General features: G+C 48.0%; 3 protein-coding genes across 5 annotated transcripts; 2 read left to right on the top strand and 1 right to left on the bottom strand.

Moving 5' to 3' along the window:
• The first annotated feature begins 2444 nt into the window (after positions 1-2444).
• MSGN1 (mesogenin 1) lies at positions 2445-2984 on the top strand. Its single transcript, XM_036748777.1, has one exon. It carries the CDS (start codon positions 2445-2447, stop codon positions 2982-2984), a length of 540 nt encoding a protein of 179 aa, XP_036604672.1.
• Positions 2985-21995: 19011 nt separating this feature from the next.
• On the bottom strand, positions 21996-57368 carry LOC118841425. The gene is made up of 20 exons (XM_036748819.1): positions 57208-57368; positions 39639-39757; positions 37485-37543; positions 37148-37240; positions 35804-35931; positions 34141-34287; positions 33583-33666; positions 33277-33444; positions 33074-33170; positions 31110-31333; positions 29108-29261; positions 28589-28797; positions 27838-27942; positions 27503-27708; positions 25036-25153; positions 24039-24208; positions 23877-23950; positions 23504-23631; positions 22434-22623; positions 21996-22186 (listed from the first exon to the last, which is right to left on the bottom strand). Exons 3-13 carry the CDS (start codon positions 37504-37506, stop codon positions 27916-27918), a joined length of 1353 nt encoding a protein of 450 aa, XP_036604714.1. The 5' UTR covers positions 37507-37543; positions 39639-39757; positions 57208-57368; the 3' UTR covers positions 21996-22186; positions 22434-22623; positions 23504-23631; positions 23877-23950; positions 24039-24208; positions 25036-25153; positions 27503-27708; positions 27838-27915.
• Positions 57369-60548: 3180 nt separating this feature from the next.
• On the top strand, positions 60549-101308 carry KCNS3 (potassium voltage-gated channel modifier subfamily S member 3). Of its 3 annotated transcripts, none has more exons than XM_036751778.1 (5): positions 60549-60614; positions 87621-87751; positions 88859-89007; positions 92236-92351; positions 99106-101308. In XM_036751778.1, exon 5 carries the CDS (start codon positions 99165-99167, stop codon positions 100638-100640), a length of 1476 nt encoding a protein of 491 aa, XP_036607673.1. In that variant the 5' UTR covers positions 60549-60614; positions 87621-87751; positions 88859-89007; positions 92236-92351; positions 99106-99164; the 3' UTR covers positions 100641-101308. The 3 variants fall into 3 exon arrangements, with proteins under 3 accessions (XP_036607673.1, XP_036607672.1, XP_036607674.1); XM_036751777.1 differs by having other exon boundaries at positions 92156-92351; XM_036751779.1 differs by lacking the exons at positions 60549-60614; positions 87621-87751; positions 88859-89007; positions 92236-92351 and adding an exon at positions 98675-98720.
• The last annotated feature ends 41118 nt before the right edge of the window (positions 101309-142426 follow it).

Here is a 142426-nt window from a genome sequence, read left to right as displayed (position 1 = left end):
TCTTTGTTCTTTGTTTTAAGGTCCCATCCATTTTTTTCCATCAATAATCATAAAAGATTTAAAAGAGCCATTTTAGAAGCACAACTTTATGTCTAGCCACAGAAACACTAGTACATTTGACCTGAGTCTTTGGAGGATCTCAAAGCCCTTTCCCAACACCTCTTGGAAGGCATCTCCACTGTGGACAGGATTGGGCTCCATCGAGGCTCACTGGTGAGCATGGAGGTGGGGGCTGGGTAGCCAAGGCTGTATAGCTCAGAGAAATAATAAAAGCTGGCGTCTGGGTGGCTCTTTAAGGTCACAAAGGACTTTACACACATTATCTCAGTTTATCTTCACAATAACTGTGGGAAGAATGTGTTGTTATTATCCCATTTTACAGGTGAAAGAATGAAGGTAGACAGAAGGTTAAGCAATTTGCCCAAGGTTACCAAGCTAGGAAGTATCTGAGGGAGAATTAGAACTCAGGTCTTCCTAAGTGCAGGTCCATGGCTCTCTCTGAGACACCAAGGAACTGCCTTCTACCTTGGACCTTTGTTGTTTCCTGTGGCTTTAAAAGCCTTAAAGAATTATCTGTGACTCTTCCTCTGTATTTGGAAAAAGTATCTACAAGACTGGGCAGCCTTTGGGCCACCAATGGCCAACCTGCCCCTTCGCTGACCCCCTAGTTTAGACTTTAGGCTCTTGGAAGGAAAAAGCAACATTGCTCACATAGAACCAAATGGATGGGGCCCAGTCTGGGCAGATTTGAAGACATTCTAGGACCAGAGGACAGAGGTCAGAGGTGGGAGGGCCCTTGGAACATTATACAGGGAATATCAGAGGTGGGGTAGAGCTTAGAACAAAGAATATGGATTGTCAGAGCTGGGAGGGCCCTTAGAACATCGAACATGGAATGTCGGAGCTGGGATGGAGCTTATGAAATGTCAGAGTGGGAGGGCTCTTAGAAGACAGATTAGGGAATGGCAAGTCTAGGATGACCCTTGGAATACGGTACAGGGAATATCAAAGGTGGGAGGGCCCTTGGAACATGGATAAGGGAATATCAGAGCTGGGAGGGCCCTTAGAATATCAAACGTGGAATGTCAGAGCTGGGAGGGCCCTTAGAACATGGAAATGGGGATACCACAGCTGGGAGGGTCCTTCTCCCTTCATAATTCTAGAACGTCAGCAAAGGGATTAACCTTGGAACACAGATCGCAGAGTCCAGGACCTTCACTTTAGTGATGGAGAAACTGAGGTTCACAGAGAGGGATGAGAGGACCCTAGAGTTGCCCAGCTTAGGAGTTGGGGGCTGCTCCTTCCCCCCTCCAGACACCTCCATTCCAGAGACACCACCCTTCAGCCCTCAGGGTGTTATGCTCATGCTCTGTATCTTCTCTCCCCACGTGGACGCTCTGACTCTGGGCAGCAGCACCAACACCTCAGGACACTGATTCTAAGGGACATTGCCTTGGAGTGAAGAAGATCTGAATTCAGAGCCTGCTCCAGGTACTTGCTGGATCTGTGCGCTGTGGCCTCCCCTGCCCCGGTGTCCTCCCTGTGACCCCATTTCTACCTTGTGCCCCTGTGCCCTCCTTGTGCCCCTATGCCCCACATGCCCTCCCTGGGTCCTCCCTGTGGCCCCCCGTGACCTTCCCATGCCCTCTGCATGCCCTTTCTGTGCACTCCATGCCCTCCCTGTGCCCCCGTGCCTTCTCTGTGCCCCTGATGCCTTCCCTGGGTCCCCATGCCATTCCTGGGCCCCCATGCCGTTCCTGGGCCCTCCCGGTAACTCCCGTCCCCTCCCTGTGCTCCTCCTATACCTCCCTGTGCCCTCCCTGTGCCCCATGTCTTCGCTGGGCCCTCCCTGTGCCCCCCGTGTCTTCCCCATGCCCTCCCCACGCCCTCCCTGTGCCCTTCCTGTGCCCCTCCTGTGCCCTCCCTGTGCTCTCCCTGGGCTCTCCCTGGGCCTCAGTCTCTCCTCCTGTACATGGGGCTCCCTTCCTGCTCCAGATCGCTGCTCTTTGGCCTCTCCCCTTCCCCGGCTGCTCCTGAGCTGGGTAGCCCGGCAGAGCCTCTCTGTTTGGGTCCCTGCCCCCATCAGCCCGAGTTTGTTTTCTTTGGCTCTTTCCTTAATTAGTTCCACAATCTAATGTGAAGCCCAGTTCCCCAGGCTAATTGGTTTCCTTACAACGAGATAATGCCTTATTTCTTCTCTCGGGGCCCTTCTGTTTAAAGGCATTTTCACTGGGGGGCGATAATTGGAAATGAGGGGAAAGTGACACCTGAGGAGTTCATTGCCCGACTCCAGCTTCTGGGCTCCCCTTTGAACTCCCTTGGCTCGGCCTCAGGTGCCACTTCCCCAGGGGTCTCCTCCCCTCATAAAGAGGGGCCCTTGGCTGCCTGCCTCTGCAGACGGTCACTCACTGGGGGATTCTTCTCTCCGCAGCCGCCCAGGCAGGATGGACAAGCTGCAGGAGACACTGCTGGGCCTTGAGGAGGGCCTGTCCTGCTCCAGCCCGGCCTTTCTCTCCTCTTGGGACTGGAAGGACACACCGGGCCCCTTCGACCTCGGCCGGACTGGCTCCCCTCAGAGCCTGTCTCCCACTCCGTCCTTTGCCTCCTCTTCCTCTCCTGCCCACCCAGGAGTGGCTGACCTGGCCTGTGGCCGCAGCACTGGCAATGGTGGCAGCGGCAGTGGTGGCAACCTGGTGACCTGTGGCATGCTGGCCTTTCCTTCTACCTACCTGCAGAGTCCCGGCCCCAGCAAGGCCCCGAAGGGCACCAAAGTCAGGATGTCGGCCCAGAGGAGGCGGAAGGCCAGCGAGCGGGAGAAGCTTCGGATGAGGGCTCTGGCTGATGCCCTCCACACCCTGCGCAATTACCTGCCCCCGGTCTACAGCCAGCGGGGTCAGCCTCTCACCAAGATCCAGACTCTGAAATACACCATCAAATACATCGGGGAGCTCACAGACCTTCTGAACGGGGCCCAGCGGTCCTAACTGGACCCTGACCTTGCCCTACCTGAACTGCTCCGAGATGGACAGACTGCCAAGGCTGGTGGGCACCTCAGGTCCCTGCTTTGGACAGGGGAAGAAAATGAAACCCAGAGACAGGCTGGGTACTCCAGCAAGTCCGTGGTTCAGCTGGCATTGACTTGGCACAACCAACCAGCATTATTTGTCCAAGGAAGACAGGGACCTTGGGGCTTGGGAGATTTCATTTCTCTGGCAGAAGGATAGACTCAGCTGGACCTCAGAAGTCAACTCATCTTAACCTCCCTGGCCCCAGAATCTTCTCTACAGTGGGCCTGCCCAGCGGCTGGACCATGGGGACCCAGATTTCCTTGGGTGGTATCTGGCGCATATTTGCCTTTAAGAAATTCTGGGAATACAAATCTCAAAAGGACATTTCTGAGTTGATTGGAGCAGTGGCCCTCTGTTCACAGAGAGACAAACCTTTGGGCTTCCCTCTTCTGCTCCCCACCACCAAAGCTCAGACATGGCTCAGGGGCAGAAGGACCCATCACAGGGCCATTATGGGCCTGGTCAAGATATATTTGAAAGGATAGATGCCATCTAAAGTACCCTTTGTCGATAACAGGGAAATGCTGATCTTTGGCTGCCATTGTCCTGGGGCTTGAGTTGCCTGAGGTTGTTCTCTCCCCACTTCTTGCCTGGATTCCTCCCCTCTGGCCCTTTCTGGGGAGCCTGGTCTGTGTGCTGAGAGATGGAGGGATTGTTCTGTGGTCTTCTTTAGGGTGCTGGGATGGACAGAGTTTCCCCTCCCCCATCTGAAAGCTCCTGCCTCAGGTGTGTTCATGGAGAAGGGTTAAGGGTCCCTGGCAGGAGCTGTCAGAAGGCCTCCTCAAGCTCCCCAGGAAGGCCCTCAGCCCTCAGCTTGCTTGGGCTCTCAGGTGAGGCTGGCTGGGTCGGGGTGGGGATCACCAGGTGAACACAGGTAATCTGGCATCTGAAATCATGAGATCTCCTGGGCCTGGAAGGAAGGGCTGGAGATTTGCAGGGAGGCCTGGAGGAAGGCAAGTCAGGGAAAGGGGTCTTGCTGCAGTGCTGAGCAGGTAGGGGAGACCAGCCAAGTTTGTTAACCCCTCCAAATATGGGGCCTACCCCAAACTAAGGTCATGGGGCTATATAACTTTAGAGCAGGAAGGACACTTCTTTCCAGCTTCTGGGCTCTCCCTTTCCTGCTCCCTACCACCAAAGCCCAGACATAGCTCAGGGGCAGAGGGACCCACCACGGGGCCATTATGGGCCTTGGCAAGGTATATTCGAAAGGATCGATGCCTTCTAAAATGCCCCTTGTCAATAATGGGGAAATGCTGATCTTTGCCTGCCATTGTACAAATGGAGAAACCGAGGGCCAGATGGGGGCTTCACCTTGCCTAAACCTTGCAAAGCTAGCATTGCTGGAGAATGAGATGGGCGGGCCCTGTCCTTCAGGAATCTCAGCTGAGTGGCCCTCATTCCCAGGACCAGGGCAGGGTCAGGAGAGAAGGCATGGGCATCATAGACAAGGTGTAGCTCACCAGAGTGGGGGGCCCTCTAACACCTGACACACAGCCTTGTATATGGCAGCTTAACAAAACTGCTCAATTCAAGTGCGCTTCACCTTATGGAAAGTCTGCTTTTCTGGGGTCTAGATCCAGATCTACATCTGGGAGGAACCACAAAGGTCAGCAAGTCCATTTTATAGATGAGTAAGCTGAGACCTAGAGGCATGGTGATTTGGGTGAGGTCACACAGAGAGGTGATAGGCTGCATTTTGGGGTGCTTTCCCAGGTACCACAATGCCCGTCCTGGGTTGGGTCTGAATAAGATAGAGTTTCCCTTAGCCTTCCCCACAACCCCACCCCAAGAACAAGAGCACAGATGTTTATGGGGGGAGGGCATGTGTGGGAAAGGAATAGCAATTTTTAACACCCCAAACTATTGTAATAAATGCTCATCACCAACATGGCTCTGTCTTTGCTTTTAATGCTGGTGGTGTTTGCTAGGGGGGCAAATCCCTTCTGGGGGGTGAGGGTGATGGAGGAGACAAGGCTTCCCTGGGGAACTAAGTGGCAGAGCTGGGATTCAAACCCATGGCCTCTGCCAGCCTTGGCTCTTCCCATACCAGCTGGTCTTACTGTGTTTACTGAAAATGGTTTGGAGCAGAAGGGGAAAGGTATAGGCTTATGTGCTATGAAAGGGGCCTGGGGTTGGACTGCTCAGGAGGCCAGAATGGGCATGGGGAGCCCTTAGGAGCCCTGGTCCAATGGGATGACTTTGGACAAGTGATGTGGCCTCCCAGGGACTCAGTTTCCTTCTCTGTAAAATGACAGGGTGGGCCTTGCTGCTCTCTAAGGTGTGTGTGTGGGGGCCTGGGATCCTGGGTCCTAACTCTCTGTGGCTGCAGAGACAATGGACGGGGACCTTTCCGATTCCTGTTTCTATGATGTCTGCTCTGGAATCCTTCCATCTCCCACTCTCTTGGCTGTGACCTTACAGACAAGGAGAGGGTCTGTGCTGGGAGGGACAAAATCATTTCCTCATGCAGCCTCTGGTGTTTGTGCCAATATCATTAATCTTCTGTTTTTACAGAACAGGCAACTGAGGCCCAGTGTAGGTGAGGGGGCAGTCATAGCCTCCCAGACTGAAGGGGCCAGGAAGGACATCAGAGAGCAGAGTCCAAGCCTATCTCTTCTAGATGAGGCCACTCAGTGCAGAGGACAGTGACCCAGAGCACTCAGGTTCAAATCTTCCCTCTGCCCCATCCTGGCTGTAGGACCTGTATAAACCTCTGACACTGCAGATAGCAGAAGAGGTACCAACCTAGGTTGGTAAAGGGTATTTCCTCCTCTGGAAGTTCTCCAATCCTTATTCCTATCACTTAAGGAGTACGTGTTGGAGGTGGGATTTGAACCCACAGCTTTTTACTGCACCATCATTATTGTCATAGCTAGTCAGAGCTGGGATTGGAATTCCTGTCCCCTGGGCCCACACATGGACCAGGGCTGTGCTTGGAATCAGGACAACCTGGTTCAGATCCTGCCTCAGACACTTAGACTTCCTTCTTAGCCTTAGTTTCCTTATCTGTAAAATGAGCCTGTTGGACTCACTTGGTGGCCTCACAGAGCCTTGCCAGCTCTGAACCTGTGACTCAGACTCTGACCTGTGGAGTAAAGCCACCGGTGGGCACCAGGTCTCTGCCGAAGCTTCTCCCCACCCTTTGCAATGATAATCCGCAGGGAGGCTCCTGGAGTCACCCAGCAAAGGCCCCCTCCGCCATCTGGAAGGGGCGGGGGGGGGGAGGGGGCTTCCTCCTGTGCCCCCAGCCTGGCCTCCACACCTCTGCCTGCTAACACATCTGGCCCCCGGGGGAGGAGCTGAGAGCTGTAACAGGCACATTTGGCTCCTGCAGGCCCATGTGAAATCGCCTTCCGTTTTTGTGGTCCGGCCAGGGGGTAGGTCATTAGGAGATGGAGCCCTCCCCAAATAGTTTCAGAGGCATTTCACAGCTTGACCCTCCCTGCCTCTGGGGCTGGAGGCAGCCCCTTCTGTATATTCGAGGCAGGGAAAGCAGTTTCTTGTTGCTTGGAAGGTCTGGATACTCCATGGAACTCTGGGCAAAACTTAGTCTGGTGGGGCTGCTGTAGGTCCTGCCCTTAAGGTGGTCTCCAAAGGGTCAGGGATTATTTCTAAATACTCCTGGTGGCAACAGGACCCACTGGTGATAGAACAGAGAATGTCTGAATGAGCAACGATCTTAGAACGTAGATCGTAGAATGTCAGAGCTTGCGGGGTGGGACCTCAGAACAAGGAATACAGTGTCAGAGCTGGCAGGGAAGGGACCCTAGAACATAAAACACAGTGTGAGAACTGGGAGGGGACTCTAGAACATAGAACACAGAGTGTCAGAGCTGGGAGGACCTTAGAGAATAGAACATAGAACATTACATCTGGGAATGTTCTATGAAACCTTAGAACCTAAAACATAAAATGCAGCAGCCAAGGAGGCTCCTTTAGCCATAGAACATCAGAACTGGGAGAAGATCTTAGGACAATTTAGTCCATTCTCATTTTTATGGATGGTTAAACTGAGGCACAGGTTACCCTCTTTTAAATGCTCATCTATGTTCAAGAAAACGTTTGATGACAGACAACTGGCTAAAGTTTCTTTGTTCTCCCAGGAGATTCTGAAGCATGAAAGAAACCAGGACAGAAATGACTTCTGTAAATCACCTTCTAAGTTATCCTCTGACCCTTTCACTGATATACTTTGTTTTTTTTTATTAAAAAAAACCCTCCCCGACAATATCTGTGCAGCCTCCCCATCAATGAACCTATTGGTAAATTTTCAAGGATTCATTCAATAAATATTTAAGAGCCTATTGTGTGCCTAGCTCTGTTCTGGGCAACATGGGGGAAGGAAAGGGGTGGCATACAAGGGTCAGGAATAAGCTCTACTCTCCTGGGGTTTGAGGTCTGGGATGGGGATAAGACACCAACAGAAACAGACCAACCGTTATGCACAACGTCCCATAATCAGTACATTAGAGACAGGTAAACACAGGGCTGCAGGTGCTTGGAGGGGAAAGTGGGAGAGGATAAGGACAGGCTTCCTGGAGGAGGTGACATGTGAGCTGGGCTTTAAAAGCTGGGTAGGAAAGAAACAGATGAAGACTGGGAAAGAGGACATTGAAGACACAGTGAGAACACATACATGGACAAAGGGAGCGTTGGGGTGGGATGGGGCAGAGTTACCCAGCTCAGCTGGAGTCTAGAACACCTGGGCTAAGGTGGGGTGTGGGGTTGGGCCACATTGTGGAGAAGGCAGGCAAAGGAGCTGGGACTTAGTAGGCCATAGGGAGCCAGGAAGATGATTGAGTAGAGGGAGGGAGGGAGGAAGAAAGGAGGGAAGGAGGAAGGGAGGGAGGAAGGAAGGAATGAAGGAAGAAAAAAGGGAGAGAGGGAAGGAGGGAGGGAGGAGGGGAGGGAGGGACAGGAAGGCAAGGAAGGAAGGAAGAATGGAGGGAAAGAGGGAGGGAGGAAGGGAGGGAAGGAAGGAAGAAGGAATGAAGGAAGAAATGAGGAAAGGAGGGAGGGAAGGAGGAAGAGAGGAAGGAAGGAATGAAGGGAGGAAGGAAGGAGGGGGAGAGGGAGGGAAGGAGGGAGGAAGTTTGGAAGGAGGGAAGAAGGAATGAAGGAGGGAAGGAGAGAAGGAAGGAATGAAGGAAGAAGGGAAAGAAGGAAGGAGGAAGGAAGGAGGGAAGGGATGGAGGAAGGGAGAAAGGAAGGAATGAAGGGAGGAAGGAAGAAGGGTGAGAGGAGAGAGGAAGGGAAGGGAGGGAGGGAAAGAAGGGAGGGTTTATTAAGGGATCGCATGTACCAGGCACACAGGGGTGACAGGCCCAGGGCTACAAACAAGAATGGGGATGAGGCAGGTGACTGGAGGAAGGAGGGAATGGCTGTTTGGTCAGGTTATGACCATGGGGGCGGGGATGGATGGGGGAGATTGGGAGGTGGATGGTAAAGACAACACACCCATTTCACATTTGAAAGAATGAAGGTTCAGAGAAGTCCAATGACTTGCCCAGAGTCACTCATGGGAAACATGGCAGGATTTGAATCCGGGTATCTCCTGATGCCAATTCCAGCACTCTCCACTGCACCACACTGCTCTCACGACAAGTTATGGCTACTCTCTGGGCCTCAGTTTCCCCCTCTGTAAAGTGGGATGAGGTGCTCTCTGAGGCCCCTCCCACCCTGCCATCATGGTGCCCTGGCGGCTCTTGGGCAGGCGGTGGAATGGCACAGCCGGCACTTCAGCCAAGCGGTTCATGCCAAGCTCCTGGGCATCCCATGGGGGCGGGGCTTTGCAGATTTCCTTCAAGGGGATGGATTTGCACGGGACGATCTGCATTCCTCCAAGGAACGTCCTTGATTCAACATGCGCCTTATACAGGATAGTGGCAGCTGGGACAGAAACACACACACACACACACACACACACACACACACACACACACACCACTCTCCTAAACATTCGTACGTATGCCACATCACAAATACATCCATACTACACACACATACAGCTCTCACACACACACCTATGTACCACACACAAACACACACCTCATACCACATACATTTCACCCACATATGCACACAAACCACATGTGTGCATAGACCTTACACACACACTCGCCTCACACAGTCCATACCACGAACACATCCACACCTCACACACACATCCACACCTCACACACACATCCACACATGTACTCATGTACATGCCACACACAAACACACATACCTCACACACAGGCACACACCTTTCATACACACATAGCACACACCTAACACACAAACATACACACCCCACATCTATATAAACACACACACACACACATAGAAACGTACCTCACAGACATCCACACAAACCACACACATGCACACACACCCCACACATATAAATATCCCCCACACCCCATACCTCGCACACATAATACAATAAAAGCGCATACTTCACACAATACATAACGCATACCTAACACACAAATACACACAAGCCCCGACTTTTTAGACATGGCTTTTGGAAGAGAACATTTTTATTTTCATGTTGGAGTAGAGTTGATCATCCTTCAGCTGATGCACCAAAAGGAACCTTTTCAAAGCTTACATTCTAAGACTAGAGGAGGGCTCATCTGTGTAGTCCTGGGTGTTTGCAGGGCCCCAGACTCTCCCCAGTTGGGGGACCTTGGGCAGCACTGTCATCTCACCTGCAAGCCTCAATTTCCTCCCTTGTAGAATGGGGGGTTGGGCCTGGTTGCCCCTAAAGCCCCCGACAGCTCTAAAACCCAGCAATTCTCGTAAGTCCCACCTTCAGGGGAAGGCAGGAAGCTCCACAGGACCTCAGAGACCCTCGTTTGATAAATGAGGAAACCGAGGACCAGTGAGGTTCAGTGACGTGGTCACCCAGGTGGTATTGATGGCTGAGTCTAGGCAGCACAGTCATAGGAAATATGCTGACCCCTAATTCAGAGGGCCTGGGTTCAAATCTCACAAGAGCCCTTATTGTCTGTGTGGCCTCAGGTGAGCTGTTTCCTTGCCTCTGGGCTGCAGACTCTGATGTGAAGAGAGGGGTGGAGCAAATGATCTCTGATGCCCCTTCAGCGCTGGGCTGCGGGGTCTTTAAGGCAGGAGGACTGCCCAGTGCCCAGGCAGTCCAGGGTAGCCCAGGGACCCTTCTCAGAATGAGGTTTTTGAATATATGAATATACTGATAATTATGAAGGAAGCCAATTACATCAAGATATTGCTACCAAAATATTAAAAGCCAAGCAAGTTGAGGACAAGGCTTCTTGCCAGCCTCCAGGAGCCATTAGAGTTCAGGCCCAGCTGGCGGAACTGGGGGCTCATGACAAGGCATGAAGGATGGACCCAGGTCCCTTCCCTTCTCCAGGCCTCAGTTTACCCCCCTATAAAGGACTGACTTGGACCAGGTGGTCTCAGAGCTCCCTCTCATCTTTGGCATCCTACTTCATGCCCCTAGGCATTAGATTATGGGGCCCCTCGAATCTATCTTTACCCCATCCCACCTCCACAACCCACGATCATGTCAACAGGTGAACGGGAACTGGCCATAAAAAGAGACCCCCAGGGGCTCATTTCCTTTTCGGTTCTGTTAATGGGGGAAAAGAGAAAACAACAGCCAAGCCAGGGGGGAAGGCCCCCTGCCATAAAGGCCCCGACTTAAAAGAGCCAGAGGTGTCACGGAAACACTTCGGGGCCCTTTTAGTTAAACCAGGGGAGGCAGCTCTGACCCTTCACTTCCGCTGGGGCGTCTGGTCCAGAGACCGGGCTTAAAGGAGCCCTGGGACCATCTCAGACTCTCTGGGGGAGAAATCCTCCCAGGCAGGTCCGAGCCTTTTATCCAGAACCTCCCTCTGCCCGCTCAGCTGTTCCCCCAATATTGTGGCTCTCTGGGGATGCTGGTCACCTTCTACATTCTGGGAACAGCTGGCCGGACCTCCTCAGCCCCTCCACCCTGAGGCAGCAGCCACTGGCCCCATGGCCGTACTCAGGAGCCGGTTCTTCTCTCCCTGTCTCTCTGCCTCTGTCTCTCCCTCTCCTCTTTCTTTCTCCCTCTGCCCCCTCTCTCTTTCTCTTCTTCTCTCTCCCTCTCCTCGTCTTTCTTTCTCCCTCTGTCCTTCTTTTTTCCTCTTTCTATCCTTCTGTCTCTCAGTCTCTCCCTCTTCTCTCTTTCCCTGTCCTACTCTCTCCCTTTCTTTCTCCTTCTCATTCTATCCTTTCTCTTTCCTTCCTCTCTCCGTCTCTGTCTCTCCTATTCTTCCCCCCTCCCTCTCCCTTTCCTTCTCCCTCTCCTTCTTCTTCTCCCTCTCCCTCTCCCTCTCCCTCCCTCTCCCCCTCCCCCACTCTCCCTCTCCCTCTCCCTCCCTTCCTCCCTCCTTCTATCTCACCAGATCTTGGTGTGGAATTTGTGAGGGATCAAACTGGATACTATTTGTAAAGCACTTGGCACATTGTCTAGCACATAGTAGGCACTTATTAAATGCCTGAGCCCTCCCCTCTTTTCTCTCCCATCCTCCTCCTCACACTCTCCCCACCCCCCATCCCCCACCCTGCTTGGACCTAGGAAGCCCAAGGGGGTCTCTGGTCGAGGTCTGCAGGCTCAGGCCAGGAGAGGGCTTTTATTTCATCCGCTGGTTAAAGGAATTTGGAGAAGAGATTTCATGGGGATCGTGCTAACCGTCTTCAAGTATTGAAAGCGGTATGTGGAGAAAGAGGGGCAGACTTGTTCTATTTGGGGGATGGGAGAACCAAGGGCAGTCAATCAGCAAGCATTTATTAAGTGCCTACTTCATGCTGGCCACTGTGCTAGGCACTGGATACAAAAAGAGCAAACACGCGGCCCCTGCCTTCGGGGAGCTCACTTTCTAATGGAAGAGACAACCCGAACACAACCGTGAGCACACAAGGTACAGGCGGAATAGTCGGGGATTGATCTTGAAAAGCAGTCCCTGGGAGTTGGGGTAGGCGTTGGAGAGACCAGGATGGTCCATGCAGAAGGCGGGGTAAGAACCGAGTCCAGGAGCTAGGGTGAGGGATGGATGTGGCCAAGAGGCGCCTTCAGGCTCGATGTCAGGAAAAGCTTCCTAACAGCTGGAGGGGTCCCAAAGTGGATGGGGCCCAGGAAGAGTGCCACCCACTGGTTAGGTTTGAAGGCCCTTTCCACTGGTCCCAACCGGTCCCAACCAGGCATTCCAGTGTCCTCGGCTATTACTCCCCTCACTCCGCGTCCAGACAAACTGACCCTTTCTCTGTTCTGCACTGTGGCCTCGGCATCTCCCACCTCCAGGTAGCCGCTGTGTCCCTGCTTGGAACACACTCCCTCTTCACGTCCGCCGCACAGAGCCCCTCCCTTCTTCTGAGAGGAGGCTCAAGTACACCTGGGGCTGTTTTCTTCTTTGTGTGGCAACATTTCCAGTGCCTGGCACACAAATGCCTGGGATTGATGGATTGGAGTGGAGTGTTCACTGGGCCAGGAGCCCTCTCCTCTCCTGTCCGCAGACCTGGATGAGAAGGAAACAGCCGGTGCAAGCTACACGCACGACGTCCATGCAGGACCTTGACGTCGGTGCCGGGGATATGGACTGGCAGGAGTCCTACCCTCAAGGTGCTACAGTCTAAAGGAGGAGGGAGGACAATGCCTCCCCCCTCCCCCCTCCCCGCCAATGTCTGGAAGAGTGAGATAAAGGTTTGGAAGGGGGAGGGGGTGTCAAAGAAGGCTTCCTAGAGGAGGCGGCGCCTGAACTGGGTAAACTCAGTGGTGAACCCAAACCGTTGTCCTTGACATCTCCTGGCATTCTAGGCCCCACACAATGGGATCGGCCTCAGTGGCTGAGGCCTAGCCGGGCAGAGCGTTGCCCGAGGCCACAAGGACGTGTAGGAGCTCCCGCTCACGATGAGGTTTTTCTTGGGGTATTAAGACTTCTCCTCCAGGGCCTGTCACCTGAACTTTACACGTGATTCTCAGGACGTTAGGAGAGGGCTGACCTTGGTGTCAGGGAGCAGACGAGTGCCTAGAGATCTTCACAGTCCTCCCCTTTACCCCCTCCAATACCGAGAAAATTTCTACTATGTGTCTGCTGTGGGTTTGTACGGAACATCCCCGCGGAGGGACGAGCGTCAGGGACACTGGTGCAAGGGGCTGAGCGCTGGACCTGGCATGGCCTGGAGACCGCAACCAGACAACAGGAGCCCCTTGGGATTAGAGATTGTTCATTCATTGTCTTTCATCTAGCAAAGGGCCTGGCACACAACAGGCGCTTAATAAATGCCTGCTCACTGACACCACCTCCAGGATTTCATAGCTACCAACTCACAACCTCTTTGAACCTCAGTTTCCTCCTCTGCAATAAAATCCATACTGTCTGCTTCACAGGGTTGTTGAAGGAAGGGCTGTCACAGGGGGAGGAGGAGGAGGAAGATGAGGAGGAGGAAGAGAAGGAGGAAGAGGAGGAAGAGGAGAGGAAAAGGAGGAAGATGGGGAGGATAGGGGGAGGGGAGGAGGAAAACACCCCAGATCCTCAAGCAGCAAATCCACTTCCATTCCTCTTGAGGCAGAGTGAGCTTCACCAGGACATCCACAAGAGGGGGCCAAAGCACCATCTACTGTCCAGCTTCGCCTTTGTCTGCTCAGAAGAAAATGAACCCGCTCATTGGAGGGGGGAAGAAGGGGGCAACGTCATCTTGGCCATGCAGAGATTCCCCCACATAGCATCCCGGAAGGAGGGGCATCCAACCTCCACTTGAACACCTCTAGGACTTGGGGGGGGGGGGCTCCCTCAGTACCTAACCTGCTGGGTTTTTGAGTGGGTCTTTTTCCTCCAAGAGCAGAATTTGAAGGCTGGAAGGGCCTCAATGACCACGGAGCCCAGCCCAGGCAGGAACGGAATCCGCTTGGGGCAAGTGGTCCTCCAGCCTCTGCTGGAAAACCTCTGAGGAAGGAGGATCGGCTTCTCACTTCAGGAGGGAAATCTGCCTCCCTTAAATATGTCCCCTTCATGCCCTGCCCTCTCCCCAGGGGGCAGCCCTTCAAAGAGCTGAGCACAGCCAAAGTCCCCCAGCCCAAGTCTTCTGTTTCAGCACCACGCCAATGGGGCTAGCTCCCTGGAGAAGGGAATGGGTGTCCCAACTCGTCCTGGGTCATACTGGGCAGAGCTCCCTGCAGGGAGGGAGACTTGGAGAAATCCATAACCACTTCCTAAACCTTCCAAGGCACTGGACCCTGCATTTGCTGCTGAGCCATGTGCTCCCAGAGAAGTGGGGCAATGGCTTCCAGCTCAAACCCAAGTCTTCTAGCTGATGGAAAGCTAGGGCCCTGCCATCACCCTTGCTTGGTGAGCCCCACTCTTCCCTGGTTTCCTCCAGAACTCTGCTCCCACATCACCTTCTACACGAAGACTTTCCAGATACCCCCACCCTTCCCCCAAAGTACCCTGGTACCTGTTTTGTATACACACACTCGGGTTCATGGTATCTTTCTTGTTAGGGTGGAAACTCCATGAAGGCAGGGGCACTTTTGCTTTTGTCTCCCTATCATTGGTACAACCAACATAGGTGCCTGGTCCATGCTTTATATAGACCTAATTGATTAGCTTAAGTGTCCCATCTTCCAGCTGGAGGCACCCTACTACTTTGTAAGGCTAATGTTCACGATCTAGGAAAAGGTACCCCCTGGTGAAGAGCATGGGATAGGTGAGGTGCGGCTAGGTAGTTTTTCTGAAAAAAGAGCTGGAGGTTTTAGTGGACCACAAGTTTAATATGAGTGTACAGCAGATGACAATTAGGGTAGCTAGGTTGCTCAACGGATAGAGTGGTGGGCCTGGAGTCAGGAAGATTCATCTTTCTGAGTTCAAATCTAGCCTCAGATACCTACTAGCTGTGTGACCCTGGGCAAGTCACTTCACCCTGCTTGCCTCAATTTCCTCATCTGTAAAATGAGTTGGAGAAGGAAATGGCAAACGACTCCAGTATCTTTGCCATGAAAATCCAAAACGGGGTGGTGAAGAGTCGGACATGAACTGAAATGACTCAAAAACAGCACGACAAGCAGGAAAACCAATATAGCAGGGTGTGGGATTGTGCTCTGGAACAAGAAAAGAGATGATCATCCCTCTGGATCCCACCCTGGTCTGATCACTCCTGGATTAACATGCTCAGTCTGGGCCATACAGTTTGGGAAGAATATTAGCATTTGGGAGGTGAACTGGAGAGCAGCCAGAGCCGCCAAGATGGGGAAGGGCCTTGTGTCCGTGTTATGTGAGGATCGATTGAAGAAGCTGGGGCTGTTTAGCGTAGAGAAGGCTGTGGTGGAGGGGCGTGGGGTCTTTCTTCAAATCTGTGAAGGGGTTGTGGGGGAGGGATTCACCTTGTTCTCATTGGCTCCAAAGGACAGGAGCAGGAGCAGGACCAGGAGCAGAAGGAGAATTATAAGGAGACAGAATTTGGCTAAATAGGGAAAAGGCTTCTTCCTAACAGCTTGAGCTCCCCCATTGTGGAGGCTGCTGCAGAGGGCTCCTTCTCTTTGGGAGTCTCCAAGCAGAAGTTTGGCACAAATGTCAAGGAGAGGATTCCTACTCAAGCATGGGCCAGACTAGATGCTGTGGAGGTCCCCACCAACTTGACATCCATTGGAGTAACATACATGCCCTCCCTTCTAGTCTGAGGAAGAAGGAATCAGAACATGAGGTTTTCATGGATCAGGAAGTAGTGGTCATTCAGCTGTGCAGCTTCTAGGCACTGACTCCAACCTCAATTTATCTGTCTGCAAAACAGGGATCATATTTAAATGTGACCTACCTCAACATGGTAAGGAAAGTGCTTTGTCAATCTGAAAGTAACATGGAAATCAGAGCACATGCAGGAGATCTACTATGATGGCCTTAGAATCTTCAGGATGGAAAAGTAGAAGGTAGGATCAAATTTAATAGGCAGGGATTCAATAGAAAAAAAATCACATTACAAGTTTGTGGAGTCAGAAGAGGGAGCAATTTCTGGGCCCAAGAGGAGCAGACTGGAGAATGTGTCCAGGCTATCTCAGAGGTAATGGTTGAGGAGTGGGGGGTAGAGACTAGCAATTGGGCATCTTGGAGGGTTTTTCTGCAAGCTCTTGGATTTCTCAAAAGAAAAAATTGCTCAATTTCCAGGTTGGGACAAAGACCTTGTCCCTGGGTCTGTGGTGTACTATCGTCCACTCTAGGAAAGGGAAAAAGAGAAGGCTTCCACACAAGACCTGTTTTAAAAAGGTTGGTACCAAGAGGAAGCCTATAAGTTTGCACTGATTTTTTTTTTGAGGGAGGCTACATTTCCCGCAAAGTCAACCCTTTAGCTTTTCCCCTGTTGTTCAAAAAAAGTCCCATCTCTGCTACATCAGGACAGTCCCTCTGGGGTGTTCCAGCCTGGTGCTGGGCAGGGGAATAAGGTGCGATATGGAGTCTTTGTTTCCCGATCCATAATAAACATTTTGCTTAAGCATCATAAAGACAGAAGGGAAACAACATTGAGCCTTTTCACATATTAGATATTTACCAGAAAGTGTTATTAGTAAATACATACAATCATTCATGTAAAAACAGCCTGAGAAATGAGCAACATTCATGAAGACACCTAAATCACATATGAACATCCTTTCTCAAAAAAAATCTTAATTTTCTTTGCAGTATTGCAGAGAGGAATGCAATCTTTTTCTAATCTTCAGTGTTAACTTTAGCTTTTATGAGCAATGCTTTTTAGTAAGCTTACTGAAAAATTCTAAGTTTTGAGGAGAATAAAAGCTACAAATAGTAAAACTCAAATTATGTGAAGAATTTATGGTGTAATTCAGATTGGTAAATTAAAGGATATCAATGGTTGCCTTCTACTGGTGCTACTTTGAAATTATAATAGTGGTCTAATAAGTAAATAGGTAAATAAAAACACATTACTTTTATTTTAAACATATGAATCCTGCCTCGATAAAGGAACCATTTCTGCCCTGTAGAGTGTCACTTTTGGTGATAAATGTGAACATAAAATATATCCTCTTGATGGCTAAGCAGTTCCTCTCATTTACTTATTATATGGTTCTGGAATTACAAATTCTAATCTTTAAATGCAACACTGGCTAAATTTGGCAAAGAAGTACAATTTTAGTAGTTAATAATCATTATAAAAATACATTTTCAGTTAGCTAGTGTGCTGATGAACACCATGACAGTGGTATGTGAAAGTTGCTTTATGTAATTTTCTTGACATTTTTGTTTTCTAATTGTAGGCTTTGGAAATGGGCATTAAGATTAAATGTATATCAGACTTATCCTAGGTGTTCGGATTTAACTGGCATACTTTATATTAGCATGTGTCAAACTGACAAATATGTAATTGGAAAAATAATCTTGGTTCTGTTGGAAATGTTTGGTTACAAATAAAAATATTTTGTGTGTTCAAAGATATAATTGCAATTTTAACACCTCCAAGGTAAAACATGGGCCTCATTTAAAAAAAATGTCTTTTTATAGAGAATGTATTAGTAAATTACAAAGTCTCTGTCTTCCATGTGAATAAGAAATTTATGTTGAATCTTAAACTAATTTCCCTAGGAAACTTCTTTTTAGAATCTGCTTGATAAGGCAGACTGTGGAGTTAAGTGGCTCACTAAACAATGATTTAGTCCTTTTACTGACATTTACTTCTGAAAATTGGGACCTTTGTAATTGGAAAGAAATTTAATTGAGAAATAAGATGAAGCAAATATAGTGAGAATTTTGCAAATATAATGAAAAAAGAAGACAGTACAAATCATCGTTAAAGGGTGAAGCCAAAGTTGAAGAAAATGTATTTAAACGGCACACTATGCTGAGAATCATGCTTTATGTTCGGACTTCAAACACTTGCTCAAGAAATCAGTATTTTTCTTCCAAGTATGTGCATGCTGCATTGTTAGGTCATAAATAGGAATACCTGAATGCTTAACTAAATCTCTTATAAAATATACTGCATACAAATGCAAGACATAATAATTGTAGAATCATGTGTTAGCATGTATTTAAAATGGTGACTTTAAAATTTTTGCCACTTAAACTTCTCATATCTTCAGAGATCTGAATGTAAAGCATAAAGTTTCTATTTTATTATTTAAAAAGGTACTTTGCTTTCCAAGAACATTTGGACATTTTCCTCATTACTAGTCCCATGAGAGGGAGATGGTGCACATGTCAGGATCCCTATTATAATATCGAGGAAAGCCTTATGGTCGAATCTGAAGCAGGTTTGGGAATAATAGCAGAGCAGAAGATCTCAGATGCCAGACTCTCCAAACTGGGAGCAAGAGATGGGAGGAAGCCCGGGACAGCCTGGTTAAGGGCATTGTAAACAAGGTCAAGTGTCGGAGTTTGTTTTCTGTGAGTGGCCAAATCAGCACATTGTCACCTGCCTCTACTTGGGTATGGAAGACAAGCTGCAATGAGGACTTACACACAGGCAGAACCTAGGAGACAGGAAGGGTGTCCTGGGGAGGCGAGGGCCAGGAAACAGTAGAGGAATCCCAAGATGCAGAATTAGGTATGATGGGGTCCAAAGGTACCAGGAGTCCTAGCATTTCTATGGAGTTTATAAATATCATATTTGATTGAGCCTAGGAGACAGGTCACCCTCATTTTACAGCTGAGAAAACGGAGGTCGAGAGATGTTAAGTGAGTTGGCCAGGGTCACACACCTGGGCTGAATTTGAATTCGTCCTCCTGACTTCATGTCCAGCACTTGGTACCCTTCATCACTTAGCTGCCACCTCTAGGCTTGTGTCTCAGCTGCCACCCTCTAGCTGTATAATCCTGGAAGAATCCCCTCCTTTTTCTGGATTTGTTCTTCCTCCTCTAAAATGAGGGGGATTGAATGAGATTCCTGCCCCTTCATCTCTGAACTTACGTCCTAGTATTCTTCTTACCCACCAGGGTCCATCCAAATGCTTACTGAATCAAGATGACTCAGGGAGCTGAAGCTTCCCAATGTACAAAAGAAAAGTGGCCGCCATTTTAGAAATAGAGCAAATGGGTAGGGCCCCAGGCTTGAACCAAGGATAGGTCTGGGCTCACTTTGCATTTTGTGTTTCAGATTCCTCATCTGTCTAATGAGGAGGTTGGCCTGGGTGGCTTCTGGGGCTCCTTCCCACACTGAATCTACAGCCCTGTGGTCACACTACGGGGGAAGGAAGAGGACCGAAGGGCTCTCAATTTCTCCTAGAAGCCTAGTTAGGTCACTGAAGGTGTGGGTGAAGGCAGGCAGGGTAGCTTGGTGCTCAATAACACTGTTATGTTTCAAGGACCAGACTCAGGCTGTAATCTGAACTTTTATTTAATCCTTTTATCTGGACCCACACTCCGAGCCCACTCGTAATGGAGGCAGCAACCGCCTTCAGTGTCCTGTAAGAGATGGACATCAGAGGCAATAGCATCTGCCTGGGGACAAGATAACCGCCTCTCTCTGGCTGGGGGGGGGGGTGGAGCTCTATAAGCACTTACTTTTAGTTGTGGTCAGAGAGATGGCTCCGGACGAGACCCGCCCCTGTGCGTGGTAAGGTCTGGCACTACGGCCTGAGCAGGAATGCAATAGAGGATTAGCCTTCCTCTCAGAAGATGCTGCCAACTGGCTCAGACAGCTCAGACAGTCCATCTTCCTCCTCCCCACGTGCTTGGTAACTAACCTGGATGGGTCAAGGCCACTGTGCAGAGGCCAAGCCCATCTCCCCAAGATCACACCCCTACTGAGCTGTGGAACCAGGACAAGCCTAGAGCTTAGAGTTCTAATTAGGTGTAGAGATAAGTTCTACTACTAACACAGTCTTTTCCCAGGGGCAAGTCTCTTCCTAGGTCCTCAATTGCCTTATCTGGGAAGTGGGCATTCTTAAGTCTTTAGCCTCAAGAGAAAGCATGCAATGGTAGGGGGCAGGGAGGGGGAGGGGAGAGAGAAGACCTCAAAACCAGGAAGACTTGTCCTGCCTCTGACACAGCCATACTCTCAGTGTCTGAGATGACAATCTGGTTAGTAGAGATTTTCTTCACCCAGGAGTTCTTTGTACCAAAGAAATCAGAAGGCCATTCCCTATCTCCATCCTGCTATGGACTTCACAGGACTCCCATGAGAAAAGTGTTTGGAAACTTTAATCAGCTCATTCATATACTACAGACAAGGCTTCTCTAATTGGGCTGGACCTTGCTAGCTTCCATCCCATTATGACAGATGGTTTGGACACAAACCATTTCCCAGGACATCACAATTAGTTGGGAGACCCCTTGGTTCAGCCCAACAGGCTGACCCCATTCTGAGGTCAGCAGAGACCACTCACCAACTCGCTGCTTCCCTGGGATACAGCTTCTTGCACAGAGAGAGTCGAGGTCAGGCTGTCGAGTCCCACAGAGCACCACACTGCAGTGGAAATACACCTGGCAACGTCAAAGGGGTGGTGGAGGAGTCTAATTACTAATGCTCCCTCCAAGCCTGGGTGTGGAGCTGAGCATTTTTTCCTTATCAAGGCATTCAGAGTGCCTTCCTGAGCCAATGAAATCTGGTCTGGAGTCTACAGCCTGCTCCTCCCAGCCCTCCCCTGCCCAAAGCTCTATTTGTATAAACTTACACACACACACACACACACACACACACACACACACACACACACACTTGGTTGTGTCCAACTCTTCATGACCCCATTTAGGGTTTCTTGGCTGGGATACTGGAGTGGTTTGCCATTTCCTTCTTCAGCTCATTTTACAGATGAGGAAACTGAGGCAGAGTTCAGTGACTTGCCCAGGGTCACACAGGTAGTAAGTGTCTGTGGCTGGATTTGAACTAAGATGAGTCTTCCTAATTCTGAGCCCAGTGCTCTATCCACTGTGCCACCTAGCTGCCCTTAGCACACAGTAGGTACTTCAATAAATACTTCATTGATTGTATCTATTTCTCCCTCTTCACCAAAGGGCTTCTTCTTCTGTCTTAATATACTCAGTTATGTAAAATGTCAACATGAGATTCAATTAAAGGACATTCTCTGAATGGAGAGAGGTAGGTAATGAGGACTTAATGATGTTTGTCTTATAGCCCTATTGAGAATTCTAACCTCCAAGACAGCCCATATCGCTTGTTAGCATGCGTCTGTATATTTTATAAGGTATAGAAGACTAGAGAGATGATGTGATCTTTTAAAGAAGTGCTGGTAAGCCCCTCTGGCTCCATCTCCTCTCCTCACCATCCACTGGTCACAAGTCAGGTTTTTTTAATTCTCTAGAATGGCCTCTTGTCCCAGTGGCACAGATGCAGGCTAAGACTTAGACTATCAGCAGAAGCTGATCCCCTAGGTGGGGGAGGTGATAGCAGAGACAGGCAGCTAGGGTTCTAGTGGCTGGTTTGGGTCTGGTTCTGCCCACCTAACGTCAGAAGGTACATTGGAAAACCAGGAATTGTTCAGAGGATGGTGACAGGAAGAGAAACCAGGCCAGGCAAGGATGGAAGGACCCAGGGAGGTCTATGCTAGAGATGAGAAGACTATGGGATTAGTAGGGGAAGAAGGGATGGTGTTTGAAAACCTGTCATGGAGGAAGAGAATCAGAACACTATTCTGGCTTACTCCAGAGGGCAAGATTAAGAACATCACTGAGCTTCCAGGGAGGCTGTGTTATACATAAATATTTCCGCTCGATATAAAAGGAAGATCCTCTTTGTAACTGAGTTCTCAGTAATCTAACAGGCTGTGTGCCACAGGAAGTAGCGAGTCCTCTGGCACTGAAGGCATTCACAGCAGTCAGTGTTCCACCTATCGGACTAGATTAAGGTTTCCTCCCACTTTCAAATAGAATGTAAGCTTCTTGAGAGCAGGGATTTTTGTTTTTTTCCTCATATCTCCAAAGTCTAGCACAATGACTGTCACACAGTAGGCACTTAATAAATGCTTCTCAAATTAAAGTATGGATTTGTGTTTATTCTAGGATTCACAGCCCTTGAACCCGAGCAGACTCACATCTTCCAGCAGCGCTCTCTGATCCTTCATGAAGGCAAACATTCTTACTTCGTATCTCTTCAAGTGATGGGCAAAGGGCCCCACATCCACAGGATGGAAGATGGTCTCATGGAAATCCTCATCATTGGGACAGCTTAGGAAAGAGAAGCGATCCTTAAGGGTAAGCACTGCATTTTTGCCTCTTTGTAACCTTGTTTGGCAAGATGCCCTGCCCAGCACACAGTAGGCACTTATAAATGCTTATTGTCTTGATCAGAGTGTACACAAGGATCTAAACAATGCCTGCTCTGTCCCTTAGTTGAGCCCCTCTGGTCCCTCTCCTGACATTTTAGGGCCCTGTGCCCATGCATTCCATTGGCCCATGGGCCGGGCCCAGTTACCTGTCGATAATGATGTCCCAGCGGGGCTGGCTGTCTCCATCCTGGGATGGGGTAGCCCAACAATCTTCGAGGAATAGCTCTATCTGCGGGTCTTCCCAATACAGAAGCTCCACCTCGAAGAGCAGGGAGTCCCGCAGGTACTTGTGGACCGGGTACTCAACCTCCTTGTAGAACTCTGAATAGGCTCCATCTAGGAGAGGGCATCACTCACCATTAGATTTCTCTAAGCTAGGATCAGCTGTTCTAAGCCATTTCACTTTTAGTGGGCATCATGAGCACAGAGAACTCAGGGTATGCATCATCAGCCCGTATTGGGCTCACGTTATTGACAACCCTGCTCTGGGTCATTGAACAAGCATCTTAGAAAGGACCTACTATGGGTCAGACCATGTGGACGCAAGGACAGACCATGACCCAATCTCTGCTCACAAGGAGCTGACATTCTAATGGACGAGACAAGTATGTGCAGAATAAATAAATAGGCGGCTGGGTGGTGCCGTGGGTAAAACTTTGGAGCTGGAGTCTGAAAGACCTGAGTTTGAATCCTGCCTCAGACTCCGACCATGGGCAAGTTACTCACCTCTCAGCCTCCTTTCCTCCTCTGTAATTTATGCAAAATTCTTTACAAACCTCCAGTGCTCTATAATTGCTAGCTATTATTAAATACAAACGTAGTTTGCGTGGGTGAACGTTATCTGGTGGAGGGGGTGGGGAGTAAAATAAATTCAGGAGAGTTTTCATGGAGAAGATGGTGCTTCAGCTGCACCTGGGAGGAAGAGAGGGGCTTCCCAAAGTAAGGAGGGAGGGCACACCAGGAATGCTCAGAGCTGGTAGGAAACACGGTTGCAGAAGCATCAGCACTAGGGTCAGAGGGTCATTGTTCAAATCCCAACTCCTCACTGCTCATGTGACCATAGACAAGTCACAACTTCTCTGGGCCTGTTTCCTCCTCCATTAAATAGAGAGGATGTTCTAAGGGCCTTCCTGGCTCTCATCTTCTGAGTTCAATGTACCAAGGTTCTAGGTTCTGCACACCTCCCTTCCCCCAGGTCTATATCCCACGGTCCTACCTTTGGACAGCTTCATGATCATGGCAAGATGGCCATGTCCTGGCTTAGAGCCAGGCGCCAGGCTCTTCTCTGGCCAATACTGAAACACCACCGTCTCATTGATGGGGTAGCGACAAGCACATTGGAGTCTAAGGAAGAGAGAGGAATCCACAGAAAGGAAAGCGCCTCTCTCCCAGGACAGCTCTTGTCGTGTGTGTGTGTGTGTGTGTGCGCGCGCGCGTGCCTTCTCTCTTGCCGTCGCCCACCCAATACCAACTCCCAAACCCAATCTAAATCCACAGCCTTTTTTTTTTTTTTGGTGGGTGTGTGGGGGGAGGGCAGTGCATGTGGAGAGCAGGCAGAAGGAGGCTGCTCACAGACAGCCCCAGCTCACCGGTAGATGGGGTCATCCAAGCCTGAGCTGAAGAACAGGACATCATTCTCATAGGTCAGTGTGTCCTCTTCAAACTGGGGGCAGAGAGGAGAGCATGGAGCCCATAGGGCCCCCGGACGCAGGGGTCAGGGAACCACCGGGCCTTGGAGAACAGCCTCTTACCTTTCTGCTCGTCCCGCAGGTGTTGACCCCAAAGACAAATGTGGCACTTGTTTTGTTGACCGCCACTGGCCCGCAGTGCTTGTCCCGAAGCACGAATCTGGAGGGGTCCAGGCCTGGCACACTCACAACGATCAGGGCCGTGACCACCATGGAGCCATTGGCTTGGCAAGCTAGCCCAAGAAGCAGGTCTGTTATATGTCTGTTCACCGAGGACCCACAGCCCACCCGACTCCCTGTCGGCTGCTAAACTTTGGACTTTAACTGTTCCCTCCTGAAAGAATCCATCTCTTAGATGTGCCCACCTCCTTCACATGGCCCTCATCTGTCATGGTCCTTTACCCTCCTGGTTGCTCTAGCTTATTGGCTTCCTTCATAACCTCTGGCATCCAGAGCAGACCTCCAGACAGAGTCTGAACCAGGGCAGAAGGATGGAGGAGCCATTCCAAGGGTTATGAGCTAAGACTGTTGTCAACCCCGGAGTCTCATACTGTTAGGAACCCAAACCTTTCTATTTCAGACCTCGATGAAGTCTTTGAGAGCCCTGAGGTTTATGAGGGAGGGAGGAGGAAAGGAGGAAGAGGAGTAGATCCCCTACAGCCAGCTGCTAACCCTTCTCCCCTTCGAGTCCTGGAGAAACATGGAAAGAGAGCAGCCGTCAGTGTGAGGAGGGCCAGGTTGGTGCAGAGAGAGGATCCTAGCTGGGTCTGGAACCTAGCTTAGGCAGCTATTAGCCAAGTGACTCAGGAGAAGTCTCTTAATCACTTTCAGCCTCAGTTTTGTCTTTTGTAAGATGGGCACTATATTCCTTTCCTCAGCACACTCCTGGTGAAGGAGGAAGTTAAGGGCAAGAAATGTGGGAGTCACTGGCTTTGTAGGAGGGGTGAACCACAGAAGATCAGATTCCTTGTCAGAGGCCAACCCAACTGGCAAGATGTTCTCTATCAAGAGCCCTCAATTTAACGTTTGAACAAAAACAAAATTTAAGACAGTTACCTACCTATTAGGTCTTTGGGGGAGAAGGGACAAGTAATAGAATATTCCCTCATGTTGGTAAGGGTGTGATTATTCTTCATCTTCAGCTTGAGGCAGGCTCTAATCCCTGAGGGACCAATATCCTGAGAGAGAACAGATAGGTATAGGGGAAAGCCCATGATATCTTTGTAATTGCATTGAAGGTGGAGAACGTGCAAACATGAGGCACCAGCTGTACAGCTATCCCTGTGAGGGTCTCTAGGGCAGATACAGAGCAGAGCCCAGGCAGACATTGTCCTTGCCCTCAAGGGGCTCATGATTCAATGGGGGGGGGGAGCGTACAGGATGAAAAGCCAATACAGAGACACTCTCAGATATGAGAGAATCATAACCAGTGAGATAATACATGTTAAACACTAGATAAGTATAAGCTATTATTACTTTTATTAATATTTCTGACCTAGAGCAATGGTAATCCTTAGCAAAGCTGGGAGGGACCTTAAAGATGACTTGGTTCAGATCCCTTACCTGATGAGAAAACTATGGCCCAGAGGCTGGCTGGGGGTAAGAACCACAGGGGTGTTTGTGTGGTGGGTAGTTGCTTGTCCCTAAGCCCTGGGTCTACACCACCCTGGGCCAGGTGCCCAGGAGCAGCTCAGTTTTATCTCCTCACCCAAGATCACACACAGGTAGCAAGAGGCAGCTCCCATCTCTAGGTCTATGACACCACCCGGGGATCAGGGGAGGCGGTATTTCAGTCAGACTTGGAAGTTTATCCAGAGAAAATGGGGGAGGTAGTACATTCTAGGGTAGGGGGGACCACCACACATGGCAGCAAAGTGACAGATGTGCTTGGGGTCAGAAGAGCCTTCCAGTTTGGCTAGAGAGCCCATGGAGATGTGTCTGGGAAGGTCTCTGGGTACCCGCTGAGCACACAAAGTCTTGGCTTGGAAACTCTGATCAATAGAGCTACATGGATGGATTCTGTCAGTGGTGCTGACCTCAGGGTCTTCTATCCTGCCTGAGTATTAGAGATTGTGGCCACTGAATGAGCAGAGCATCTGACCTCATTCCCTTTCATTACTAACTGCTCGGAAGCAGGCCACCCCCAGGCTGCAAGAAGCCTCAGGGGACTGACAAGGCAACGAGTCAGAGTTTTCTTCAGCAGGACAGAAAATGCCCTTCATGCAAACTGCCTTCTTCTACCCAGCATTAATCAAATCAATGAGCACTTACTATTTACCAGGCATGACAAGCCCTGAGGTTACAAAGGCAGAATGGTCACTGCCCCCTTCCCCTCTAACAGGGGAGACCCCAGACCAACAGCTAGATAAGATATAGGCAGGGGAAATTGGAAGCCATTTCAGATGGAAGGCACTAGCAGCTGGACCGACTAGGAAAGACCTTCTGTGGAAGGTAGTACTTGGAAGAATCCAGGGAAGCTAAGAGGCTTTCGAGGATTGTTATACTATTTAACCAGTCCATAAGCTTCAGTAAATCTGAGCCAACCTGGCTTAGGAGAGAGACTGCTGGACTCCACTGTGGGAAAGTCAGTCCCCAGTAAGTCCACTGACTTGTCCAGTGAGTAATGGACAAAACCACCGATTGACAAATTCTAAGCCCTTTCTGTGCCTGCTGTGCAGGATGGAGAACATTGAGGGAGCCCCGGAAGGGCCCCCTCAGACAAAACCTTCACATCCCACTGTCAACAGTACCAGGGCTGCTCCAGCTGCCCTATTCTGGCTTCTCTGATGAGCTGCTTCCAGGAGCACATTTCCCATCACAGGCACCATCTCCCCAAGGAGGTAGAGGCAGATTGTTGGCTTGCCCTGGAGATGAGGAATCAGAAATGCTCCAAGAGACAGGAGACTGGCCCAGCTGTTTTGTAGAGTAGCCTTTGGGACCAGAGCCTAAGACCACTAAACAGCTCTCAGAACTGAGGTCTCACTCCAGCTAACTGATGGAATTGGAGGCAGGGCAAAGACATCAGTAGATGTCTTTGCCAGACAGATTTAATGATGTGCCTTTATCCCCTCCCAAGCCACACTTGTGCCCTGTTTGGAAAAGATTTCATGGCTACTTTTTACTTGGCAGACCCAGTTCCCCCAGAAGCAGACAGACCTCCATCCTTCAGATGTTGGAAGGCAGACCCCAGAGGAGCTAAAAGAGGACAGAGATGTTAGGGACTGGCTCTGACATCCTGGGACCTGGGCTCAAACTCCATCATTGTTGCTCACAGCCTGCATGACCTTGGGTGACTGACTTACCCTGCTGGGCCTCACTTCCCACATCCATAAAATGAGGGGCTTACAGGAGTTGGCTTTTGATGTCCTTCAGGCCCTAGATCTAGGATGCTAAATGGAACCCCAGATTTGGACTAGAAGACTTCTTTTTGAAGCCTGGATATGCTCCTTGCTCCCTATGTGACCTGCCCTGGGTCTTGGTTTCCTTCTCTGAACCATGGGGAGGGCTGAAGGAATCCTATCTCCTACCTCATAGATCACATGAGCTGAAAAGTAGGGGACGTGAATGATGAGGTGTGTGCCATTGTCATGAAAGCCATAGTTGTATTTCTGGGCAGCTTCTGGGGTCAGTCGCATGTCTGAGAGAAAGGGGACCCAGCTCTGGTCTACATTGCCGCGGGTGAGTCCGAGGTAGAGATTTTCAGCATCACAGTGCCCTTCCACTTTGGGCAACACTGCAAAGAGACCCCAGGTCACTTCTACACAGAACTATCCCAGCCCACTGATCGAGAAGCAGGAAGGTCCCGGATACCCCTCCCCCATGACATGCCAGGCCTCCTGGGCTCTCTGGAGACTTCACCCACCTACATCATGGACAATGGAGACAATTGTCACTGGAGTAGTAAAGACATCGTCTCCCACTCTGAAGAGGAGGCTGGCATTCAGGGTGTAGATATGAAAGTCTTCACCTGTATACTAGAGACAAGAGTTCATAGTTCAGATGTTCACTAAGGATCTATGTCCATTGTGCCTTGAATGACAAACTAGGAAAACCAGGGAAAGTGATATCAGTGAAACAGAATTAAAAAGAAGGGCAGGTCCTGTGTCAAGACGTGGCTGATAAGACCAACCCATGTCCTCCCACTGGTCCCTTCCTGAGGTCAAGAGAAAGTAGAGGAGGCCCTCGGTGGGAAACTAAGGGAAAGAAAAGGATGAGTCACACAGGATAGGGGAGATGTGGGGGGCATTATCTGCATATTAGGGAGTACCCATGTGGATGAGATTGGATTCACTGGAGTGGATGATACAAAGAAAAAACAAATGGTTGCTGCCTTCAAGGAGCTGACATTCTACTGGGAGGGGACAGACCATATAGACAGATAGCAACCTAATTCAAAATTCAGGTAGAAACACAACTGGATGGGGACAAAAATGAGGAAAGGCTTTGTGTAGAAGGTGGGGTTTGAAGAAAGCTGGAGAATTTAAGAGAGAGAAGTGAGAAGGGAATATGTGTTCATGCATTCAGTTAATCACCATTTATTGAGTGCCCGTGTAAAAAGTCTGTTTCAGAAGTGCTGTTCCTGTGATTTTCAGGGATGGTTTAAATCTAGATACCTCAATGTCTACACCTGGCATGTGGAAACCAACTTCAATGATAAAGTCTCTGCTTCCATTTGGATGCACAGCCTCATAGATTTGGAGGTCACTCTTATTAGCCACTGGGACAAGGAAGGTCTGGTCATCCATAGTCAAGCTGATGAGCTCCACATCAGGAAGGAACATGCCCACAGATATGTTGAAGATGTGGAGGCTGGGGTTGGTATCTAGGAAATTAATTGTAGACATTAGAGTGCCTACAATCTACCAAGACCTATGTTTACCACTGAGGACATGTAGATATGTCTCAGGCCCTTCCCTCATGGAGGTCACAATCTAATGGGGGAGTGGGGGAGAAAGCAACACCATCATAGAATGTGATGCAAGGATTGTAGAGATGTAGGCAGAGTGGGAAGGAGAACATTAAGCTTAGTATGAAATATAGAGATGCTCTAGTGTCCCAAGCTTTGGTACCCAACCAAAGAGAGAGGTTGGGTCTGGGGGAGACAAAGATGGCTGCTCACTGAAGGGCCTTACTGTTGGTCAGGATGGGTTCCTGGAGCTGCAGTGGGGTTGTTACAGCCTTTACAATGGTATGCTTGGTCACACCCCATTTGTCGTCTTCCCATTGGTGCTCCAGAAACAGGGCAATGTGATAGGAGGTGCCATAGCGCCCTGATTGCACATGTGTCTAAGGAAAGAAAGAGGAGGAAGGTGAGGCATTCATTCTGTGGCAAACTAAAGATAGTGTAGCAAACTTGGGGCAGTGACCATCTCCTTCATTTTAAGGATGAGGAAACCAAGGCACAGAGTGAGTTAGTAGCAGACCTGAGACAAGAAGTCTCCCAATTCATAGCCTAGAAACCATTGCATTCCAACTTTCAGATTGTCACAGTCAAGACATAAATCAGTTAACAAGCACTGAAGCATCTGCTCTGTATGACAGGCAGTGTGCTGGACACCATAGAAAGACAGAAGTGAGACATGCCTTGCCCTCAAGGAGCTTGCATAGGTCCAGGGACAGAAAGCATTTTCCAAGGTATTTATAGATGCTCTGAACCCTTCCGTCTTTCTCTGCAGATGCAGCCCAAGGCTGGATATATCCTGGCCTGATGCCAGAAACCCCACCCCTCATCCCTAGACTGACATCTTCCATCTAGTCCTCACATGAACCACCTTAGAGACTCAGGCAGTAAGGACCTATGCTGAGGGACACTGTGGGTTCACAAAGGGACTTTAGAGATCATTCAAGAGAGACCCCTTCATTTTACAGATGAGGAGCCGATGCCCAGAGGCCTTGATTTGGTCAAGGTCATGGTGCAGCTCAGCAGTAGAATCATAGCCAATGATCTATCACTCAATAGAACCAGGATTTGAACCCAAGTCCTTTGACTCTAAAGCCACTTCTGCCCTCCTGTAGCTCAACTCTACTAAAATCTCCCTCCCTGCTACCTTATTGTTGCCTGGATGGGTTTTGGAAGACCACATATCGATTGAAAACAAGTTCCAGGTGGTGGGAGGGTGGGCCTTCATCCTAGGTGGGAAGGCTTTGGGGAGAGGTCTGACAGTGGCCTGGGCTTCTCTCCTGAGCCCCAGACTTGCTCAGTGTAGAGAGTAACCAACCAGGTGATAAAGGTGAGGCTGCAGCAACTCAGAAGCCTTTCCCCTATGACCAGCGGTACAGCCCCTCACTGAGATCATGAATCCTTGAAGGATTGATCTGGAGTCTAAGACCCTTCTCTCCATGCATGCCCAGGTTACTAGTTTTCTGATATTTTGACTGACAGTTCCAGGAACCTCATTTTCCCCATTTGTAAGAGGAGAGGGTTGGGTTAGATGGCCACTCGGTTGCCTCCAGTTCTAGCTGTATGATGCCAAGTTCCATTTCATTCCTTCCTCTCTGCTCCAACTTGTAGACTTGATGGATTTTGAACTATAAATGACCCTTAGTGATCAGGATCTTAGATCAAGACACTTTGGGGCCATCTGGTCCAATACCCCCTCATTTTACAGAGGAAGAAAGAGGCCCAAAGAGAGTAATTGGCTTGCCCACAGTTGTTTCTACTTGCCATGATGCCCACCCAATAACTCTCTCACTCTAGCTTCACTTGCCACCAATGATTTATCTTCTGGCTTTATAAGTTGGGAAACTGAGGCCCAGAGAAGGAAAAGGGACTTGCCAAAGGTTACACAGGTAGTTAGTGGCAGAGATGGTACTTGAACCTAGGTCCTTGGGCTACAAACCATTAATATTTTTCCCCACATGTGGTGAAAGGTTATCCTAATTTTACTAAGACTACAAGAAGATCTGGCATGCTCTTAGGGACATTAGAATGCCTCACATCTTCCTCTGACTCCATGTGGAATAACATGCTAAGAAAGTCTTTGTTCTCACTGCTGGTTCACTAGACTCTCTTGAAGAAGGTTCCAAGGCTAGAAGCATTTTGAGCTCTAATGGGACCCCCTTGAAGAAAGTTCCAGCTCTGGGCCTCATGCCAACCTGGGGGTTCTGCCCCTTGGTTCTGATTGGACAGCTCACCTTGTAATACCCGCCTTCCGCACCAATTGGCACCATGATGGTGATGGCATTCCTATCACTCCTCAGACTGTATCTTCTAGAGATTAGATCTGCAGCAGTCAATTTGTACAGCCCCACACCCATCTCCACAGACAGGTCCTTGATGTTGCTGGCCCCCATGAGGAGAGGGCCAATGTTCTTTGGCATGGTCCAGGTGATCATGTCTTCTGTATATACGATATCATCTTATACGAGAAAGCACAGATAGAGATTATCTATGGCCTCCTTTATCAGAGGCATGAGTGTTCAAATCACTTTTGGCAAATAAGAATTTGGCACCTCCTGTTTACTCTGGACTTTGAAGGAATATGAGAGTTTAGAACACGGGCCTTGACCTCAAGGCATATATCATAGTGTTGTTGGGGAGACGAGACCATTAGGCAGATCATTCAGAAAACAAGTAAATCTTGACCTCAGGGTTAGGCTGGAAACTAAGTACAATGAGTGATGGGTGGTGGATAAGGTCTAGACTTGTGATTTCACTGGTATGAAGAACTCCTGGGTGAGGAAATGCCTTCTCCAATGCAGGTCAGTACCTCCTCTGTACTTTCTGGTCTCAAAGCCATGCCTAGAGCATTGAAGGGTGAAGTTCCTTAGCCATGGTCATGCAGCCAGGATGGTTTAGAGGGGGACTTGGTTCTAAAGCCAGGTCCCTATCCACCTTACACAGTAAGTATACAATAATAAAGTATACAATAACAAATAATTGATATTTATATAATGCTTCAAACTTGATAGAGGGTTTTACATAAATTCTTATTTAAGCCTCAAAATCCCTGTGAAATAAGGTTCTAGAACTATTATTATTCCTATTTCAATGAGGAAGAAATTGAGACCCAGAGAGAAGTAAGTTGTCCAAGGTTATACACAAGCTCATAGCTCTCATGTTAGAAGGAACCTTGGAAGTCATGGAGTCCAGCTCCTTCCATTCTACAGATGAGGAAATTGAGACTCAGAGTGGCCAAGTGACCTGTCCAGTGTCACAGAGTTGGTGGGTGCCTTCAGTGGGCTTCAAATCTAAGTCTTCCTGACTCTAAAGCAAATGTCCTGTCCCCTACACTGGGCTACTTTCTCCTATAGTTTGTGAGGGTCAGCTCTTCCTCCCTCCTGATCCATCACTTTACTTCCCAACACGCTACTCTCAGAGGTTCAAGGCTCAGCTCAGCTCTTCACAGAGAACCCCTCTGGGTCTTATGTGCCTTAGGCAAAAGGAAAGAGTTTGAGGAGATGACCTTAGTCTAGCTTTGAAGCCTGTGGTTGATGAACTTGACAATGAGGGAGTTGGAAGAATAGGAGTGAGCTATGCAAAGGCAAGAAAGAACATTACTACAATTGGGATGAGGGTGGGCAGAGGAAGAAAATAGCAGGAGCTCAGACATGGGTGCAAAGACGAGCTTAGCAATCAGAGATGATGGGGAGGAGACTGGCCTTGCCCCCAAGGTCCTTTCCAACTCAGATCCTAGGCTGTGCAGTGACTAGCAAAACCTTCATGGAATCATGGAAAGGATAGTGGGTAGGGAGTCAGGGAAGGTTCAGGTCAGAAGCCTTGCTAAGCTGCTTAGTGGCAGTGGGGTCCTGGACAAGGTATTCTGGTCCAGACCCAGTCGGTTACATCATCTGCAATAGGACAAGAATATGTGTCCTATCTCATGGAACTGTTGGGAGCTTAGCACCTTGGACAGCTCCTGCAAAGAACTAGGAGTCAGTCATCTAGTCCCATGAAGAGGGAAGAATAGGGCCAGGTGCAAGAGGGTCTAGAAGGCCAAGTAGAGGCCTTTGGCCTTTATGCTAAAAGGGCACAGACCCAGCTTGGGCTCCTGAGCATCTCTAGGAATCTCCAGTAAGCCTTGGTCTCCTACTGTAAATGTCCAAATTTGACCAGGAGAGTGAAGAGGCAAAGAGCAGGGTTCTTGCTCATCTCTTACCTGTAGGACAAGCAATGGCAGTGTCCACCATGAGGATCACCCAGCTCTGCTTGTAGAATGTGCTGGATCTTATGGTTGAGAAAGTAACTCCTTCAATCTACCAAGAAGAAGAACCCAATGAAATCGCAAGAAGTGGTTTCTAATGGTGACCGATCTGTAGGCCTGTGGCAACCATCATCTTGGTTGTAGAGAGTTTATCCAACCTTTACTTGCTGAGCCTCGGGGGCACTGAATCCCGCTCGCAGGAGGATCCTTGTGTCTGTTGTGTTGATTCCATAGCCAGCAGCATGGGCATCGCTCACCAGCATAACCCTTCTTCCAGTCAAGATGTGAAAGACAATCTGCCATATGGAAGCCACCCCAGATGTTGCCTGGGCCAACAGAAAATGGCATTGGAAAAAGCTTGGAACCCTCTTTTGTGCCAGTTTCCCAATTTAACAGGAAGGAAGCTGGCATCTCATTCAAGTCAGAGATTGGTACTGTGAACGTAGGATGGTTGATAGGCTTACCTCTGGGAATGCTGCTGCCCAATCTTCAGGTTCATCCTGGAGCATGTCGGCTGGGATGAGTGGGACTTCTCTCTTAACAGAGACCTTTGGGAAGGAGGTGTGAGAAATAATTTTCTTCACCCAACTAAGAAAACAAGTCAACAGAGCTCTGGATTTGAGATCAGAAAGGTCTGGATTCAAAGTGTGTCTCAGATACTTCCTAGACATGTACCCATGGGAAAGTCACTTAAGTTTTGAGTCTTAGTTCCTCTTCTGTAAAAGCAGGTACAGTTAGCACCTATCACAGGGTTACAAGGGTCAAGTGAGTATATGAATTGCCTTGCAGATCTTCAAGTGCAACTGCTATTGTCCATGAAGGTGGGCTTCTGACACTCATACTCCACTTCCTTTTCTGATGACTTACTGAAACTTGGCAGCAGCCCTGAATTCTGGATGCTCCCTGGCAGATCTTTCCAAGGAGAAAGGTTAACAAAGTGGTCCCAGGGATGGCCTCCATCCATCATCACCCTTCAGTCCATCTGGCCCCCAGGGTAGGAGCAGGTTCCCATCCACCCTTACCTCCATGTAGTTGGTTTCACATACAATTTCTCTGGAACACCAGGATGAGTAAGAGCAGCTCACACTTCTCTGATAAATAGCAACCTCTGTGCGCTGGGGATCAGAGGCGACATGGACCTGCACGGTTACTGTAAAGTTGACGTCATTCTAGGAGGGAAGAGACAGGATTTGAGGGGCTTATCTGCCAATCAAGCATTTGGAGTTTGTTCAAGACCCAAGGCAGTAGCATCTAGAGAGTGCCCCCTATGAGCTTAGCTTAACCCAGCCAGACTAGACATCACACATCTTGTCACCAGGAATGTTCTCCTGTTACTGTGAATCAGTTTAGTACCTGAGCCCACATGTCATCCTAGAGTGGAATGGGCTGGTTGCTCCTCACTGGAGGGGGTCTTTAAGCAAGGACCACATGGCCACTTCTCAGGTGTGCTGGAGCATGGATTTTGGTTTAGGTATGGAAAGCTTCTAGGGTCCCTTATAGAATCACAGAATCTGAGAGTTGGACAGGACCTCAGCAGCCATCTAACCCAACTCAAAAAGAATCTTCTTTATTACATATCTGATGAGTGGTCACCCACACTGGATGTCCACATCAGGAGATGGGACAGTGACCACCTCCCTGGTCTACCATCTTTGGAGGTAGCTTAGCATTTCTTGATGGCCATGAGATTTACACTTTATTGTCCCTAGTTTTGACCTCTGGGGTCATATAAAAACAAGTCGAATACTTCATTGCAATCCTTCGAATTAGTCAAAGACATTCAAGATCTTTTTGGCTCCTGACTCTCATCCACTGTGTTAGTTCTCCCTCCCAGTTCAATTCCATCTGCAAATCTGATGAGAATATCATCTGCACTTTTATCTAAGTCACCGATTAAAAGAATGTTAGAAGAGTGGAACACCAATTATAGCACCAGGGCTAGATGCTGGGCCCCTCCACTGGAGACATCCTACCCCTCTGACTCTTAGACTGGATACATTTTGCTAAAACGAAGGCGGATGACCATCCTGGGCATTCCCCTCAAGCTCAGTAATCTTGTCCAAAAAGGAAATGAGCTCAGGCTGCCATCCTCGCTCTTCCTTCTAGATGTTCACGATCATCTCTTTAATGGTCTGTTCTAGGACCTCCCCAGGAATGGAAGTCAAGGACACTGGGTTTGCAGGCTGTTCTTACTTTTGTAGCCTTGAGATTGTGATTCTAGCTCAGAATTTGATGTTTGTAAATTGTTCCATTTGAGCATATTGACTGTCAACTACATGTGAAGGCTGGTGGGGGATAAAGAGACAAATCTATTGACAATGCCTTCTCTCTGTGCCTCAGTTCCCTTACCTGTAAAATGGAGGGAAGATCGGTGCTCTCAGGGAGTTTACATTGGACTGGGGAGGGACAGAGGAAAGACCCACACACAGAAACTCTGCCCCTAACTCCCATTTCACGTGCTCCCGGAGGCTGTAGCTCATTAGTCAAATGCTTGATTTATTTCACATGGGGGAAAGCAGCTTCTAAATCTCACAGCCTTAAAGATGTTAAGTTATCATCATTCTCCGTCCCTTCCCTCAGTGTCAGGCACTTGGCAGATGCTGAAGCCTTGGTTGAATGGGCTCCTCATGAAAACCATGTGCTGTACCTGTGTGAGACCAAGATGGACGTGGACAGGAGACTCACCTGGATGACAGAATAACAGCTCAGGAGAGACGCTCGGAACTCCACGTTGCCCCAGGGGTCAGAAGCGATGGTATAACCACACTGAGTGGCCAAAGCATCATCTATCTTCCTTGTTGTGCCAAACTGATCTGGGAACAAAATCCTGCCTTCATTATCAGTCTTTAATGCTTGCCAGCTGGCCTGGCAATCTGGCTCTGTTCTGACCACCAGCTAGTAGCATTACCTTGAGCATGTCACTTTCCTGGGGTTGGAGTCTGAGGATCTAAATTTGAATCTCCACTTTGATTTTGGGTACATAGTAGGTGCTTAATAAATGTTTATTGATTTACTGACTTAATTGCATTGAGCCTCAGTTTTCTCATCTGTAAAATTGGATGAGGTACCCTCTCGTTCCTTGTCTATACCACTTGGTGACCTCTACTATAAGGTCCCTTTGAGCCCCAACTCCTCACCATGGCTTTCCCTGGCTCCCATCATGGATGGCTAGTTCTGTATATTGTAGAAAGAGCTCTGGCTTGGGAGTCAGGGACCTTGATTCAAATTCTGGCTTTTCACTTACTACTTAGGTGACCTTAGGAGAGTCCCCTGACCTCTCTGGGCCTCAGTTTCCTCCACTTTACAGCTGAGATCTTAGAGTAGAAAACTTCTAAGGTTGCTTCTAGCTCTAAAAATCTATGATTCTTTGGGAACCACATTATTGTGGTAAGTTTTAATGTGCCCTTTGTGCAAGAATCCCCATTTTTGATTGCTGGTGGGATACTTCTAGCAGCCCTCCATGTTCTCTGTGAGCAGAGGCAGCATCTGTACCTCCAGAGTAAATTATCACTGACCACCACTGGCCAGCAGGGCTGTTTGGAGCCTCTCTACACCACTGATTGCCATGTGGCAGTCATGACCAACTAAGAAGTGAAGTAGGGAGCAAGATGGACCTCTGGAGCACAACTTGTTCCATGGCCAAGCATGTGGAGGATGCTCTGACATTAGAGGCTCAGTGGATGCCATAATAGCTGAACACCAAGAAAACAAAGGAAGACAGGTGTCCCCTTGGCACTAGCCCCTAGTGCCAGCTCAGGAGTCACCTCCTACCTGAGTCCCCTCTGGCTCTCCCCCACAGCCCCTGCCCTGTTGCATCCCTACTCCCAAGTACTCAGTGCTATCGACACTCCTTTGTCAATACTTGAGTGTTAGAACCTCCCTCCTATGGAAGGGAAGCTCCTTGAGGGCAGGCACTACTTGTCCTTGTATCTCCAGCACCTGGCACGCAGGAAACGCTAAAGTATTCTTTAAGTTGGACGAGAATAGGAAGTGGTCAAGGGCTAGATCAGCAGAATCTGCTCTCCTTACCAACAGCATAGAAGTCCAAATACTTATCCTTGAAGTAGGTTCCATTGAAGGTCATTCTTGAGAGGCTCCCAAGGCATTCCAGGGTCACCAAGTCTAGCAGTTAAGGAACAAAGAAGGGTCTACACCACAAGTCCCCATGCCTCTCACCCTCTGTGATATTCCCAAGTAGACTTGACAGCTACGAGAGGTGGGGTAGTCCAATGGGAAAAACCCTGGACTCAGGACCCCAGGTGGATGTGGGCAAGTCCCTTTCTTTCCCTGGGCCTCAGTTTCTTGATCTGGAAGGGAGGAGGTTGAGCTAGATGGCGTCTGAGGTTCCTTCCAGCTCCAGACCTACCTGAAACTGTTCCATCTTTCATCTGTGTTGGAGGAGCCAATGCTCCTAAGATGATGAATCTACAGAAGGGGAAAAACACACAACCCCTTATTGAGAGGGAGAGGCAGAGGGGGAGAGACTAGGGCCCTTGTTCTCCAGGAGACCGAGCACTGGAAAGGACACTGAATTTCGAGTCAGAGGACCTGGGTTCGAATCCTGCCTTTGTCACATGTTTGCTGTGTAAAATTCCAGTAAATCCCTTTTCTCTGTGTCTCAGTTCCCCTATCTCTAAAACAAAGGATTGCATTAGATGACCTCTTGGGTTCTGGTAGGAGGATGAGCTGCAGAATAGAGAAGAGGCCCACCAGGGATGGCCAGCTCATTCCATGCCTCTTACACCAATCCCTTTGTGCAGCTCCAGGCTTTTTAAAAAAGAGGAGGAGGGCGAGTCATGAAAGAAGCATAAAATCAAAGAGACAGCATCCATCAAATTTGAAAAGGACTCACAGAAAAGAACAGAAAGACCATCAGGAGAGGACCCAGCCAGGCATACCTGCATTGGTCTCGATAGAGACATTTTCCATGACATATGATGGTGACTCGATATTTCATAGGCAATCTTTTCTCTGACTATATGGAAATGCTCAGGATTGTGGATATTTGATAAGCCCATAAAAGTTTTTGAAAAGAACATTTGGGAAGAAAAGGCTTTGGAGGCACCAAAGGAGGTGCCAGGATCTGGTGCCCAGCCCCAGGACTTGCAGTCAATGATGGAGTGGGGCTGGGTCACCTTGAAGGTCCCTCCTGGCTCCAGAGCTTCAGGAGTTCCTTTGACTCTCAAGAGGGAGAAGAAGAGCCAGGACTTCCCTCTGCCCTTCAGCAGGCCCATTTCTGGGTGCTCAATCCCCCACTTAGGCCCTGGCCCAGACTCCTCACCTCACTAGCAGGTGCACAGTCATGGAGCTCCTGGAACAAGCAGCAGCCCAGGGGCTTCAGTCCTTTCTCTTCACAGGAAGAGAGGGGAGCCCTTGTCCTTCTTGCCAAAGCCTGGGCAGGAGCAGGTTTGAAATCCCCAGGGAACGCCTCCCCAGCTGCCCTTCATCTCTCTTATAGGAACCAGAGAGAGCCTACAGGTGTTCCCTGGCCAGCCTGGTGCCTCCCAGATGATCTCCTCCTTCTACCCTCCCAGCTCCTCCCCTCCTGCCCCTAGACAACTTGCAAACACAATTGGCAGTAGCTTCCCCAGACCTGAGAGTTGGTGGGTAGAGCGACTGAGGGATGAGGGCAGCTTCTTGGGAAGGCAGTGTCGCAGGATGGTTGGCAGCTCGCTCCTGCTCCAGATCCTTCTCCCACCTCTCCCAGGGTCACAATGTTCTCCCCTGTCTATCTGTGAGCCCCAGACCAGCTGGGCTGATGAGGATCATGTGCAAAGACCAGGCCCACTGAGGGGCCCAATCATGGTTCAGAGGTCACTTTGCTCAATCCCACCAGCTATGCCATGGTCAGGGAGTTGGGGAGTGTGGGAAAAAAGGCAAGAGAATGGGTTGGTCATAATTTTTTACCCTCTGTCAAAGAGAGGGTCAAACACATAAGCTAAATGAGAGGTTCATAGGATGTTAGTCACAAGGGACCTCATGGAGTTAGGGTGCCATGTGGCTAGAGAGCTGAGCTTAGAGTTTCACTTCTAGATTCATGCTCTAGAACTAGGAGGGGCCTCAGAGGCAGCTGGTCCAGCCTCCTCATTTACTGATGAGGCCACTGAGGCCTGGAGAGGTTAACTGGACCAAGGTCACATAGAAAGTAGATGCATTTGAACCCAGGTTCTCGGACTCTGGAGTCTGAGCTCTTTCCACTACACCCAATCCAGCCATCCAAGGGATGCCGAAAGGTGCCTCAAGCCTCCCTTTCCCAGGTTCATGGGGCATAGGCAGAGCTAGCAGCTAAAGATGGAGGTCTTCCAGGCCAGGCAGATGTTTAAGGGAAAGTGGGATGCCTGGTGCTCCCTTCCTCAGCTCAAAGCCAAGGTGTGGTGCTGACAGGGGCCTCAGGAGGGCGTCCTCCCAGCAAGGTCTTGCCTTGGGTAGGTGAGTGGCTGGGGCCAGGCTGCCCACGGGGCCATTCAGGAGAAGCCCCAGCCCTGCCTCCCCCACCACATTCCTAGGTCCAGGCACTCACTAGGGGTGGAGGCAGGAAGAAACTTCAGGCCTGAAGACCTCCAGTGATGGGGAGCTCACTACCTCCCAGGCAGCCCATTCCTCTTTGCAGCTGCTCCCCAACCGTTCTTGTGCTGTCCTCTGGGGTCAAACAAGACAAGCTTAACTCCCCTGAATCCCCCCAAATACTCAAAAAGCCTATATATATATATATATATATATATATACACACACACATATATATGTATATATATATATGTATAAATTAACTCCTTTGTTTATCTCTTAAAGGCTTTCACAACCTGGCCCCAACCTTTCCAGCCTCATTGGATATTATTCCCCCCACTTCCACCCTCTGTGATCCAGCCAAACCGCCTTTTTCTGTTCCTCACTTACAATTCTCTATCTCCCACCTCCAGACCTTTGCACTGGCTGTCCTCCATGCCAGGAATTCACTCCCTCTTCTCCTTCAAGATCTAACTCAAGCACCACCTTCTATTCTACATGTGAACTTTCTTGATTATCCCCTTCAAATGAATATCAAATGAGACAATCTGGAGGCTTGCAGTAGGTATCTAATAAATGCTGGTTCCCTCTCCCAGCTACTGTTATTCTCTCTCTCTCTCTCTCTCTCTCTCTCTCTCTCTCTCTCTCTCTCTCTCTCTCTCTCTCTCTCTCTCTCTTCTCTCTCTCTCTCTCTCTCTCGCTATATATATATATATATGTGTGTGTGTGTGTGTGTGTGTGTGTGTGTGTGTACTTGTTGTCTACCCCATTAAACTCAAATCTTAAGCCTGGTTCCTTGTATGTAGTAGGTGCTTAATATATGCTTGGTTTCATGGATCTCTGTGACATTTCATCTGATTAGATTCCTGACATTCTAAATGCCCAGGCTGTGGTATTTGCACATCTTGTAGGCAAACTATCTTTGTTCAAGTCAGGAGCAAAAATGGTGATGAGGACAAGGCCACACAGAGACTTGGGGCCCTCCCCTGGAGACCTTTATGTAACTTGAATGATTCCTGGCACTCGGATAGTTCTGAATCCACAAAGCTGGACCAGTCTACAGCTGCAGGGAAGTGATCCACCAGTCAATCAATCCATCAATAAGCCCTCACTGAACACTTACTATGTGCGCAGTGGATACAGGGGTGGACTTGGAATCAGAAAGACCTAAATGCTGCCTCAGCCACTGAATAGCTGGGTGGTCTTGGACAAGTCACTTAACCGCTCTCTGCCTCAGTTTCCCCATCTGCACTTTGGGAATAGAAATAGCACCTTCCTCTCAGGGTTGCTGGGAGAATCAAACCAAAAACCTGGCAAGCCCTCCAGTTAATCCTCTCTGAGTGTTCACTCTCATGAGTGTGAAGGTGATGCTGGGTTTGCCTGTTGAACAAGAGAGATCCCCGAGAGGGGGGGAGCACAGAGAAGGACTTTGGGGAGGCTGCCAATGCCTCTGGGGAGGCTATGAGAGGGCTGGGGGCAGAGCATGGAACCTTGTTCAATGTTAATCCAACGAAGGGGAGGGGGCAAGGAAACTTTTGTGGCCCTTAGTCATCCACTCACAGGTTGAGCCAAGAGGTCCCAGAAGGGAATTTCCATCTCCTGAGATTTCCCCCTCTCTGTCCTCTCTTCCCCCTCCCCACTGGGCACAGAACAGGGAGAAATGCAGTGTCTCTTTGTTTCTTGGCTGGAGGTGGCATCTGAAGGCATCCCTCCCCCTCTCCTTTTGGCTCTTTGGTCAATGACTCCATCACTGAAGGTGAGTTGTCACAAGGGGCTGGGCCGCGTCACTGGGTGGCCCCTGTGATTCCAAGGGCATAGAATATTCATGGCGTAAAGATTCATCTCAGCAAGAGACCATCCATATTGACCAGCAGATTCTCCTTCCTTTTATTCTAGGTCCAAAGAAGGTACTACATGGGATCCATGAACTTGTTTGGTTTTCTCTCTATGTATTTTATGTTTTTAAATATTTCCCAATTACATGTAAACTTTTTACATTTATTTTTTAAATAATATTTTGTTTTACCCCAATTACCTGTTAAAACAATTTTTAACATTTTTTTAAAAAAGTTTTGAGTTCAAATTCTATTCTTCCCTACCCCCCACCCCGATGGTAAGCAATCTGGTATAGATTATACATGTGAAGTCATTAACATTCATTTTTTGAAATTTTGAGTTCCAAATTCTCCCCCTCTCTTCCCTCTCTGCCTTGAGAAGGCAATTATACATGTGAAGTTATGCAAAACATATTTCCATACTAGCCATGTTGCAAAAGAAAAAAAAACAAGAAAAAGAAAGTAAAAAAGAATGCTTTGATCAGCATTCAGATGCCATCAGTTCTCTTTTTGGGGATAGATAGAATTTTCATCATGGGTCTTTTGGAATTGTCTTCGATCATTGTCTTGACCACAGTAGCCAAGTGTTTCGCAGTTAATCATAACACAATGTGGCTGTTACTTTGTACAGTGTTCTCCTGGTTCTGCTCACTTCATTCTGTTTTAGTTCATGTAAATCTTCCCAGGCTTTTCTGAGAGCCTCCTGCTCATCATTTCTTATAGCATGATACTATTCCATTACATTAATATACCACAACTTGTTAAGCCATTCCCCAATCTATGAGCCTCCTCTCTATTTCCAGTTCTTTGCCACCACAAAAAGAGCTGCTATGAATGTTTTTGTACATGTGGGTCCTTTTCCTTTTCTTTGGACCTGCATTCAGCTGCAGATGAAACATAGCTTGGCCATCCTAAGAAGATCCCCAAAGGGAGGCAAACACCTGCTGAAGATCTCCCTTTCCTTAGTGTCTTATGTTTTACAGAGTGTTTTCCTCATCGTGATCCTGGGAAGTAGGCAGTGGGGACATTATTATGCCCATCTAACTGCGGGGGAAACAAGACACAGCAGAACTCCAAGGGCTCAGACTCTCACCAGGGCAGAGAGAACATGGGTTTACTGGAAGGGCTCCCCTCCCCACTGTGAAGACTTCCCAGGAGGAGCAGGGGGCAGAGGCTGGGTTTTTGCTCCTTTGAGGATCCTCGTTCAGGCAGTCAGGCACTGTTCATTAGCTCAGGCTCCAAGAACTCCAATGTGCCTCTAGAATTCTAGGGTTCAGGCACTGCCAAGGTGAGAGACCCTCTGCCCTGCCCCAACTCGAGGGCTGAGAAGATGCCCCAGGCTGTGCACAGCTGGGGTGGGGGAATGCCTGGGCTCCAGGCCCTCAGGGGATTCCTCTCTGCTGCATCTTGCTGGCATCTCTCCCTGACAGCCTCCAGCTGTCACGAGGACTGTGCAGATGCCCAGGACAATGCCCCAGGAGAGCCCTTCTGCCTTCTGCTTCAGCACTCCCTCAACTCTGGTGACCCCCCATTTTGATTGAGGCTTCCTTGTCTCCCTATAGCCCCTTTCTAAAGAGGAGTGGTCCTGATCCCCAAGACCCAACCATATTAGTAACTGCAGAGACTCAATCAGTCAAGCCTACTTTCTTGAAACCGGATAATACTCAGGTCCAGAAGTTGGTTTCCTTTGCACAAGGAACAGGTAACAGGTATGGCCACAGCCCATGAAGAAACCAGCAGTTCCAGACAAAGCTCCCAACCCCAGGGGACAGGGGCCATTTTCATTTTGTCTTTGTATCCCCAGTCCTAGGATGGTACCACATAAATGTGTTTTCATTCATTCATTCAAAGAATGCTGGAGCTGGCTTTGGGGCATTTATGATGAAAACTTGGTTCTGACCCCTACTAGCTGTATGAACCTTGGTAACTTACTTGCCTCACCAAGTCTCAGTTTCTTATCTATACAATGGGTGTGAGAACACTTTATTTAGTATTTATATCTTTGACTACATGTGATTGACTTTATTTGGTATATATTTTATACATATATCCATGTGCATATAACATGTGTGTATAAGGGTGTACAAAGTATGTGCTGTATACATATTTTAACATACATGTGTAGAATGGTGGTGGTGTTTTTGTTGTTTCCCAAGTTAGAATATAAGCTCCTTGAGGACAGGGATGAATTCATTCCCGTCTTTGTTTCTCTGGTACTTGGGGCAGTGGATCAAGTGCTGCGTGTGGAGGCAGGAAGATTCATCTTCCTGAGTTCAAATCTGGCCTCAGATACTTACTAGCTGTGTGACCCTGGGCAAGTCTCTTTACCCTGTTTTTCCCAGTTTCCTCACCTGTAAAATGAGGAGGAAATGACAAAACACTCCAGTATCTCTGTCAAGAAACCCTCCAATGTGGTCAGGAAGAGTCTGACCGTGACTGAACAACTACCACAAACACCTGGTAGTGAGCGCTTAATAAATGCTATTGATTAATTGATTGAGCAGCTTATCACATGGTCCTGATAATCCTTTGCTGCCTGCCAGATTGGCCATCTCCGTACCCAGATATGTCCACCTCACTGTCTGCCGCCATGTTTTGCTTGGGTGGTTCCCCATGCCTGGCTGGCCTGCCCTCCTCTTCTGGACTCACAATCACTGACAGCTCAGGAGGCTTACCTAACAAGAATCTGGTACCCCAAGGGGGTCTCAGAGGGAGGTAGGGAAAGTTTTCTACTTTCTGTTTTCCATTTCTGGGCCCGGACCCCAGATTCTGGCTTGGCAGCTGCTGCCTGTGGCTCCTCTCCTCCTAGCCTCACCCAGCCTTGATTTTTCCCAGGGGGACATGAGTGACTCAGACATCTGGGGATTGGGGGCTTCAGGAGGAAGGTGGGTGGATCACATGACCCCCCTGGGCAGGTTCTCAAGTCTTCTCCTTGTTAGAATGGTTCGTGGTGGGACAGTCTGTTCCCTGTGGGAGACCATGACCTGGAATTATCCCCAGTGAGCTCAGCCCTTGATTTTACTGTTCCATGTACTTTTTGGGGGTACAGTTAGTAAGTCATTCAATAAACATTTATTAAGCACCTATTAGGTGTCAGACATTGTGCTAAGGGCTGGGGATACAAGTGTGAAAAAGAGTGGACTCTCCTGCCTTCAAGGAGCTTCCAGTCTAATGGGGGAAGCAGTGGGGAGGAGGGAGGAGATGGAAAGCTACCTGGTGGATCATGATGGAGTCTAGACCAGTGGGATGGGATGTTGGGGAGTCCTCTTCATATGGAGGCTTTGGGAGGAGTTCTTTGCTCCTCCCTCTAATCGGAGGGTTCTATACTGAGGGTACTGATGAGGAGGGAGTGCCAAGTGTGATGCAACCACCAGGGTGGTGAGTTCCCTGATGATGAAGTTCCTGGGGTCACGATCATGACGACATCCAGTCCAAACGGGCCTAGACCGGTGGAAATGAAGGGCAGTGATGTCAAACTCAAATACAAATGGGCCACTACACAGTCCATGGAAGTGTAGGACTTTGGGTGTGTGTGTAGGGGGAGCTGGAGATCCTAGGACTGGAGGCTTGGGAGGGCACAACACTTGGGGTGAAGCAGAAGGAGACTTGGACCTGGAAGTTTTCTGCCTCAGAGGCTCACTAGCTAGGTGACTCTAGGCCAGTCACTTTCCCCTATGAAGAGTCAAAGTTAGTGTGGGGCAGCTGGGTCTTAGCCCTAGGGCACAGAATTTAGAGGGTGCTGACAAAACTCAAAGTTCTTTCCCAGGTTAGAAATGACAGGACTTGGCACTGACTTAGCAAGAATGAGCTATAATAGGCAGCCAGAAGCTTATGGGCTAGGCTGAGCCCTCTCCTGCAGTAGCTTCCAGGGGTCCAGGCTCTCTGCCTCCCCCACCAAGAACAGGATCCGGCGCACTTCTTACCCGAGAGCACAGTCTGAGCCGCTGGCCCCAGGGCGCAGCCTGTGGTACTTGCCCTGGATATGTAAATTCCTAAATAGATTCTGTCTCTATTGCCTCCTCATCCGTAAAATGGAGGTGATACTATCTCCTTGCCTCAAAGGTTTGCTGTGAGAAGCCAGCCAATGAGATCATGACTGGAAGGCACTCGGGAGCCTGAGAGCACTTTGGGAATGTCAGCTGTTATTAGCATCACCCTTTGGCTTCCTCAGCTGGCTCTGGAGGCCCCATCTGTCTGTGGAGCCATCCCCGAAGTGCCCGCAGGAAAGGCTCCTCATGTCGTTCCAGCAGCTGCCTGAGCCTGAGCCTACCGTGGGGTGGAAGGGCCACTTTCCCTAGGACATCAAAGGGCAGGACTGGGTCAGCATTGCTTCTGCTCAGCTTGCTGACAGAGCTTGTATGTCAGAAAAAAGAACTTCCTTCCCTCCCCTCTCCTCTCGTCCCCTTCCCTCCCCTTCCCTCTCCTCTCTTCCCCTTCCCTCTCCTCTCTTCCCTTTCCCTCTTCTTCCCTTCCCTTCCCTCTTCCCTCTTCCCCTTCCCCTCCCTTCCCTTCCCCTTTTCTTTCCTTCCCTTCCCTCTTCCCCTTCCCTTCCCTCTTCTCTTTCTGCCTCCCTTCCCCCTTCTTTCTCCCTTCCCTCTTCCCTTCTCTCTTTGCTTCTCCCTTCTTCCTTCCCTTGCCTTTCTTTTTTTTTCTTTTTTTTTTGTTTTTGTCTGTTGGAAGGACGAAGGCCTAGATGCACCAACAGCATCTCAGGCATTAGCTGTTTTTGTTCCTGAGCCCCAGGATGGGCAGGACTCAGGAACCACCACTTGCCCTGGGGAGAGGCTGAGGCAGGGTGGGAGGGGGAGGAGTGCTGGGGCTAGAAGCAGGGGACTGAGTGGCCTGGGCTCCGACCCTGGCCTGTGATTCTGGAACCTCAGAACTCCATCCTTGGTTCTCAAGTCTTCGCATTTTTAGCTAGCTTCCCACCTCCTGAATGAACGCTGAGGGCTATAAAGGAACGTTTTGTAGCAAACACACAAGGGCCCAATCACTGGATCAGAGGAAAGGCCCTGGACCCTGTCCATGTCGGGAGACCTTCCTTCAAATCCTCCCTCCCCCACTTCTGAGCTGTGTGACCCTGGGGAAACTATTCTGTCTCTCAGAGCCTCGGTTTTCTGATCTGTGAAGTGGGAAAGATAATCCTTAGACTATTTTCCTCTTGGGTAGTAGTAGTCGGTCAGCCAACTAGCATTATGAAGTGCCTACTGTGTGCTAAGTCCTCAGAACTTGGAATACAAAGAAAGGGGGAAAAATGTCCCTAAGGAATTAGAAGGGGATTTCCAAGCCTGAACAGGGTTGACTCTCCTTCCCAGGCACCTGGCCCTCCTTCTTTTGGTGTTGTTTTGGACACATTCTTTCCCTCCTTTCTCTGCCAAGAAAATCCTTGTTCACAGAGGAGTGGGGTGGTTGTTGGAAAGAGCCTGGAGTCATCGGAACCCCAGCTAGGCGATAAGGGGGGGCTGGCCAGCACAAACAAGCTAGGAGCCTCGGCTGGAGTCGGAAGCGAGGTGTGACTGTGGAGAGGACCCTTCCCACTCAGACGAGCTCTGAGTCCCCCCCCACCCCACCCCCGGGGAAGCTGCCTCTTTGGGAGACCCTGAGCCCTGAGATTTTAGAGTCCCTTGCTCCTGGGGGTCCTGAGATGGCCCTCTGCCTAGCCTCAAACAGCAGAAAGAGGGACAGATTGGGTGTCAGTGGACCTGGTTCTCATTCCTGCTTTTTACCCATGTGACCCTTAACAAGTCAAAGTACCCTTTGGGTCTCATCTGTAAAATAAGGGAGTTGGATGAGAAGATCTAAAATTGAAGCAGAAAAAAGGATGACTTTGGAGTCAGAGGCTCATGCCGATCACTACCTACCTAACCCTGGGCAAGTCCCTGGACCTCCCTCAGCTAGCTTCAGGAGTGAATGAATGAATGGAAATCTATTTATCAAGACTTCCTATGTGCCAAGCCCTGGGGATCCTGACAGACACCAGCTCCTTGTTTTCTGGGAGCTCATGTTGTAACAGGGAGAGACAGGGCCTAGGGGAGCTTCCATTAAAGGAGGAGCGAAGAGACCCCAAGCTCCCGCGGGCCGAAGATAGGCTGACACGGAGGCCTGGGGCTCATGTGAGGAGGACAGACAAGACAGATGGTGCTCAAAGATACCTGCTTTTTAAAAACATATCATTTTGTGCAAATCTTCTGATGTTTTGTGGTTGTCGTTCAGTCGTGTCTGACTCTCTGTGACCTCATTTGGGGCTTTCTTGGCCAAGATATTAAAGCAGTTTGCCATTTCCTTCTCCAGTTCATTTTACAGATGAGGAAACTGAGGCAAACAGGGTAAAGTGACCTGCCCAGGGTCATGCAGCCAGTAAGTGTCTGAGGTCAGATTTGAACTCAGTTCTTCCTGAATTTAAGCCTGGTGTTCTATCCACTACACCACCTACCTAGCAGCCCCTTTGCTGTTTTACATTTTAAATTACCAAAGTATTCGCTTTCCCCTGCCCCTCTTCTCCTTTCCAGAAAGGTAAAATCTTGCAGTTGTTTTCCATGGCATTTCCCTTATTAGCAGTTTGGAGCATTCTTCTGTGGCTGGGAAGACTTTGGAGTTCTGAGAAGTGTTTGTGCTTGTCCTTAGATCGCGTTCTGGGCGTTCTGGACTCAGGGACCACTGAGGTCCCTTCCAGCTCTAAGCCTCTGACCAGTGTGATTCTCCACCTCCCCTTCTGGATGGGCCCTGGATCACCTGGGCAGTTGCGGGGGAGGCCCAGGGCCCCCTTTCCAGAATCATTTAAATGAATAAAATAAACTACGGAAGGAAATAAATTATATTGCAATCAGATGAGACAATATTTGCAAGTGCTTAGCCTAGTGCCTGGCCCTTCATGGGCACCATATATTGTTATTGCCATCCTAATTACTATCAAGAGAGTCCAAATATATATTTTTAAAAAGACCAGGGAGCCTAGGTTGGGAGCCTTTGTTCCTCCATCTTCCCTCCAGATCTGCGGGGGTTGGGGGAGGGATCACCCTTCAGGTTTACACCCCCCCACTTTCCTTGACAAAGCCATCCCCATTCCTTCAGCAGTTTAAAGTGTTCAGAGAACGTCACTGTTCTCTTTTATAAAGGAATCAGGTGATTAGAGGTGAACTTACTTGCCTAGAGTCATCACAGAGCTATGAAGGGACAGCCCTGAGTTGAATCCAGACCTCCGGGCTTGAGGTCCCATGTTCTAAGCTCCCTTTAGGCAGGGCCTGGCTCACTTTCATCTTGGGGTCCCCAGCAGAGTTCAAGGCAGGACCTTGTTCGGAGCAGGTTTGGATAAATGACTGTTCAATGAGAACTGCTGCCTGCTCTCCAGCTGCCTCCTCAGGCCAGAGCTGGGCATTGGAGCCCCCTGAGATGAGGCCTCCCTCCCATCTGGACCAGAACCATTCCATAACATTTTCTGTGTCTTCTAAGGGGGCTGCCCTTCCTGCTGTCTCCTCTTGGGGGAAATCATGCTCACGAGACATCTCATGCTCTGTGGGAGGCAGCAAAGCTAATGGAGACACTGGAGGGAAGAAATGCATCCCCCATAGATGAGGATGCCCCATCACTCCATGCACCTGGTTCATCAAATGTGAGACTCCTAGGAGGTCAAATCTGGGAGCACTTACAGCCATTCAATGCTCTCATCTTACAGATGGGGAAACTGAGGCCAGAGAGGGGAGGAGGTTTTCTGGTGTATGGTGTACACCACTGGCTTTTGAATCAAAAGACTCCAGTCAACTGTCTCTCTCCTTATTGGGTGATCCTGAGCAGCCCATAACTTCCCCTTCTATAAAGTGGGCACAATGAGGCAAGCTACATTCCCTGACTCAAGGAGGGGCAGGGATCACTCCAGAAGGGGCACAGTCAGTCCTTAGGCCCCAGAACGAGTGGACAAGCCCATCTGGACTTAAGCCACCACCACCTCCTTGAGACTCTCATTCACAGCCCCTCAGTCTGATGGGAAGGAGGGCCGACTCTGGCCACCTCAGGGGCAGAGTGCCTTTTTGGGGCATCCCAGACTGGGAGGTTTGAAGTCCTGGCATGTCCTGGAGAGAAGTGTGGCTCAGGAAAGGATGAAGAGTCCCTTCTTTACTGACCTCTGATGTGCCACAGGGGGGCACTAGGGCCCTTTGGTAAGGTGGGACTCAGGAGAGGCAGGAGAGACTGACCTCTCAGTTCACATGCATTTTAATGGGGCCTTCTGGAGAGTGTCTTCCCCCAAAGGCATGGCAATTCCATTGCTGGCATGTGAGGGAGAGCTTTGGGGTGCTGTCAGAGGCCCTCAGACAGGTCCCTCCTTCCTCAGCTTCTGCTCAGGTACTTTGGATCTCACCTTTGATTTACCCACACATCGCATCTCCTGTCAGAGTGGAAGCTGCCTTAGGGCAGGGACTGGGTCTTTTTTCATCCCTTAGCCTTCAGATCTAACACAGGACTCAAGCATTTAGTAAGATCTAAAAAGTATTTGTGTAATTAAAATGACTCGAATTTAATTATATTGAACAGAATTAATTACCCAGATGCCGGTCTGCTCTGAGAAGGATCAGACTGGCCTGACTCTGTGAAGTCTGAGGGCAGAGATAGGAGATACTGTTGTCCACACAGCAAGGGCCAGCAGAAGGTTGTGTCTTCATGACCCAGATTTGGGCCGCCCATGATAAACTCTGGAACAGCCTCAGGCATGTGGGAAACAGCAGTGGGAGGGGCTTGTGCTGACCCAGCTTCCCATCCGTCAGTTTCTTGGAAAGACCCACGGAGCCCTTGATTTCAATGGGACAGAGGGCGAGGTGCCAAGGTGTGATTTTCCCCAGGCTCAGGGGGCAGCTGGTGTGTGGTCACCCAGGGTCGAACCTCAGCAAGCCTGGGAAGCACTGTCTCCATGCTTGCCCTTTCATACTCTCCGCAGGACTCTTTCCTTCCCCCCATGTCCCCAGGGTCCTTCTAGTCCTTCCCTCTTCACCTTTGTAGGTGAGAAGATGGTCTGGGGTTGTTAGGTCAACACTGGATTTGGAGTCAGGAGACAAAGTCTGACTTTGGAGTTTAGAGTCAGGAAAAAAGTACCAGTTTTGCCTCTGGCTTAGTCAGTCAATAAACATTTATTAAGTACCTACTATGTGGCAGGCCTTGTGCTAATTACTTAGAATACTTAGAAAGGTGTTGACAGAAAGACAGTCTCTGCTCTCAAGGAACTCGGCATGTAATGGGGGAGACAACATGCAAACAACTCTGCAGAAACGAATGAAATACAGGATGGATTGGAAGTAATAGAGAGAAAGGGGCACAAGAATGGAGCCTGTTAGGAAAGTTCCCACCTTGCCTCTCTGGGTCTCGGCTTCTGCTTGGTAAAAGAAGGGGCTTGGCTAGACCAGCGCTAAGCTCCCTTTCAGCTCCAATGGCCAAAGGTTTTTCTGTCCTCTGGCTACAGGGAGGTTAGGGAGGACCATGCCTGACCAAAGGCCATTGACTTTGGCAAATAACCACAGGTGTCCTTTGAGAAAGCAGCTTCAGCAGAGCCTAAAGTGGAGTCCCTCCTCCAAATTACCCTCTTTATATTGGACCTCTCCAGTCAACCAGGTTTGCAGCCTCTGAGTCAACATTGACTCCTCCCTCTTCCTTGCTCCAGTATCTGCTCCGTGGCTCAATACTGTCCATTCTATCTCCACAGCATAACCGGATCCTTCTCCCTTTGCTTCACTCTGTATTCTAGTTCAGGCCAGCAGCACCTCTGATCTGGCCCACTGCAATGGTCTCTCTGCTTTGGGTCACTCCATGTTCTAATCCATCCTCCCTCTAGCTGCCAAATAGATATTTCTAAAGCTCAGATTTGACCCCATTGCCTCCCTCCTCAAACACCTCGATGGCTTCCTATGTATTTTATCCTGTCCTGGGATACATACAAACCCTTCATCCTGGCATTTCAAATTCCTCCCAATTGGGGAACCCCTCAGGCTTCCCGCCATACCCTTTCTGTTCTGGGCACACTGTTCTCTCTCCCACCTCGTGGTGCCTCCAGTCTGGATCACATACCTTCCTCCCCTTTCTTCTCTTTGTAGAATGCCTGTGTTTCCTTTCAAGGCTAGCCCAGGTAATGCTTCCCCCAGGATTTCTTGATCATCACAGTTTATTTGCTCTCTTTTCTTCTTGAAACATCTTTGTACTAATTTATTTCTTTCATATGTGTTTAATATTTATGTGTGTTCCTTCAATCAGCCTCATATGAATGGCTCAAGGCCCTTCCTTATCCTGGCTACCCTCCTCTGGACACCCTTCAGTTTATCACTGTCCTTCCTATGATGTGGTTCCTAGAACTGAACCCAATGCTCCAGGTGAGATCTGATCAGGACAGAGAAGAGAGGAAACTCTCACCTCCTTCCTGCTGGATGACCATTCATCCTAACCTGCATGGAGTTTTTGGCCCCTGGCACTGATCTCTCAGGCCACTAATACCCCAAATGCTTTTTGAATAACTGCCTCCCCAACCTTCTTTCATCTTGGCCTTGTGAAGTTGAATTTTGGAACCCAAGGGATGTTCATCCCTATTGAATGTTGCCTTCTTAGAGTCAGCCCAATGTTCAGGCTTTTTGAGATCCTTTTGAATCCTGACACTATCATTCAGTGTGACAGCTTGGTGTTGTCTCTGGATGAGATGTACCCATCATCTCTATCTTTACACAAGTCATTGATACAAATGTTAAACAGCACAAGTCCAGGTATAGATCCTTGGAGGGCCTCAGAGAAGGCCTCTTTCCAACTGTGGAACCATTCATCACTGCTCTTTTGACCAACCAGCTCTGAATTCACCAAATTAAATGAACATTTCATCCACATTTCTCTGTCCAATACATAGGTGTAGCATAAAATACTGAGTCAAATGCGTTCCTGAAATTTGAGTAAATTATATTTACAATCTTTTTTTTGGTTTCCCAGGCTAGTAACTTTTTCAGAAAATGAAATGAGGGGAGCCTGGCATGATTTGCAATCATCGCCTCCTTGTCCAGATGTTCATTAGCTATTTCTATAACAATGCATCCTAAGATTTGGCCAGAAATCCAAGTCGTTGTCCAATAATTGGCTGCCCTCTTTCTTTAGCTGAAAGTGAGGATGACATGGCCCAATGTAGGGGTCCTCCAGAGCTTCCAAAGATGACTGTCAGCGGTCAAGCCATTCCATTAGTCAATCCTATCAGTCCCTGTGGATTGTCAATGAATTAACATTGTTTCACAAGGAGTTCAAATTAAACTCATTCAGGGTAGTGAGAGCTCTCTAATGCTTCACCTTGGTCACTTTTGTTTTGTCCATTCTGCTTGAAGATTGTGGCAAGAAAAAAAAAACAACACACAACAACCAGAAACAAAATGAAAACCGAGCTGTTATCATCAGCTATGCACCTTTGATCTTCTTTTCCACAATGTAGCTTAAAAAAACAGCCTATGGCTTTTCATGGCCCTTATCTTGCCCCTCCAGCCCCGGATCCTTCTGACTCCATTCTTCTGACACCATTCTTCCAGTACAATGCCACACTTCAGTATCCATCTTTTATTACTCACCTTTTTAAAAGTCTGTGTATTGAGTGAATTCCCAGTACATCTGCATCAGTCTCTTTAGACAACTTCTCCCTTTCCCTCCTTACTGAAATTGTTTCATGAAGTCATCAATTCAGAGCTGGGGAGAACCTAAAGGTCATGTGGTCTAACCCCCTCATCAGACATATGAGGTAACAGTGATCCAAAGGTTTGTGACCTCCTCAAGGTCACACAGGTAGCAAGTGGCAGAGTTGGGAACCCAGGTCCTCTGGCTCCAAATTCCAGGGTTTTCTCCTCACCTCTACAACATTGGTTTTCTCTTGTTTGCTCAAGATTTTCATTCTTGAGAGTTTCCCATTGATCCTGGGCTGTTTTACCCCCTTGGGAGTTGAATCCATGGGAACTCACCTACCCTTCTCCTGAACCTTCTGAAATCTGCTCTCAAAATCAATGTAGCCAAGATTAGAAGGAAAGCAGAAAATTGGCAAGAGATTTTATAGACAATTTCTTCAAATTTAAAAGAATATGACTCATTCCCCAATTGATAAATGGTCAAAGGATGTGAGCGAGCAGGCAGTTTTTCAATGAAGAAATCAAAGCTATATATAGTCATGTGAAAAATGCTCTAAATCATTATTGATTAGAGAAATGCAAATTTATAAACTTTGAGATATTATTTTGCACCTATCAGATTGACTAAAATGATAGAAGAGGAAAATGACAAATATTGGAGGGGATGTGGAAAAATTGGGACACTAATACACTGCTAGTGGAATGGTGAACTCATCCAACCATTTTGGAGAGCAATCTGGAATTATGCCCAAAGAGTTATTACATGTTCCTATACTCTTTGACCCAGCAATACCACCAGTAGGTCTGTTTCCCAAGGTGATCAGCGAAAAAGAAAATAAACCTATATATTCTGAAATATTTATAGCAGTTCTCTTTGTGGTGGCAAAGAACTGGAAATTGACAGGATGCCCATCCATCGGGGAATGGCTGAATGAGTTGTGGTATATGATTGTGATGGAATACTGCCATACTGTAACAAGTAATGAGCAGGTTGATTCTAGAAAAACATGGAAAAACCTGCCTGAAATAATGAAGAGTAAAATGAGAGAGCCAAGAGAATGTTGTACATGGTAGTAGCAATATTGTTTGAAGAATCGCTGTGAACAATTAAATATTCTGAGTATTATAAATACTCAAATTGACTGCAAAGGAACCGTGAAGGAAGATGCTATCCACCTTCAGAGAAAGAACAAATAAATAGAACTATGCATGGTATGATGTGTGTGTGTGTGTGAGTGTGTGTGTGTGTGTGTGTGTGTGTGTGTGAGAAATGCTGCCCTTCTCTAGTGCAAGAACTTAAAATGTAACAAAAAATAAATTAAATTATGAAAAAAGAAATTTGCTCTCCCCAAATCTTGAGTACATACAGTACTGTGCCCAATTTTCTTCTCCCCTACCACAAATGCTAAGGTGGAGTACTCCTTCCTTTTTCCCTAAGTTTCTTATCATTCCATCAAACCTAGAATAGAATTTCTCTTTTTTGATCCCTTTACCATTTGAAGGATGAAATGAAAATTTAGGTAAGTCAAGAAACTGTTACCTGGAGTGCTTTAATTGCAATTCCTTATCACTGACACTATCCCATGCTTCTGCACTAGGCTTATGACAAGTCTTCTTGAGTTTCCCATCTATTTCCTCTTCCTGTCCAAGTGGTCTGGAGTATATTCAATAACAAGAGCGTGTATTGTCTTTCCCTTTCCAATGCTGTTCACACGGATACGATCCTTCATGATTTCCCCCTCCATTCCCTCTTTTGGGGATATAGAAGTTCATAACATACTGCTCTCCTCTGTCTCCCTTTTGGAGACGCCATTTCTTTCAAGAAGATATATTTCAATCATGAATTTCATCTCACCAATGCTCAGTGTTGATGCCTGTGAGGTTATTTGCCTCCCTAGGGGTGTTGGCATCTCTTGCTCATTCCCCTCACTTATTACCCAGTATATTGACTTTTGATCGATGGATTTTATCCGGATCCTAGGGGAACTTATTCACATCTGGGCCATCTCTCTTCTTTCTCCCAGGGTTCAGCCCCTAGCTTACAGGCTTCCATTCCACTTCTACCATGGCCCTTATACTCAGGGACTTCAAAATAAATGTGGCTGTCCCTTCAAGGCCTTTGGACTCATCCCAACCCCCACTCCAGCGATCTCTACTTTACTTCAACATTAGTCACATAGATGGACGGCTATGACCTTTATCCCAATGACCCCTATGATGGTTTCATCTCCAGGGTCTAGAATCCTGAAAGTCCTCTCAGATGATAGCTTCTTAATTCGAGATCATAGGATTGTAGCTAAAGCTAGAAGGTACCTCAGAGGCCCATAACTAGTAAGGCAGGATTAATACTTCAGTATTCCTGACTTTACGTCCAGGCTTATTCTAGCCAACACATCATACACCCTTCAGTCCCTAGCTCTGTCTCACTCTTCCTAACTCAATTCTTCATGCTTATCATGACCTCCAGTCCTTCTCACCTCTCTGCTGTTCCACTCCATTACTGCTACTCAAACTTGACCTTCTCCCGCTTGCAACCTTATCCCTATAGTTAACCGGTTCACCTTTATGCTGCCCTCTCCCCTCAAATCCCTCATCCCACCATGCTGCTCATTCTTTCCCAAGCTCCATTCTGAGTCAGCCTTCTCTAGCGCTAGTGCTGCTAAATGCTGCTAGAGGAAGTGGTACATCTGGGTTAACAGGGCCCATGACAATTCTGTGTTGGTTATACTCAACTGGGCCCTCACTGCTACACAGTAATCCTTTTATTTTTCTCATTAATTGTATCAAACTCCCTATGGTCTCTATTCAAAGCCTTGTCTTCTCTGCTTAAGCCATCAAAGCCACCTCGTTCCCTCCCTCTCATCCAAGGACTTTGCCTCATATTTTACCAAGATAACTGAGGCCACCCATCCTGAATCTCCTTTATTCTTCAGTTTGTCTGCTTCAAATCTCCTCAAAGTCTCCCCCCTTTCTCACTTACTTTGCTCCTGTCTCAGAGAAAGAGGTGACCCCTTTCCTTTTGGAATCTATCCCCTCTACTTCTGCCTTTGATCCTATCTGCTAAAGTCTCCTCTGGGGCACTGAAATGTCAGTCATTCACCTCCCCCTGTAATTAGGAATCATTGAATGTCCACTGCTTCCTTCCCGGTTGCTTTCAAACATGCCATAGCTCCCCACCCTTCAAAAGCTTCTTCTCGATCTGGGAGGCACCTCCAGCAATCACCCTGGAATCTCCTCCTGTTCAGAGACAAACTCCCAGAGGAAACTCTACTCAAGGTGTTCCCACTTTGCTACTACCCTCCACTCCCCTCTCCACTCCATGTCACCATCGTCACCATCATCACCATCATGGGGCTCCCGCCTTCACACCTGACTGAAGCTGTTTTCTCCAAGGCTATCATTACCCTCTACAACCAGGTGCCTTTTCTCAGTCCTCATCATTGTTTACCACCCATCTCTCTGCAGCAGCTCTCTTCCCGGAGCACCTTTTCTCTCTGGGTTTTGGTGGCTGATCTCTTTTGATTCACCTCTTCACCATGGCCTCTTTGGTGAGATTGTCTCCCATGTCCTGTTCCCTTAGCATTGATCTATTCCAGGGTTTTGCCCTGGGATCTCTTCTCTTCTCCCTTGATACTGGTTGTCTTGGTGTTCTCATCAGCTCCCATGGACTCCATTGTCATCTCTATGCTGATGACTCTCAGATCTAAATATCCAGCCATCATCTCTTTCCTGACCCTGATTTCCAGACTGCCTGCCTACATCTTCACCTGGATCTTTGGTGGGTCCATCAGCTCTCATAAGTTCAATCACCACCTCTATGGTGGATGTCTCCCAGATCTATAGTGAGTCCTGATCTTTCCCCTGAGCTCTGAGCCCCAATCATCAATCACCTGTTGGCTATTTCCCATTGGATGTCCTGCAGAGATCTCAAATTCAACACATCTAAGACAGAACTCATCTTTTCTCCCAAAGCCATCCCATTTCTAAACTTCTGTATTTCTGTCTACAGCATCACCATCCTTCTGGTCAGAGTTATCCTCAGACATGCCCAAGGCACCCTCAACTCTGAGAAGCAAGGAGGTACAATGGAAAGAGCCCTTGCTCTGGAGTCAGAGACCCTGAGTTCAAATCTTACTTTTGATCTTCCTGTGCGACTCTGGGAAAATAGCTTCGTCTCATTCGGACTCAATCTGTCTCAACTCAATCTCAATTGTAAAACGAAAGTGTTGAACTAGGTGGCTGCATAGGTCCACCTTCCAGTTCTATATTTAGTGTTCTGTGGTCCTTCTCCAGAGTGTGGTGACCTGGGCAAGTCTGCAGTCAGATGGTAAGGAGGCAGTGTTGTGGGAGAGGCTGCTGATGCATGAGGTTAACCATTGGATCAAGGGGAAGATACATTGTGATGAAATGGCTTTGACTAGGGGACTGGCCCAGGAGCTGGAAAGAGGCTTGTCCTTTCCAAGCTTTTGGACAATCCTCTCTGGCTCTTCTTTGGGTCCATCCAACCCAATCCAACAAATATTAAACGTTGTGCCAGCTTTGTGGGCAGCTAGGTGGCACAGTGGATAGAGCACCCAGCTGAGTTGGGGAGAACTGGAGTTCAAACCCAGCCTCAGGTACTTATCAGCTGTGATCCTGGGCAAATCACTTAAATCTGTTTGTCTGTTTCCTCATCTGTAAAATGAACTGGAGAAGGAAATGGCAAACCATTTTCATATTTTTTTGCTAAGAAAATAGGGTCATGAAGAGTCAGTCACTACTGAACAAGAAAACTTTCAGGCATTGTGCTAGGCTCTGGGGGATACAAAAACAGAAAATTAAAATCTTTGTTCTTTAGGACCCCCTTGCAGGGGGTGAGAGGCTTGGGGGTAGAGAACGTATTACAATAAGGGCACAAAAAAGTGAGCTCAAGGTAATCTGAGGAGGGAGACAGCATTCACGCTGGAGAGCGGGAGGAGAGAGGAAGGTGCTGACTCTAGGAGCTGGCCCTTTAGGGGAATCCTGATGAAGACAGGGGGTGCAAAGAGGCAGGGTGGAGGAGGGAGCTTACTCCGTACTTGGGAAGCAGTATGAGCGATTTGGAGGCAGGAGATGGAATGGGAAGGTTAGGAGATGACAGACCAGTTTGGTTGTTCTCAGGACTCAGCATAGTGCCTGGTACACGCTCATGAAATGGTCCAACATAGGGTAAATGAAGAGGAGGATACTAGGGGGTATTATCACTGCCGTTTGAAAGTTGAGGCCCCTGGGCAGGCAAGCGACTTTGGCGTGGTACTAGCTAAGTGCAGCAGGATATGAACCTACCTCTATCTTTGCCTCTTCAAGTCCTTACTCCGCCGCTCCGCCCCACCCCACTTCCTTCCCTCTCCCTCCCCCTTCGACTGCAGGCAAGTTCAGCCCCGAGATCTCCGAACGCGGTTTCCTGATAGGCATCCTCCTGCGTCTTCCAAGGGTTAGGGTTACACACAAGACCTGACTGGAATGCTCGCTGCCCCACCCCATCCCCCGTCCCCAGGGGTGTGTGTGTGTGTGTATGTGTGTGTGTGTCTGGTTGGGTGCCTCACGTGGGGCTGGAGTTTCCTTAAGTTTCTTGGTCTGGGCACTGTCAGGAGCTGTCGGCTGGGGCTGGGGGCCGGCGGCGACGCTGTCTCTTTCCTCCTTCCTTTACACCCCAGCTTCCAGTCCCAGACTTGCAGGAGAGGGACGGCTGCAGAACCAGCTTTGCTTTGGCCTTTAGGGGGTGGGCGGGTGTCTGAGGCTAGAGAAAGCTCCCGGCCCCGGGGCGAGGCTGGCCTGCGCTAGGGGAGCTGCGGGGCTGGGACCCGAGTACTGCACCTTGGCACACGCACACCCGAGAATTGCCAGAGTTGCATTGCCCCGCTTCTCCCCCATGGGCTTTCCAGTCACCGACTATGGGGTGCTTCCTGCGGGGCCTGGAGCCAGGGCAGTAGGGGTGCAGTGGGGGCCGGCTGGTTGTGTGCACAGGCAGGTGCATTGCGAAGTAGAGACCCTAGCCCGTTCGAGGACCTGATTTGACAAAGGAGGAAACTGAGGCACAAAGAAGTTAGGGAACTTGGACTTGCCCGAGTGAAACAGGCCGCTAGGTGGCGCCGCGGATAAAGCGCCGGCCTGGAATCAAGAAAACCCGAGTTCAAATTTGACCTCAGGCAAGTCACTGGCCATGGGCAAGTCATTCAACCCCGTCCCCCTCGGTTTCCTCGTCTTTAAATTCAGCTGGAGAAGAAAATGGCAAACCACCTCAGGATCTCTGCCAAGAAAACCCCAAATAGGGACAGGAAAAGTGGGACACGACCGAAGAGCCGAGACATGATTAGAACCCCGTTTTCTGACCCCAAGTCAGAGTTTCAGGAAAGGAGAAGCTTCAGTTTTAGAGTTGGGCACCCCCCTCATTTGACAGTGGAGGAAACTGAGGCCCGTAAAGGGGAAGGGACAGACTCACGGGCTCGCAGTAGGCGTCAGGGCTCGAGGCTGGAGTCCCTCAGGGTTTCCCAATGCCCGCAGGCTTTTCCCGCAGTGCCTGCTCCCCTCGCGTGTCTGCCTGTCACCCATGAATGTCAACAGGCACCGCGCACAGGCACCCCCCTTCCACGCAGCTACAGCTCCACGGACGAGCACGTACATGCACACACGCGCACACACACACACACACACACACACACACCCCGCCCGCAGACAAACACTTTCACTGACACTTTCACATTCACGCACGCTCTCACACAGACATCCCTCTTGGACACATCCAGACGCACGCACGCAGGCACACACACACAGACACTCCTCCGCCCAGCTCACACGCACACACACGCGTACACACACACGCACACAAACTCTCTCATGCATACATACATAGACACCCGCCCCAATCAATCCATCCACCATACACATTCTCTCTCTCTGTCTCTCTTTCACACACACACACACACACACACACACACACACACACACACCCACTCCCACTACACACACACCCACACGCCAAATCAATCTATCCACTCAGCATAGCGCACACACCCTGGCTCAGGGCCACAGGTCCCCGGGCAAGGGGGCGGGGAGTTCTGATCCACCCCCTTCCCCACCTCCTGCAACCCCCGCCCCTTCCCCAGCTTGACCATTCCGGAGGGGCGGGGCGGGACTGGGCGGGGCGGGGGGGGAATCCCGGGCCGGCCAGGAGGGGAAGGGCTGGGACTGCGGGCTGCTAGGGGGCGGGGCCGGGGCGGGCCTCGGCCGTCCGGACGAATGGGAGGGCGTCTGGGCCCGACCCCGCCCCTCCCACCTCCTCCTGCGCAGCCCCCCCCAGCCTCCCAGGCTGCCCCCCGAGACGGGCTCACGGACAGGCTGCTGGGCAGACTGACTGACTGGCGGCGGGCCGGCTGTGTGCTGCGCTGCGCGGGGCTGGGCTCGGCCGCCGCCGCCGCCGCATCGGGGAGGAAAACTTGCCGCGGGGCGGGTGGAGGGGCCGGGCTCCCCGCAGCTGGAGCCGGAGCCCGGGCACGTAGGGCGAGGACTCCCTCCCTTCACCAGGTATGCGTCTCCCCCTTCCAGGTATGAGTCTCTGCCTCCGCTGGACCCTCCTCTTCCTCCTTCCCTCAGCCCTCCCTCCCCTCTGCCGGACCCTCCAACTTTCTCCCTTCCCCCAGGCGGAGCTCAGAGCCAAAGCTTCCCATCCCGGGTCTCAGGGCAGACCCACCCCAGCCAGGAGGAGGGCGGGCGGCCAGAACAGGCGCAGCCCCATTTGGCAGGTGAGCAAACTGAGCCTAGGGCCGGGAGCGTGCCCCAGGTCACCTGTCTAGGCAGAGAAGCCTGGGCGCGTGCTACTGCACCCCCCTGCCTCCAGTGTTAGGCGCCGGGGCGCTTGGCACCTGGCGAGGAGTCCTGCAACTCCTGGAGCAGGCTGGCCCCGGGGCCAGGCGCCCCCTTCGCAGAGTGCCTGTTGCTTGTTGGGGTGAGGGGCTGATGGGGGCAGCTCTAGAGTGGGGCCTGGAAGCCCGGGACTGCTGCTTACATCAATTAGCCCAGAAGCCCGAGGCAGCACTTGTCTTGGGGCAACCCAGGGCGTGCCCAGCCTGGCCAAGGAGTGCCGGTCCAGCCACAGGGTTGGTGGCCAAGAGATTGGCAGCTGCTCCAGGCCTCCCCTCCACAGCACCCAGCAGGCCCGCAGGAAATGAATGATTCATAGCAACTCTGCTATGTCCCAGCCAGAGAGCTTAGAGCTCCTTTGGTCCATTCTCCTCCTTTGACAAATAGGGAAACTGAGGCCCAGGGGGGAAGTCATTTACCCAAGGTCAAGAAGGTTGTGAGAGGAAGCAGCTGACTTCTGAAGCTCAGCCAGGGCTCTTGCCTTTCTCCCAACCTGGCTCAGTTCAGCTAAATTCCTCAAGTATCAATGAAATGCCTGCTGGGTACCCACCAGTTCAACCTTAGGGCCCTCAAGCACCTCTGGAACCTAGTCAAAACAAGGTGTGTGTGTGTGTGTGTGTGTGTGTGTGTGTGTGTGTGTGTGTGTGTAGAAGAACACAGGCCTGGTACAGTGCAAGCAAGTCAGACTTCTCAAGTGACAGTTCCTGCACTAGCTAGCAGGGGTCTTGGGGCAAATTTCCAGCCCACCCTAGGCTGGATAGGGGCCAGGTGGCTCCACGGTCCCATCCAGCTCCAAATCCTGGGATCTTGGGGATGGAAATAAGCAGTTGGGGAGGATTCCAAGACAAGTGTAATGAAGAGTCAGGAGAAAAGCAGGCAAAGTGCTCCAGGAAAATAGAATGCAGAGAGGACTCTTGTTGGGTTTGGGGAGACTAGGGAGGCTTCCTGGAGGAGACTGGGTGCCCAGTTGTCCCGGGTGTGGCTCTCCCTCTCTCCCACTCACAGGCACGGATCTAGCTGCTGTAACACCAGCACTCTGGAGGGCAGGGGCCCAGACCCTTCCAAAGTCAGAGGGAAGGCCACAGGTAGTTGAGGTGGGTGGAGGGGGGGGTGGGAAGCTCTGGACCATAGGCCCTTAGAATGTCCGAGCTTCCAGGGAGTTTGGGATCATTTAGTCCAACTCTTCAATTAGAAGTGAAGAAATGGAGCCTCAGAGTCAAGTGACTTGCTTAAGGTCACACAGCTAGGTCAGTGGTGCAGCTGGAAGGTCTTGGGGAAGTTCATTGAATTCTCATTCTCCTTTTTGGTAGAGGGCTTATCTCTCTGGTGGGATAGAGGGGGAAGGACTTTTTGGGGGGTCTTGATTGAAAGTTGGGGTGATCATGGGTTCCCACAATGATGGTAGCTGGGAGGGATCTTGGTGATCGACTGTCTCCCCTTCCCTGTTTTCCATAGAAGGAAATGAGTTGTGTGTGTGTTTCAATGTGTGTGTGTGTGTGTGTGTGTGTGTGTGTGTGTGTGTGTGTGTGAAGTTCTGTGTGTGTATGAGAAGTTCTGTGTGTATGTGTGCACATGTGCATGTGTATGCGTACGGGGGGGAGGCTGCCCAGCTGTAGATGTTGGGGGGAGCTGGGACTCTGCCTGGGTGTAGTTCCCTTTCCCAGGCCCTGCCAGGTGTCCTGCACTCCCTTGCCAACAGTGCCAGACAAATCAGGAGAACCCTGGCTCCAGGCTCCATGATGTCTGGTCAGTGGCAGCTGGGGCTCAGTAGATTTCTGCTGCAGGGGCCATGGGCTGTGGCATGGGGAGGCTTTTTGTGGCATTGCAGGGCTTCCTCCATCCCCCCTCCCTTGCAGGAGCTGTCAGCACCCCCCAGTAGCCAGTGGTGGGGGGGAGGCAGTGCTTTGCCACTGGGCATGAGCAGACACCTCTGCTCTCAGGAGCCAAGCCAATGGTTCGGAAATTTTTCCCCCTTTCCTTCCATAAGGCAAACTCAGGCTATGGGAAAGCATAGAAACCGAAAGCCTTGTTTTACAGATGGAGAAACTGAGGCCCAAGAAGGCTGAGCCTAAGGGTATGCAGTTAGAAAGGAGCTTTGGAGAGAGGCTTGTTCAGTCAGGGTAGGGAAACAGGGACCCAGAAGTGGAGGGTACTTCCTCAAGGTCAAAGTTGCGCATCTGAGGTGGATTTTAAAACAACCACTAAGACTCATTTTTGCTGGGAGGAGTAGTTTAGAGAGGAGGAGGCCTCTCAGACTGACCCCTTATCCCACAGACCTTAGAGAAGCCCAGGGGGTAGATAAGGTCCATTCTGGGCCCCCCTTCTGGAGTCCTGAGGCCCTGGTCACACCTTGGGAGACCACGGACCTGTCCCTCTGTCTGGGACTATTTGCCTAAATGATTTGCATGTGAATTGAATTGGAGCTGTGTAACCTGGCCCCTGCTCTCCCCTTTCTCTACCGCTTGCAAATAGGGGCTGTGGGTCTTCGGTAAACAGGAAGAAACAGCTGCCTGCTAGGCCATTCCTCTGCGTATACCCTCTGTGCCTTCGTGAGACAGGAGTACCCTCATTCCTAGGCACCAAAGACTCAGGCGTCAGGGTCACCTTTCATTCTGGCCTGCTCCCTGGGGGCCCAGCTTGTCCTCCCAGGCAGGGCCGGAGGAGGAGGTCACTTCTAACCACTTCTCACTGCACCTAAGGCGGTCCACTTTTCAGGCCCCTTCTAGTTCCAAGTCTTCGACCTCAGGGACAGGATTCGAAAGGAAGTCCTCTCACTCTGCCACCCTGCCTTCCTTTTGTCTCCCACTTCTTCATATTCTCTCTTTGTCCCCCAGGACCTATCAGGCTTATTAACACCCCCTCTTTTCCTCACCAGGGAATTCTCTATACCAATGAAATAAAAGGTTCCCTCCTCCCCTCAAACCCAAACAGACTGAGTTCCTGCCTTAGAGAAGACATAAACCCTGAAAACAAAAGCCATGGGGCCTCCAGAAGATATCCCAGGGGCCCTTGGGAGGTCTGAGGGGAGGCCTCCTGACCCTCACTAGGGGAGGTGACAGGAACACAGGCCCTAGGCTTGCAGATTTAGTGTTGGAAGGGATGCTGGAGGTGGCCAATGTCACTTGCTCATGTGATAGAAGAGGAAACAGGCCCAGGGAGGAAACTGGCCTGATCTGGAATTGGGCATCCCATCCCCTGGCTCTGAGATCTTCCCCCTGCCCTAGTGCAAGGGAATAGTTCAATGAATGAAGCGAAGTGTATGGGACAGACCTGCTGAGGGGAGAGCCAGGAGCTGACTGAGGGTCAGGCGTGTGGGACAGGGACCTGCCAGGGGAGAGCCAGGAGCTGACCGAGGGTCAATCACAGACAGGGTCTGGGATGGGGCCTGATGTTTGCCTCTGCCAGCGTCATGATCATCTCTACCGCACAGATATGGGGGGAAGGTATTGGGGAGGAGGGAGAGGGGGGTTAGGACCCCTGCAAGAGGCAGGGAATGTGTCTGGAGACCAGTAGAAGCTGATTCAGCCTCAGCTCTAGCGTTATCTTAATGTAGACCTGGATATAGTTAGTTTTTAGATAAGATAGCATCACCACCACCACCTTATCACCATTGACAAACATTGATGAAGTAAGTGCCTACTGTGTGCTGAGCCCTGGGCATCCCTGCACTCAGAGAACTCCTAAGCTGTCTAATGGGTGAGATGACATACAGGCAAGTATGTACATAGAACATGCATGTAAGGCCATGTGGGTTCTGGGTCCAGCTCTGCTCCTGACTCCGTGTTCAAGCTGGAGCACTCCCTTTTCCTGCCTGGGCCTGGTTACCTCCTCTCTCAAACAAGGGGAGAACAGACAGGACCTCTGACAGCTCCATCCAGCCCTGTGAGCTGTGATTCACAGAGGACAGAGCTGCCCATCTCCAAGGGGCCTCAGAGAACTGCCTCCAGCTGAGCAAGGAGACTTCATTTTCCTGATGACTGGCTGAGGGTCTAAGGGCAGCACCAGGAGATGGGAAGCTGGGATGCAGGTGACAAAACCCAGCTGAACTCAGGGTTGGCAGAGCCCCCGATTCAAAGCCATCGCTGGGCTTCCTACGTGTGAGACCCGGAGCCTGGGGTTTCCCCTCCCTAGGAGCCTAATCGCTGCAGCCCCAGCCTCACGTGGGCTCATGGTGAGGCTCACACAAGATGCACACTTTAGAGCAGCTCTAACCTTAGGGGAGAGCTGTGACATTAATGCCCATTATCTCAATTATTGTTGTCACGATGGTGATTATTATCACGCTTAGAACATGCTGGGAGTCTTGGAGACCATCTGGTATGACCCTCTTTTTTTTACAGAAGAGGAAACTGAGACTCAGGGTAGGAGAAGGCACTTGCCCAGGGTTGAACAGATAGGAGCAGAACCAGAATTCAAACCCAAAACCTTCATCTCAGTCCCACATTCTTCCCACTCCAGCCAGTGGGGAGGAAGGAATGGTTGTGTTCTTTTTAAACAAAAAATGGTAGGTAGTGAAGGGATGTGCCTGTGTATGATCTCCATTGCCCTCCCCCAGCTGGTCCCTGAAGAGCTGCCTTTCTTGGGGTTCTATGTTTTATCCTTAAATTAGGGGGGGTTTCTGGCTAGGCTCCCATGTTTGAGTATTTCCTTTTAAAATGGAATTTTACCCAATTTGTTGAGGAATAAACAAATGAGAAAGCATTTATTAATCCCCAGTGGTGTGCCTTGCACAGTGCTAAGTGCTGATACAAAAAGTGAGACCACACGTGCCATCCAAGGGCTGACGCTCTAATGACTGTAGTCAGAGGGTAGTGGTGGCCACAGAGGGAAGTTCTGATCTGGGGACGAAGAGGGAAGGTCAGGTGATCCTCAGGGCTGTGAGTTGGTACGCCCTTTCCCAAAGTACTAGTACTATTGATTGGGGTCCTGTCACCAAGGACAGAGGTGGAAATCAGGTCAGAGGGAGGGTGTGTACAGTGGCAGGGCTGATGGTAGCTGGCTGCCTGGGATGGAAAGCGAGGTCGGCTCCTGGGTGAGGGGGCTGGAACGTGTAACAGGCCAGGCTGTAGGCTCACGCTGACTCAGGGAGGCTCTGATCCAGGGTGGGAGAGGTGAGTGTGACCCCCCCCCCCCAGAAAATGCACCACACATCCAGGCACTGTGGGCTCCAGATATAATGTTCTAATGTCCCATGAGGATGCCCATCACTTAGTCAACATGCATTTATTTAGCTCTTACTGTGTTCAAGACTCTGCCGAAGGGCATCCCTGCCCGCGAGGGTGCTTACATTCTAATGGGGAAAGACACGGGTGAAAAGGAGCTAAAAGGTAGAGGTCAGGGGAGGGGTGGATGGTGTCATGGACCAAATTTGTAAAGTGCTTGGCACAGCACCTGGCACATTGTATTATAAGCACATGGTAGGTGCTTCATACTTATTCCCTTCTCCGCCCCCATACTATGTGAAAGGCTCATTGCCTCTCAGACTGAGAACTGGAGGAGACCTTGGAGGTCAAGTCCAACATGCTCATTTTTACAGATGAGGAAACTGAGGCTCATGAGAGAAAGCAACTTTCCCCAGGTCACACAGGTAGGGACATGGTCAGGATTCAAATCCAGGGCTTCTGACTCCAAAGCCCTTTCTGTAGTACCACCCTGCCTCCCTGAGGGGTTAGCCCAAGTGATCTCTCAGCTACCTTTCTGCTTGAAATCCTGTGATTCTGCAAGCTGGAATCCAGGAACCAATCACAAATTCCTGGACCCTACTGGTCACAGGAAGGACAAGCCTCGGTGTGTCTGGGCAGGCCTGCTTATAGCCTCAGAGGGCAGAGAGCAGTGATCTTGGCTGTTCTTCCTAGAACAGTCCACCCTGAGGTCCAGGCGCTGGACAGGAATGCTCTGGGTGGGATTTCAGCATCTGAGAGGTCAGAGAGCAGTTGTCCCAGCTGTGCTTCCTAGAACAGTCCACCCCGAGGTCCAGGCGCTGGACAGGGATGTTCTGGGTGGGATTTCAGCATCTGAGAGATCAGAGAGCAGTTGTCCCAGCTGTGCCTCCTAGAACAGTCCACCCCGAGGTCCAGGCACTGGACAGGGATGTTCTGGGTGGGATTTCAGCATCTGAGAGACTGTACTGCTTTTACACTAGATAATATCTTCTTAAGTGACAGCCATTAGCTTTGAGTGTGGTCATTTTTGTCTTTCTGGTGCTACAATCCTCCCTGTCTTACGGTGATGTGGACATGCCTCCAGGCTTTCCAAGCCTGGGTCAGGGGAGGACAAGCCCTGGCAGAGCCCACCAAGCCTGGGTGGCTGAGTAAGGAGGACCTGGTGAAGAAGCTTGTCAAGCCCTCGGCCAGAGGGAGGTGGCTTCTTCAGCCCAGCCTCTTAGGGAGACCCTGTCCTCAGCTGTGGAGGCTGTGAAATCTGAGGTCCTTGAAGGCTGGACCTGTGATCATGCTGGCCTTTTGGGTCTGGCTGTCAGGGAGCTTTCCTGATAACCATGCTTTGCTCTGGGTTGGATTGCCAAGCCCAGGCCCTAAATATGGGGACTCAAAGTGTCTCCTGTGAGTTGCTTGAGGTAAAGGATTTAATTGGCCAGAGGGGTGGGAAAAGCTCAGTGGTTGAAGAATGTGGTTTGAAATCCTGGCAAGGTTGCCTCCTCTCCCTACCTTTGAGGTCAATAAATAGCTACTCCTCAGGGCAGTGTTTTTCATGTTTGTTTGGGATTTTCTTTGTTGGGGGAAGAGTGGGAACATTATTGTTGTGGGTTGTGTGGGTTATTTTTAATCCTAGCTTTAAAGGTCTGTTATTATAATGGCCTTCCCTATATGAAAGTCCATCTTTGGTGTTTAATTTCTAGCTGGAGGGGGCTGACTTCAGTGGATTCAGCTATGGGCCCAACCCATCCCTGACCAGGAATGCCTTCTTCAGCTTTCCGGAAAAACAATCCTCTGGTTTTGGCTTGGAGATCTCCAGGGATGAGGAGCCCACCTTTTCAGAAGTTATTTACCTTGTTTGTATCATGGACCCCTTTGACAGGCTGATGGAGTCCAGAGGTACCTTCTCAGAAGAAGGCTTCTAAATACAGAAAGTAAAACTATAGGATTTCAAAGAAAACCAATATTGAAATAAACTCATCAACACGGACACAGGCACACAAACAAACAAACAAAAAAAGCCCACCGATACCAGGTTCAGAACTCCTGTGCTGTCGCCTGGGCAATCTACTCCACTTTGGGATGGCTCGAATTGTTAGCAAGTTATCCCTAGCTTTAAGCCTGAATGAGGTGCTGGCTGACCAATGTCCCAGACTGAGAGTGCCCTTCTTGAGGACAGGGACTGTCCTCTGCCTTTCTTTGAATCTCCAGTGCTTAGTACAGAGCCTGGCATCTAGTACGTGTTTAATAAATGTTTGTTGACTGACTGACTAGGCGGGATTCACACTTAGGGCTCTTGACTTGAAATCTAGTATTCTTTTCTCTGGACCCACTGTCTGTCTGCTGAGATTGTGGCTTCTCTTTGATCAGAGGTTTTTATTCAGAGGGTGTATGGCCACTCCAGAGGATGTTGGAAGAGGTCATTGGGCCAGGGGTTGGCTGGATGAGATGACTTGAGAGGTCCTGCCCAAGTTTGGGATCCTTGGAGCATAGAGCACAGAGAGTCAGAGATGAGAGGGAGCGAAGCAGTCACCCTCGTCCTACCCATTCTGTTACGGATGAGGACACTGAGGCCCCAAGAATGGAAGTGGACATGGTTCTCCAACCCCGTAAGCTGCTGTGTTTTTCACTATGGCTCCTTGAAGGGTCCTTCCAGCTCTGAGTCAAAGGTTCTCATGTAAGATCAGAGAAATGAGTCTCTGCAGGTGTCTTCAATTTGTTTGTGGCATCACAATTTTCTTTTCCATTTAAGATCCAGGACTGGCTTAGAATAGGGTTGTCTGGTCCAACACATTTGTTTTACAGGTGAGGAGACTGAGGCTCAGAGAGGAGGAGGAGGGGCTTCCTTGATGTCTCACGTAAGTGAGTTTGTACCAGAAGAGCCGGTGTCTGCCTCTTTCCCTTTGCCATTCCTATTGTCTTGGAAATGAAGAAGGCTTTTTGTCCAGAGATGATAGATCCCTTGTGGACTCCCTCGCTGACAGAAGAAGGTGGATTCGAGGACCTCCCTCTTTGCCTCCCAGTCCTTTGTCTTCTTTCTTTGGGCCTTCTCTTAGACTGTCAGAGTGGATTCCTGGTTCTGCGTCTTAGCCATTCAACAAACCTCTATTAAATGCTCACTGGGTGCTCACACTATGCTAGGGGCTGGAGAAACAAGGGAAGGCAAATATAAGTTCTATGACTTAACGGGTTTGTGTTTTAATGAGGGAGACCACATGCCAACAGGCATGTGCACACGTGACATCTCCAGGGCAGATGGGAGGCCCTCCGGGGCAGGGGAGGGGAGATCTTTCTGCATCTCCCACTAGAGGCTCATTCCCTTTCTCCCCAATTACCTCCTCCTAAGTAGATACTTTTACGTCTATATGTTCCTTCCCCCAGTGGGATGGAAGCTCCTTGAGGGCAGGGACTGCTATCCCTGCCATATTTCCAGCATCTAGGACAGTGGCTGCCCCATAGTAGGTGCTCAATAACAGCACAGATTGATTAGGCACCTACCGTGTGCCAGGCACTGCCCTCGAGGAATTCCCGATCACTTTCTCTTTCTGGGCCTCAGTTTCCGCCCTGGTAAAATTAGGGGATTGTATTTGATCTCAAACATCCTTTGCAGCCTGAAGTCATCCTCTTCATTTGATTCTGTGATCTCACTGGAAGGAGGAGGGGGAAGGGAGAAGGAGAGAAGGAAGGGAGGGTGCTCCCTGATCCCTCCTCCTCCCCCTTTCTTCCCATACTCTGAACTTCCTGTCTGTGTCTACCCGGGTCACTTTAAGAAATGCCAAGGAAACTTTCTCTGGGCTGTAGGATCCTGTCAGTCCAAGGCCCTGGTCTGCTTTCCAAGAGCCTGACAATAAATCTGGACAGTATTTACAGCCGAGGGGAGGCAGAGGCCAGGTCTTCTCTTCTGCAGAGAGAAATAGCCTAGAGGAGGATCCTGCTTTGGGGAAGTGTCAGCCAATTCTGGGGCTGGAGGCTGGTGAGGGAAGGATTAAGTAGGAAGAGGAAACCCCCAGCCTTGTATCCCCTGAGCCCTGGAATCCCCGCAGGACTGAGTGCCCAGCTATGACTCTCTCCAGTGGCCTGGCCTGTAGAGCTGAGCTGGGAGGGGCTCGTGCTTAGTCTTCTGATTTCCCTCTCCCCTGCAGGATAAATCCCCAAATCCCCCTGGAAGGAGACAGAGCCTTCCTTCCTTCCCTTTTTCCTTCCTTCTTTCCTGCCTTCCTTCCTTCCTGCCTTCCTTCCTGCCTTCCTCCCCCAGCATTTCTGCCCCCTGTCCTAGGTCATGTCTGTGGCTCACAAGATGCTTTGGGCCCTTTGAGCTTAGCTCATGCCTTTCTTCCCAAGCAGTCTGGTCTGGGGGAGAGAATGATGGATTTGGATAAATCAGTCATCTCCTTGGACATCAGTTTCTTCATCAGGAAATGGGGATCCTTCTTGTGTTACTGTCTCCCAAGGTGATCGTGACGAAAGAAGGCTTTACAAATTATTAATATTTTTTGTTCTTATTTTCCTTTATTTCCAACTATATCTCCCACTCCCACCCCACAGCCAGCCTTTATAAGAAAGAATTAAAAAGAAAGAGGAAAAAGAGCTGGTCAGCTGAAGTAACCAGGGCACCCACTGAGTGTCATAGTGAAGGGGATCCTCAGTCCCTCAGCTCTGCAAAGAAACAAGAGAAGAGTCTGCAGGATCATCATTAGGACACCGATTTGGGTTGGACCAGATGCCTCCCCTCAGATTCTGGGGCTTTTAGGGATCTTGGAGAAGGACTTGTGCCAGGTCAGAGCTGGGGCTGCTCCTAACCAGTTTGACCCTGAGTATCACAGCAGGATGCCTTTCTCCCACACCAGCCTGAATAAACATCCATGCAAAGCAGGCCCATCTCCCCTTTTATACTTTCAGTCCTAATTCATTCTGAGAAACCAGAAAGTATGTGGCTATTTTCCCGAACATTCAGAGTGTCTGCTGTGTCCTTGGTGGAAATTTTATAGCTCATTTTCTAAGGGCCTGGAGACATTAAAAATTTTGCAATGCTCTATTCTCTTGGAGAGCGATAAGGTAGGGGAAGGTTTATTTTAAGGATCTTGGGCAGAGCTGATAAGAGCAAAGACACAAGCAAGGTCTGGGAGTGGGGAGAATTCAGCAAGCAGAGTTCGAGTGTCCGAGCCAGCAGGGACCTTAGACACCTCCAATCCACCTCCCTCATTATATAGAGGAAAAAATCGAATCTTAAGGTAGGGTGGGAGGAGGGGGATCCGTGCCGTGTTGCCCACCTCTCATCCTCCCCCTGTGCAGAGTGATGTCTTGGGGAGTCTTCTTTTGTCTATTTTCTTCCATCAACCTTCATAGGGAATGATCGACAGGTTCTTCACCATCCTGGTCTATTCGTTCATTCATTCATTAATTCATTCCTTCAGTATGCATTTATTAAGTGCTACTATGTGCCTGTCACTGTGCTAGTCCTGGTGATAGGCAGACCAGAACTTAGACACTCACCCCTTCATCAACGTCCTTCTCTAAGTTTGGTTGTCAGAACTGAGCAGGGTTCTCTGGATGTTCTCTGACCAGCACCATGCAAGGCAGCAGCAGGACAATGACTTCTTTTGTCCTGTGGACCACCTGCCCAATTAATATAGCCCGAATAACCTCCTTTCCCCCTGTGAGTGTTGACTGTCACTGAACTCTATTCACCAAAGCACCAGGCTTCCTCCCCCACCCTGCCCAGACAACCTGATATCTGGCCTCATCTTCCCCATCTTGTACTGGGGCAGTTGATTTTTTGGTCCCAATTATAGACTTTCCATTTATCCTTAGGAAATCTCATCTTATTTAGCATTAGCTTATCATTTCAGACTGTCAGGATCATCACTTTGCTATTCATTGTGGGAGCCATTCCTCCTAGCCAATCTTTTCTCTTCTTTATACATAACACTGTCTCCTGACTCCAGCCTTTGTATAGTTTGTCTGCCATTCCTGTCCCCCCCCCCCCCCCCCCCCAGCCAACGTCCACATCCTGCTTTCCTGGTTACCTTCAGGACTCAGGCCAGCTCCCACTTTCTGCAGGAAGCCTGGCCTGCTCTCCCCTTCCTTCGCCTTCTAAATCCAGTCTCTCATTTCTATTCCAACAATAATAAGGATGATAATGATAATGATAATGAATGACACCTGTAAGGTACCTTCCCTCTGAGATTATCTTCTATCCTATCTTGTCTTCATCATTTGGCTGTGAGCCCCTCTAGGGCAGGGACAGGTGGTTTTTTTTAAACCTTTCTTTGTACCCCCAGCACCTGGAACAGTGCTTGGTACACAATAGGTGCTTAATACCTGCTTATTGATGATAATTATCTGTACTTCCATCCAAGTCACTCATAAAAAGTGTCAGACAAGAAAGGTGAAGGATGAATCTCATCTCAGGGACAGTTCACCAGAGATGTCCCCTGAAGCTTGACATGAAGCCATTAATGATCACACTTTGGGGCAGGCCAGTTCTAAGGTCATCTAATTATACTGTCATCTGTCTTACAGTCCTCTACTCTGTCCACAAGAATACCACAAGGGACTCTTGAAGCCTTTATTAAAAACTGGGTAAACTCTACTGTTACTTACTAAACTACCAATTTAGTAACGGAGAGAGAGTTAGACAGAGAGAGACAGAGAAAGAGGGAGAGAGAGAGAGAGACAGACCGAGACAGAGAGACAGAGAAAGAGAGACAGAGAAAGAGACAGAGAGAGATAGAGACACACAGAGACAGAGACAGATAGAGAAAGAGACAGAGAGAGACATACAGAGAAACAGACAGACAGACAGAGAGATAGAGGCAGAGAGAGACAGAGACAGAGAGGGAGAGAGAGAGACATACAGAGAGACAGACAGACAGAGAGAGAGGCAGAGAGAGACAGAGACAGAGACACACACAGAGAGACAGAGAGAGAAAGAGAGACATACAGAGAGACAGACAGAGAGTTAGAGGCAGAGAGAGACAGAGACAGAGACGGAGACAGTCAGAGAGAGACAAAGAGAGACAGAGAGAGACCGAGACACACACACAGAGACAGAGAGAAAGAGAGACAGACAGAGAGAGAGAGAGAGAGAGAGAGGCAGAGAGAGACAGAGACAGAGAGACAGAGAAAGAGACACACACACACACAGAGAGACAGAGTCACACACACACACACAGATCGAGAGAGAGAGAGAGAGAGTGTGAGAGGAGAGGCAAGATGGAGACAGAGACAGAGAGAGATTAGTGTGGCATGGCCTGTCCTTGTTGAAGTGAGGCTGACTTTTAATGTTCTCTTGCGGCTTATAGTTATTTTCCAGGTGTCTCGTCTCCTTGGTCTCCTCAGCTTTAAGATTCGCTTGGTCTTATGGCCCCACGACACTGTCATGCAGATCACACGAGAGAATGGCCCCAAAGGGCTTTGCATGCCTTCTGTGCTATAGAATTGTCTGTTGTGATCCATCTTGTCATTCCGCTGATGTTCTCACTCTCAGACTGTCACCTCCACAGGGATGGAAGCTCAGCATTGTTTCTCCCCAGGCACAGTTGATCAGGCACCACCGATCACTGAGATTCCCCCAGACCTCTTGAGGAAATTATAGGAAGTACAAGGCAGAGAGCAGATAACGAGGTGTTTGGGTCTTCAAGGAAATGTAGGGAGACAGTGGTTTTGTGCATAGTGGCTCTGGAGTCAGAAAGGCATGAGTTCAAATCTCTCCTCAGCCCCTTGCTAGCTCTGTGACTGGAAAATTTATTTAATGTCACTCTGCCTTAGATTTCTCATGGCGGGGGGGTTGGACTTATGGCTTCTAATATCCTCCCCCCAGCACCACATCTATGATCCTATGAAGTGTTTACGCTTACTCCCTTAGTATGAGTGGAATTCCTCAATCAGCTTAGGATGGAATTGTAGAGTGACAGCCATTGGCTGGCTGAAGGATCAGTCTTTAAAAATCAGCACCCTTTGTAGAGTGTCAAATGAGGCAAGAAGAGCTCTGTCACTTTAGAGATTAATCCTCTGCGATTGAGGCAAGCATTTCCTGTGGGAGAAGAACCCAGCTCTTGAGAGAGAATCACTGCTTTATCTTCCCCACACCCACTCCCGCAATAGTTGCTCAGTGGAGTGACTCACTGGGTGGGATGTGAGGGGCCCAGCAGAGAGAGCTGCCCGGTAAGGACACTATGCCCAGGGAAGGGAGGGACCGTAGGTCCCTGAAAGGTGCCAGCCCTCCGCTCCACATCTAGCATGGGCTGTAAGGGGTCTGAGTCACAACCTCCCATGCCACCTCCATGTTCCCATCATTCCTATTTCACCAACCAGTGCTTCTTTGGCCAGGACCATGCTGAGCATAGCGAATTTCTCATTTGCTTCATCTATCTTTTAAAAGTAGAAAGCCATAAATCTCCATTCAGAGAGCAGGGAACCATACACAGACACTGTATCTTGATTGGGGCAAGAAGAAGGACTTGGCCTGTGATTTCCCTGGTGTGCTAAGGTGAGCACACTCCCTCCACCAATGCAGATCAGCATCGCATCAATTGATACTCTTAGTTGTCTAGAGCTTTTAGGGGTTAAGTGCCAGTCACACAGTCAGTAAATATAGATGATAAATATGTGTATAAGAATATAGACTGTAGAAATCAGTGATCCTCAGAGCTAGGAAAGGAGCCCAGAGGAGAGGGGTCAGCCAGGAGACCCAAGAGAAAAGGGAGCTCAGTGGTGTTAGCTGCTGAAGAGAATCCAAGGAGAATGAGGGCTGACTGGGGAAAATGTGGTGGGATGAAGGAGTTAAGAGATTGTTGGTGACCTTGAAGTCAACAGCTTCTGTGCAGAGTTGGGTTCTCTCTAGGAATAAGTCATTTTTATTGTGTGCAATTTTCCCTCTGCCAAGCAAATCTAGCTTGTCCCTTTCTTCACTTGTTAGTTAATGGGCAGGCCACCCCACTAGGGAGAGTGAGGTGCTAATGAGGCTGCGGTCTCTGGTCTCAGTCCTAGATGGGGCTAATGGGCCATGGCCAAAATCGAACCCCTTACTTCTGCTGTTCATCATTGGTCTGGAAGGTCCCATGAGTATGTGTATGACAGAGCAGCTCCTGGCACACACTCTGACTGTGACTCAGAAGCAGGAGTGGCCTTGGAGTAAGAAGACTTGGGTGAGAATTCCAGCTCTGCCAGTGGGCACTTTGGCAGAACCTACCTGTGTGACCTTGGGCAAGTTGCTTCACTGCCTGCATGAGTCTAAAGAGGAGGTGGACCCAGTGGCCTCTGAGACCCTTCCTGCTCTTACGTCTTGATTCCACTCATTTTTGCCCAGCCTCGCTCTCTCCCTTGGGCCTCCCAAGCCCGGCTGGGTCCACATGGCTCAGGTCTGGCCTGGCTGGGCTTGGCATTCAAGAAGATTCCCTCTGTTCTCTCCCGCCATGTGTCACTGCTCCTCAGTCATCCCACACACTGCAGGAATTCCTCTGAGGAGGAAAAGAGCAACTGGCACAGGTGAACAGGTGTGTGAAATGAAACACAGTTCGAGACTTTGGCATCGTGGGCGACAAGGGCTCATCCATTCCTGGCCTTGGCTCATGGCAGACATCAGGAATCAGCCAGAATTGTAAGATGGTTCCTTATAGAACCTGTGGAGGGCAGTGCTTCCTGGCTCTCAATGGCCCTAAGAGCTTATCCTCAGAAGTAAACCGAGGCCCGGTGGACATTATAGTTTCTGTCCTGGGAAAGGCTGAGACTGCAGTTCGTGGCATCGGGGCCATGGCATCAATGCGTTTGCTGTTGCTCTTGAGTGTTGGGGAGGACCCCAGATCCTTGGTGCACTCTCATCTGGAAGGCTTGCAGCTCTGAGACCCCAGAGTCCTGGTCTCCATGGGCTGCTGGGGCCCATCCCAGGGTGCTGAGCTTTTCCATGCTTAGCTCGGCTGGCCTTTGGCTGACAATCTCATGCTGGCTCATGCTCAAGGTCTTTGCAGCTACAGAGAACACAAGGAATATTTGGGCATGAAGAGAGAGAGAGTCTGGCTCTGTCCACATCCCTGCCCTCAGAGAACTCCCAGCCCAGTAGGGGCCAACCCAGACATGTTGGAACATCAAACAAACTGGGGATGTTTAATGGGACAAAGAGAAGATTCAGGGCCATAGAACTATGTATGTGAGGGCTGCTGTGGTGAAGAGGGAGGGATAGTTGGAACACTGAATGAACTGGGGATGTTTAATGGGAAAACGAGAAGATTCAGGGCAACAGAACTATTTAATGTATGTGAGGGCTTCTATGGTGAAGAGGGATAGGACCTGTCTTAGTTGGCAGCATGGGGTGGTGAATGGTAAGCTGGCCTCGGTTCTGCCTCTTGGCATAAACTGGCTGTGTGACCCCCAACCCCAGTGCTCTGGGAGCCTCTCAAAGACTAGAGGTAGTAGAGAAGGAGCTAACCTATGTGGGGAGGTCTAGTTTTCTCATTTGGGAGTACCCCATACTAAAGAAATGACAGGTGCAGACCCTAATCCGGCCCTGTTGGTACCGAGAGGGCAAAACCTGGGCCATGGGGACAGATTTAGGACCAATTTCACAATAAACTCCCTTGTGTCTGAGCTTGCCCAGTGGGGGAATAGTTGCCTGGGGAGGTAGTGGGCTCCCTACTTGGAGGTCTTCATGCTGAGATTGTGTTACTATTTGTTGGAATGTTATAGTGGAAATTCTTTCATTTCTGGTTTGAACTCAGTGCTACTGATATGCCTTCCCACCCGCAAATTCTGTGACTCTTTTAAATGCATTTAAGTGAGGCAGCCATGGTGCTGGGGAGGCTGAATGGGATAAAGGGAGGCTGCCTGGGGGTGGTGGCAAGGGGGTGGGGCTTTAAAGGATGGGGATTTAGGGGAAAAGAAAGCAAGCCCAGACCCAGCTCATCTCTGTAATCCCAGGGTCACCAGTGTACCACAGTGAGGACTTGGAGTCAGATCCATCAGCAGTTTTAGGGTATTTTAGGTTTGCAAAGTACTTTACATGTAGTATTCCCTTTTATTCTCACAGCACCTACCGGGGGGGGGGTAGGTGTTCTTATTATCCCCATTTTATAGATGGGGAAACTGAGGCAAAGAGGAGTCAAGTGACTTGTCCAGAGTCAGACAGCTAATAAATGTCTGAGGCTGGATTCAAACTGAGGTCTTCCTCATGCCAAGGAATTAAAGGAGAACCTGGTGGGGGAGAGGGTTGAATTTGAGAGCAAAACAAATAACTGATATTCTATAGCAACAGGGAATGTAGGGAGGGGAAGAGTCTGGGGGATAGATAATAATGCTCAGAGAGAATTGTTCTGGATAGGGTGGTCAGGACAGGCGTCCTGGAAGAACTGGCATCCGACCTGGGCCTTGAAGAGGGTAGCATGTCATTTGGTGAGGCAGGGGGCTACCGGGGAGATATTCCAGGGCTGTGGGTCAGAGGTGGGAATCTGTCTCCCATGTTTCAAAGCTGGGGGTAAGTTCAGTTTTATTAGAGTCCTAAGGATGGGGAAGGGAGTGCTAGGACAGAAGTCTGGAAAGGATCAAGAGTGTGGGATTGATCCCATGGGCCAGTGACTTTCATAAAATGGGCCCTGAATGTCATGGAATAAATAAGCCATTGGGAGCTGCTGAAGTGATTTGTGCAGGGAGTGATGCCATCATAACTGGGCATGAGGAAAATGGCTCTGTCAGCATGGGGGGCGAGGGACCCACTAGAGGGTGTCCAGACTGTATCACATTCACAGATTGAAAGCCAAACTCAATTCCTTTAAGTCTATCTGCTTCATATGGATTGACAGTGATGGAGCCACTCTCCCACAGTGTGTCTAACAAGGCCGCTGTCTCCCCCTCATCTCTCACATCCAACCCCTTCTCTCCACACATCCAGCCACTCCTCACTTCAGGTCCTTGTCACCTCTCACCTGGACTGCTGTGATAGCCCTTCTTGCCTCCTTTCTCTCCTCTCTCCAATCCACCCTTCAGTTACCATACAGACATTTCTAAAGCTCAGGTCTGACCATATCGTTCCCCTGCTCAAGAAACTCCGGTGGCTCCCTATTATCCTGAAGACCAAAAGCCCCTCACAGCCTGATTCTCACTGACCTTTCTGACTTATTACCTATTATTCTTCTTAATGCCTCATGCAGTCCAGACATACAGCTCTCCACCATCCTAGCTCAGGGTTCAGACACACAGCTCCATTATCCTAGCTCAGGGTTCAGACATACAATGCTCCATCATCCTAGCTCAGGGTCCAGACACACAGTGCTCCATCATGCTAAGTCAGGTTCCAGACACAGCGCTCCACCATCCTAGCTCAGGGTCCAGATGCACAGCGCTCCACCATCCTAGCTCACTCAGGGTCCAGATGCACAACTCCATCATCCTAGCGCAGGGTCCAGACACACAATGCTCCATCATCCTAGCGCAGGGTCCAGACACACAGTGCTCCATCATGCTAAGTCAGGTTCCAGACACAGCGCTCCACCATCCTAGCTCAGGGTCCAGATGCACAGCGCTCCACCATCCTAGCTCAGGGTCCAGACACACAGCTCCATCGTCCTAGCTCAGGGTCCAGACACAGTGCTTCATCATCCTATCTCAGTGCCTTTGCACTGATTGCTGCCCTACCTGGAATGCTCACCCTCCTCTCTTTGGCTTGTTCAAATCTCTAGTTTTGTTCAAAAGTCATTTTAAATGCCACCTCTGCACAAAGTCTTTGCTGATCTTCCAAGCAGTCAGTGCCTCCTCTGCCCATCACCACCATGAAATGACCTTATATTTAGATTATCTCTACCTGTAGATACTTCTGCATATATGTGCATCTACACTTACATGTAGAAATTGTTTTCACTGACAGCCTGTAATCTCCTGGAAGACAGAGACTGTTTCCTTTTTGTCTTTGCAGTACCACTGACTGGCATCTAGTGGGCACTTAGCAAATGTTGATTACCAACAATTAAATGGGTATTTGTAGGCACTTAAAGAACTGTGAGTCTTGGAGCACCCTTGGCACCCTCTTCAGCTACTTTGGGCCCCATTGATGGGGAAGAGCTAGATTTTGATGCTAGGTTCTCTGGTTCCTAAATCCAGCACTTTGCTAGGCACATCGTTCTCCTTGGTGAGAGAGGGATGGATGCACAGATCCAGGGATGCGTATCTCCCTTCAACACACCTTACAGTTTGGCTTTCTGGCCTGTTTATGATTGACATCCAGTCTATCAAGCCAAGGAGAGGGGATGCTGAGCCTACCTTAGTCTTCCCTCTTCCCTCTTCCTTCCTTGGGCAGAGGGGGCAGTGCCTCCCAGGGTCCCAGGGGGGATGCAGATCTGCTTTGGTCTTTAGACAGTTGGTGTCATAGCAGAGTTGTTTCTTCCCCTCTTCCCTCATTGCAACTTCTCCCTTGCAATAAGAACAGTCTTCCTATGTGGTCTGTGTTTGGATGCTGTGGTCAGGTACCAGAAAACCACTAAACTGAGAACATGGGCAAGGGAAGTACTATGAGGAGCAGTACAGAACATTTGCTACCCTCTCTGTCATCCCAGATGACCCTTTTCAGGAACATTAGAAACATACAAATGGTCTTAATGTGCCTCTCCACAGCGCTGAAATAGAAGACGTCTGAGAACGATGAGCACAGCACCTCCCGAGGCAGATGGCCACCACCATCACCATCTAGCATGGTAGAATTCAGTCTTTCAATCAATTAAACATCTATTAAGTATCTTCCTGGATTGTGAGTCAGTAGACAGAAGTTCAAATTCCAGCCACAGTAATGACTAGTTGTCTTTATAACCTTATATAACTTTATATTGCTCTCTGGTCCAAACAGGACAAGTCTAATCTCTTAATCCGTCTTCCAAGTGACAGTGTTTAAAATACTTGAAGATATCTGTCATTCTCTCTCTCTCTCTCTCTCTCTCTCTCTCTCTCTCTCTCTCTCTCTCTCTGTCTGTCTCTCTCTCTCTCTCTCTCCACACACACACACACACACACACACACACACACACACCTCTCCAACTCTTCTGTTCTCCAGGCTGAGCATCCTAAGGTCCTTTGTCTCATATTCATATGACATGGGCTTTACTATCCTTTCCCTATCCTGGCTAACCTCCTTTCTAGACTCTTGAGCCTTTCCATAAGTAATGGCACAAACCTAGAACTTACTTAGATGCTGTGATACAAACATTGTTCCTATGTCCAGAAAAAGGTCTACTCAGGGTTCAGAGTTGGGATTCCCAGGCACGGGGCATGTTGCTCCTTCTGGTTCTCTTCCTAACTGTTTGATTGCTTCTTCTCAGACAGATACTTGTGGGGGATCACTGTCCATACCACACTGTCTTACTTGGGCTATCTTCTTTTTTTTCCCTCCCTGTAATAATATCTTGGTGGCCTCATCGGTTCCCATGGGTTCTATTTCTACACAGTTGGTTCTCGCATGTATCTATCCAGCCCTGGTATCTCTCTCAAACTCCTGTTCTATATCACCAACTGCTTATTAGACAGTTCAAATTGTATGTCCTATAGATGTCTCAGAACTAACACATCTAAAACTGGACTTATTACCTCTCTCTCCCAGATCCTCCCTTCTTTCCAGCCTCCTTTTCACTCTCATCCTCCCAGTGATCAAGACCTTGATGTCATCCTCAGCTCCCCCTTCACACCCACCTCTCATTTCCAATCTTTTACCAAAGCTGGACACTTTGTCACCATATTTCTTGCATTCCTTCTGCCCTCTACCATTGCCTGGTGCAGATTCTCGTCACTTTACTGGACTATTGTACTGGCTGCTGGCTGGTCTCCCTGTCCCGCGTCTCTCTGCATGTTACTTCATCCTCCACTCAGCTTCCAAAGTGATTGTTCTAAAGCAAAGGCTTGACCGTGCTACCTCCCTGTTCAATAAATCCTATTGACTTCCTTTTACCTCCAGAGTCAAAGATAAAGTATTGGAATTTAAAGCTGTCTACAACCTGAGCCTTTCCTACCTTTCCGGTCTTCTCGCGCCTTGCCTCCTTCCCTCCAGGGCTTCCCAGGCCTTCTTGACACTTCATGCCATCCTGTGCCTTTTCACCAGCTGTGTCCCCCCCTTGGGATGCTCCACTTCCTCACCTCCTTTTCTTGGCCTCCCTCAAGTCTCAGCTCGGATCTCCCCTCCTGTGAGGGGTCTTTCCCAGCCCCCTTCAATCCCAGTCAGTCCTCATCCGACCTTCCATTTATACTCTCTCTACCTTGTATGAACTTATTTGTGTGCATGTTGTCTCTGCCGTTAGAATGTGAAATCTTTCAGGGCAGTGGTCTTGTTTTTCCTCTCTGTATTCCTGGCACTGAGCTCAGTGCCTGGCACATAGGCCCTCAATAAACATTTGCTGACTTGACTTGATTAGCCCTGTGCTAAGTCATTATCGATGATCTGCATAAAGCCATCAAGTCATTCTTGTTGCATTGGTAGATGGCACCAGTGTAGGAGGGACCTCTAATGCAGTGAGTGACAGAGTCAGGGTCCAGAGGGACATCGACAGGCTAGAGCACTTAATCAGATAGCATTCAATAGGCATAAATGTTGAATCAATTCAGAATCCCAGAATCTCAAGATGGTGGAGCTGGGAAGGGCAGAGAATGTTAGAGTTATCAGGGACCCTAGAACACAGAATGGCAGAGATGGGAGGACTTTAGAAGGTTTAACAGAGAATCTTAGAACCAAGAGGGGCCTTAGGACACAGAATAGAGAATATCATAGAGGGAAGAGGCTTTCAGTATCATCCATTTCAACCTTCTTATTTTATAGTTGGCTAATCAAGACCCAAGGAGGTGTCTTATTTTTTTAAATAAATGCCATTGTTATAATGAACTATATACATCTACACATATATACATATACAACATATTTTTTATTATCTTTACTGTCTTCCCCCATCCCAACCTAAGGTGCTTCATGGGCCGCAATACTAGCAATCCATCTTGCTGCTTTCACCAGAGACCCACTAGGAAGGTGGTCCTTGGCTGAGGAATCTCCGCTTTTCCTTGTGGGTGCCCTTGAAAACGCACCCTTTTATTGCCTGTGCGCAGGATGCTCTATAGCCATCTCTAGTCTCTCCCTGGGGTCCAGTCCCACTTCTCCCGCTGCCTGTTGGACACTACAGGCTGGACTTCTGTCCCATGACCTTCTCAAATGAAGCCTGGCCCAAACAGGAGTCATCATCTTTCTTTCTTAAACAAATTATTCTGAATTCAACAAACAACAAGGAAAGCATGAGCATGTCCATGCTCTCAGTAGAACACAAAAGGAGGATTGCATGTGAAATGGTCCATCTCTATGAGGTACCAGCTTTTTTTTTAAAGTCTATCCTGAATCCATCCCATTACATCCCGGGCCTGTTCTGCCCATCCCTGTTTCCTTCTGGACTTCCTTCCCAACTCTTCCTTGTACCTTTCAAAAGGTTTCTGTGGCCATCCTCTTTTTCTCTTCCTTATTTTTTGGCTTCATCAATGTTTGCACACTGTTACCTCCCTCTCCCCCTCAGTACTCCCCCCTCCAACTAAAAATAGACAAAACAAACACTGGTAAAAAGTATGCAAAGTTAAGCAAAAGCAATGCGCATAGTAGCGGTGTCTAGAAACGTGTCTTTGTGTCTCTGTCCTGGGGAGGTGAACGTGCTTCCTCCTAGGTCCCCTGGAGGCCGGTTGGGGGTTATTGCTTTGATCAGGGGACTCCCTCTCTTCTGAACTTTCTGTTGAAACTCTACCATTCTTCAAGGTCCTGAGCATTGCAACCTTGTCGTAACCAAGGACTCATCACGGTCCTTCCTTCTGCATGTTTCATCAGTTGCCAAATGTTGATGTTTTTGCCTCTATAACTTGTCTCATGATCGTCCTCTTCCTTCTGCTCAAGAAGATAATGCCGAGGTTGGCCCCTTCTTGGCCCTTGCCTGGATTATTGTGATGGTCTCCTAATGGGTGTCCTAGCTCTCAGCTCTCCCCCTCCTCCAATCAAATAATTTGATTTATTATTAACAAAAATTGTTAATTTATCGCGCACCTGTCATGTGTCAGGCAGGAACTGGGCAATGAGATGGCTCCATGCAATCTTCCTAAAGCACAGCTCAGAACACACCGTCCCCTCACTCCACAAGCTCCAGCAGTTCCCTCTTGTCCACAGGATCAGGTGTAAAGTCCCCTCGTTGGCCTAAAGCCCTTTGCGATTCTGTGTCTTCTTACTTTTATCAATATTTTTACACATTGCTCCTCTCCATGCGTGCTGTGGACCAGTCTCCTTGCTAATCCTCCCAGGCTCCATTTCTGGTCTCAGGGCCTTTGCACTGGCTGTTCCCCATGCCAGGAATGACCTCCCTCCTTATCTCTAACTCTGGGAATCATTTATTTCTTTCAAGACTCAGCTGGAGAGCTGCCTTCCACAGGATGCCTTTCCTGGACCCACAGCTGCTAATCTCCTTCCCCAAAGTGCCCCATAGCATTCATTTTTGGTATGTTCTTTATATGCTTATTTAAGAACATGCCATCTCCCTGTTTGAGTGTAGACTTTGTGAGGGTAGGAGCCCTTCGCTTTTATCTTTGTATATCCAGTGGCTGGCACACAGTAGGTGTGTAATAAATGCTTGTTGCTGGAATGATTGAGGAACACCTCCCATTGTTAAGCCTGTTCTCCACACAAGATGTCCCATTTCCAGAATCTTGGCTCTGCCCACCCTCTCTGTGCCTGGGGCTCAGGCCTGGAACTCTCCTCATCTCCACCTCTGGCTTCACCAACTTCCTTTGAGTTCCAGTTCTAACCTCACCTTTCACAGGAAGCCTTTCCTGGTCCCCCTTAACTAATTCTAGGGCCTTCCCTCTGCTGATGATCTCCAATTTTTCCCGTCTAGAGCTTGTTTCCACATAATTGTTTGCTGTTGTCTCTGTCCATTAGACTGAGCTGGCTCCTTTGGAGTAGGAATTGTCTCCTTTGCCTTTCTTGCTATCCCCAGTGTTTAGTACAGAGCAGTCTGGCACACAGCAGGGACTTAATAAATGCTCATTGATTCGAGATGTAGTTGGATAGTTTCCAATAGAGCTGATCTGTCAGTGTGTATTTCTTGGGCAGACCCTGCAGAAGGATAGGTAAGTGGATGGATGACCCAGAATTGAGAGCAGGAGGAGAGTAGACAAGATTGGCTCTGGTCAATTGGAAAGTGCTTTTAATGACCCAGGGCTTCTCTCTGAAATGGAGATCCATCCTCTTAATACCAAATATCCTGCCAGCATCATTGTATGGCTGCCAGACCTGGACCATTTGAGGTGCTGAAGAACTGAGATCGAGGCTTGAACAAAGGGCAGTGGGCAGGGCATGGGGTGGTGAGCTTGGGAGGCTTCAGTTCATCACCAGTGACAAATGATGCAGGAGAAATGGTGTAAAGGGAATCAGCAGAGAGAAGTCTGATGGGAAAAAAAGACCGGTGACAGACTGCAAGAGAAGGATTGTGGGTTGACCACCCCTGTGCCCCACTGGTATCCACACAGTATCCTGAGGTCAAGGGGCTGAGTGAGAGCCCCCATACGGGTTCCATGGCAAAGCTTGTACAATGGTCACCCAGGCCGTGAGGGCCTGAGCAGACTTGGGCTGCCTCCTTGGTGGGAGGTCTCATATTGATAAGATCACAACTTCACTAAGTAGATTCCACTAGTCACTAAAACTCTGAGATATATTGTGGAATGCACTTTTCCTATATATAAAGTTTTATTTAAATTTCCAATAATGGGATATTCTTTCTTCCAGTGATGCCAGTCTGTTCTTCCAAAAGATTCTGCCAATCTGCAATTCCATCAGTAATGTATGTGTTTTTAAACACAACCCCCCCGGCATTGACTTTTGTCATTTTTGTTTATCTTTGCCAATCTCATGGATGTGTGGCAGTGCTTTACAGTCATTTTCAGTTCTTTGTGTAAACAAAGACTAATGCATTTTCAAGTGATTGCTTATAATTGGTGAATGCTCTTTTTAAAATTGTCTGTCTGTTGACTTTAGAGAATAGTTGATATGATTGTGTCAGTTTTTAAAAAAATATACTTTAACTGTCAAATTTGGGATATATTTGTTCCAGATTTCTCCTAATCTGTTGTTTCTTTTTACCTCGGTTATATTGTTTTTAAAGGAAAATAATTTTTTATTTGTATGTAATTCAATCCATCTACCTTGTGCTTTCAAAACTTTTTTCTGTTAGTTTAATAGATAAAATTTTATTTCCCTTCTGCAGTTGAAATAAATCTATTCTCTTTTCTTCTAACTTGATATGTTCATTTTTCTAAAAGTATGACTGTGACTCAGCTGGAATTTGTTATGGAATTTGGGAAAGGTATCACTTTTGGAATTTTCCTCTGATGCCTTATTGATGCATGGAGGGGACCCTCTGGTCTCCAAAGGTGTGCCAGTGGACTCCCAGCTTTGGCTAGTCTTCACCTGGTATAGCCTGGCCATGGACTGTGTGATTGTCTGAGGGATAGACCAGGTGGACAGGTTTATCATTGGAGTGTTGGAAGAGCATTTCAGAAATCTGTCTTCTAAAATGACAGCATGCTATAGTGCAGAGAAAGCTGGCCTCGGAGTCAAGGAGCCTGATCTTCCACCATACTTCTGACACTTCCTCACTGTGTGACTCTGAGTTTGTTTTCTCATTTCTATGATGGAAATAGAATATCTAAATGTGCTTACTCTAGAGTCGCTGTGAGCCTCCAATGGGAGAGTAGAATAAAGCTCTTTGTAAACTTTAGAGTGTCCCATAAACGTCAGATAAATGCTAATAATAGCTATTTCTGTCTCCCTTGCCATGGGGTTTTTCTTTTTAATCTTTTTATTGATATCTTTTGTTTTTCTATCACCTTCATTTTTGAAAATATTCCTTCCCCTTCCCCTCCCTAGTGAGACACCCCTTGTAACAAAGATTTAAAAAGAGAAAAAAAGGCAGTTGAACAAAATCTACTGACGTATCAATCATTTGTAAAAGTATATGCAGTATTCCACACCCATGGTCCCTTGCAAGTTGAGGAAGGAGAGGCATTTTTCTCAGTTCTTCTCCAGTGGAATCAATGTTCATGAGAGGTAAGCTTGCCAATTTATTTCCCAGCATCTCCATCCCTCCCTCTCCAATATTTATTATAAAATCAGAGTCACGAAATCTCAGAACTGACAGGAACTTCAGAGGATTCTGTACCTTAATAAGAATCCCTCTAAGTAGACCCACCGCATGGCCAATAAGCTTTCCTGGAAGGCAATGGACTTGGGGTCAGGTGGATCTGAGTTCATATCCTGCCTCACACACTGCCCTGGGAAAATAGCTTAGCCTCTGTTTGCTTCAGTTTCCTTCTCTGTAAATTATGGGGGTTGGACTCCTAAAGTACCTTTTGGCTCTGAATGCATGATCCTGGGGTGCTGGGGTCTGCAGCTTCCTGAGGCAGCCCACCAGCTAACCTCCACCCTGGACTGTTGTCTAGCTAGCTCATATCTCCTTAGTGTCTACAAGGATTCAACCACAGAAGGCCATACCAAACCTTCCCAAAATCTGGGTGAATCAGCCTTCCTCTCACCTACCAATGTAGTTACCCCATCAAAGAATTAGATAAGGTTATTCTGGAATGATCTATTCTTGCCCAAGCCATCCTGGTTCTTTATAGTTGTTTCTTTTTTCAGTTTTACAAACCATCATTTATGTATTATGTTCTCAGAATTTTTCAGGATGAGAAGTTAGACAAATTACTCTCTCTCTTTCCTTATTTTGAAAATCAGGACACTCACCTTTCCCTAGTCCTTGGGGGGCCCTTCTCCCATTCTCAGAGGACTCTCAAAGGTCTCAGAATTTGCTCAGCTGTCACATCTGCCCATTCGTTCAGTACCATTGGTACTGAGGGCAGTTTGGTTCTCTCTTACTGTCTTTTCACACATTCTGGGTTTAAATTCCCTTAACTTATCATCTCACATAATAAGGGTGCTCGAGTAGAAATCCATACAAACCAGGAAGTCATTGGGTGTGGGGAGCTGCGAACCTTGGGTTTGTCTTAACTGGTTACATGCACACATATACACACACAAAGCATTTGGTTTAGAATATATCTAATATGGAAACAAAGGAATAGGAAGGGAGAGAAAAGGAGAAAAAAGGAGAGTACATTCAAGAAATGGGGGAGGGGTGGGAGGGAGAAAAACTAAATGCTTGAACATTTTAAAAATTCAATTAAAATTTAGAAGGATTGCACATTTCCCAGACCCCGTCATTTTCAACCCCAGCAATCCACAGTTTCTCCTTGATGGTAAAAGATAAGGTCCAGAGTAGGTCTCTTCCCCTTCTTGGTTCTGCCATCTTTTTTGAAGGACAACTTATTAAGAGAAGTCAAGAAGTTGTTAGCTGCTGTGGATTTGGTGAAAGAGATTAGGCAAATGTCTGGACACTGAGGTCTCCCTCACTATGATATAAGTAAGGTTCCCTCATCAGGCCTGGAATCTGTTTCCCAAACCTCTCATCTGTTTCTTCTTTCTGCCCAGGTGGTCTGTAGTTCACTTGATAACAATATTGCTTGGACTTCATCAAGATTCTCTTCCTCCAGTCTGCTCCCTCTCTGGCTATCAGATCTCCTCCCAGGCATGGGATCTTACTACACAACACTTCTTCATAAGTAAGTAATGAATCCTTTCTCTGGTTTTTGCTTTCAATTTTAGAAATAGAACTGTGGCTTCTGTTACTGACACCTTTATTCTTTTCATTTTTCTCCTTGAATTTTCTGTACTTCTGTCCAAGAAGCAATAGTCTGGAGGAGAACCACTTGTCATTGTGTTTTAATGTTTGTTAGGGCAAGTCTGCCTTTGTCAGGATTTTTGTTCGGAGTCCAGAGGGGCTGGTTGTCACATACTCCTGTATCCCCTGTGGGGTGTGCTGGGAGTACTGAGCATGGAGTGGCAGCCGATAAGCCTGTTCAGATTGATTGATTGGATGGCGGGTTAGAAGGTGGGGTGAGAACAATTAATGGAAATCTAGGACTCAGAGTTCTAAATTGATTTGTGCTTGGTATGTATTGACTGGGTGGTTACATCATCAACCCCCGAAGTGTGTGGCTTGGCATTCAGAAAGAGCAGTACCTGGAGTGTGTGTGTGTGTGTGTGTGTGTGTGTGTGTGTGTGCATGTGCACTGTGTTCATGTGGGTGCACGTATGTGTGTGTGTTCATCTGTGTGCTCATGTATATGGGATAGAGGGAGTTTAAGGCAAAGGGCCCTGGATTAGGCTGTGGAGACCCTGGCTTCAGATCTGGGCTCTGCTGGTAGCTTAATTTGTGCCTCTGAGTTAATGAAGTTCCTTTTCTCCCTCTGGACCTCAGTTTCCTCATCTCTAAAATGGCAGCACACTCCTAGAAGGATGTCTGAGCTCCCTTCTGGTTCTGAATCTTTGGATCCTACAGCTATCTAGGACTTGGGCTGCCCAAGCAAGGTCACTTGTACCATGGACTATATATAAGCTCTTTGAGGGCAGAGACTATCTTTTCTTCGCCTTTAGCTGGCACCTAGTAGGTACTTAATAAATGTTCATTAATAGATTGTTCCATAAATTAACTGCAACTTTCTGTGACTTTTTTCAACTGTCCCATGTTCCATGAGGTCATTGTCTTTGCTCTGGAGGGTCCTTCTAACCGGCCAGAGAGGGCCTGGTAGCAGTGTGAAATCCAGGGAGTCACTAGGGGTTGTGGATTCCATGTTTACTCACAGTTTGATGCCTTTTTATCCCTACAGAATGCTTTTCCTGGCATAAGACTGGGAGGGAAGGAGAACCAGGCCCACAGGTCCCACTTGTACAGATAGCAACAGGCTTGGCGAAGGTTACACAGTCAGCCAGTGTCATTGCATCGACTTGGAGTCTGGATCTGGGTTCCAAGCACAAGGTGAGGTGCTCCAACTCCCTGAAATAAGCATTCATTAAGTGCCTTCTGTGTATTAGGCACTGTGATAGGAACCTGGGAATACAGAGACCAAGGTGAAACAGCCCCTGCCTTCAGGGGCTTCCATTCCATCAGGAGAAAATCCACAGATGTGCCCGGATCAGCACGTCCCTGAGAGAGCCGAGAGGAGTATGGGCAAGGCGTGGGGGAGTCACTGGTAGCTGGGGAGGAGGTGCGGCAGGCCAGGAGGGGCAGCTTCTTTATTTTTAAAATGGAAGATTTGGGTCAATGATATCTTTAGTAACCCCAGTTCAAAATCCTAAGACTCCATACAGTTTTACCTGTAGAGTGATGTAAGCATGTATCACCTAGAGGAAGCAGGTACAGAAGAGGAAGCAGGTGCAAGGTGTTGGAAGGTTTTCAAAAATTGTCCCCTCCTCCCCAACCCCCACCCCAGACTCTCTTGTAAAGCCCCAACCCCCACCCCATGACTCCCTAGTAAAGCATTTTAGAGGTCAAACTTAGAGTGGGAGACCCTTAGCACAAAGAGTTGGTCTGTGGTTTACATGGTACTGAGGTGTACATGACTAATTCAGTTTAATTTTTTTATCAATGTGCCAGGCAGTGGAGATATTGAATCAGAAAGCATATGATTCCTGCCTTCAAAGAGAAAAAGAGAGAGAGAGAGAGAGAGAGAGAGAGAGTGTGTGTGTGTGTGTGTGTGTGTGTGTATGTGTTTATGTGCTGGGGAGGAAGTGGTTGGGTGGGTAAATGGATACATTGTGATTTTGAGAGGAATAAAATGGAAAACCACTTATTAGATGCTTACTGTGTGCCAAGTACAGGAGTAAGTGCTGGGGATACAGAGAAGGTGGGGCTGATACCTGGGGGCTGGGAGAGGGGAATAGGGTCAGGACATCAAAGGCAGCACCCAGTTGTGCCCTAGGCTTGGTTTCACCCCCGGCTCTTCCAGGATGGGGCAGGGGCAGCTGGCCCTAAGTACCCAAGTGAGAAGTGGGGGCAGACGGATCCTGGGAGCGGGTGCATGAAGGGTGGTGAGGCTCCTCGAAGACCAGGTCTTAGCTCTGGTTTGAGAACTAGTGAACTCTCCAGTGTGTGCAGCTCCTGAGAAGAGAGTGTTCCATCTGCCCTGGCCCCTCTATTACTGTCATTTAATAATTAATAAAACTATATCTGAGCAGTTTGAAAAACCAAAAAATAAAAAATAAAACCACAAGCTTCTGGATAAATTAATAATCACAGTATTTTTTTTCCCACCAGCTGTGCGATATTTGAAGAGGGTCTGGAAAGGTGAGGGGAGATTGTGTGGGCAGGCAGGGGCTGTTCTTTCCAGAGATGGCCACAAATATGACATTAACAGGGGAGGGAAAGGACAGATTTGAATTCAGTTCAACCCAACAAACCTTTGATTAAAAAGCCTACTGTGTGCAAGGCCCTGTGCCAGGCACTTTGGAGCCAAAGAGGAGAGAATAACCTAGTCCCTCCCCTCAAGGAGCCTACAGTCTAACAGGAGCTGCCTGGCACAAGGCTAAGCCTTAGAGCCCTTCCATTTCAGTTGAACGTAAGGAGCCCTTGAATACCCAAAGCAGCCTCCCCTTCTGATCTAGAGAACCAGGACCCCATCTCCCTGCTCCGGCAGTAGCTGGCGAGCAGGCAGATGGCCCTTTGCTGTTATAAATCTGTTGAAGCAGCTCAAGTGTGGTCCAGCCATTTGGATCGATAGTGGGAAGTTTCTATTGCCTTTGATCGCTTCTGAGACGAAACATTTAGGCATCAGTTTGAATCATTTTGATCGTTTAATGATAAGTTTGGCAAATGTCAGCAGAGGCACTCCTTTCCTTAGGAAAAAGATGGTATAAAATGCCTGAATCTGTAACTTATGGCTTAAAAAAACTCTGTGCTATTCCAATTCCATTTTCTTTCTAATCAATTCAAACTAAGCAAATTCAAAGATCTCACTGTGAGCCCAGAGCTGCTGGGCCTTTCTGCAGGGAGAGGAGAAGGAGAGGGGCAGGGGCATGGGCAGAGGCAGGGGCAGGGACAGGCCGGGGAGGGGATGGAGTCGGGGCAGGGCTTCACAAGCCTTTTGATTTCTAACGGAGGCAAAGATGTGAGGATATAAGGGCCCTAACCTACAGAATCAGGGCACAGAAATGGGCAGAAATGGACCCTATGGGAACTAATAAATAAACCATCCCTGGGAAAACTGAGAAAATGAAAGGGCCGCTCAGAGGTGCCAGAGCGCTGGGCCTGGAGTGAGGAAGACCTGAATTCAAACCCAGCTTCAGATACTGACCAGCTGGGTGACCCTGTCTGCCTCAGTTTCCCCATCTGCAAAATGGGGATCCTGAAAGCACCTACCTCCCAGCGTTGTTGTGAGGACCAAATGAGAGAACGGTTGTAGAGGTCTTAACACAATGCCTGGCACATTGTAAGGGCTGTAGAATTATTAGGGAGGATGAAGACGAACGGTACAAATACTCATTTGAAGTTAATGAGGGAGTGAAAGGAACATTCACTAGTTATAGTCAGGAGCTCTGTGTTCAAGTCCTGGCTCTGACCCTTACTCATCAATCGATTGATCATTTAGCATTTATTAATCACCCGTTGAATGCCGAGCACTGTGCTTACTGCTGGGTATCCAAAGGCAAAAGGGGAACCAGCCACATGAACTTGGGCAAGGCGTTTCTCAAAATTCTGTGAACCATACGTACCTCGTCTGTGTAATGGTGAGTCGGAAGACAATGGCACTCATTCCTTGTGTGAGTTTGGGCAAGGCGGTTTCAATTCGACTTGATAAGCATTTATTAAGTGCTTACTGTGTGCTGGATGCAGTGCTAGATAGTGGGGATATGAAGACAGTCGTCTTACTCAGCCTTGGGGGAGTTCTGACTAGCCTGAGCCGGGATCCCTGTGGAGTCCCTTGTGTTTCCCTCCCGCCTTCTAAAGGGAAGGTCGTCCTACCAGGAGGAGAGACCGTCCTGCTCTCGTCTGAGCGCATGTGGGCTCCAGGGCCTTCTTTCATTATTGAGAAGAATCAGGGCAGGCAGGGAAACAGGGAGAAGCACCCAGGCTGTGGCTTTCTCCCTGGAGATTCAATGACCTTTTTCTCTGATTATTCCTTTCTCAGGTGAGTGGGATTTCCCTTCGGCTTCCTTGGCCTGTTGATGCCCGGGATCGGCATCTTTTTGTCTTGCCTCTGCCCAGCAGATCCCTCCTATGCACCACCGAGTCCACTGGGGTCAGGCATACGGCGCTGCTAAGTCAGCGATGGAAATTCCACCGGACAGGATGAGGGGAGTCTGTGGGACCTCTTCCGAGTGTGGGTAAGAGCTCTGTCTGTGTCTTGGTTCAGTTCGGAGTGGGGGGGAGCGGTAGGCTGGCTGCTGAGAATTCTGTAATGGTGAAGAATGTTAGGCACTGGTGGGGGGGAGGAGGAGGAGGACCCAGTGGGCATAGTAAAAAGCTCATGTTTCTATAGTGGATTAAGGTTTAGGAAGCATTTTATGTAGTGCCCAAGGCTGAGTTAGCAGTATGATGCGGAGATTTCAGGAGAAGTGGGTGGAGCATCCAGTCCCCTGGAGTGCACACCAAACCCAGCTGAAGATGGAGAATGAAGAGTGACCCGCTAGAGATTAAATGACCTGTCCTTGGTCACACAGTAGGAAGCTTGTGTGTAGTTAGGATATAAGCTTGATGAGGGCAGGAACCGATTGATTTTGTCTTTGCATCTAGCATAGTGCTTGGCATGCAATAGGCGCTGAATAAATGCTCATTGGTTGGCTGATTGATTTAAGTGTTAGAGATAGGATTCAACCACCTCTTTAAAGGCATATTGAGAAGCAGTATAGTCCAGTGGACAGCTGGACCTCCATTCAGAAAAACCTGAGTTCAAATCCTGCTTCAGACCCTTCCTATCTGTGTGACTGTGGGCATGTCACTTAAATTTACTGGGCTTAAGTTTCTCATCCGTGAAATGAGGGGAAAATAGGTGGAATGATGGGTAGATTGTTGGACCTGGAGCTTCTCAGGAGGACCTGGGTTTGAATCCTGCCTCAGACTCTTCCTAGCTGTTACTTAGCCTTTATCAGCCTCCGTTTCCTCATCTTTTGGATTCTGTGTCTTGGGCGTCTCATCTTCTCTCCAGTCATGCCAGAGCCACCCCAGTCCAGGCCTTCATTGGCTCTTGTTGGGATTATTACAAGTCTCCCAACTGCTTCCCTGCCTGCAGGGTCTGCCTTCTCCATCTTCTACCCAACTGTCAGAATAATCATTTTAAAGCATAGACCTGGCCACGTTGCTCCCCTGCTCAAATCGTCAAACCAGAGGATCTTTGTAAAACATTTGGCACAGTGCCTGGTGCATCATAGGCGCTTCATAAATGCTTACTCCTCCCTGCTTAAGAAGTTTTAGTAATTCCCTATTGCCTGTAGGATAACATGCAAACTTTTCCATTGGGCATTTAAATTTCACAGTCTGTCCCCAGACTGAGAGAAATTAATATTATGCTATTATATTAATAACTAATTATTAATTTGTGATCCATTCTTTTCCTTCTATTTTTGTTAAGACCCCACTTTTGGAATTTTCATTCACCACGAGGTGATTTTTCTGGGCTAATTTCACATTATTGTGCCTCCCATGTGCTGTAGCCATCCCCCATCTGTTCCCAGCTGCTTATGACCATGCTTTACCACCATGTTTTGGCTGACTTCTCACTCTGGAACATCCCTCTCCCTTGCAGCCCCCTTCTCCCATTGGCAATTCTTTCCTGAAACCTCCATTTGGGGAGGGGCCCCAGCCTGCCATTCTTCATTCCTCTTTGCTTCTGACTTTCCAGACTTCCCCACTCCCCCTACACTCTTTTATATGTTGTCTTTCCCCATTAGAATGTAACATCCTTGAGGGCGGGGACGGTCTTTTTTCTTGCCTGTATTTTATCATCAGCACTTAGCATAGTGCCTAGCACATTCTGAGCACGTAGAAAATGCATGTTGACTTTGTCGCCAACAGAAGGCAAAGAATGCATATGAGAAAGTGTAAATCAGAGATGGCAAACATCTAGTAAGGGCAGTGGTGATTACAAAGATCCACCTTTTGTCATCAAGGATGGGCTGTGCCAGCTTAACCTCATTTCTTTTTCAGAAAGGATTATTAAACTAGCTGCTGAGAGAATGTTTCAATAGAACTTACTTGACTATTAGCAAAGCTTTTGGTAAACTATCTCCTAATATTCTTGTGGAAAAGATGAAGATAGGGATTAGGAGATAGTAGAGTTGGAGTAATTCAGAACTGGCTGGATGACCCAATTCAAAGAACAGTTGTGGATGACTCCATGTTAGTGAGAAAGAGGTCTCCAGTGGAGTGCCTCAGGGTTCTGTGCTTTATCCTATGCTGTTTAATATTCAATGAATGACTTAGAGAAACACACAGATTGAATGTCTGTTCATCAAAGGTGCCAATGATGCCAATCTGGGAAGAGGAGCTAAGACACTAGATTACAGAGTCAGGATGCAGAAGGGTCTTGACAGACTTGAGCATTAAGGTGAATTGAATAAGATCAAATTCAATAGGAAGAAATGTAAAGTCTTGTATGTGGGCACAAAACTCAATTCCATCAGCATCAGATGGGGGAGGTCTGGATAGAGACCAGTTGTTCAGAAAAGTGATGCATCAGCGGTGTCATGTAGCAGCCAAGTAAGCTGATGCCCTCTTGGGTTGTGGTAAGCAGGGTCATGGTTTTCAAGAATAGGGAGAGGATGGTCCTTTCTCCTCTGCCCTCATCAGGCCTCAGCTGGAATATTGCATTCAGTTCTGAGTATCATAGTTTAAGGAGGGCATTGATAAGTTAATGTCCAGAGGAGGGCAGTCAGGATAGTAAAGGGCCTTGGGTCCAGGCCATATGAGGATTGGCCGAAGAAACTGGAGACATGTTGAGCTTGGAGAATTATTACTATAGAGGGCACCCTTCCTCCCCCATCTTCAGTCTCACAATCTAAAAGATATACTGGATTCTTCACTCTCTCACCCCCATCCAATATGGTGCCAAGGCCTGTTGAGTTCACCTTACAAAAGTCTCTTGTCAGGTTCACCTCTGTAGCATCTCTTTTCAGTTTCACCACTGTAGCATCTTTTGTCACTTTCACCTCCACATGTCTTGTCAATCTGACCTCCACACTATCTCTTGTCAATTTCACTTCCACATCATCACTTGTCCATTTCTCCTCTGTAGCATCTCTTGTCAGGTTCACCTCCACAGCATCTCTTATCAATTTCACCTCCACAACATCTCTTGTCAATTTCCCCTATGTAGCATCTCTTGCCAGGTTCACTGTTGCAGTATCTCACCGATACAATCCCTCCTCTCCTCTGACATTGCTCCTACCCTAATTCAGGCGCTAATTCCCTCATGCCTGCACTATTGTTCATTTTCCATCTAGTCACGAAAGTGATTTTACTAAAATACCAGTCTGACCACATCACTCTCCTACCCAATAAACTCCGGAGGCTCCCTATTGCTTCTAGGAGGAAATACAAAATGCTCTATTTGGCATTCAAAGACCTTTATAACCCAGCCCCCTACTACCCTTCCTGGCTTCTCACACATTACTCCTGGACAGGTATTCTTTGATCCAGTGACAATGGCCTCCTGGCTGTTCCATGAAAAAGATGCCCTATGTCTCAGCTCTGGGCATTTCCTCTGGCTGTTCTCCATGCCCGGAACTCTTTCCCTCCTTCTCTCTGCCTCCTTCCTTCAAGTTTCAACTAAAATCTCTTCTTTAACAGGAAGTTTTCCCTAATCCCACTTACTTGTAGTGCCCTCTCTTTGCTGATTATTTCTTATTTATTCTGTATATAGTTTGTTTGTACATAGTTGTTTATTTGTGGTCTCCATTAGATTGTGAGCTTCTTAAGGACAGGGACTGTCTCTTGCCTTTCTTTGTATGCCAAGTGCTTAGCACAGTGCCTGGCACATAGTAGGCACTTTATAATGTTGACTGACTGTCTGAGACATGCTGGCTATCTTTGAATATATGAAGGCCTGTCATGCAGGGGAGGGATTGGCCTTGTTCTACTTGGCCCCAAAGGATAGGACCAGGAGCAGTGGGATAAGGTACAAAGAAGTCTATGGTGGCTGGAGGTTAGGGGAAACTCCTTAAGAATTAGAATCATCCCCAAGTGAGCTGTCCCTTATGGGAAGGTGGTAGGCTCCCTGTCCTTGGAGATCTGCAAGATAGGGATGGACAACCGCTTGTTAGTATATGTTAGTGGGGATTTCTTACAAATGGCCAGTGAGGTCCCTTTCAACTCTCATGTTATGTGAATCCGTAAAATGATGATAATGATATATGTGTTACCCACCACAGAGAACTGTCCTGAGGATAAAATGGAAGAAAACATGGTGCCTTATAAGCTGTCATTTATTATTTCTGTAGTGAGTTTATATGGAATTTTCCTTCCGAGGAGATCTGAAACCATGGAATAATGTGGCTAAAGCCTAGGGACCATCTCTGGCTGGGAGAAGAAGGTATCTAAGCTAAAAATAGAAAGCAAAGAAGGAAAGGAAGTCTCCAGAGAAGGTCAACCAGCCCATTAGCTGCTACAACAGACAGTATGTGCTCTGCCTTCGGGACACAGGCACCGTGGACAGCGTCTTTAGGCAGATGGCAGGCTGATATAGCCCTGTTTTTTCTTGGAAACAGGGAGTTTCCTCTCTTGATGGATGAGCCCAAAATGATGTTTTCAAGGCACATCCCTTCTTTTGCCCTTTCCAGGACAGGAATCCCTGGTGTAATGGGTGGTTGTGGGGCTCCCAGGAACACAGAAGGAGAAGAGATTCTCTTCTGTGCTTGCCCAGACACTGTCCGAGGCAGGTAATACTGATAATATCATCAGCTGCCATTTCAAGAATATGAAATGCTTTTGTAATCAGTCCCATTAGTTAGAGACAGTGGGGTATAGGAGACTTGGAGATGCCTGCTCCAAATCCTGCCTTTAGCATGCAGTCTTGGGCAAGGTACTTTCATTCTCTAGGCCTCAGTTTTTCCATCTGCACAGTGAGAAAGTTTGACCTGTCCAGTAGTTTTAGAGTAAAATTGCCCATTTGTCCAGAAGCTGGTGGTGGCAAGAGGGCTGAAAGCTGTGACCATGGGCAAATCTCTTAATGACTGGGAGCTATAGCTTCCTCGTCTGCCAAATGGGGATAATATAGCACCTGCCTCATGGGGCTATCATGGGGCTCAAATTGGATAATGTAAAGGGCCTTATAATTGTTAATTATGATTACGACTATGGTTGTTACTAGATTTGGGAGGGGACAGGCTGTGGTGAGAAGATGAGAATTTGCAAAGGTAGGGGGACCAGGCAAGCGGTGAATAATTTCTATCTCTGCATCTTAGCTCCTTCGTCTGTTTGAGAGAGCAGGAATCAATGATCTCAAAGATGCCTTCCAGCTCCTACCCTATGGTCTGATGATTGAGTGAAATACAGGCTGGAGTTAGGAACTCTGCAGAGCTCCATGAGGCAGGCTGTATACCAGTGAGTGTTTACAGAGTGCATCTCAAGCTGGGATGAATCTGGGGGAAGGACAACATGGCTGCTTCCTAATTAGCAGTCTATGTAGAAAGACAAGACTCTCACCCATGACATAATAAGAGAACAATTAAGTAGAATTGGCTGGTACAGATGCTGAGGACTATAGGAACTCAGAAAGGGGACTTGTGATTCCTGGACCAAATCCATCGAGATATACTTATTAAGCACCTACTATGTACCAGCCACTGTATTAGGGGCCAGAGCTGCAAATTCAACAGTGAGACAGACCTTCCCCCAGGGAACTTCGGTTCCATCAGATTCCATAACATAAGCACTCATATAAGCAGCTATAATATGTATACAGAATAATCATTTCATTATATATATATGAGAGATCATTCAGTTGGGGAAAATACTGACAACTTGGGGGAAGACATGGAAGTAATGGAAGGATTTATGGAGTGGATGAAAATTGAGCTGTCCAGGGCTTAGGAACGCAGAGAGGGGCAGCAAAGACAACTTCCTTGCCCCCTGGGAGAGAATAGAAGAAGTGAAAACTTGGCAGTTTAGTTTCAGTATCACTGGTTGGATTGTATGACCTCTGGTTCTAATGTTCTATGTTCTAAGTGCAGCTCAGACATTCCATATTCTAAAATGCTTTTAAACCTTCACATTTTTATTCTATGCACTAAGGTCTCCCCAAGCTCTGATGTTCTAGATTCTGTGATGTCAGTTCTAGACTAGCTATGACTCTGTCTTTTGAGGTCCCACCAAGTTCTAACATTCTGTATTCTCTATTCTAGCTTCTTTCCAACTTTGATCATCTGTGAGTCCATGACTCAGGGAAGGGTTTGAGTTATGCTTTATGAGCGTGGAAACCTTTCTGAATTTGTCTCTGGAGGAGTGAATGTCCTAACTTCATTATTCTAGATTTCATAGATGTGTGTGTGTGTGTGTGTGTGTGTGTGTGTGTGTGTGTGTGTGAGGGACAGGGGCTTCATGACACAATTTCTCCCCTAGTGACTATCCTTCCAGTGGTCCAAACTTGTCATCTTCACTGGCTTGGTCACAGCACACTACGGGCATGGCCTTCAAGAACCTCTGTCTTCATAGAAGACACCAGGAAAGGATTTCTTATGTTATGGATTTCTTCTGTTCAAGTGATACAATTTTTTTTTTAATTTTTTGACTAAAACTGTGGTACTTTTGGTAGATTTTGGAGATTAAAAAAATCATTAGGCCTAACAATAGGAAAGTAGGTTTGGAAAGAAGTAATAACCTGGTCTGCTTTTCTAAAAGGCAGTTTGGATTTGGGGGGAGGCGGGCAGGGTTACCGGCTTGGGTTTCTGTGTTCTCAAACACCGGCCCATGGCTTAATACCAAGGCTGGTTTTAATTTCCTCCTAGCAGACAGGAGCGCCTGTGTTTGTGGTTTCATTTCCTGCTGGGTTTTTAATTTGTTGCCTCATTCTGGGAAGGGTTAAAAGTATTTTGTCAGGGTTTTAATGGGATGGAGCCACATAACCTTGTCTTGTTCTTCTTTCAGATGCCATGCCATCTCCCTTGTCAGTCTCATGAGTCAGCAGCCAGACTACAGCATTCGCCATGGTTTTTGGTGAGTTTTTCCACAGCCCTGGACAAGACGAGGAACTGGTTAACCTGAATGTTGGGGGCTTCAGGCAGTCTGTTGGCCAGAGCACCCTCCTACGCTTTCCTCACACCAGACTGGGGCGTTTACTCACCTGTCACTCAGAGGAGGCCATCCTGGAGCTCTGTGATGACTACAGTGTGGCTGAGAAGGAGTATTACTTTGACCGAAACCCCTCCTTGTTCCGCTATGTCTTGAATTTTTACTACACGGGCAAGCTTCACGTCATGGAGGAGCTCTGTGTCTTCTCATTCTGCCAGGAGATTGAGTACTGGGGCATTAATGAACTCTTCATTGACTCCTGTTGCAGTAACCGGTACCAAGAACGAAAAGACGATAATCCCAGTAAGGACTGGGACCAGAAGAGCAATGATGTGAGTACTGACTCTTCCTTTGAAGAATCATCCATCTTTGAGAAGGAGCTGGAGAAGTTTGACACGATGCGCTTCGGCAACCTCAGGAAGAACATCTGGATCAGGATGGAAAACCCCGCCTCTTGTTTGTCAGCCAAGCTCATCGCCATCTCCTCCTTGAGTGTCGTGTTGGCGTCCATTGTGGCAATGTGTGTCCATAGCATGGCGGAGTTCCAGAGAACAGAGGATGGGGTAGAAAACCCCATTTTGGAAGCAGTGGAAATTACATGCATCATCTGGTTTACTGGTGAGTTAGTGATAAGACTGGCAGCTGCCCCTTGCCAAAAGAAGTTCTGGAAGAGCCCACTGAACATCATAGACTTTGTTTCCATCATCCCCTTCTATGCCACACTGGCTGTGGACACCAAAGATGAGGACAGTGAAGATATTGAGAATGTGGGGAAGGTGGTTCAGATCCTGAGGCTCATGAGAATATTTCGTATCCTGAAGCTGGCCCGACATTCGGTTGGACTCCGGTCTCTTGGTGCCACATTGAGACATAGCTATCATGAGGTTGGGTTGCTCCTCCTCTTCCTGTCAGTGGGAATTTCCATCTTTTCTGTGCTTGTCTACTCTGTGGAAAAAGATGATCCTCAGTCGGGGCTTACTAGCATCCCTATCTGCTGGTGGTGGGCTACCATAAGCATGACTACTGTGGGCTATGGAGATACACATCCTGTCACATTGGCGGGAAAACTACTTGGGAGCACCTGCATCATCTGTGGGATCCTGGTGGTGGCACTTCCCATCACAATTATTTTCAACAAGTTTTCCAAGTATTATCAGAAACAGAAGGATGTCGATGTGGACCACAGCAGTGATGAGCCCCCCGAGGGATGCAAGGAGCTACCTTACTTTAACATTAGGGATATTTATGCTAAGCGAGTACATTCCTTTATTTCTAGCCTTTCTTCTGCAGGGATTGTAGTGAGTGAGCAAGACTCCACAGATGCATCCAGTATTGATGAGGCTGAGGACATTTATGACATGGTATCCTTAGAGAATGACACAGTGAAGTGATGCATTCTGGGAACATCAGTCCCATATGGAGGATTCAGGAAGCTTGGTTTGAGTTATGGCTCTGCCACTTGCTAGCTGTGTGACCTTGGGCAAGTCACTCACTCTCTATGAGCCTCAGTTTCCCTCTTTATCAAAGTGGGAGAGTTAGGTTCAGTCTTTGAGATGACTTCCAGCTCTGACATCCTGGGACCTCTGGGACTCTGGGGAGTGGCTTGTATGTTGGTTTTGTTGGGGTCTTGCTACTATTCTTCCAACATTTAGCCACTCTGACCTTCTAGCCTTTGGCACATTGGTTCAGATCACTAATTCTCAGGGTGAACCTTTTGGCCATGGTTAGACAATCATTGCTCAAAATTCATAGCTCAGGCTTTATTTTTTTCTCAAGGAGGCTGAAGAAGATGCCTGATTCAGCAATTTATTTTTTACATAGCGTCCATGATGCAGTATGAGGCAAGAGAGGAAGGAGTTCTAAATGCCAAGTTGATACCCACAACCAGCGTGTAGAATATGGCTTTCCTTCCAGACTTAGAACTGACCACGGTCCTGATGGCAGAAAACTGCTGGTGTGTGGCCCGGGATGAAGGCAGTGAATGCTTCTACATGCATGTAAAAGCCATGAAGTGAGAACGGTGCATGTGCATTCAAGTTCACACGCTAAACATGGAGATTAGGAGCCTAATAAATGTCCTACATCAGTGCACAGATTCTCCTGGTGTCTTGTATTCTTATACTGGGGAAGCAAAACCTGGTCTTTGCAGACCTTCTTACTAACATCCAAATGCTTTAGTGGGAAAGAAAACAAAAGGCATTTCTTTTAAACAATCCCTTTTTTTGAGAAATGATTCTCATATTTCTTCCTTCCTTCCTTCCTTCCTTCCTTCCTTCCTTCCTTCCTTCCTTCCTTTCTCCCTCCCTCCTCCCTTCCTTCCTTCCTTCCTCCCTCCTTCCTTCCTTCCTTCCTTCCTTCCTTCCTTTCTTTCTTTCTTTCTTTCTTTCTTTCTTTCTTTCTTTCTTTCTTTCTTTCTTTCTTTCTTTCTTTCTTTCTTTCTTTCTTTCTTTCTTTCCTTCCTTCCTTCCTTCCTTCCTTCCTTCCTTCCTTTCTTTCTTTCTTTCTTCCTTCCTTTCTTTCTTTCCCTTCCCCTCCCTCCCTCCCTCCTTCCTTCCTTCCTTCCTTCCTTCCTTCCTTCCTTCCTTCCTTCCTTCCTTCCTTCCTTCCTTCCTTCATCTTTTCTTTATGTTATAGAAAATACAATGTCATAGAGAGGGTGGGGGAATGGTCTAATTCATTTCTGATGTTCCAGAGACAATGTAAGGTGTGCCCAGATGGTAGCCAGGGTAGAAATGGGCTCACTTGGGCACTCTGCCAGAGGAGATTCAGTGGGGAACCAGGAATATTTGGCCTGGTTGTGGGGGGATAGCATAACTCTCTTCAAACATCTGGAGAACTCTCTTGAAGAAAGGGGGCTTAGCTTTGCTCTGCTAGGTCTCTGAGGGCAAAGTGGAGAGCAATAGGAGATAGTCCCACATGGGCAGTTTTTAGCTTGGTTTGAGGAAGAGGGCCTTAATCCTTGGAGCTGTCCAGCCCTGCCTCAGGAGGGGAGAATTCCTGGTCCTAGAAGTCTTTAGTAAAGTCTGTATGACACTGGTATAGTAAGGGTTGTTTTTTCTTTTAAGTTATTGGTTGGATTTGGATAGGGTCGCCCCTAAGTGTCTGTCCACTGTGATATTATCTACACTCTTCTTGAGGAATTAGCTATGCAGAAAGTACACATTTCATCTTTGTTCCCACTGACTTCCTCCTTGGATGCCTCATTATTGTGTGGGAGTGACCCTGGGCATCCCAAGGATTCCCTAGCACAAGTCCTAGGAAGGGAGGAGGGTCCCGCATCTGGGCAGGGAGTAGACGATGTGTCCGTTTTCTGAGGCCTGGCCTGCTGAGCTTGGGGATGCATGCTCAGAACTGGGTTGGCTGCAGGTTGCAGTTTTTCTGTCACTCTTAAAAACAACATTGATGCCTTTTCTTTTTATACCTTCACCTCCTCTACCCAGTGAACCATTCATTGTAATAAAGAACAAAAAGAAAGAGGGGAAAATATCATTTCAGCCAAGCTAACCAACATTCCCTGTTTTCGATAGGGTATGCAGTCTTCCACAGCCATAGCCCCCCACCCTGCCCAGAAGGGAGGGAGATGCAGCTTTTCATCTTTTCTTTGAGTTTAGACTTGATCACTGAAGAAGTTCTGTTTGCTTTGCTGTGTTTTGTTTTGATATTTTGTGCTTGTAATATCCCTGAAAACCCACTATGACAGTATTGTGGGATTGGAGTCTGCTTGCCTATACCGAGAGAAGGAATCCCAGCTCCTGGAAGTATTGGCATCCCTTCCCCTGCTTCCCCCCTTGATTGATAGATGATGACAAGACATTGATTTGGGGTACAAAGCCAATCCAAAGCTGTGTACAGATGTTCACGGAGGCGGTAGCACAAGTACCCATAATCACCCATTCCCCAGAGGAGGAATAGAAGAAGCAGCGACCAGGCAGCAGCAATGTTCGTTGTAGGTTGGGAGGGGAAATTTCCCCTATGGAAAAGGCCATATGAGCTACTGTAGAAAGGAGAGTATACTTCCTATGCCGCCCTGGGAGAGAAGCCGATATCCCCATCATGGTCTCATAAGGATCTCTTCCTGCCCGGGGCACCACAGATAGGTTATTCTTGGGGGAAGGCCAGCTCATCATCATTATTATCCAGTTTGTTTCAGACATGGCCAGCTCTTCCTGACCCTATTTGGGGTTTCCTTGACAAAGATACTGGAGCGGTTTGTCATTTCCTCCACCAGCTCATTTTACAGATGAGGAAACTGAGGCAAACAGGGTTAAGCCATGCCATACATTAAAGTCCCTTTGGCCAAAGATTCCCTTTAAGAGATGTGCTGTGGTGATGAAGCCAGGTCTGCCAAAGTCTCTGATTCTTGGCACTTATGATCAGGCAAACAAAAGCACGGTTTCAATTTGATTTGACAAACTTTATTAATATAGAGCCTGCTAGTGAGTACAAGACCTGTGGTGTCCTCTGTAAATATAAAAACATGAGCAAAACCTTCCCTGTTCTCAAGACACTCACAGTTCCTTATTAATTTTTGTGCATTTAGAAGTGAACACCCCAATAATGGTAATCACTCTTACAACATTTTTGTGTTTGCATTACGTGGGGCTGGCTTGGCCCCATCAGTTTTTGGGAACCACTATGGTAGCTCCACGGGGAGCTGATGGTTCATTTGCTGCCTTGAGATTAAAGGGTCTTCCCTTTGGCCACTAGAAAGGGATGGGTTTGTACAGAGCGCACCGCAAATGGGAGCTTTGCATTAATTAACTAATACAGCATTTGCTTTGCATCTTGCCTATTTTTTGTGGCCAGGCACTGCAGCCCAGTGGATAAGCAGCTGGCCTTGGACTCGGGCCCACCTGGGTTCCGGTCCCATTTCTGTCACAGATTGGCTTTGTGATCCTGGCTAAGTCCCTTTGTCTCTCAGTGCCCCCACCAGCTCCCCAGGACTGTAAGCTGTATAGGACTTGGAGATCAGAGATGATGCCAATGGAGTTGTGAGCCCAGATCCACCCACTCCCACCTCCTCCTCCTGAAACACTGAGAGGCTCTGTGCAGATTAAAACATGAGGAATGTTGGGATCCTTGAGGAGAATGATCACAACAGTAACAGCAAACTAGTAAAGAAGATCCAGGAGTTTTCTCACACAGTCCTTTGAGGTGGGGACTGTAAGGATGGTTATTTCTGTTTTCTAGAAGAGGAATTGGAAATAGAGAAGGCGACTTGAGGGAGGGTGCACAGGCAACACAAGGCAGAGGGCTTACACCAAGATGGTGATCTAAGGCAAAGGAGTCCTTCCTCCTACATGGCCCTCACCCTTGGAATGTGGGCAGAGCTCCTCTTTTCGAACTTTTCCCTTCAGCCTGGCTCAAGGGTATTAGCTTCCCTTGGTCTATGCCTCCATCCTGCTCTCAAAGGCCCAAGGGCTGGTGGGGGTGGAGGGGAGTGAGGCCTGCCTCTGACAGGAACATCCTGTTCTTAGCAAATGTCCTTCTGCCACTCCAATGTGCCTGCTCATGGTTCTTGCATATCTAGAGTAATGGTCCTAAGTCAAATAATTTTTATCTTTCTGTGTTATTGTGCAGGGGATAGAAAGTTGAATTTGGAATCAGGAAGACCCAAGTTTGAAAGCTTCATATACTTACTAGCTGTGTGATCCTGGTCAAGTCACTTACCATTTCACAGCCTCAGTTTACTTGTCTCTAAAATGGGAATCTCGGAGGCACTGAAGTCATTTCATCATTATTTTTGTTGTTCAGTCATGTCCTACTCTTCGTGACCCCATTTGGGGTTTTCCTGACATAGATCCTGGAGTGGTTTGCCATTTCCTCCTTTGGCTCATTTTACAGATGAGCAAACAGTTGAGTGACTTGCCCAGGGTCACACAGCTAGTAAATGTCTGAGGCCAGATTTGAACTCAGTTCTTCCTGACTCCAGGTCCAGTGCTCTATCCACTGAGCCACCTTGTTACCTGAACTCATCAGCAGCAAACATCCCCTCCAGAACTTGTAAGGAGTGGCGGTCTCATCACTGATAACATCTCTGGTGACGGGGCTCCCTTCTTCCTGAGAAGCTTTTTATGTTGATAAGCAACTTTGAGTGGCAGGAAGTTCTTCTTTGTACCAAGCTAAAAGCTGCTTGTCTAAAATGTCTACTGTGTGCTCTTAGCCTGGGACATAAAAGAACAAGTCTCATCTCTTTGCCCCATGACAGCCAGTGGGCGCCACAGTGCACAGAGCACCAGGCCTGGAGTCAGGGAGACTCATCTTCCTGAGTTCAAATCTGACCTCAGACACTTATTGGCTGCGTGACCCTGGGCAAGTCCCTTAACCCTGTTTGCCTCAGTTTCCTCATCTTTAAAACGAGCGGGAGAAGAAAATGGCGACCCTCACCAGTATCTTTGCTGAGAAAACCCCAAAATGGGGTCAAGAAGAGTCAGACGTGGCTGAAAAACAACCTCACAACAACGAATCTCTTTTCCACGTGGCAGTCCTTCAGTCAGTCACTCAGTCAGTCAACGAGCATTTACGAAGGCCTACTATATTCCAGGCACTGTGCTAGGCACTGAGAATGCAAACAAAAGACCTCTCCTGCCCTCTAATGAGAGAGGACAGCACATGGCAGGGACCTACAAAGGGTAGTGGTGGTCTGGAGAGGCATGAAGCCAGCCTGGGCACCCTCCTTCATCAGCAGCCGCACAATAAGAGAGAGAAGCCAAGACGTGGTGGGCGTACCGCCAGTGTGGGAACTTCAGGGCCAGAGGGAGGCTTCAGGATGAAGAGCTGGGCCATGAGGGAGGAGAGGAATGAGACCTGACTGTCCTAGGCACCCCCCCTTAAGTAAAGGTTTAGGGTGGGACAGGGGCCCTAAAATACTTGAAGACAGATGCTATGTTTCCTTCCCCTGCTCCCTCCCTCTCTCTTGTCTCTGGGTTGTAGCTCCCTAGTTCTTTCCAATGGTCTTTGTATGGCATGATCAAAGGACTCCACTCCTTCCACCTAAGAAAAGAAGGGGGAGACAAGAAATATTTTGAACTTTTATTTCCACCGTAATAAGTGGGTTCTATGATGTTCTGGTACCACACTTTTGTAGACAACCCCATGCCGGAGGGAAGATGGGCAAAATAAGCCCCGTTTTACAGATGGCAAAGCTGAGGCTCGGAGAGGAAGTCTATGCATCATGAGATATTTTTTATATGACAGGCATGAGGCGAGCTGCTGGGGACCCAAAGGAAAAAAATAACAGCTCCCTCCCTCAAGGAACTTACGTTCTATTAGGGAAACAATACATACACACAAGCCAACCAAAGATACATACAGTAATTTTTTGGTGGCGTTGATGCATTTGGGGCTGGGCTTGGGCAGGAAGCCCAAGCTCCCACAGCTAGTAACTGCCAAAGCATGACTCGAATTCAGTTCTCCTGTCTTCAAACCCACTTCTCTTTCTACCACACCAAATGTGCAGCAGATTTGACAGAGGTCACTCTCTTAAAAGGGACTTGTCAGGGGCAGCTAGGTGGTACAGTGAGTAGAGAACCAGTCCCGGAGTCAGGAGGACTTGAGTTCAAATCCGGCCTCAGACACTTGACACACTTATCAGCTGTGTGACCTTGGGCAAATCACTTAACCACAATTAACCTGCCTTCCCCCCTCCAAAAAAAAGTTAAAAAAAAGGGACTGTGTGGAAAGCTGGTCTTCTGCCCTAAGGCCAGGTGTCTGGAGCCTATAAGGAGGTTTTCTTCCAATAGCAATCATCTGTTGAGTGTGTGCCCTTCGATGCAGCCCCAGATTCTCCCAAAGACCATTTGCTTTGATCTGGAGAGTCCAGCTGGGTCAGCAGTCACGTAAGTCATAGCTACTGTGCGTCTGTGGCCGAGCTCCCTATTTATGTGATCTCATTTGAGCCTTATCACAGGTTAGGTATTATAACAGTCATGCCAATAATGCTGATAGCTAGCCTTTAGATACGCGTAGCATTAGACGCATATTTTCTCATTCAATCCTTACAGGAATCCTGGGAGTTGAGATGGAGGCAAACAGAGACTAAGTGACTTGCCTAAGGTGTCTGAGGCTGGATTTGAATTCAAGTCTTTCTGACTCCAGGGCCATCACTCTGTCAGCTGAGCCACATTACTGCCTAGAGTCTGGTGGGCAAGAGTGGAGTGGTGGATGGAGAAGGCAGCAGCAATGGTGAGAAGAGGCCCAGGGCAGTGGATGGATGGGTCCTTTCCAGGAATGCCAAGATCAATTGAATTATTCTTCGCAGAACTCGAGGAAGAATGAGGGAAGGGTGGAGGACATGGTATGAAGATGGCTGAGGAGGGATGGGGGAAGGGCTAGAGGAGATGGATTCCCCAATCAGAAGCTCAGGTTCCCAGAGCCAGAGTTGGTGCCCCTGGTTGGAAACGGGAGGATGTTGAGATGAAGCATTCTTGTGTCCATTTCACAGATGAAGAAACCAAGGCTTGGGAAGATGACGTGACTGCCTGAGGTTACACAGTGAGTGAGTGCCAAAGGCAGGCTTTGAACCCAGGCTTTGAATGTTACTGCCTCTCCAGAAGTCACATTAGGTGAAGATCTCCAAAGTCATGAGGTTTCATCACTGATCTTGCTCTGACAGTAGATGATGGTGACCTGAAGTAGAGTGTCATTGGAGATATAAAGTTCTTCTAATCCTCAACCTTGCATGGTCCCATTTTGTGGGCATTGAATGCCATTCTTAGTGACTCCTGGGTTGATGATTCAGCTGATACAGAAGAGGAAGCGTCACAGTCTGTCTCTTGAGAAGGCTCTAGGGGTAGTTGGAGTGAAGGGAGTCAGTAACAAGGTGAGGACGGGCCTTCTCAACACTGTTAAAGCCTTAAGAGCAGCCACCTACATCCTTTTCAACTTACCGCCTTTTCTCAAGTGACTCACTCCTGCCTGCTGCTTGTCACATTTTCCCAGGAAAGTGTAAAAGTGACTTTTGAATATATAGGAAAAAAGGACTAATCTCACAAATATGTCTTGCCATGATGGGCCCTGACCTCTACCGGTGACCCTCTGGGCCATCCTGGCCTGGCTACTCCTTGTCCCTTAAACATGTAATGCATGTTCCTTCCTCCATGCTTTTCACACCTTTCCTCATCACTGTCCCCCTTGACAATCGTGCCCTTCCCCTCTGCCCTGCTCCCTTAAATTGTGACCACTTATTCGTATTGCAAAAGAAAAAACAACTTGGGATTTTGTCCACTCCAATTTGCCCCCATCCCCCATGTCTCAGGTCTTCCTGAGTTTTCACCCCTTAGGGGCTGACCTTAGGGGCATGAGCCCTTCCTCCAAACTTTTCTGCCTGGTCAAACTTCCTGAGGTTGCATCCTGCTGGCTCAACCTCAGAGAGCCCAAGAAGCATTGACGATGGATATCACAGCAGTCCCTGTCATCTGTCCTAGGGTTCACTAAATAAAACGGGCCCAGGGCTGAGCCTGGGTGAGATGGAGGTTGTCCATCCTAAGGCTGGTGCTCCTCAGCCTCCAAGGAGCAGGTCTTGCTGGTCTGGGCTGGGCTTGCTCCTCATCACACTGGATACAGGGAACCACAAACAGGAGGCACATGAATGTGGTACTGCATACAAAAAAGGGAAAGAAAGCTCATTGGCATGCACGGAGGCCATCCCTCATTTGCCTCTGTGTGTGTGTGCCGGAGGAGCTACTGACGGCTTTATCAATGGTGTCAGCAAATTGCCACTGCCCAGAAATCACTCCACAGCTGAGAAATTCTCCAGCACGTGCAGTGGCATAATGACTGTCACATTGGGTCAGACCCTTGAGGCAGCCTGTGATTATCACTGGGTGTGGGGACTGGTGGGGGAAGCAGAAGAGACGTGTGCAGCGTGGGAGGCAGATGTGGGAGACCCAAGAAGCCAAGGTTTTAGGAGTTCTTTCTGCCGTTTATTCCTCCCCAGTGGGGTTTTCTGTGCTGTTCTTCATGTCTCTGCCTATGAAGTGGATTTCAGAGACACAACTAGGCTTATCTGCCCGTGGTATGGATCCATATCTCACCTCTGGCCCAGAACCCCTACCCTGTATAGGGCTAATCTTGAGGGCCTCTAAAAAGTGTCATCTCTTTGGTTTATCTTGCTCCCATCCAGAATTTCCTTTGGGAAATCTCAGAATACACACATGCATGCACACATACACACCCACACATATGTGTTTATATGTCTATTAACATTGCTTCTTGTTGTACCTCTAGCACTTAGGACAGTGCTAGGCACACAGTACGTACTTAATAAATGTTTATTAATTGATTGCTATACACATATACTTACAGATATATTTGCACACACACGTGTGTGTGTATATATCGTGGGGCTAGGTCTTCACAGATAACAGTATTTAACTGCCATGTAAGCACTAAAGGTAACAATGAATAACAGGTACAGGACAGCTCTTATTTTTCATATCCCCTCCTTTACTCCCCTAATGCAAAACACTAAAGATTAAATATCAAATCTTCTGTTTCCCTTTTAAAGTCTTTCATAACCTGGTCCTTACCCACCTTTCTAGTCTCCTTCTACCTTACTTCCTCTGCACACACTCTGTGATGCAACAACTCCAGCCTCCCTGCTATTCCTTAGACACAACAAATACCTCACCTCCATCTCTCACTTCTGGGCTTTTTCAGTTCTTGAACCTCCTCCTCATGTTCGGAATTCTCTCCCCACTTCTCATAGTTTGGGGAGTTGTTACAAGGTGAACCCTCAACCCTCAAGGGAAAAGTTGACTGCCTGTGAAACAATGGTGCCTTTGGGTATAGCCAAAAACCTGCCTCTTCACATGCCTAGTTTATGCCTCTCTTGGCTCTGTGTCTTGAGACTGGTTCCCTCCCACAGGCTCTGTGTCCTCCTCTTCCTCCTGAGTACCTGGGGCTTCCTACCTTCACTCTCCTTTCCCTCATCCCTCTGCAAGGAGTACAGCTAGAGCTGGGAGACACCAGCACTCCAGGGAGTCTCCCTTAACAGCCAGGCTTGTTGACAACTTGCTGACGAAGCTGGGAAATTTGTTATTACCCTGTCAAGCAAAGAGCTGTTCTCAAGGAAAAACAATAAAACATTCCCAACTGTTATATCATGAATGTGTGATCTAGGATTGCTGACAATAGGGTTTACAGCCCATTAATGTTATGGCAAGTGAGTGTTCTAGGCTCCCTTCCTTCCTGGACAGAGCCCCTCTCCATGAAAGGTTGAGGCTCTGAAAGCTGTAGCCTGGTATTTGATGGCTAAGTAGCATCCATCCACTTGTCCGTCCATTTGTCTGTCCATCCATTCATCTATCCCTCCATCTGTCCATCCCTCCATCTCTCCATCTCTCCATCCATCCATCCATGCATCCATCCATCCATCTATCTATCCATTCATCCAACAGAACAAAAGTGCAGAGTTTCAGACTTGGAAGGGGCCCCAATGGCCACGCACAAATAGAATCCCCACCATAACATACTGGAAGAGAGATTACCTAGATTCTGCTTGAGGTCCTCCATGGAGGGGGACCCCACCACTCCTTGGGGCAGCCCTCCTCTGCTTTGGGACAGCTCTTGTTGTGAGGAAGAGCTTGTCTTGGGCTGGCACAGCTTTGGAGAGCCTTGGGGTGCTCCTCAGCTAGAGCTGGAAGGGACATTAAAGGCCATCAGGTTCAACTGCCTCATTCTCTAAGTGAGCAAAGTGAGTCACAGAGAAATGAAGGGGCGTGCTTAGAGCATTGTTAGTAAGCAGCTGAGTAAGCAGAAGATCTGAACCCAGGTCTTCATGAATCCAGGCACAGCAGTCCACCCACTGCTCCACACTGCCTCCCATTTCTATAGAGCTTTGCTGTTTGTTCATCAAGCAGCCAGTTGGCATATATTAAGCACCTTCTATGTGTCAAGCCCTGGGGATACAAAAATAGCCTTTTTTGAGGTAAACTGAGGTGCTAAGAAGTTAAGTAGGCTAGTGGTTATATAGCTAGCAAGTAGAGCAGGAGGCCAGCTGTTGTGACAGCTTGCCCAGTGTACCTTCCCTGATGAACAGGCTGTTAGAGACATACAGAAGCTGATATAGAGTGAAGAATCACTTCTGGTGGGGATCAGGGGACCCAAGAGTCCTCTTAGGAGGAGGGAGCATTTGACATGGACCTTGAAGGATGGATTGAATTCCATCTTGGGATCAAATAACTATGCCTAGCTCAGGGTCTTCCAAGGTAGAGTAGATTGGCTGGTGTGAATATTCCAGGCATCCAGACTTGATGCTGCCAAGCACCTAGGTACCCTCTGGGTGGAGACCTTAGGACTGTACTGTGAGTTTTGCCTGAAGCAAGAAGAGGAAGCCATGGGGAGCCTGCGCCTTCCCCCCCCCTGTGTCTTCCTCTCCTCTGGACCTTCAGGTGTTTGTGTACAGTGGCAGAATGAATGCTTAGAGGGCGGAGGTTCTCAGGATGCTGGTGCCTCCTAGCCCTTGGCCTGGTTCCTGACTTATGGTACATGCCTAATAAATGCTTGTTGACTGGCTGACCAATTGAGATGGGAACTTTCCCCTATGGCTCATTTTCAAGGGCACAGTAAAGTCCTAATCTACAAAGGTCTCCCCAGAGCTGCTTGGGAAGCAGCAGCCGCTGCTCTGCCCAGCCCTGGTGAGAACTCACATTTACCCAGTGCTTTATAGTGATAACAGGTTTATGGTCCTCCACAAAATGTTTTAAGAGCCTCCATGTGCGAGATGAGACAGTGTGGGCGAGACTGAGCTGAGTAGGATGTGCTTCCAGCTCTGGTCAAGGATGAATTAGGAAGGAGGAAGCCTATGTGCCAGTGCTCCAGGGGAGTTTGGGATAGATGTGACCAACCTCTGGCTGGATGTGACCCTGGGCAAGTCACTTAACCTCTGGTGTTACAGGCAGAGTTCCAAGATAATGAGATGCTGAGAAGGTACTGCATTGGTGGAGGGAGTTCTCATCTGGGAGTTCCCTATGTCAGTAAATTCCTAGATCTAGTCCCTATTCCCTAGTTCTTGGGTGACATCTTCCAGCCCTTCAAGGATTTATGGCTTCATCCCCGATTTCTCATTGACCATTGGACGTTTCTACATCTTTACTCAGTTGCAACATATTACTGCTAGATGATACCAGCCATATGCCTCCTCCTCTCCCTTTGGGTAATGCCCAGATTCAATCCTATGGTGACCACAGCCCTGGATGGCCATGGGTCATACCTCATCACTAAAAGTGACCAATGACGAAGATGGACCTTTGGTTTGGGAATGGCTTGGAGTCATTAAAAAGCTTTACAATTTCCTCCAAGGCAATCCAGCTGAATCTCCTAAATGTAGTTAAAATTAGATTATGATGAGTGGATACAAAGACTCCAGAGTGCTGAGAGATCAGGAGAGGTAGGGCTCTGGGTTCTGTGCTTGGTGCTAGCCCTGTGCTGTTTCGCATTGTCTTGGACATGGGCAAAGAGGGCATCCTCATCAAATGTGCCAATCATGCCAAGATAGAAGAGAGCTAACAGAGTTCATACCATATTGAAAAAGATCAGGACAGCCTAGAACATTAGGCACAATCTAAAAGGGGGAATTGAATAGAGATAAATGGAAAGTCTTTTACTCGAGTTACAAAAACTGACTTTGCAAATCCTTCAGTTTGATAAGCCAGTAGGACATCCAATTCAAAGTGTCCATTGAACAGTGGTGGTGAAGTGACAGGTCCTTCAAAGGACTGATGTGTCCACAAAATGGGACATCTCATTCAAGATGGCAGGACTTCCCGTGCTAGCTGGTAGTGTTGGTCATAAGATGACTTGTGCTTATCTGAGTTTTCATTTTGGGAAATCTCTAAGGGGGCATTGGGCTTCTTCAGTGTCAGACTGGCTCTAAACTCTTTCTGCCCTGGTAGACAATAACTGATAATAACAAGATTTTAGAAGTGGGTCACTGGCAATATCAGAATGAGTAAATAAAACTAACTTTCCCATGTGAAAAATATATCCACAAACTCAAGAGGAGCTTCCATTCTGGGACTGTGTCCCATTCCTCTCTCTCCCCTTAGTATGATTCCCATCTCTGCCTGTAGGCTCAGGTGTTCCCCTTTCTTTGAATGTTTTCCCTCATTCTCTCCAGCTTTTGGATTTCTGCCCATCCTTGAAAGGACAACTCAAATGCTACATCCTCCAGGAAACCTTCCCAAATAGCCCCTCTCCCCCAGGTGCCAGTCTTGTTCCTCAGATTTACAGTGGTAAGAGCAGGGCTCAGGAGTCAGAGGACCTGGAATCAAATCCTACCTGTGTGACCTTGAGTGCCTTCCTTACCTTCCCTGGACCTCAGTTTCTACATCTATACAATGGCTGGACTAGCTGGCCTCTGAGGTCATTTCCAGTTCCAGTGCCAGGATCCTGAGAAATCCCATGATAATAAGATTTTGTGCCATTTTCATGTACTTTTAATGCAAAGCTTGTATCATAATTGTGTCTGTGCTTTTAAGACTTCCAAGGCTCATTTCTACAAGTTCAGTGACCATGTTTTGGGGTAACATTCTCTTTCCCCTAGCACTGGATATGGGGCTCTGCACACAGTAGGGGCTTTGAAAATGTTTGTTGAACTAAATTGAAGCTATAACATGGGAATGTGACTACTCCCCACATCACAAAGGGAGTTTGGGAAGGCAAATGAAGAGAATGAGTGGAAAGTCTTGCACAGTCAGAAGTCACTTCCCAGACATGAACGATTGTCCTGAATTTTATTTACTCAAAGCCCAGACTGTCACATTTCATGATCAGAGTCCTTTCCAAAGCAACATCCTTAGATTGAAAAAAGTCGTTAATGAAGAGAAAACAAGTAAGTCCTGGTCTGCTGAAGGGTAAAGAATGTTGAATTGGCATGTGAGGACCTGGATTCAAATCCTACCATTGCATCTTATTACTTGTTGGACTTCGGGGAGTCACTTGTCCTCTCTTCGTGTCAGTTTGTGAATCTTGGAAATGATGGGGTTGGTGTTGATGCTTTCTCGGATTCTTTCCAGCACTGTTTCAATGAGCCTAATTAGATTGTAGAAAACCACTGGACAAAGCATTTCACACTCTTCCTGTGGGAAAGGGAAAGAGATGTGGGCGAGAAGACAAAAGGGTTTAGTTGACTCAGAGCCGCTTGGCCGCCGGACCCTTCTCCTCCCCCCTCCTCATCACAGCCATAAATGGATCTGGGTCAATTTGGGAGTGTGCCCCAGGGAACTGCATTTGTCTCAATGCTGTTTAATAATTTTATAAATGATTGAGAGAAAGGCATAGATAGCGCGTCCATGAAACCGCAGACGACCCAAAGATGGGATGGAGCATGGTCTCAGTGATAAAGTTAGGATTCAGGAAGGTTTTGACAAACTGCCATGTTGGGTTGAATCTGGTACAATGTCACTTAATAGAGATTAATGCAAAGTCTTACCCTTGGATTCAAGGTTGGGGATGTCTGGTTCGACAGAAATTTGTCTAACAAAGATCTGGGGGTGTTAGCAGCCTATAAGGTCACATGTCAGCAATATAACATGGCAGCCATGAACAGGAATGGGGGTCTTGGGCTTCATGAAGAAAGGTCTCATGGCCAGGACTAGGGACATGAGAGGCCCTCTACCCTCTGCCCTGGGTGAAGCCATATCTAGTGTCTTGTGTTCAGTTCTGTCCCCCATGGATTAAGAAGGAAGTCGCTCATCTGGAGAGTGTCGGGGAAAGGCAGTCCTGAGGCAGAAGAGCCTTGAGTCCTTGTCACAGGAGGACCAATTGAAAGTACGGGGGCTGGATGATTTAGCCTGGAGAAAAGAAAACTTGGAGAAGACATAGCAGCTGTCTTCGCATATTTGAAGGGCTGTCATTTGAAAGGGGAGTTAATTCTTTTCTGCCCAGAAAATGGAACTAAACAGTTCCAAAAAGTTGTAATGAAGGTTTAAGCCGGACGCTTAGACTACTTCTTAACAATGAGAGCTCTCCGTGGGTGGGATGGGCCTCCCTGAGGGAAGGTGCTTCCTCATCACTGGACATCTTCATTGTCATTGTTGTTTGTCCTTTATTCTTGAAGAGGACTACGACATCAGAAAGGTGATGTCATGACTTGCAAGTGAGTTTAAGTGAGGGAGGGCTGTGCAAAGTCACCAGCCTCACTTTCTCCTCTGGAGCCATCTGGGTCCAGTGGCCAGATATAGATCAGGATGACTAGAGATGGTCCCCACTGGATGTCTTCAGGTGAAAGCTGGCTGGTCAGTGCTTAGGGATGTGGTGGAGGAGATCCCTTTGGGTACCAGTGGGCCTCGATGACTGCCCAGGTCTCTTCCTACTCCAAAGTTCTATTCCCCCCCCCCCACCCCTGCAAACATCACTTATTTCAGATGTAACAGCAATGTCCTATTGACATTGACAGGTTTAATTCTTTTCCCAATTTTTCCTCTACTTCTCTAACTTGCTTTTCCAAATCCTTTTTGAGCTCTTCCATGGCCTGAGACCAGTTCATGTTTTTCTTGGAGGCTTTTGTTGTAGGCTTTTTGACTTTGTTGCCTTCTTCTGGCTGTATGTTTTGGTCTTCTTTGTCACCAAAGAAAGATTCCAAAGTCTGAGACTGAATCTGGGTGCGTTTTCGCTGCCTGGCCACGTTCCCAGCCAACTTACTTAACCCTTGAGTTTTTCAGCGGGGTATGACTACTTGTAGAGTAAAGAGTGTGATGTTCCAAGCTTGGGGGCATGCACTGTTGATTTCAGAGCTATTACAGCCAGCTCTGCCACACCAGCACTCCTCCTTCCCCAAGAACCCCCAACCCGGACTGGACTTAGATCTTCAGCAGGCTCTGCACTCCTGCTCTGATCCAGCACTTAACTCCTCCCACCAGGTGGGCCTGGGGCCGGAAGCAACTGCAGCTATAGTTCTGTAGCTGCCCCACCTCCGCTGCCTCTGGGGCAGTGGCTGAACCGGGAACTCTATCACCCTGTCCCCAGTAGCTTTTCCCACTAACCTTCTCTGTTGTCTTTGGTGTTTGTGGGTTGAGAAGTCTGGTAACTGCTGCAGCTCACTGATTCAGGGTGCTAGGGCCCGCTCCACCCGGCTCCTGGTCTGGTTGGTCTACGCCACCCACGCTGGGCTCCGCTCTGCTCCACTCCACTCTGCTCCCAGCTCCGTGTGGTGTAGACTTTACCCAGAGACCATCCAGGCTGTCCTGGGCTAGAGTCCTGCTTCCCTCCGCTATTTTGTGGGTTCTGCAGTTCTTCTCTGTTGTCTTTGGCGTTTGTGGGTTGAGAAGTCTGGAGACTGCCACAGCTCACTGATTCAGGACTCTAGGGCCCGCTCTGCCCGGCTCCTAGTCTGGTTGGTCTGTGTGGCCCACGCTGGGCTCTGCTCTGCTCATAGCTCTGTGCACGAAAGACCTCACCCAGAGACCATCCAGGCTGTCCTGGGCTGGAGCCCTGCTTCCCTCTGCTATTTTGTGGGTTCTGTAGTTCTAGAATTGGTTCAGAGACATTTTTTTATAGGTTTTTGGAGGGACTTGGCAGGGAGCTCATGCTAGTCCCTGCTTTCCAGCTGCCATCTACGACAGGTTTAATTCTTAACTGCAGCAAGTAAACTCAGCCACATAAGTGTTATTCTCTCCCACAATGAGAGAGCTTTTCTTTCCCGGTGCCCCACAGCATAGTCTCCTGGTATTTCTGTTTATGGACAACATATTCTTCATTATTTCAACTGGAGACCAAGAAAAAGTTTGAGAACCGCTTTACGCAGAGAAAACCTCCATCTGGGGAGATGTTTTATTTGCGTAGATTTTCTTCGTATCCCTACATAAACTTTTAACTATTATGGCACTAATGGATATTTTCTGTTGCGGTCTTTCCATTAACGAGATTCTTCCTTTCCTAAGATATAAGAGGTAGTGACATTTTATTACAGACCACAAAACTCCATCCTGGACACTCTATTTCAGCCTCCTGTTGACATCACTGAGATACGCAAAGACCATCCTTCACTTTCTGTTCTCCCTCATTTTCCCCTCTTCCCCAGTGGGCAAACTTGCTCTCAACACCAATCCTATGATCATGACTGCCTTTTACCATCTATCAGCATGGGAACCAGACCACAATAGTGTGTCCCTACAAGTCCCTATATTGAACCTAGTTTTTTCTTCCCCCTTAAATAACATGTACTTGTGGCTCACAATGAGATAGCTACACTGTGATACAGGTTTCCAATAACCACTCTTAGGGATGCATTCATAAGAGTAATGATGGTTTACTATAAATTTTTACTGTTGTTCATTTGTTTCAGATATGTCTGACTCTTTATGACCCCATTTGATGTTTTCTTGGCAAATATACTGGAATGGTTTGCTATTTCCTTCTCCATCTCATTTTATAAATATAAAACTGAGACAAATAGGGTTAAGTGACTTGCCCAGGGTCACACAGCTAGGATGTGTCTGAGGCTGGATTTGAACTCAGGAAGATGAGTTTTTCTGACTCCAGGCCCCACTGGTTTATCCACTGTGCCAACTAGTTGCCTGTAAATGTTTTAGAAATGGAAAAATTAGTCATATACATATTATAATCTATACTAAATTATAGAAGCTTGTAAAAAAACCAAATTCTCCAATCAAAATGTTTTTTGAAATCAAAAATAGTTTTCTTAGAAACCGCAATCTGAATTTTGTCTACATGTGAAAATTAAGGCCTCTTCTTTTATGGACATCTGAGCTCTAAGTTGTTGTAAACTGTGGATCAGGAACTAGGCTGTCGACAGTATGGTCAGTGGCTATGGTCCACCTTTGGGTAGCATTAAACTATGACAGCCAAGATGATCCCAGGTGAGGAAAGTTATGCTTTCAGACAGTATCTCTTGAAAACGAAGGCAGCTACGATGTGTGGTCTGTTACCTCTTCAAATGAGTAAAAACTTTACATAAAAGGACAAAAATACAATTCAATTGTATCCTTGAAAACAAAGGAGAGTTTAAACCCTGTGTATTGTATCTCCAAGGGTCTAAATAATAGCATTTGCATTATTAGACATCAACATTAGCGACTCTAAAAATGAAAATATAAGTGAGTAGGGACTGGAGAGTAAAGCGTGAAGTCACAGGCATTTCTAACTTTCATGGGCCTATGGCTCTTAGGCAGCACCAAAGTGAGGTCTAAGTCAATTAGTCAATACCGTCTTTCCACATGTCATGAAATGAAAGGGCATAAAACCAGCTCGGTGGGGAGAGGCGGTCACAGTGACACTTGCATTATTTAACACTATATGTGAGCACAATTTCCAGGAGCAGAAACATTTCACTCCTCCATTTCTTAATGTCCGCTAACAAAACAAGGCTGGCACATATGTAAGCAAATCTGAGATGTTTCCTGGGAGGTCATGGGTAAGCATAGAATCCCCCTGCTCCAAAATTCTGAGAGGAGAGTAAGATTCTGTGATGATTTCCGGCTGGAGTAGTTTAGGGAAGGGGAATGAGGCTCAAGGAAATCTTCCTTTAGGGAAGAAACTTGAGTTGGGTCTTAATGGGTCAGTATACAGTTGGCAGGCAGAAATGTGGTGTGCAGAAAAGGAGGGGAAGGTGATGGCCTGACAGGTATAAAGAATGAGCAAAGAACGGGTACACAACCAATGTGTACCAGCTGCATCGGGGGATGCAAACAGCCTCACTGGGCTGCCGTTGTAGGAGAGAAGGTGGGAGGCAATTATTTATTTTGATTCTTACAACACCCCTACAAGGCTGGCAAAAAGAGGTATCATTACCCCCATTTTAAAGAAAAAGAAATCGAATCTCAGAATGAAGAAATGATTTGTGGTGGACAAGTAGCCAGGAGGTGATGGAAGCAAGGCCAGAAGCCAGGTTTTATGAATCGGAATCCCATGGTTCTTCCATTGGGCTACACTGCCAAGAGAGACAGATGAGAACTCCAATGGCCTTCCTAGGAGCGGGTATGCCCAAAGGAGGGATAAAGAGAAACTCTACAGAGGTGAGGTTTCCAGTCTCATGACAGGGGGGTGAGGGACCCCTCAGATCATGGCCTACAACCCTGCTGGGTCTGGGCACAGAATCCCATCCTTGGGAGCCAAGGCTGTTCCATGGGAATACTGATGATGGGATAAGAAGAACTCATGTTTCTATTATACCTAAGATTTGCACAGGCCTTTATACTCATCATCTCATCTTAGTAGCTTCAGGGGTCAGTCACATAGTGACAGATGGAGGGTTGGAAGGGGATATAGAGACTATTTATCCCTTCTCCAGCTTTACCAGGTAAGGAAACAGAGGCTCAGAGAGGTTTAGGTGTCAAAGCCAAGATGGAAACCCGCTTTTCCCACTGAAGATGAGGAAGCTGTTGCTTTGTTTGGCCCCTTCCCCCCCTTGATGTATGTGGCTGCTGATCTGGACATGGGGGTTCTAGGTGGCATTCGTCCTTGCTAATGCACCACTCATGGAGCTCACCAAGTCTCTGCTGCATTGTGGGGGCGTGCTGTGCATCCCAAGTACTTCTCTCTGAGGGAATGTGAGCACAAGCCCCGGGAAGTCAGATCTGTTTGCCAAAAGTATTTGAACCAGAATATTAATATGTTTTATATTTCTAGATGAAAAACCTTCCCTAGATCCACACTGTTTACTGAATACAGTCTGAGCTAAACCCCATAGCTTGGCACTCAACACCCTTGACAGTCTGGCCTCCAACTGCCTTTTTAGCTCTGGCTCTGACCATATCGCTCATGATCTGTGATCAGCCCAAATGGATTTTAATCCCAGCTTTGCCCAGCTGTATGTCCTCAGTGGGGGTATTTAAATGACACTTTATTTTCCAAGACTTTTCACGTATAACAGATGGGCTATCCGACACCCCTCTCACACGGCACTTTTTCCACTCTGGCATGCTTGGTCTTGGTCTCATTCCCCAGGCCCATCCCCCACTGTCTGCCCAGAGGAGGACTTTGGGAACTTCGGGGTCCAGAGAACTTCCCATCTGCTGTTCAGTATTTTTGCAGCACTCTGGATCACCCAAGGCAGTCTCTTCATCAGAAGCCAAGGACAGAGCGGATGCAGATGCAAGGCTCCACAGACAGCCCGATTGTGGGGCTCAATTCAACATTCTACACGTGTTCACTAAATGACCGCCATGTCTCAGGCACAGTGCTGGACACAGAGACAAAAAGGAAACAGAGCTTACAATCAATCGGGTAGAAACAAGTTAATATAGAAGCGACTGGGTGGCACATTGGGTGGAGCGCTGGGCCTGGAGTCACAAAGACAGGAGTTCAAATCCAACCTCAGACACTCACTAGCCAGAGGACCCTGGGCAAGTCTCTTCCCATCTCTCTGGCTGATGATGATAACAGCACCTACCTCCCAGGATGGTCATGAGGACAATAGTTGCAAAGCATTGCGTGGATCCCAAAGTGTTACATATTTGTTGTTTCTGTACGGTCATGACTAACTCTCCTTGACCTCATTTGGGGTTTTCTTGACAGAGACACCAGAGTGATTTGCCATTTCCTTCTCCGGCTCACTTTACAGATGAGAAAACTGAGGCAAAAGGGGTGAAGTGACTTGCCCAGGGTCACACAGCTAGGAAGTGTCTGAGGCTGGATTTGAACTTGGGTCTGCATTTCCATCTAGTGGTCCCTAAAGTGCTATTTAAATACTACCTATTAGTATTAATAACAATGAAGTATATTCTCTGGGATGGCTGTTTCAACTCCCTCTCACATTGGCAAGTTGGGCCTCCAGTGTAGGCTACGACCTCCCCTCAGGGATCTAGGGAGAGCCCTGAAGACTTGGGGGTGTCTTCTCTAATGCTATAGCTAGAACCCCTATTCTACTAGCAATAAGGATCACCACCAGCCTTTGAATAGCACTTTAGGAACACTTAAAGAGAGCATCTCATCGTGTTTCCTCCTTCACACCAAGATTTTCATTTAGTGGTCCAGGCTTCATTACTTTTTAGAAAGGGGCATTTTCCTCATGGTTCTTAGTAAGATCAGTAGACACAAAACCTGCCCCCCGCAAGCTGAGGGCACCCTCTCCCACATTCCCCAGCACATACACAGTTCAGGGGGAGGGGAGCACAAGCTCAGGGAGTCGGTGGACAGCCTTGAACCCACTTCCAGTCCGGCCGAGGCTCCGGATGAAGACGCTGCCACTGGGTGATCCGGGATGCTGCAGAAATGCCCTTGGGAAGACTCAGAGTCTTCTGAAGTCCACGAGTCCTCCTCTGCTGAAGGACCGGGCTAGAGATGGGGGTGGGGTGGACCAGCACCAAGAACTCCCCCAAAGCTCTGCCTCCGCTCCTCCCCCCATTTATTCTTTCTCGAGGGTTTTTAGATGGAATTCTCGCCCTTGTTTGAATTCCTGTCTCATTCTGAGCTAGCTCCAACCAAATATTTTTAACCAGTAATAATGCCCCTCAGTCAGTTCAAAAACACATTTCCTAGGTCAACTTTTTCACACTCAGTCTAAAGCCTGTGACTGATTGGCTAGTTTTTCGGGAGGGTTCTTACCCAGCTAATATACAAGGGGGTAACTTTTTATCATTTATGTAGATGGAGTGGAGGTAATTTAAGCTATGTATCCAATTTTTCTTTACAAAAGGAAATACTAATAGAAACAAGGGAGATAGAAACGATATGACTGAGGGCAGAGGCACCAGCAACTGTGAGGATTAGGGTAGGTCCATAGGAGTAGGTATTGGAGCTGAGCTTGGAAAGAAACAAGGGATTCTATGAGAAAAAAGTGAGGAAGGAGTGTGCTCCAGGCAGGGAGCCCAGCCTAGGTAAAGGCACAGGGATGGGAGACGAAAGTCATGTTCTGGGACTAGCAAGTAATCCACTTAGGCAGAAATGTAGAGTATTTGAAGGGAACAATAAGCCTGGAAATGTAGGCTGGAGAGAGATCGGGAAGGGCTGCAAAAGCCAGAGGAGTTCATGTTTTTATTATAGAGGCAATAGGGAGTCATTGGAACTTCTTCCAGTGAGGTATGTGTGTGTGTGTGTGTGTGTGTGTGAGAGAGAGAGAGAGAGAGAGAAGGAGAGAGAGAGAGAGAGAGAGAGAGAGAGAGAGAGAGAGAGAGAGAGAGAGAGACCCAGAGACAGAGAGACAGAGAAAGAGAGACAGAGAGAGACAGAGACAGAGACACAGAGAGAGAGAGAGACAGAGACAGAGAGAGAGGGTGAGGAGAGAGAAGAGAGACAGACAGACAGTGTCAGACCTGCGCTTTAGTAATATCAATCTGGCAGCTGTGTAGGTAATTAATTAGAGAGCCCGAAGACCAATTAATTAGCCAGGAAGACCAATTAAGAGACTTTCAATAGTCCAGGTGAGGAAGTATGGAGGATCTACATTAAGAGGCTGGGATGAAAGGTGTCAACCAAGAAGAACAGGTGAGGAGGAGGGCTGTTGTTCAGGTAGAAATCCTGAGATGTGGCCTTCTGTGGCCACATCTCCAGTCTAACGGAGGAGATAATATGCCATAAATCAAATAGCAATGTGCTTAATTGAGACATGAGAGGAAATTAAAAAATAAGGAGAAATGAAGTAATTGATTTATTCTCAGCTTCTTCAGCTCCTCACCTCTTATACAAACATATAGGCCCCATAGACTGGAAACATTGGGAAATTAAATGACTCCCCAGGAAACTCATGCTTTGATGCAGGATGATGTCTGCCAAGCAGAGGAGGCTGCATCAATCCTGTGGCATTGCCACCTGCCCCTCTCTGGCCTGACCTAATCTCCCTTGCTTCTTGGTTCCATCCTGCTGGGATCCTGAGGTGTCTGGGAAGCCCCTACCCTGCTTTTCCTTCTTGAGGAACTCATCATTTCCCCCATCCCACCCTTCCTGAGAGAAGTGTCATGGCAGGCTCTATATTGGGCTGCCTGCCTGAGGTTGGCCACCTCTTCCAATCTCCACTCGGTAAGTACCCAATAGAAACCACTCCTGTCACTGCTTTGAGACTTTCAGACCTGCCCCCTCAGCTCCCTAAAATATCCCAGTCCTTCTTTTAGCTGAATTTGGGCAATTGAATTTCCTCCACTTCTTCCCTGTCTTAGGGCACAGACTGGCTGCCTCCACCTCCCTGATGCCCAGCTGGCCAGATTGTCCCAATGAGGCTCACGAAGGAGTTTTCCTGAGACTCGGGATAAACAAACTACCTGACTCTTCATTTGTCGTTTATGTTTTTGTCATGCCTTCAGAATAATTAGGACTATTCCTGTAAATGACCAGAACCTCCAGAAAGATCTAGAACAGGGGTGGGGATTTGTTCTGTGAAGTTTGGATTCAGTCAAAGAGCAGTGCTTGAGGACCTAGAGGGCCACATGTGACGTCAAGGCCCCAGGTTCCCCACGCCTGGTCTAGAAACACTGGAGGGGCAGGAGAAGTGAGAGGCTTCCCCTTGCCCCCTTATACACATTCTCATTACAATTTTGGAGGTGGCTTGGATAGGTATTTTAGCCTAATTTTTCAATGAGAAAACAAACACAGATAGATTAGGTGACTAGGACAGTGGCACACAGCTATTTAGTGCCAGAAGCAGCCTGGAAACACAAGTCTTCTTACTCCCAACCCTGTGTGAAATCATGGTGGCCTCATATTTCACATCTGTCAAATGGGATGATACTTGTCATAAAACAAAAATAGGACTAAACCCCATGCCATACAAGGATTGGCTGAAGGACCGGAGTCATGTTTAGTCTGGAAAAGAGGAGACTTAGGGGACACACAATAGTTATCTGAGATGGGGAAAAAGGATTTGTATTAATCTGTTTGGTCAACAGAGAGTGAAAGTTCCAGAGAGGGAGATTTCAGTTTCATTGAAGGAAGAAATGCCTGACAATGAGCACCCTGACCGAAAATGGAACGGTTGGCTTCAGAAAGAAGTAGGTTCCTTGGTGTAGATGACTATTCATTGGGCCTGGCAGAGAGGAGATTTTTGTTTAGAGATGGGTTGGATAGGGGGACCTCTGAAGTCCCTTTCAGCTCTGAGGCTCTAAAGTGCTATGAGATGAGATAATAATGAAACAGACCCCTCTCCTAAGCCCTCCTCAAATTCACTGGGTCCCCGGAGTGTGGCTGCTAAGTCTTCATTGCCTTGAGTGGTGGGGTATCATTTTTCTAATAGTACAACTCATGAGCCCCCACTAGTGTGCTTCCCACCATGCTGATCAGTTGATATCACTCAGCTAGTCAGAATTAGTTTTTTACTAAGGTTGATAGAATGAGAACAGTTCCTACAAAATATTTAGGGTTACGGCTAGGTTCTTTCTTCTTCTCAAAATCGATGACATGCTCTGCAACAAGTACATACAAAATCCAGGAGAATGTGCGCTTAAATTCAGGGAGTACATGTGGCAAAGGGACTTAGAGTGAGATGAGGGTTAGATATGGGACCGCAGCTGTATCCAACCCTAACCATCGGACACATTCCTAGAAGGCCCTTTGCTGTTGCTCAAGATGTTGTGGAAGGCAGGGCATCCTTTTCTGCGAGCCTCCTTGTAGAGCCTGGGATCTGCCTTTTCTTGGTGCATCTAGTCTGTGCTGGCTCCTGATGCAGACACTAAAGTCATCATTAGCTGTTGCTGTCCTCAGGACACTGCTCTCCAAGCCTCGGCTTTCTTATCTGTAAAATGGAGATGAGAACAGAACCCACATCAAAGGGCTGGCATGGGGCTGTAATGAACTAATGTATATAGAAGCTTTAGCAAGACTTTGGGGGTTTATGTAAAATGTTAACTCTTTATCTTTGTAGCAAGGGCCAGCCTCCACCTTGTGAGGGTGGAAGTGCTTTCTAAAAATGCCACCATAGACCCAGGCTGATGTGTTTCAATTCAATTAAATATATGACAAAAATTTTTAAATGCCTAGGCTGTGAAAGTATTATATTATAGTGCAAATTGCCATCGCTTGAAGATAATGCTGCAGTTTATGTTGAAGACTGTTACAATGCTATTTTAATAGCCTCAAAGGCATTAAACTTATATGTCTACTGTTTAAAATTTGAAAAAAATAAAGTCATTCAGAGCTGCATTTCCTGAGAACTATGGCTAATTTGTATAGCCGAACTTTTGTCATTGGAATCTTTTCATTAAGCCATCTTACCCTTTCAAGGTGTAAGGGTTCCTAACTGTGGGGGGCCCTGAATACCAGGCATAAAGAGAGCAGACTTAGTTTCTAGGCAGCAGTGAGCCACAGAAGACTTTCACAAAAACGAGTGACCTACTCAGGTATGGAAGGTGGATAGAAGAGGGGAGACAATGCTGGGTTGAAGGTTGGAAGACCAGTTAGGAGATCATTGCACTAGCTTAGGGGAGAAGAAATACCTAAGGGACCATGGGAAATCATTTCCTTCTCTAAGCGTGTTTCTTTATCTGCTTAAGAAGGGATGAAATGAATGAATGAGTGATAAAGCATTTATTAAGTGCTTACTGTGTGCTGGGTGCCAAGGGCTGGGGATGCACATACAATAGCAGGCAAGCTTTGGAAGTGCCTGGAGTGTGAAACTGGTGGTCAGGAAGGAGTGAAGTCTGTTATCTGTCACCTAGGGGAGCAGCTCAGTGGCCCAGTCTGGCAGAAGGGAAAACCTTGGGGATGGTGGGTGGGGCTGGGGGAGGTAATGAGTTCAGCTTTGGACGTGTTGAGTTTCAGATGATTGAATGAAGTATTTATTAGAGCTGGCCGTGCACCAAAAGCTGTGCTAAGTGCTGGGGATATCCAGGGAAGGTGATCTTTGCCTGAGGGACCGCTCCTTCCAAGGGGGAGGTCTCTTCTGCATGTCATCCAGGCAGGTTCCATGCATGGTCCTCCCGGCAGCTGCAGATGGATGGTCACAGCTTTAATTTAATGCTATTCCACTGATAAAATCCTATCACTTTCCAGGTAGAACACTGGAGGGATCACGGACTTTTGTGGCCAGAACCTTCCCTTCTGGGTCTTCAGCTGCTGTGGCTGCCTCTGAACAGGGGCAGCTTCTCAAGATGGGGGCCAAGGGCCCTGGGGGGAGCCTGGCTGTCCCTGGGCTCTGGGATTCAGGGTCCTGAGCTAGGGCCACTGGGTCCGAGGGCAGATGGTGGGGGCGTGGCCATCTGTCACAGGCTGCCTCCTCTCTCTCCCCCAGGATGCATTGTTGCCTCAGTGACGTGCTTTTTCTGCCCAATGAGTGGCAGCAGTCCCTTCACGAGAAGAGTTCCTTCCCCCATAAGGACTATGAGGGCTGGCTGGAAGCAGGACCACCGGACCTGCCTGTGAATGGTGGGTGATCAGCGATGAGGAGGGTAGATTCCCCTTCTTCACAAATGACTAGGGGCAGGACAGGGCTGGAACCAAGTCTGGTGTTTGGGGGACACAGCTATGTGCATTCACCCCCCCCCCCACAGTGCTTGGCACCTAGTAGGCACTTAATAAATGCTGATTGATTGGTCTTATTGTATCATTTTATTTTTATTTATTTTTTAATTTTATTAATCTCATTATACATCTATCACATTTACTGTGTGAGTGAGGCACAGCAAGTATGATCATCCAGGTTTTATGGGTGAGTAAACTGAGACTCAGAGCAGGTGGGTGACCTCCTAAGTGCCAGCGGTGAGGTTTAAATAAAGCTTTTCCTGATTCCTAGTTCAGCTCTCTGAGACAGGGTCCTGGGGGGACTCGAACCCAGACCTCCTGACTCTCTAAGCTGTAGCCACTACACCACACCAGCTCTCCAGGAGGGCTTGTACTTGGTGGGTGCCATGGAGTCCAGCACGAGACCTCCTCCATACTGGGAGCATTTAGACAGGTGTGTTCTTAGGAGCTGTTTGCAAAGTGCTTTATAGGCTACCTTATCTGATCATCACAACCAACCCTCACAGTGGACTCTATCATTATGCCCATCTTACATCTGAGGAAACTGAGGCTGACAGTGGTTAGGTGACTCACCCAGGGTCACCCACCTAGTAAGTGTCTGAGGTTGTATTTGAACTCAGGTTTCCTGACTCCACCTTCGGTGCTCTATCCCCTGTACCACCTGGTTGCTGATGGATGCTATGACTCCCACTTTACAGATGGTGACACTGAGACCCAGAGAGGGCAGTGACTTTCCCAGGGTCGTGCCAGACTTATCTCATTTCCTTTGTCAGTCGGGTCCCTGGAAGGGTCCATCAGGAGCATTGACAGTGTCTTCGTGCTTTTCTTGTAGAAAAGGCAGAGGCACGGGGGTGGGACAAGTGAACACTGAAGCTGATTTCACCCTGATGGAATGGCTGGACAAGGTGACCCCGAGGTCCCCTTTGGCCGCTGGTGTCTAATGGACCTGCTGTGGTTGGCGGGCCTATTCTAGTGGGTCGGCTCCTCACGTCTTCCTGCTGCCGCCGCGAGTTCCCCGAGGTAACAATTAGCTTCTCTTGCATTTCACAGACGGACAATTCCAAGAACTTTTCCTCCCTTCAGGCCCGATCCTCGAGATGACATTTATCAAAATTCTATTACAGGAAAGCTGCCCTCATTGGCGGTTACACCAGGGCCTTTGGAGATAAAGCCACGCGCTCTGTAGCGCCGTCCACACAGCGGGCTGGGCACGGAATAAGGTATGGCTCTTATCCCTCTGGCCCCTCACTGACTCCTTTCTGGGGATCCCCCTCCGCTCCTGGCAGAGGGAGGGGGTCATCTAGGACTCGGGAAGAGCTTGGGAGCTACGCACTTGGTGGCCGCAATTCCCAGAAAGTCAGGGTCGAGCTCCTCAGGCTGGCTTCAATAAGCGTTTATTACAGAGTCCTCCCCTGCTCTCCATGAATCACGGCCCTTTAGGAAGGTCGTGGGGTGAAGAATGCCTTTTGGCAACAGATTTTTTTTTTAGCTGAACGGAGCTGATGTGGAGTTGTGAGAGCCGCCTTTAAGTATTTGATCTGCCTTGAATGTGGAAGGAGGATCAGTCTTACCATCGGCCTCCCAGGGCAGAATCTGGAGCAATTGGGGGGGGGGGGGGAGAGACTTTAAGGGAGGCAGATTTTGGCTCAATATAGTTAATAATAACAATATGCATAGAGTGCAGAATACTGCGTGTCATTATCTCATTGGATTGTCTCTCTAGCCTAAGAGGTAGGTTCTATTATTATCCTCCTTTTACAGATGAGGAAACTGAGTCAGACAGAGTTGAAGAGACTTGCCCAAGGTCACTCAGGAAGTATGTGAGGGAAGACTTGAACTCAGGTCTTTCTGACTCTGAGTTCCTTGGGTGGCTCACTCTTGGGGGGTGCGTTGCCACCTCCTTCTCTTTCCTCATGCAATGGCTCAGCACCTCCTCCATCCCCTTTTACACGGGCTATTGTAACAGTCTCCCCATTGGCCCATGATGTTTGGTCTAGAGCACATTCCCCAAGGAGATCAGAGACAGGAAGAAAGGGCCCAGGTACCCAGGCAGCACAGGTGATAGAGGGCAGGTCTTGAAGACAGGAAGATCAAAGTTTCAATCTTGCCTTAGACACTTTTAGCTGTGTGACCCTGGGCAAGTTAAACATTTAATCAATGAGCATATATTATGTGCCTACTATGTAAAATGGGGACCATAACAGCAGCTCCCTCTCAGGGTTGTTGTGAGGATAAATGAGATGATATTTGTAAAGCGCTTAGCCCAAAGCCCGGCACATAGTAGGCACTTAACACTGCTTCTTTCTTCTTTCCCTTAATGGAAACCCCAAATGGCTTCCATTCTCCCTAGGCTGGGTCATGCAAAGGAGTCTTATTCTCTTCTCTGACGAACCGTGGTGGAGGGGACAGATGGCTTCCTTCCCTGTTTCCTGGTGGGTCCTAGCTTGTATTATCTGTGCCCCTACAACAGGACAGAAGTTTTTATTGGACGGCTGCAGATTTTTGATCATAGATTAATTTTAGCCAGTGGAACGAATGGTCCAGGGGGCTAAGGAAGAGCTTGGAGGCCACTTCCAGGGGCAGAGGTCCAGTGAGTGGTGAACAGGATTCTAGGAGCTGGAGACTGAGGGCAGAGCACCTGGCAGAGTTGAAGGTGGCTCCCTGGAACTTAATTGGACAATCCCTGTCTTGGCTTTTGGGGCCTCAGTTTCCCCAATTGTAAAGTAGATGTGTTGGACCGGGTCATTTCTAATGTTCTTCCCCTGACTCTCATAAAAGTGAATAAGTGTTTGGGGGAGGAGAGGGGAGACTGCATACATGGAACGTATTTCATTTGAATTCAGTTCAGTACAACATAAACAGAAATGCCTGAATGTAGTTATTTACTTTTTTATAGCATGGACAAAATCCTGAGCAAGAACAGCAGTGACCCAGATGAAATAAGAGAATCCCAAACAGACCAACCAACAAAATGAACCTAAAGCCTATCAACAAAGCAGGAAAATAACTCGAAAAAGTGACTGTGAACGATTGCACTGAAAACTCTGCCCTTCTGATCTTTACTGATCAGCTGGGAACAGGAAAGGAAGGGAAGGAGCCTTTATGAAGCACCTACTGCGCGCCAGGCTCTGGGCCAAGAGCTTCACAAACATTTCCTCCTTTGACCCTCACAACAACCCTAAGAGGTTGGTGCTGTTGTTAACCCAATTTTACAGATGAGGAAACTGAGGCAAATGGAGGCTAAGCGACTTAGGGTCACAAAGCTGGGAAGTGTCTGAGGCTGGATTTGAGCTCTTTAGTCACGTAGGGGATAGAGAGCCAATGTTGGAGTAAAGACAGCCCTTCCAAAGCAGAAAACTGGGAAAGAATCATTACAACCAGTGTCTCTGATAAAGGCCTCATTTCTAAAATATACAGGCAACTGAGTCAAATTTATAGGAATACAAGTCATTCCCCAATTGAGAAATGGGCAAAGGATATGAACAGGAAGCTTTCAGAGGAAGAAATTAAAGCTTTCTATAGTCATATGAAAAAATGCTCTAACTCTATTGATTAGACAAATGCAAATTAAAACAACTCTTAGGTACCGCATCTCTTCTGTCAGATTGGCTAACATGTCAAAACAGAAAAATGATAAATGCTGGAGAAGATGTGGGAAAATTGGAACACTGTTACATTGTTGGTGGATTTGTGAACTGATCCAGCCATTCTGGAGAGCAATTTGGAACTATGCCCAAAGGGCTATAAAAATGTGCATACCCTTTGACCCAGCAATGCCATTTCTAGGGCTGTATCCCAAAGAGATCACACAAGTGGGAAAAGGGACCTGTATGTACAAAAATATTTATAGCAGCTCTTTTTGTGGTGGCAAAGAGTTGGAAATCAAGGGGATGCCCATCAATTGGGGAATGACTGAACAAGCTGTGGTATATGAAGGTAATGGAATACTATTGTGCTATAAGAAATGGGGAACAGACAGACTTCATAATAACCTGGAAAGATCTACATGATCTGATGCTGAGTGAGGGGAGCAGAACCAGGAGAACATTATACACAATTACAGACACGGTATCTGTGATGACTAACTTTGACAGACTTGGCTCTTCTCAGCTATTGATATCTAGAGAAAGAATTATGGAGTCTGAATGCAGATTGAGGTAAACTACTTGCTCTCTTTTTTTTCTTTTTTTTTTTGTTTTTGTTTCTTCTTCCTCATGATTTATTTCACTTACCACTTGACTATTGGGGAAAAAACTTTAATGTGAAGGTATACGTAGAACACACATCAGATTACATGCTGAACTGGCAGGGAAGGGGGGAGGAGACGGAGGGGGAGAAAATTTGGAACTCAAAAACTTGTGGAACTGAGCGTTGTAAACCGAAATATTAAAAAAAATAAATTAAAAAAAGATAGCCCTTCCTCTGATACATTCCAGCTGTGGGCCAATGGATAAGCTCATCATTTACAGAGCCGTAGCTTTAGAGCTGGAAGCAAGTCCTATTAAGGAAGGGACCTTAGAGGTCATTGAATTGAACCCCCTCCTTGTAGAGAGGCAGAACCTGAGGCCCAGAGAGGTCTAGGGCCTTGCCCGGGGTCACACAGCCAGTTATTGTTGGTAGCGGGATTACAACTCAGGCATTCATGCCTCTAAGCTCAGTACTCTGTCTGCTCTGCCTCACTGCCTTGTGGCTGTAGGTCATTCTCTAAGACTGTAAGGGTTACTAATGTTCACTGATGAGGGGATGAAATCACAGGTCTGGGGTGTCCCCTTATTTCACTGTCTGGTCTTCTCCACCTTCATATTTTCCAGCTCTCCTATATGGTTGCCTTCCCCCAACAGAATCTAAATTCCTTGAGGATAAGAGATGATTTGTTTGCTTGTGTTTGTCTATTATGCTCACTCTCTGTCTGTCTCTGTTATCTATCTATCTATCTATCTATCTATCTATCTATCTATCTATCTATCTATCATGTCTGTCTATCTATCTATATCTATGTATCTGTCTATCTACATTTATCTACTTACTTCTATTATCTATTATCTCTATCTATGGCTATCATCTATGTACCTAATCTATCTGTCCATCTATCCATCTTTCTGTCTCTCTGTCTCTATCTACCGACCTATGTATCTATCCATCTATCTTCTATAAAATTTTCCCCATCCTCTCAGTTTTATTGTGTGCATATCTTTATTTCCAAGGTATATTTCTTATAAGCAATATATTGTAGGCTTTCATTTTCTCATCTAATCTGTCACTTTTTACTTTTGTTGGATTGTTTAATCTATTCATATTTAAAGTTCTCAAAGTATATATTTTACTCAATCTGTGTCTAAAATTGGTTTTTTTTAAGTTACAATTTTCTCCCTCTTTTGCTGTAAACGTAGTATTACGTTCCTTCAGTTACTTTACCTTAATCTTTTTTAAAGTGGCCCTATTCCCACTAGCTTCCAGTGCTTAGGAACCCTGATTCTCTTCTCTTGTTTGTTGTCCCTTCCTTTTGTTTATTAGTTCATTTTCCTCTATCTTATCTGGTTACATAATTCATCCCCCTCTCTTTTTTCTTCTCATTTAGTCAAATAGATTTCCCCTTCCTCCCCTACCCTTCAACCAATCCTATTCATTTTTGAAATTTCATTTTGTTCCTCTTTCCAAAAAGGATGCTTCTAATTCTCTTCATTATATATTATCTTTCTACCTGATCTGGAAACTCATTCTCTGATTCATGACCTTATGATTGTCTGGTCTCTCTCTTTTCTCTGCATTCCTCATGCAAGCAAAGGTTCCAAGGAATCCATTCTAGATGCTGCCCTCTAGGCACTTTCTATCACTGCCTTGTAGAGCTTGCTCTGTGGATTCCCCTTCCCACTATGCCTCCATCCCAGAAGGATGCCAATTATCAGCAGTGTCAGAGAGGACACAGCCCCAGGGTAGGCCCCCTCTGCCACCATATTCCTGATTATACAGCCCATCACTGATCTGTACCCTCCTCTGGTTACCCTTTTCCCATTTGCTTAGAAATCTTCCTGGGTCCATACCCTCTCACTTACCCAGGTGCCAGTTGACCCCAAGAGTTCCCACCTTCCGATGTATGATAAGTAGTTTTTTCAAGCCCAAATCCCCTAAGCCATGCCCATCACAAGCTTCCCATCTCTTTCATGGACCATCTCTCTTCACTCGTAGGAGTATTCCTCAGCCTCAAAGGCTGGTCTCCTTCTTTCCCCTCTTTTTCAGTTATTCCCTTCCTCTTCCTCACCCACTGCCCTGGAGGGTGTTCTCTTTCTGAGACCGCAGAAGTGATCTTCCCCTCATTACTAGCCCTTGATTTGATCCCAGCACCTCACCTACTCCTCTCTATTCCCCTGCTCCTCCTTTCATGCATCCTCCATGTTGTAATGTAGGGTTTGGTTCCCACCAAAGAAGTATTCACCTGTAGGCGGGGTGTCTCCAGGTTCTGTCTGAGATACTCCATACCCGCCTCTTCATTGGCACCTCTACCAGACTTCTGCCACCGTTTCTGTCTCCTTGTGGACATTGAGAAAGAAGCTGCTTCTTGGTCTCTCTTGTCCCTTTTAGTGTTGCCATCCTTGGCTGCGGCCTTCATTCTCTCCTCCTGGATTCTGTGGTTTGGGGCATTTGAGAAGTAAATACGCTCTTCAGTTCTGGTTTTCTTTCTTTCTAAAAATGTTTCAAATGCCTCTTGATTGTTGTGTCCCTCAGATTTGCAGGGTAGGACACCCTGGCTGCATCCTGAGCCCCAAGGCTCTTGGGAGTACATTCTTCTATTTCCTCCTCCATCTGCAGGTGGGTGCAGAGCACTCTCTGTCACTCCAGTGTCCTTTCCTATGTACTCCAAGGGCTTCCTTCTGATGGCTTGCAGAACTGGTTGTTTCTGAAGCAAATTATTAAATTTAACCACTATGTGTATTGCAGTTTGCAGCCTTAGGGTTTGTTTTGTTTGCTTTTTGGAGGTGACTCATGAATTCTTTCAATTGGAATTTCATTTTTTATGTTCAGAAATTCCGGGTACTTCCCTTCTATTATTTCCTTCATTGTCCTGTAAAGTGCTTCCAGAAGACCTATGATCCTTAGGTTGTCAAGTAAGAATTAACTTGCTTGAGTTAAGCATGTTTCACTAAGTATAGTGAACATATTTTCTTTTAAAGATACTATTTTTTGCTTCTTTTCTTTCTTCTTGTTCTTTTTGCTGTTGTTGAGAAAGAGAGAGAGAGAGAGAGAGAGAGAGAGAGAGAGAGAGAGAGAGAGAGAGAGAGAGAGAGAAAGAAAGAGAGAGAGAGAGGGAGGGAGGGAGAGAGAGAGAATCCAGTGGTGTAGGATTAAGGGTTTCAGAGTGAAAAGGGCCTTTAGAACAAAGATTGTAGCTAGGAGGGAGCTTAGAATTTAAGATAAAATGTCAACTAGGAGTTTGGAGATCTTACAATGCAAAGTCATGGCTGGGCAGGATCTTATAGGATATCAGAATATCAGTTCTGGGAAGATTCTTAGGACAAACACTGAGAGGACTGAGAAAAGAAGATGTTCAATCTGGAAAGAACCTTAGGACAGAGAATATTTGAACTGGGATTGACCTTAGAACACAGAATGTCTTTGCTAGCAGAGAGCTTCAATATCCTTGGCTCTGGAAGAAAAGATGAGGCTGGTGACCTTGCACAGCCCTTCCTCACTTAATTCCAATTCCCTTGCAAGTCATGAAATCACCTTCCCGATGTCATGATCCCCTTGGAGAATGAAGGACAAACAGCAACAGCAGTTTAAATATGCAGCAATCTGCTACAACAAGCATTTATCAGGTACCCGTATGTGCAGGTTTGGGGGCACGCAAAAACAAAACAGAAAAGGGTTGCTGCCCTCCAGGGATTTACATTCCATGGGAGGGAAACCTTTTCTGCTGATAATAGGAGGAGGGTGGCTTGAGAGCTTGAACACCAGAAGGGAATTGGAGAGGTTTCCTGTAGAAGGGGCTGTGTGAGAGGCAGAAAGGAGGTGCATCAGGCATGGGGGACAGTCGTTGCAAAGGCTTGAAGGCAGGAGATAGGATGCCCAGTTTAGGAGAGAGCGAGGAGGCTAATTGGGCTGGCCAGGGGAATGTGGGACTGGCAGTAATGGGAGATAAACCCGGAAGGGTTGGGTTGTGACACATGATGACAGGCCTCTGAGCCTGGAGTTTGTATTTTGATATAGAAGTAAAAGGGACCCAGTGAGGACGCTTGAGCAGGGAGGTGTGATGGTCAGTATTCTCACTGTGCAGAAGAGGTAGTGGATTTTGCTTCTGCTCCGCCCCGCTGATCTCACAGGTCCCCCCTTTTAATTTAACCCTCCATCCTCTCTTGCCTGGACTCCCAAGAGGCTTCCAGTCTCTTCCCTCTCTAGCACATCTTTCACACCATTTGGCAGCTGATTGGATATGGCAGGTATGGGAGGATGAAGAATCAAGGCTGGCTTATTGGAAGGATGGCAGTGTCCTGGGCAGAAATGGGGATGTTTGGGAAGAGGGATAGATTTAGGGGAAAAGATAATGAATTCTGTTTTGGAATTAGAATTGCATTTGAGATGTCTCTAGGACACCCAGTTCAAAATATCCAAAAGGCATTTTCTGATGGGTCACAGAGGCTAAGACTGGATTTGTAGACCTGGGAGTCCCCAGTGTGGAGATGACCCATAGGAGCCAACGAGCACCGAGAGATCTGGGAAGATGCTTCAGGACAGATCTTCTTGTTCTGTTCCATCACATTTTGCAGAGAAGGAAACTGACCCAAAGCGGGGGAAGTGGCTTGTTCAGAGTGACACGGTGAAAATAACAGTCAGTATTTGAACTTAGGTCTTTGGGTCAGGGATGCTCAGGGTGACAATGTCTATGCCCTCCAGCAGTTTCCTAGGTATGAGCGGGCTGCTTGATGCTTTCTCTGCCTCAGTGGGTCCAAAGTTCTCTCTCAGGACTGAATTACAGCTTCCATCTGCTACTTCCTACATGATCCCAGCATCTCCGGGTTGGGAGGCACTTGTGTTTATATGCACATACATGAAAACATGGGATGAATATCACATGTTGACTATTTCCATCTCCATTTCCATCCAATGACTCTTAGGGACTGGCTCTTGGGGGTCCTCAAGGCTTTTCTCTGCATCGTCTCTGGGGGCCTCACAAGAATGGGAATTGATTTTCTCCTCCTGAGTGATTCTCTCTGAAATGCATTGTTCATGTATTTTTATTTTGTTAAAAGACCATTAAGTGTGTCTTCTGCACAGATGACCTGGGTGGGTGTCTCCTCAGGGGTTTTCTCTTTTCTAACTCCGATTTCATATCAAAGCCAAGATGAACTGCCTTATATTTGCAGAACTGAATTAAATTCTAGCTTCGAGCATGTGTCGGAGCAGGGCCCTACCTCACTGGACTGTTAAATCCCTGTTTCCTGGGGAGATAGTAGAAATTAATTGGTGCAGCAGCAAAGCTGGAAGAGCAGCAGAAAGTTATTAATTCTGCTTTGTGCTCTCCAGGTTTCCCCAGGTAGGGCGGAGGCTACCTCCAACCCTTGGCAGGTCAGAGTGAGCAGGGACATCAGAGGCCAGTTAACCAGCCCCACCATCCACACACCTGACCAGCAGTCCTCCAGACTCTGATTGAAGACCCCCACTGCCCTCGGACTCACCATCTCCCTGGCAGCCCAATTCACTGTGCGACAGCACACATTGCTGGGAAACTTTTCCTGACGTCAAATTGCTGCCCCCACCCCCACCCCACAACATAAATCCCCCCCACCCCAAACACAGCCTCCGCCTGCATTTCTGGGGCCAAGCAGAAAATGGCTAATCCCTCCCTAATGCTTCACTTGCTCCTGCCTCCACTACCCTTCCCCGACCTTCCCCTTTCTCCTGTCCCCTATAAGTGTTGTCTTGTCCCATTAGAATATAATTTTAGAAGCAGGGACATTCTTATTAGCTTATATTTGTATTCCCAGCATTTAGCACACTAAATGCATGTTCTCTCGTTCTGTCCTTCTTTTCCCTCTCCTCCTCTTCTTTCTTTCTTCTCTCCTCTTTTCTCTGTCCCCTCCCCTCCCCTCCCATCTCCCTTCCCCTCTCCTCTCCTTTCCCCTCCCCTCCCCTGTTCCCTCCCCTCCTAGTTATCATCCTCTGCAAGATCTTTCTCAAATTGTCATTCCTAGAACTGAACACGACACTCCCGACATAATCTCACCAGGGCAGGTTACAAAAAGAGCACACCCTTTTCCATCCGAGGAGAATGATCCACGGCAACAACACCCCCTCCTTCACTTTTCGGTCCAGCCCACTCTCCCCAACTTCCCTGTTACTGTGGAAGGCACCACCATCCTTTCAATCCCCCATCTGCAATCTCGGGGCCATCCTGGATTCCTCGATTCGCTCATCCAGCCAATCTATCAGCAAATCATCTTCCATCTCCAGAACACCTCTTCTATGTGCACTTTCCTCTCTGCTCCTACACCCATCACCCTAAATTGGGCAGGCCGCCATCACCATGAACATAGGATCCCGAGTGGTCTTCTGGCCTCAGGGCTCACCCCCATCCAATCTGTCCTCCATACAGTTTTCAACGTGATTTTCTTCAAATGTCAATCTGATCGTGTCACCCCACTACTCAATTAATTCCATTGCCTCCCTGTTATTTTGTTGTTTAGTCATTTCAGTCATGTCTGCGCCCTCACTTGGGGTTTCCTTGGCAAAGACACTGGAGTGGTTTGCCATGTCCTTCTCCAGATCATTTTACAAGTGAAGAAACTGAGGCAAGCAGGGTGAAGTGACTTGCCTAGGGTCACACAGCTAGTAAGTGTTTGAGGCTAGACTCCAGGCCTGGAGCTCTGTGTACTGTACCACTAGCTGCCTCCCTGTTATTGCTGCCCCACCCCCCTGATAAATATAAATACTTCTGTTTGGTGTTTAAAACCAATCCTTCCCAAACCAACTCCTTCCCTCTTTTCCCTTCCACACTCCTTGTTCCATGCACTCTACCATCTGGCAAACAGACCTTCTAACTTTTCTCCTACACAACATTCAACCTCCCACCTCCATAACTTTGCACTGGCTGTTGCTCACACCTGGAGTGTTCTCCTTTCATCCACATCCATTAGAATCCTTGGCTTCCTTCAGGACACAGTTCCAGGGCCACCTTCAAACGAAGGCTTTGCCTGTCCGTCCAGATGCTGGCACCTTCCTCCCCAGGGCTCCTCCTATTTTGTTCCTGCCCTTGGAGGTTCACGGTGCCTTCCCCATTAGCATGAACAAAATGACTGTTTTTCCCTTGAGGAAGCTAACTTGAGTAAGAGACAGAAAGCTGGACATGGCATTGGGAAGACCTGAGGACACTGCCTGATGGGTTGTGTTGCCCTGGGCCAGTCACTTAACCTCTTAGGCTGTTTCCTTGTCTGTAAAATGCAGATAAATATAAGATCTTACTCACAAGCTGGTTATAAAGTTCAAGTGAGACAATATTTGTAAAGAGCATTGCAAATCTGGGTAGAATCAGGAAGACTCATCTTTCTGAGTTCCAATCTGGCCTCAGATACTTCCTAGCTGTGTGACCCTAGGCAAGTCCCCTCACCCTGTTTGCCTCAGTTTCCTCATCTGTAAAATGAGCTGCAGAAGGAAATGGCAAACCAGTCCAGTATCTGCCAAGAAAATCCCAAACGGGGTCACAGAGAGTTGGACACGACTGAAACAAATGAACAACGACGAATTGTAAATCTTAAGGCACCACAGAAATGCTAGTCATCATTATTATAATTATCAGCCTTTATGCTCCCCAGTCCCGAACACATTTTCTCCTTGTTGACGGATTAGCCCATTTCCCAGGAATCCTGAAAGCTTACAAATCACCACCAGCACAGCGTCTCTGTAGCATAGGGAGGGGAGCAGCCCACGAGGAGCCTGCCCCAGTCCCCCGCTCCTTCCCTTGGCAGCCAGGCAGAGGAAATGGAAAATGGCTTTGCAAGTATAGCAAATAAAAACAGCAGTAACTCCCATCTTCCTCATTTTCCTTTACATTATTGCTGGCTGCAAAATGTGTTCCTCACAACGAGTTTCTGAGATAAATTATCTGAAGACTGTTATCCCTGTTTGCCGTGTTATCCAGGGCCCAGGGTTCCTCCTCAAGGTTCTTGGTTGCCATGGGCGGACGGCATCTAATCTCAGGGACTGACCCCCAGAGAGTCCCATCTTGCTTGAGATTCCCCCAGGACAATCTCCAGCTGGAGCTCAGGCAGAGCTTAATCCCAAGTCTCTCCACTAGTGAGGGAGAGGGTCCATATTTCCTTGAGAAGCACTCAAATTAACAAATACATAGAATGTAGCTCTTGTTTCCCTCCATGGAAAAATGATGAAGGTGCAAGGAATTCACGTGAACCCACTAGAATATAAGCTCCTTGAGGGTAGAGACTGTCTTTATCTTGCTTTGTATCACCAGAACTTAGCACAGTATCTAGCACATAGTAAATACAACCATTATATATAATGATATGTAATATATTATATATGTGTGTATATATAACATAATCGTTAGATTGTTTATTGATCAGTCAGTTGACGGGGTCCACAAATAAATACAGAGAAGGAAAGCTAGGTTCAGAGAAGATCCGCCACTTGTCCAATGTTAGAACCCGCCACTTAGCTCAACGTCATGGGAGTCACATGATTCCCCTCCCACCCCAGCTCTTTCCTGAGAACTCTGATCTGACCTGAAGTGTGTCAGGGTTGGAAGTTCCAGGGCTCAAACCTTGTCTTTGTCCTGCACAGCCCTTGGAGTCAGGAGTCTTGTGTTTGAATCCTGGCCCAAAGACTTCCTGATTACGTGACATTGGAAGTCACTTCCTTCTCTGAACTTCATTTCCTTTGTCTGTAATATGAGGATAACAACACTGGCAGAAGCCCCCTTCCACTATGGATTCAGGGAGTAGACTTTGTAAGCCTTAAAGAACTAGGGAACTGGGAACTCTAATTATTTGGATGTTATTCCCCACCTGGATAGTTGTCCAAACATCTGCTCCTATTTTTAACTGGCAAGAACGAAATTGCCATCCATGTCTTCTCTCTGAGTTACTTTTGTATCTGTACTGTCCTTAGTGGTGTGCACCACTAGGGAAAATGCAATGGAACCGTCACTGCTTTTGTGGATGTTTTATTTGCATGAGAAAGCTGCTTTCATTTATCTGTCCTGATATTGCCAGTGACCCGATTCTGAAATCTATTTCCAGGAATCTAGGCTCTAGGGAAGAAGGCATTTGGAGCTGGTCACACACTGGAAATGTCCACATGCTGCTCTTAGAGATATACCAAAATAGAAACTTGGATAAACAAAAGGAATCCTATAACCAAAGACAGGCCAACTCAGCAAGGTCTGCCATTTTGGACCAGGTGTCCCATGTTAGGGACATGTTAATTCTGTGAGAAGTCATGATTTTACTAAGGAGGGATTCTCTACATGGGTGAAGATTACAGCTGGTCTGTGCTTTGGCACAAAGGTTTTAAAGGTTATTAAATGCATGATAGGCTCTGAGGAGAGATAGAACACCAGAAAATGTCCTCGCTCATGGAGCTGCTAGTTCAGTGCATGGTTATTGGGAGGCAGTGCTGGACCTGGAGCCTTGAAGACTGCGTTCCAAGCCTGCCTCAGTCACTGACTCACTGTGCGAAGTCCCTTCACATCTGTCTGCCTCAGTTGCCTTCCCAATTTGGGGTTGAATTCAGTGGCTCACCATCTAGGAATAGGGAGGTGATCATCCCACTGCCTTGGTCAGACCCCATATGGGTGGAGGACTGTGTCCAGTTCTGGTCTCCCTGGCTTAAGAAGGACATGGTAATGCTGGAGGGCCACCAGGATGAAGAAGGGCTGTTTCCCTCACTGGAATTCCTTCCCTCTTTTCCTCACATACTAGCATAGGCCATCTCCAGACAGCTGTTCCAGGAAGCCTCCCCTGACTGGTCCTGCCCTTAACATTCTCTTACCCCTCCAAACTCTTGCACCGAAAGCATACAGACTATATTTATTTTGTGTGTGCTCCTGCTTTCTTAAGGAGACTGTATGTTCCTTGAGGGCAGAGACCAGGGCTTGTGATGTCCTGTATCTCCTACAAGCTCAGTCAGCCCAGAGCAGGGTAGGTTGGTTGATGCCCTCAGAATGTGAGTGACTAATTTTTTGAACTGGCCAGTCTAGGTACTTCGGGCTAGGTCTGTCTTTATTGAGCTGAGAGTCTGGTCCTTCCTCTGGTTCTCTTGGGGAGTTTAAATGCTAGTGGGACCTAGAATGGTGGAGGAATCCTATTCTTTCCTTGAAGTGATCCACCTTCAGAAACCAGTCATCCATAAGCATTTATTAAGCACCTACTGTGTGCCAGGCACTGTGCTAAGTTCTGGGATACAAAGAAAGGCAAAAGAGGGTCCCTGCCCTCAAGGAGCTCACTGTATGATGCGGGAGACAACATGCAAACATCTAGGTACCAGCAAGCTACAGAAGAGTCCGAAAATCTTCCCAGATGCCCACATGGGGATGCTGGCGGTTTTTATCTCCCAGCAGACACTGTCTCCACTGTCCTGTCACAAAAGTAAAATTTACATGGTACTTTCTTTACAAAACCTTGCAGAGTGGGCAGTGTGAATATTACTGTTTTCATTTTATGGAAGTGGTTTGGCTAGGGGAAATTGATCTCCCAGAGCCCTAAACCAGAGAATGTCCAAGAAAGGCAAGGACTCAGCAGCCTAACTCTCTGTTCCCTTCACTGAATTGTTCTATAACAGGGTCTATGGAACATGAAATGGACAGCTTGCTCTCTTTCAGCTTTATTGCTAAGGATAAATCCCAAGGTAGGTTTGTTTTCTTTTTAATTCCAGTTGGTAATGATTGTGTTCAATGTGTATCAAGTTGCCCTGTGAAGGTTAGGGACTACTGTGGATTCTCCAGCTTCCCAAGGGGTGTCTTTTAAAGCTCTGGGCTCCCCTGGCCTCACTTTGATGGAGGGGCTGGGCACTGTTCCCCCACCCCTTCCCTAAGAGAAAAGCAACAGCCAGACTGGCTGGGAGGGGGCTGAGAGAAACCATTTCTGGGTGGCTGTCTTGTGCAGTGTTCTTAAACCTATCCAATAGAAAAAATAAATAGAGAGAGGCAGAGATTTATGATGAAATAAAACAGCCCTGAAATCACACAGTTCTTTGTTTTTTGAGCAGAATTCCCAAAGAACCACATCAATTAAAAAAAATAAAACACCACTTTGGATTGAGTTAACTCTGCCTAGCTCAGTTATGGGGGTGGGGGTGGAAAGAAGAAATACTGTCTTCATTAATGCACCCCTCTCTTCTCCCCACCAACCGTCAAATGGTTTTCCTGTCAGTATGCCTCCACACAACACAGGCTGCCTCCCAGGCCCAGAAGGCTCTGCCTCCTCACACCAGCCTCCTTCAGGAGACGCGTCCTGATCCTTCCCCCAAGTGGAACATTGGTGGAGAACAGGGCTTAGAACAGGACACAAAATGTCAAAGATGGAAAACATAGAATGTCAGAGTTGGGAGGGCCCTTAGATAAGAGAAAACATCAGAGCTGTGAGAGACCTTCCACCACAGAACAGTGAATGTCAGCCCTCGGAGGGCCTTAGAACATACAATGTCAACTCTGGGATAGACACAAGAACATGCAGTTCTCAGAAGAGCCTAGAACCCCAAGCATAGACTGTCACAGCTGGGAAGAGTTCAATTTTTTTTTTACCTCTATTTGGGAAACCTTAGACATGGGTGAAAATGGAGCTTTTTTTTGGATATTTCTGTGGAGTAAATGCTAAACTGAGGACAG

This window comes from Trichosurus vulpecula, chromosome 3 (genome assembly GCF_011100635.1).
Source record: "Trichosurus vulpecula isolate mTriVul1 chromosome 3, mTriVul1.pri, whole genome shotgun sequence".
Classification (NCBI taxonomy): domain Eukaryota; kingdom Metazoa; phylum Chordata; class Mammalia; order Diprotodontia; family Phalangeridae; genus Trichosurus; species Trichosurus vulpecula.
The sequence above is the reverse complement of the archived record's forward strand: the minus strand, read 5'-3'. Positions and strand labels throughout refer to the sequence as shown.

Excerpts from the sequence above, each read along its gene's own strand:
- KCNS3 (XM_036751778.1), top strand. The coding sequence starts at position 99,165 with ATGGTTTTTGGTGAGTTTTTCCACAGCCCTGGACAAGACGAGGAACTG.
- MSGN1 (XM_036748777.1), top strand. The coding sequence starts at position 2,445 with ATGGACAAGCTGCAGGAGACACTGCTGGGCCTTGAGGAGGGCCTGTCC.
- LOC118841425 (XM_036748819.1), bottom strand. The coding sequence starts at position 37,506 with ATGAAAGATGGAACAGTTTCAG. Across the intron at positions 35,932-37,147 it reads TTTGGACTTCTATGCTGTTG|ATCAGTTTGGCACAACAAGG; the intron begins GTAAGGAGAGCA and ends TTTTGTTCCCAG. Across the intron at positions 27,943-28,588 it reads TGCCAGGTGTAGACATTGAG|GTGAAGACTTTCATATCTAC; the intron begins GTATCTAGATTT and ends TCTAGTATACAG.